The sequence below is a fragment of the Sorex fumeus genome, unplaced genomic scaffold (assembly GCF_029834395.1).
Source record: "Sorex fumeus unplaced genomic scaffold, SorFum_2.1 ptg000099l, whole genome shotgun sequence".
In the NCBI taxonomy this organism is placed as follows: domain Eukaryota; kingdom Metazoa; phylum Chordata; class Mammalia; order Eulipotyphla; family Soricidae; genus Sorex; species Sorex fumeus.
Genome location: NW_026606156.1, coordinates 8,154,332 through 8,294,124, shown reverse-complemented (window position 1 = coordinate 8,294,124; position 139,793 = coordinate 8,154,332). Strand labels below are relative to the sequence as shown.

The 139,793-nt window shown below is 59.9% G+C and overlaps 1 protein-coding gene across 1 annotated transcript; it reads left to right on the top strand.

Annotated features, from left to right (window-relative positions):
* Positions 1–42,960: 42,960 nt before the first annotated feature.
* FAT4 (FAT atypical cadherin 4) lies at positions 42,961–115,804 on the top strand. Its single transcript, XM_056134525.1, has 17 exons — positions 42,961–48,096; positions 73,518–73,649; positions 74,172–74,433; positions 75,309–75,659; positions 77,257–78,176; positions 78,689–78,857; positions 86,454–86,634; positions 87,207–87,457; positions 89,374–93,723; positions 97,028–97,132; positions 99,760–100,067; positions 105,711–105,796; positions 106,249–106,428; positions 108,156–108,280; positions 110,566–110,783; positions 113,027–113,288; positions 115,013–115,804. Exons 1-17 carry the CDS (start codon positions 42,961–42,963, stop codon positions 115,660–115,662), a joined length of 13,686 nt encoding a protein of 4,561 aa, XP_055990500.1. The 3' UTR covers positions 115,663–115,804.
* Positions 115,805–139,793: the final 23,989 nt, after the last annotated feature.

The following is a 139,793-nucleotide window of genomic DNA, read 5'->3' as shown; positions in this document are numbered from 1 at the left end:
TGCAGTCTCCTGCCTGCAGGAGGCAGGCTCTGAGCAGAGGGAACTGCTGTGGGTCAGAAGTGGCAAAGGCGGCAGCCTCAGGAGCCCCTGTCTTCTCCCTGAGCACCAGCCCTGGGGCATCGTGGGCACTGGCTTGGGGCATCCAGAGGGTCTGTGGGGTTGCTCCATGTGCCACAGCTCTTGTCTGGGTCTCGTGTCTGTTGATTCTCTACACCGGGTGGGCGGTGTATCTCATCACACGCAGCTTCCGTGGAGATCAGCCATGGAGCCAGGAGCTGCGCCTGCCTAACTGGCTGGGGGGGGACATTCCGTGTGAGCCGGAGTCCACCTCGGGCCTTTGCGCCCTGTGCTGCTCTGGTGACTATTCAGCACCAGGGTTTCTCTCACCGCCCAGACAGAAGCGGGAACCCGGGCCCCCTCACCCCCCACTATCCCTTCTCCGTCTGCTCTTCTCTCCGGGCCCCAGGGCCCCTCTGGCTGAGGAGCCCTTCCTGGATTCAGACCCAGACTCTTCTGGGGTGATGGAAACTCAACCACCTGCTCTGGAGGCGGCCATGACAGCTCTCTCGGGTGGCGAGGAGGTCAGGGCACAGCTGACAGCCGGATGGAGCGGGCTCACTCCCATCACTGCCCACAGGGCGCCTTGGCTGCCTGAGAGCCTGTTCCCGTAAAGCCCTGTGGCTGAGCACGTGCACGTCTCCTCCCGAGTCAGGCCTGCAGCATCCAGTCGCCATCCTGGGCCCTGAAGCCACTTCTGCAAGGTGCCGCTTCTGCAAAGTTCTGGTGTCAATTTACCCTGAGTAAACAGATCGAACCCACTTTTTCCGCTTCCCTTTGAGTCATCACAACTAAAAGTCTTTATTGATCCATCGCCCTTCTCCTTGGCTCTTGCCTGCTCTGTGGGGGTGCATGTACGAGTGGGTGACCTCGAGTTACTCTGGGGCCCCGTTCTCTGGCATCCAGGGCACAATTGATTAGCCAGTGACCCTGTGGGGCACCAGACGCTGGTGGCTGCAGTGGGCTCACAGGTCATGTCCCTGGACGAGGTCCAGTTGCCCTTGTGAATGGTGGCAGCGGCTGAAGGGTCATGCGGTGACAATTCTGAGCACTGACCTCCCCGAGGCCAGCCCCTTCCCAGTCTCTGAAGGCGCAGAGGCTCGGACAGCATCCACACCGTTTGCTGTGGCAGCGTCCACCTGCCTCTCCATCCTTCAGCGTGAAGCCGTCCAACCTCTGGTCCCGTGCTGCTGGCCTTACTCTCCTGGGGCCTCGAACTCCCTCTCTGCCACTGCCACACGCAGCAGGGAGCAGCTCTGGCGGTCTTAGGCGCCCCGAGCCTGGCCTAAGACCTTTATCAATCCTACAGCACAGCCACACCCCTTGCACACAGACTCAGTCTCAACTCGACGATCTTCACCATTGCTCTGAAACCCTAATGCGAGTCTGGTGCACACAGGAGTTTTTATCTGCTTTTGATCGGACTGCTTTTTTTAAGGGTCTTGTTTCATCTGAACGTTTATTGTCATAAGTAGGCAGTTTCCTAGTTTCAATTGCATGTGACTCTCATCAGTCTTGTGAGTGGGTATAAATTCACTTAGGACAATTGGGTTTGGAGCTGGCATTCCATGTTCCTTTCAAAAGACAACTTGTCCTAAGAACAGGTGTGAAAGATCTCAGTTCCCGGAGCACAGGACAGCAGGAAGACCCTTTCCCTTGGGCACTGCGTGTGAGCAGATTGGATTCTGAGAGGCACCGAGGCAGCCCAGAGGCGGGGATGTAGGTCCTGATGTGGAACCAGGGTGGGGAGAAGGTTCCCAGGCCGCATCCTGGTGCCAAATGCATCCTGTGTGCCCAGGACCTCGCTCCTGGGCAGGAATGGGGACAGACCTGAAGTCGGTCTCCTCTGACGGGGCGTCGGAACAGCTGTCTTCGAGACTCACAGTTAGCCTCAGTGGACAGCGTTCTTGGTTCTAGCCCTTCGATTTCTCTGTCGAGGTCAGTGGTGTGCTGAGAAGTGCCCGAGAACTCGCTTTTCAATGCCTTCTGCATCAGCTACTGTCTGGGGTCTAGGAAAGTGACATATGCAGGTGACATCCTGGCCCTTCCTCTCTAGAAACAGTTTGGGGAACATTCAAGAAATCTTCCAGAGCTGGGGGCGAGGAGAGCTCTCAGCAGGCTGAGAAGATGCCATGTGGAGGCCTGGGTCTGATCCCCGAGCACTCCCCAGAGTGGCCCCTGAGGGCTGAGCTGGGGCCATCCAAGAACTGCTGTGTGTGGCCCCAAATCAAGCAAACAAAGAAAAACCAACACTCCACTAACATCTTACTGGTCAGATGCAGAAACGCTTATGGCTCTTCTCAGTACTTTTATGGTCCCTGATCGTGTCTAAAGAGCTTTTTAAAAGCGGAGAATTGGCCACGTAAAAAAAATGGAGATCTATTCAAACTTAACGGGAGCGCAACTGCTTCAGCTCAAATACCATTTCAAGGATTTGGCAATAACATGGCATTCCCCATGGAAGACAGAGCATTTCTCCATGACAGTTAAGGAATTCTTATGGGGAAGAGCCAAGCCTAGAATTAGGGCCAAAAAGTGCTGCTCTGAACCCAGAGCAGCTGTTGGGTGGGGATGGGTGAGAGCATGTGTTAGCTCTCGAGGGTGTGTGAGAGAAAGAGGGCGAGCGTGGGAGAGTGTGTGTGAGGGTGTGTGAGGGTGTGTGAGGGTGTGTGAGAGCGAAAGAGCAGGTGAGAGCGTGTGAGAGTGTGTGAGAGCATGTGAGAGTGTGTAAAGGTGTTTGAGAAAGAGCTGCAGAGCATATGAGAGCGTGGGAGAGCTTGTGAGAGAGTGTGAGGATGTATGAGAAAGAGCTGCAGAGCGTGTTATAGTGTGTGAAAGCAAGAGAGCATGAGAGAGTTCCAGGGCATGTGAGAACATGTGAGAGTGTGTGTGAGGGTGTGAGAGTGTGTGAGGGTATGTGAGGGTGTATGAGGGTGTGTGAGTGAATGAGAGTGTGTGAGGGTGTGTGAGGGTGTGTGAGGGTGTGTGAGTGTGTGAGAGTGTGTGAGGGTGTGTGAGGGTGTGTGAGGGTGTGTGAGTGTGTGAGAGTGTGTGAGGGTGTGTGAGGGTGTGTGAGGGTGTGAGAGTGTGTGAGAGTGTGTGAGGGTATGTGAGGGTGTATGAGAGTGTGTGAGTGAATGAGAGTGTGTGAGAGTGTGTGAGGGTGTGTGAGGGTGTGTGAGTGAATGAGAGTGTGTGAGAGTGTGTGAGGGTATGTGAGGGTGTATGAGAGTGTGTGAGGGTGTGTGAGAGTGTGTGAGTGAATGAGAGTGTGTGAGAGTGTGTGAGGGTGTGTGACGGTGTGTGAGGGTGTGTGAGTGTGTGAGAGTGTGTGAGAGTGTGTGAGGGTGTGTGAGGGTGTGTGAGGGTGTGTGAGGGTGTGAGAGTGTGTGAGAGTGTGTGAGGGTGTGTGAGGGTGTGTGAGTGTGTGAGAGTGTGTGAGGGTGTGTGAGGGTGTGTGAGGGTGTGTGAGTGTGTGAGAGTGTGTGAGGGTATGTGAGGGTGTATGAGAGTGTGTGAGTGAATGAGAGTGTGTGAGAGTGTGTGAGGGTGTGTGAGGGTGTGAGAGTGTGTGAGAGTGTGTGAGGGTGTGTGAGGGTGTGTGAGTGTGTGAGAGTGTGTGAGGGTGTGTGAGGGTATGTGAGGGTGTGTGAGTGTGTGAGAGTGTGTGAGGGTGTGTGAGAGTGTGTGAGGGTGTGTGTGTGAGGGTGTGAGGGTGTGTGAGGGTATGTGAGGGTGTATGAGAGTGTGTGAGTGTGTAAGAGTACATGAGAATGTGTGAGAGTGAGCAAGGGTGCGGGAGAGCGAGAGTGTGGAAGAGAGAGCTCCAGCGCATGTGAGAACTTGTGAGGGTGTGAGAGCAAGAGCACAGGAGAGAGGGGCTGGAGCCATAGCACAGCGGGAAGGGCGTTTGCCTTGCACACGGCCACCTGGGTTCGATTCCATATGGTCCCCCGAGCACCACCAGGAGCAATTCCTGAGTGAAGAGCCAGGAGTAACCCCTGAGAATCACCAGGTGTGACCCAAAAGGCAAAAACAAACAAAAAAAGAGAGAGAGAGAGCATGTGAGAGAGAGCGTGCACGCGCGCGAGAGTTCCAGAGCATGTGGGAGTATGAGAGAGCGTGTGTGAGTGTGTGAGAGCGAAAAGCATGTGAGAGAGTTCCACAGTATGTGAGGGCATCTCCTCATTTCTCACAGGAGAGTTGCCCACCACCACTCCCACCCCCTGGCATGTTCCTACAAGGGAGGGGAGTGCCTGTCTACCCCCAAATCTCCAGATACTTCTCTTTTTTTTGGCTTTTTAGGTCACACCCGGCAATGCACAGGGGTTACTCCTGGCTCTGCGCTCAGGAATTACCCCTGGCGGTGCTCAGGGGACCATATGGGATGCTGGAAATCGAACCCGGGTCGGCCGCGTGCAAGGCAAACGCCCTCCCCGCTGTGCTATTGCTCCAGCCCCTCCAGATACTTCTAAGGTGACAATTTGAGTTTTGGAATTGTCTGCGTCACGAAGTCTGTGCTTTCATAATAATCATCTAATGTGATTTCATGGGAGTGTAAGAAGATTATCAATAGTTTGTCTGTGAAGTGAATTTAGAACCCATCCAGCTTAACTGTCACCTTTAAGATCGGATCCTTAGTAGAGCTGGTTTGGGTCATCACTATTAGTATCCTTTGGGGCACACCTGGCTCTGCTCAGGGCTCCCAGCCGATTCCCTGCTCAGGGACCACGTGTGGTGCTCAGGGGCGAACTGGGCTCGACAGAGCAGATGCCTTCTTGGCCCCAGGCAATCTCCTAGTCCTTCATTTAAAATTTTAACGAAAGTTCCTACTTATCCAAAGCCAGGTTTCTCGTTGGTCTGGAAACGTTGTTTTCTGCTCTTGGTCTATCACTTATATAGTTGCTTGTTGTAAGATGATTTTCAGAGTAACGTTTGCTGCACTCACTCACGCAGCACCAGAAGCCAGTGTGCCGGCCTGTTCCTTGCCAAGAGCAGACCACGTGAGCGGCCCGTCTCCCCAACGCGTCCGATTGATCAGCCTTCGCTCGCACGCTGCCCCACCCCCGACTTCTATTTCCATCCACGTTCATCAGCGACAATTCCTCCTCACTGATTGTGATTGTGTGAGCCAGATCTAAACGCGCCTCACTGGAATATTCCTGTCAGGCCTACAAGCATCGGAATATTCTAGGCGTTCAGCAAGAAAATATGTCTTGGAATCTGTGAAGTGTTTTCTAAAATTAGTCACATAATTTGCAGTTTTAAATTACGTCATGCTATTTTCCATTAACTTTGAAAATATTTTTCTTAAAGTCCATGCTATTTTCGATTTTGAGTACGTTCAATTTTGGGGGCCACTAAACCAACCAGCTTCACCGAATCTTCTCTCCTCGAGAGGGCCTTCTGGTGCCAAGTTTGGGGACACGAATGCTGGACTGGGCCGTTTCCGGTTCCTGGGATGCATGTGCATAGTATGTTTGTCAACTGTGCGTTTCCCCCTGCTCGTGACGAGGCATGGCAAGGTATGAGCTCTGTGGGGAGTGGAAGCAGACGCTTCCTCTCTGCCGTGAGGAAGACTCCTGTGAGGAAGCCCTTTCTCTTCCTGGCAGTGTCTCCCACACTCCCGAGATGTTACTGTCCTCTCTCAAAGTGGAATCGGGCGTTCGACAGAGTCTGTTTCTACAAGGGGAGTAGCTGCCACCACTCCCCCACCTCAGTGCAGAGCCAGAGACCAGCCTCTGAGCCATCAGATATAATCTGGGTGTGAGAAAACCAACAGCAACTGTCCCAATGATTACGCTAAAGCAAACAGAAAACACAGACTTGCCCCAGCGCCCCGCCCGTCCCGCCGCATGAGGAAAGACTTTGCGCCCAGCCTGGACGACCGTGAGCAGGTGAACTCAGGCCGAGAGTCTGTCCTCACTGTGAGCCCGTCAAAGGCGGCAGCTTCCCCTTGACTGGCTGACACGGGGAATCGTGGAATGGAAAAGGCACTAACAGACAATTGGCCAGGGATGGAGGTTGGCAAGAGGCTTTCTTCTTGGAAAAAACAACACCTTTCTCTTGGCGCCGGGAGTGCTGAGAGATTCGGCACCTGGGAACCCTGGGCCTTCCTCCCGCCAGCTCGCACCCGGCTCCCTCGGGTTGGGCCTGCAGCCTTCTCCACCACCAGCTCATTCACCTCCCCCCCATCCCTTTGCCGGGCCAGCCTCCGGGCCCCAAGGTGTAAATGCTACTCTGGCCGGATAACTCAGCAGAAATAAAGGCTTTGTCTCCGCCAGCTGCCTGCAAATGGGCCTGCAAAATGCCTCCCCCGAGAAAGCGACAGAGGACCCTCCCTGCCGTCGCCTCCTTTGTTCCTGAGAACACCCGAGTCTGCCACATCCCCGAGGCCTTTGGAGAGTGACTGAGGGGCGGGGCGCTTGCTTCAGCCGACGTGGCTGTCTCCCCTCCCCCCAAGACTTGGGGGCCACTTGGCTGTTTCTTCTCTGATTCCTCCTTGGGATGCTCCCTGGGGCTCTCCGGGTGTCAGGGAGGGCCCAGGAGACCAGTGCCGGCCGTCAGCCAGCTTCTGTTGCAATGCGGAGGCTCATCTCGGGTATGATGAACAGAGCTCAGCCAGCCTTGCCCAAGCACAAACGCCTTTGATGGTCGGGGAGCCCAGCGGAGCCCAGTGCTTGAGTGGAGGGGCGGAGAGAGGTGGGCTCTCTGGGGTGTCCAGGCCTGGCCTGGAGAGGCCAGCTGCACCCTGGGCTTCAGTGGTGCTGCCCCTGCCTGCCCACGGAGGCTCAGTTTCCAAGGACACATCAGAAGTCGCCAGGGGGTCGGGTGGGATGGGGTGTCTCCCAGGGTTCATTATCATGTCAATGGCCCGGCAAGGCAATTTGAATTTGAACCAGCCAATTTGCATTGTGGGCTTCTTGCTGAGAGAAACCTTGGACGGCTCCGCGAGCCCTGCCTGGCGCCCAGACTCTGCTCGCTAAGGACAGAACTGGCCACGCTATGAAGCCCGTGACAGGTCATTTTTCAGTCATCCTTGCAAAAGGCCTGCAGAGAAGACGGGTCTGTGGTCCCTGGGAGAATGTGGGTCCGGTGGAGTGGGAAAGCCGAGAGGAAACGCCCGATCCCAGGGCCGGCACAGACGCCTTTCAGCTTCTACCAAAAACCAGCACAGCCGCTTCTCTGCGCTGGGCGGGTGCCGTGAGCCGCCGTCCCAGGCCCCGGGCTCGTCCCCTGGACCGAGGGAGGCCTGGACGGCAGCGGGGAGCTGCCCGAGGATGCTGTGAGAGGAAGACCATTCTAGAGTGCAGGTGCCAGGGAACGCTGCCGCCTCTGAGGGGCTGCGGAGGAGGTTGGAGTCACGCGAGCCGGTGCGCACGAAGCCCTGTGCTGTGTGGGCCTGAGCCGGCGCGAGGGGCAGGCAGGAACCTCCTGGCCTTAGGGCGTAGGCCCTGCCCCGTGCGTCCCTGACTGGCTTCTTCTCTGTGGGGGCCTCCGAGGGGAGATGCTGGCCTTCCCCATCCAGGGGCACCAGCAGCCCGGACAGGGAGCACCACCTGCGGAGCCCAGGCAGGGGAGCACTGGATGGAGGAGCCACCAGTGATGAGTGAGGCTGGGAGCTGCGACTCTCCAGGCAGCTGCTGCCTGCTGGGGTGCGGGTCTCTGCCTGAGCCTGAGAACCAGAGGTGTGTGAGAGTCTGTGTGAGGATGTGAGGGTGTGAGAGTGTGTGTCTGTGTCTGTGTGAGTTCGTGAGAGGGTCTGTGAGTGTGTTTGAGTATGTGAGAGTGTCTGTGTGAGTGTGTGTATGAGTGTGAGTGTATAAGAGTGTGTGAGTGTCTGTGTGAGAGTGTCTGCGTGAGTGTTTGTGAGTGTGTGAGTGTGTGTCAATGAGTGTGTGTATGAGTGTATGTGTGAGTGTATGAGAGTGTGTGTCTGTGAGTGTGTGTCTGTGAGTGTCTGTGTGTGTGTGAGTATGTGTCTGTGAGTGTGAGTGTGTGTCTGTGAGTGTCTGTGTGTGTGTGTGTGAGTATGTGTCTGTGAGTGTGAGTATGTGTCTGTGAGTGTATGTGTCTGTGAGTGTGAGTATGTGTCTGCGTGAGTGTTTGTGAGCGTATGTGAATGTTTGAGTGTGAGTATGTGTTGAGTGCATGAGTGTGTGAGTGTGAGCATGTGAGAGTGTGTGGGGTCTCCTGGAGCAGAGGGTGTGTGTGCAGAGGCAGGTGTGGCTGTGCCTGAGGTGGCTGTATGGGGGGCATGGGACGGGGGCTGGCAGCCCAAGTCTACCTGCCTGGCTGGTTCCCTGGGAGGCTTGGGGTGGGAGCTGAGGCTGCTGAGTGACCAGTGTCCCCTGGAGAGGGATGCAGCGGCAGGAGCCTGCATGTCCCTGGCAGCCGGCTAGGCCGAGCTGAGCAGGGGATACCGAGAGGCCTGAGGGCAGGTGGGGTGGGAGCAAGGTCTGGGCTCCGTGAGTGCAGAAAGATGGACAGCAGCAGACAAGCGGGCTTGTTGCCACGCTCCCTCCTCACCCACCGGCCAGTGCCAGTGCCCACAGCTGCCCCAGTGGGGGCTCAGGGAGGCTGTTCCAGGAGCCGCCCAGAGCCCCCCTTCTCCCCACCTCTGCACTGAGCAGTGTCCCCATGGGTGTACGTGTGAGTGCATGCCAGACCCATGTGTGCACGTCAGATCTGTGTGTGCATGTCAGAGCTGTGTGTATGTCAGATTCATGTCAGATCTATGTGCACGTGAGAACCTGTGTATGTACATGTCAGAACCATGAGTGTCCATGTCAGATCGAGTCCTGTGATCTGTGGGAAAGGGGCTGTGCCCGCCTGCTGCCCCCTACATGTGCACAGCGGGACAAGAAGGCTCAGGTTGTACTGGGGTGCGGGCAGGTTCCAGTGCTGATCTGTGGGGAATTTGCTTGTGTCAGCTACCATGAGTTTGTCTCCTGTTCACACACTCACAGACACAGTGACACTCACAGACACACAGCCACACAGACACAGATGCACAGATACACACACAGACATACATACAATGACACACAGGCACTCACATATAGATACACAGACACACACACAACACACACAGGCACACACATAGACACATACATAGACACACGCAGATATGCACACAGAAACACACAGGCGCACACACAGAGACATGCACACAAACACACATAGGCACACACAGACACACACAACACAGGCACACACACAGGTACACAGACACACAGACAAACAGACGAACACACAGACCATAGAAATACACAACACATACAGACACACGGAAAAACACACAGACACACAGAAACACAAACACAGGTGCACACAAACACACACAGTGGTCCTCACTCACACCTTGTGATGTTCCCTGGGGTCCCCATAATACATTCCATGGGAGCTTCATCTGAAGATGTGTAGCTCTTGGATTTCTCGACAACGCCACTGTTTCTGGGGTCACACCTGGCTCTGTGCTCAGGGGTCAGCTACCAGATGACTGCCTGCTGTCCTGTCATTCCAACCCAGAAGCCAGCCCAAGTCTCCACCCGATTCCGACTCCCAGACCCAGCGAGTCTCCACCCGGCCCCGGCTGACTACTTAAGGGCGTCCCCAGAACCAAGCCAGGCTGGCTTCTGCACCAGACCCTGCCTGTCCCGGCGCTGGGCATGGCACGTCGGTCCTGCCCGGGGCCCAAACATGGCTTGCTCCAAGTCAGCGCCTGAACCCTCCCCCAGGCTCGGGCAGGAAGCAGCCCCGGGTTCCCTTCGGACTAACCTGGGCGCATGGGCATCTTGGTGCCAGCGTTACAGGGTGTTTGCTGGCGGACTGACACCTTGCTTAGGATGTAGATGACAGCATGAGTGTGGATGCAATAGAGAGGCCCAGAAGTCTCAGCATGAGGATGGCGCCTGGGGTCCCCGTGAGCATGTGCGGGAGGACCCGGCCAGCAGGGCCCGAGGGACCGCGCCCTGCCTGTTTCTCATCGGGACGTCCTTTGGACACAAGCTGCCACCCAGGGCCTCTTGGAACCACACAAAAGCGGCTGCTGAAGAAACTTTAAAAGCCTGAAATGAGAGAAATATGGGACGGAGGGACCACACAACGAGAGCGAGAATCGTGCTCTGCGGTGAGAGATGTTCAGAGACAGGACTCTGCAGAGAAAACAGAAGCCGCTCCCCGACCACTCCTAAGAATAGACTTAAATCCTGTTATGAATATTGAAATGCGTCAAGTTCAGGGGCAACCATGTCCTGAGATCACTCACTGAGCCACAGCAGGGTGTGAGTGTGTGAGAGTCTGTGTGCACTGATGTGTGAGTGTGAGAGTGTGTATGTTTGTCTGTGAGAGTCTGTGTGAACTAATGTGTGAGAGTGTGAATGTGTGTCTGTGAGAGACTGTGTGAATGTTTGAGTGTGTGTGTATGAGTGTGTGTGAGAGTGAACGTGTATGTGTGTCCCTGTGAGTGTGTTTGTGTGTCTACGAGAGTGTGTGAGAGTGTGTGAATGTTTGAGTGTGTGTGAGTGTATGAGTTTTGAGAGTGAGTGTGTGTATGTATGTCTGTGAGTGTGTGAACTTATGTGTGAGTCTGTGTGAGTGTGTGAGTGTATGAGTGTGTGTGAGTGTGAGTGTGTGTATGTGTATCGGTGTGTCTGTGAGAGTGCTCGAGTGACTGAGAGTGTGTGAATGTATGAGTGTGTGTGTGAATATATGAGTGCGTATGAGAGTGTGAGTGTGTATTTGTGTCTGTGAGAATGCGTGAGAGTGTGTGAGAGAGTTTGAATGTATGGAGTTTGTGAGAGTCTGTGAACTTACGTGTGTATGTCTGTGAGAGTGTATGAGAGTATGTGAGTGCGTGAGTGTGTGAGAGTATGAATGTGTGAGAGTGAGTAGAGAAGTGTTTAAGTGTGTGAGTGTGAATATGTAAGTGAATGTGTGTGTGTGCGTGTGTGTGACACAGAGAAGATCCAGAGATAGGTATGGAACGCTGGTGCCAGGAAACATTAGGGTTCATTATTTTCCAATGCTTGTGGTATTAGCAACATTCACATTCTGATTTAGGATTGAAAACACTACGTTTGACCACCTAGAAAGGGAGGGTGGGTTAAAGCAGGAAAAAGGGTGAACGTCAGGGTTTTTAAAGGTAGACGGCTGGCAAGTTCGAGTCGTACGCTGGGTGCAATTCGATGGTCTGTCCACGTATCAGCGCAGAGTCCTGGCAGGACTGGGGTTGGCAGTTGGCCACGGGTGGTTGCAGCCCCGCGACCCTGGCCGTGACCAGGCCTCCCGATAGACACCGAGGAACGGTCAGCAGCAGTGGAGGCGGCTTTGGGCGCTAAGGTCAGTCTGACCTGGCCCTGGTCCTGCAGGCCGGCCCCTATGTGAGAGAGCTCTGGCCGCATGCAGCCGAATCTCTCAGAGCGGTCGGGCTCAGGACTTTAGAGCCCTTTAAGGAGTTCACGGAAACGGAGTCAAACCATTCCCTGTGATCAGGGAAACTTGTTTGCCTCAGGGCCACGCCTGGCTGTGCTCAGGGGTCACTTCTGGTGGGGCTGGGAACTGTATGAGGTACCAGGGATCAAGGTTTGGTCAGCTGTGTGCGAGGCCAGCAGCTCACCTGCTACACTGTCTCTCTGGCGCCACTGAAGTGATTTTTTTGACTTTCTGGGTCACACCCATCAGTGCTCAGGGGTCGCTCCTGCCTCTGCACTCAGGAATCACTCCTGGCAGTGCTCAGGGGACCCAATGGGATGCTGGGATCCCACCGGGTCGGCTGTGTACAAGGCAAACGCTCTCCCCACCTACTTACTCTCACTTTGGCCCTGAAACCTTGAACACTTGCTTGCCTCCCTGCCCTGTACGGGGAAGAAACTAGTCGGGCGTAGCGATTCTCTGCAGAGACCGTGTGGCTCAGGATGTCTTCATCTGCTCCCGCTTGGGGTGAATCATGGCTGTCTTTGAAGACGTCAGTCACCTGCCTTTCCTAACCTCGTCACGGACAGAACAGGACCAGGACGCCTGCCCATGAGGGGATCCTGCGGAGCTGGCGGCCGGGTCTTCAGGGCCCTTTGGTCATGTCCCCTCTCCGGAGGGGCCGCTGTGGCTGGGGGACAGGCCCCGTGCGGCCAGGCGTCTGCCCACACCCTCGAGTGCTGCTTTCTATTTAAGGAGCCAGCAGCTGCTGGGGCCACCCTGCCACATCCCTCCTGACTGCCCACACCTGTTGGGTCGCGTGGACATTCCTCCCCGGGTGCAGGGAGAAACACGATGACCCCCTGCAGGCCTGGACCCTGGACACACTGTGCTGGACACCCGCGCCCCCGCTAGCCTGCCACCCATCAGCCTCCTCGCCACAGGGAGCGTTCCACGGACCGAAGCCCCAACGGGTGGGGGGCACCACTGTGTCTGGGTGTCCTGTGTCCTTGAGGGCAGTGGGATGGGGGTGGGGGGGAGAAGACGGCGCTGTGTCCCAGTGTCCCTGCAGGTAGTGGGGTGGGCGGGGAGATCGCACTGTGTCCAGGTGTCCCTGCGGGCAGCCCCCTCCCCTCGGTCAAATATGCAGTTTAAATTTGAAAATTTTCATAGTCTAAACTATGAAAAAGCTTAAATAAATCAGGCTTTTTTAGTTTTAAGGGGATTGGCAGCATGACATGACGTTTTCATGTGTGCAGCGAATAAGAGGCTCTGTGACGTGCCCTTGCGCTTCCGTACGGAGAGGGGGAGTGTGCGTGGCCGTGGGCGCTGAGTCCTGCGGAGTGGCCGGGTCCCAGGAGAGCCAGGTGCAGCCCCGACACTCGAGTTGGCTCTGCCCAGTTGGCTCTGCCCGCGGGCCCTCTGCTTGCTCAGGGTTCTGGGAGGGGCTGGGTTCATCCAGGAGTCTGTGGGGGGGGGGGGGGGGAGGCTGAGCAGAACCTTCTGGAAGCATGGCAGGTGTCATGACCCTCACAAGCTTGCTCCCGTCTGGGTTTGCACTCTGAGGCCCCGGGGAGGGGCTTGTAGCGTGGACAGGCGGGATGTGAGCCAAGAGAGGCCACGGGCGGCCACAGAACCATCTGGAGCTGTGAGCTGCGCGGATCCAGGAATGTTTAGGGAAGGGCTTGGGTTTCGGAGCACGAGCTGACCCGGTCACTCCCGGATGCAGGGCTCACTGCCGCAGGCCTGGACAGGCTCTCCTGGGGACAGCCTGCCCAGTGGTGCCCCATGCTGAGACCCTCCTCACTCCCCCCCAGAACTGCTTGCCGGGAAGCATGTCCTCGGAGATGGGAGCTGGAATTCCTGCTAACTCCAGAGAGCTGGGCCCAGCTGTTCCTGTGACACTGAGACACCTCCCAGAACCTCCTGGAACCACTCCAGGCCCGGGAAACAGCTCTAGTGGCCGAGGGCTGCCTGCGGCCAGAGCACCAGCCCCAACCCTTCCGGCTAAGAAGCAAAAACAAAAAGCCTGTTTGCTATGTGTTTTATATTTTATTTTATTTTATTATTTTTATTATTTTTTGCGTTACCCCTGGTGATGCACAGAGGTTACTCCTGGCTCTGACTCAGGAATCACTCCTGGCAGTGCTCAGGGGACACTATGGGATGCTGGGAATCAAACCCGGGTCGGCCACGTGCAAGGCAAATGCCCTACCCACTGTGCTATTGCTCCAGCCCCATGTGTTTTATATTTTAAAATCACCTTGTGTATGTTTATGACTCCAGAGAAAATTTGTTCTCCCTTTTTCTCTGAGGTGTGAGTGTTAGTTTTCTTGTCCCTAACACTCTCAGGTCACGGTCACGGTCTTCCCGTTATTCATCGATTTGCTCGAGCGGGCCCAGTAACATCTCCATCGTGAGACTTGTTGTTACTGTGTTTGGCATATTGAATTCGTCACGGGGAGCTTGCCGGGCTTTGCCGTGCAGGTGAGATACTCTTGGTAGCTTGCCGGGCTCTCCGAGAGGGCCGGAGGAATCGAACTTGGGTCGGCCATGTTGGCTGCTTTTTAAGGCAACCAACCTACCCGCTGTGCTATCGCTCCAGCCCAACACTCTCAGGTAATGGTTGCATTTAGAGGTTTTCTTTTGTTACTCTTCTTTCCTTAAGGGAGGACTGGGAACTGCTTCCTGCTCTCACAGAGGTGGCTTGGGGTCCTGCGCCCGCTCAGGATGTGGCCCATTCTCTTCTGCCTCGACCTACCCCTGTTTCCTTGCTGCTGGGTTCTGGGATGGGAGGGTGCAGGGATGGACTCTCTAACCCAAAGCGGCCCGAACTGTGCCTTGGGGCCCCTGAGACACCAGCAATGTCCCCTCCTTAGCCGTCTGTGAGCACGCCAGCACGAGTCCTGGGCAAGGCGCCAGGGTCCGTCAGGTTCCGCCTTGGGTTGGTCCATCCCCTCGCGGCTCTCATGATCTCCCATGGTCCCGGGCTGGGTCCTGGCTCACCCCGCGTTGCAGGTGAATTCCTTCGCTGCAGTGGCCCCCGGCCACTCCCAGGACGGATGGACTTGGTGCCTGTCCGGCTCTGGGCTCTGTCTGGCTTCCTGCCATCTCCTGGCCTGTCCCTGGTCTTTGTTCTTGCTGACGGGTCAGAGACTTGTGCTCCGTGCCGCCTCCCTGATGAGACTCGCCTGGACACCGGGCTGGCTCTGGAAGGGGACGTGGGCTCCTTCTCCGGGGCTGGGGGCTTGGTGTGGGGTGGAGCTGGCACAGAGCTGGTCCTTAGCAGGTGATGCGTGAGTTATCCCTGCCACAGAGCAGGGGGGCTCCAGCACGGCACGGAGTGCACCTGCCCTGCGCCCGCCAGCCAGCCGGGCAGGGGTTGCTCCAGGCCTTGGCACCAATGTGGCAGAGGCCCCCTCAGGTCTCACAGACACTCGCTTGGCACGTTCCGGAGGAGGACATGAGTCCATCGAAGAATGGTGGCACCCGGATAGGACATGTGGGTTTGCATATGGAACCCGTGACGTGTCCTGTCCACCAGCCCCTCCAGGTCAGTGGTCACACAGGACGAAGCTGACAGACCAGGAGCTGGTCATGGCCCCTGTCCTCGGCACCTGGCCATGTGCTCGCCCGCAGGGCAGTGAGAGCCTCCCACCCTGGAGGAGCAGACAGTCCGTATGGGGCGTGACCCGCACACAGACCAGCGTCCACGTGTCCCTCCGCTGCACAGCACCACGGCCACACGTCCCACACCCTGGGCTTCCCAGCTCTCCTCCCCGTGGCCGGGGGAGAAAGGCGCTCGCGGATCCCCGGTCCCTCTGCATCAGAGCGTAGGGCCACGCACGCCTGTTTGGGGTGCCACTCAGCTCTGCTCCGAGTCAGCCCAACCGGATGCCCCCGCGGCCTGCGGCAGGGGCCAGAGAACTGTGGTCTGGGTGGGACAGCACAGAGGCAGCGTGAAAAATGGGCCCCGGTGAGGCTCCCTCCCCACAAGCCGCAGGAACAAACAGCCATTGTCCCAGGAAGCAGGCGGCACCCCCGCTGGGCGGTGAATGAGGGGCTTTATGTCAGAGCCCTCACTCCCCGGGGTCAGTCGCACTTCTGCGCTTCCCGGAAGGGGGAGCGTGGACGGAGCTGCAGCTCCCAACCTCTGGGCCGGTGCCTGAGCCCAGAGACCCCGCTGGAGCCGCCTGAGAGCCAGTCAGGGAGAGCCTCAGCTGGACACTTGGGTCCAGTCACTGGCTGGGCCCTGGGGAGGCCTCTGCAGCTCCAGGCACCAAGGACTTTTCTCAGCTGAGGACACAGCAGGACTGCGTGCACTCGCTCACCCGCCATTCAGTCATTCCCACACTCAGTCATTCCCACACTCCTTCATTCCCACACTCCTTCATTCCCACATTCACTCATTCCCACACTCCTTCATTCCCATACAGTCATCCGCACTCAAATGCCCTCACATCCACTCGTTGCTGTCCGTCCGCTCCTCCGTGTACACGCCTCTGTCCCTGCAGCTGTGAACTCGCCCGCTCACGTGCCCACTCGCGCTCACTCTCACCCTTTCCTCTGCTCGTTCTCTCTGGGCGGTTCTGAAAACGCTCCTTTCTTCGGGAGAACTATCCGAGACCGCGGGAAGAGTCAGATCTGTCCCCAGAGCCGAGCAGCAGGGCTCGTCCCCTCCCTCCAGGCTTGGGTCCCGTGGGGTCTGAGGCTGAAGGGCCATTAGGGTCACGGACATCAGTGTTGGCGGGGATACGCCTGGTGCCACTCAGACTTAGTCCTGGCTCTGTGCACGGGGACCATTCCTGGCCTGGGGGCCGTCTGCGGTGCCTGGGACCCGTCCCAGTCTGGTCGCAGGCAGGCCGATATCTGCCCCACTGACTGCACCAAGGCTCTGGCTCCAAGTCAGGCCACACCTAATGCAGGAACAGTCTCCGATTTGGGAAGGAAAAATAATCCAGTCATATCAACAGGCAGTGCAGTGGTTAGAGCACGTGCCTATTGGGCTCGGACCAGGCACCTCCTGGTCCCTGAGCATGGTCAGGTGGCCCTGGACACCCAGCCTATCCTCAGGGCTGTGCACGAAGCCTAGGGCCCCAGAGCCCCCGGGCTGTGGAGCACGTAGTCAGAGCAGCGGGCGGGGTTGGTGCCTCTGTGTTCGCCCACCCCCCCTCCCCCAACCCTGCCTCCCGCACGCCCTCCTCAGGCTGGGCTGGGTTGGAGAGGAGACTTCGGCTCTGTGCTGCCCCAGTGGGCGTCCTGGCCAGTGCGGGCCCCACCCTGCACCCCAGCCCACGGTGCCACGTCAGCGAGAGCAGCCCCGCATTCCGGCCGCACAAAGCCAGGCTCTGTCCCTGGGCACGGCGTGGGGCCGCTGACCCCAGGCCCGCAGGAGAAAGACCCCTCAGTTCCCGGCGACCCCGGATGCCTGCCGGCTTGGGTCAGGCTCCAGACGGGGGTATTTTTGGCGGCTTCGCGGCACGCGAGAGACTTTCCAGATGGTCCAGAGCGAGCCTCTGGGGCCTCCTCCTCCTTCAGGACCGAGAAGAGGCATGTCCCTCTCCGCGTGTTCTCTGCTGCCCCCTGCTCTCAAAGCCCTGAGTCCAGGCGCTGGGACACACCCGCTCCACTGGCCCTCCCGGACAGACAGCCCGTGCCCTTCCCCAGCCCCGCCCACCCCTCCCCGGTGCTCGGACCCGCCTGTGGAGTGCGGGGTGCCCACGGCCCTGCCCCACAGCTGCCCACAGCATCCAGCCCTGCCCCCCGGAGTCAGGCCCCTCCCAGGAGGCCCGAGTCTCCCTGCGAGGCCTTTCCCTGGGCTCAGTGGGAACTGAGGGTCCAGGCTCGGCGCTGGGGCTGACCCCTGACACGGCCAGCCTAGCCGAGCCCCAGGCTGTGCCTCGGTTTCTGTCTCCGACCTCACAGCCCCGGAGACCAGAGAGGAAGAGCACTCCCCGCAGACACCCCCAACTCAGGTGAGAGCTCGGCCACAGCCCTGCCCAGGGGGAAGACTCGAGACCGTGAGCTGGACAAGGACCATGTGCAGGATTGCCAGGCGGACAGGCAGACAGCCCGACCCCCACAGTGGACACGCAGACAGCCCCGCCTCCACACAGTGGGCATGTGGACAGCCCTGCCCTCCTCCGACCTCCCCACAGGCCTGCCTGTCCAAGCTCAGCCCAATGTGCTGCAGAAGCTCCCAGTGTGTGAAGTGACCCCTGGCCCCCGGGACACGACCTGGGAGTCTGCACCGGCCAGTCTGGTCTGGGGGGACGATGCCATCCAGCCCACTCACGTCCAGTCCTCCCATGCCCTTCACGTTGCTGTCCCACCTGTCGTGAGCAACGGCTCTAGTTGGACACGTTCTAGCACTTGAGTTACATGCATGTTCCACAGAAAGCGGGCTCAGGAGGCGTGAGCCCGGCCCCAGGACCTATCGCACTCTCCCAGGCTCAGGCCTGTGAGGACGCGGCTCTTCTCTCGCCGGGTGCCTCCCGAGCACTGAGCGGAATACTGAGTCCTGCAGAGTACTGCGTGTGTGCGTGTGTGCGTGCGTGTGTGTGACACGTGGCCGGACCCCCATAGTGAGGCTGTGGGTGCTGGGCATGGACCCCGGTGGCCACTCCTGCTGCAGTAACTGGGCAGCTCTGGCCCTGCAGGCTCTCGGGCGCAGGGACCCTCGTCCCCAGACATCAGGCTCTTGGTGCAGTGCAAGATGGGGAATGAACTGCACCATGCAGAGGATCGGGAGAAGGAGAGAAAGGCCAAACGGCCGCCACCACAGCCCTGCACGCTCCAAGACTCTGCTCGCCCGGGAAACAGACCACGGGCCATGTGGGTGACCAGCCGTCCTGCCCACGCTGCACCCAGCCTCGTTGTGGCGCCGTGAAGCTCGGAGTGTGCCATGGCATCTTCCTGGGGTACAGCCGAGGCCTCTGGGTGCTGAGTGCAGTCTGGGTGGGTGGGAGGCAGCACCCAGGGGTCCTGGCCCTAGGGCAGAGGTCACGAGGGTCTTTGTTGCGGGGACCCAGGATCTTTCGCCAAGGCTCACAGATGTTCCTGTTTGTTCCTCATTTCAGTATTCAGCCCAGGCCATGGTGAGATTCACCTGCTCACAAAGCAGTGCTCCACCGCCGTGGTCCTCCACGTGACGCTCTTCTGCCCCTCGCTCTGTGGGTGGGTTTGCAGGTCTTTTCCATTTTTGTGCATTTATTTAAAAGACTTTATTTAGAGGCTGTGTGGAAAAAATAACCACATGCTCACAGATGGTATTCGTGGGAATAGGAGACGTGGGAAGATTGAACTGTCATAAAACAGAGAGAATGTCAAGGACACACTTCAATGCTTAGGATCTTTTCAAGACTAGCAGCTTCTCGTTACTGTCACCATGAAGATTTGGAGCAAACTGTCACTCTACTTCCTCGTCTGTGAAAGGAGATGGAACGCCCGCTCCTGGATGGCCTCGTAGGGTTAACTTCTGTCCTTAAGAACTGTGCTTCCTGTTCACAATAGCCAGAATCTGGAAACAACCCTAGTGCCCAAGAACAGACGACTGGTTAAAGAAACTTCGGTACATCTACACGATGGAATATTATGCAGCTGTTAGGAGAGATGAAGTCATAAAATTGGCTTATAAGTGGAGAGACATGGAGAGTATCATGCTAAGTGAATGAGTCCGAAAGAGAGGGGCAGACATAGAAGGACTGCACTCATTTGTGGACTATAAAATAACATAACATGAGATGGACACCCATGGACAGTAGAGACAGGGACAGGAAGATTGCCCCATGGTTGGAAGCCTGTCTCATGAGCTGGGGGAGAAGGCAGCTGGGATGGAGAAGGGGTCACTAAGTCAATGATGGTTGGAGGGATCGCTCGGGATGGGAGACGGGTCCTGAGAGTAGACAAAGGACCAAACGTGATGGGCGCTCAGTCTCTGGATTGCAAACCATCATGCCAAAAGTAGAGAGTATGGGGGAAACCGTCTGCCATGGAGGCAAGGAGAGGGTGGGAAAGGGGGGATACAGGGGACACTGGTGGTGGGGAATGCGGACTGGTGGAGGGATGGGGTTCCATCATTGTATAACGGAAACTCAAACATGAAAGTTTTGTAACTGTATCTCACGGTGATTCAACTAAAAACAAAAAAGAACTGTGCTTCAGTGAGTGCCCGTGACCCTGGTGGGCTGTGAGGTTCATGCTGGTGGTCATGGGCCACGGGGAAGATGGCAGCCGCCTCTGTCTCCCGCAGCAGAACCAGCTGCGTGTGTCTTTCTGCCTCGTCTGCGAACGCCTTCCGAGGTCTGTGGGGTGCGTGTGCCCCTATGCTGAGGGCATGTGCCCATGCAGCCTGAGGGTGGCCGGGCCGGGGCTGTTGTTGCCGGTGGGTGCCGTGGCGTCTTGGAGGAGCAGGAACTGCCACTGGGGACAGGGTCAGCGTGGATGCACCCCTGCCCTCGGCAGTGCCGTTTCTGTGGCTGCCTCCAGCAGGGATAGTCCCTGCCCACCACCCATGTGGGGCGACCAGGGCTCTGGGCCTCATGCCTGCGTGCCAAGGAGGAAGCCGCTTGCTGATCCGTGGCTCTTCTGTGCCCCCCCCATCAGTGTGCAGGGGTCCCGCAGACAAAGGACCCGGACACTCGCCGTGGCCTGGGTCCCAGCACCCACAGCGCACGCCCTGCCTCCATCAGACAGGACAGCCATGCTCACCTCCTCCCAGTACGTGGAAGTGTCGGATGGAATGAAGCTTTGTGTTTGTGAGTGACCCCCGGGCGGTCCTGGGGCCCTGAGGCTCAGTCACACTCTCTCGCATCCAACGCCAGACGCCCATCGTGGGGCCAAGGTGGGCTCCCTGAGCTGTTCGCTGCCAGTTGGTGTTTACTGGGCTTGGCTGCCGTCTGTGCTACTTTCCCGTCTAATTGTGCCCCTATTGCGCTGCCAGGACCGTGGAACGTGGAGGGGGCGTGTGGCCCCGCATGTGGCTGTCGGCTCTGGGACGCAGCATCTGAGAGCTGGGCTGAAGAGACTTGGTGGCTTGCCTCAGTGGCATCTCTGCTGAGGTTAGCCAGGAGGCAGTGGACAGGCCCCGCCTGCATGAGGTGTGGGCGGGGCTGTGCGGGGGAGGGGAGGAGAGGAGACCCCGAAGTTATCAAACCCGAACCAGTATATCTGGAATGTTTTTTCTTTTGGGGTCCATCTGGCGATGCTCAGAGCTGACTCCTGGCTCTGCACTCAGGAATTACTCCTGGTGGTGCTCGGGGAACCATATGGGGTTCTGGGAATCAAACTTGGGTCGGCCGCATGCAAGGCAAATGCCCTCCCCGCTGTACCATCACTCCAGTCTCTGGATTATTTCTTTGATCTGGTGTCTCTGCAGAGGTCAGTCATGAAGCAATGACATCGGGCTGTTCGTGGGTGGTGGTTTTGGGGGGCGTACAGCTGCCAGGGCTTCTGCGGGGTGGGGACCTAGCCACTCCCCTCCTGTGGGCACCCCAGAGTTTTCCTTATTTTTTTAGTTAAATGAGACTTTTACTCAATTGTCTGACCGCTGGGACTGATGGATACAGTAACCTATGTTTTTGCTGACATCCTAGTTTTCAGTTCCATTTCAATAATTAGCACATCACGTTTGATATCACTAGTATGGCCCCGTCCTTAAGCATTCTTCAGACCCAGGAGCATGTGTTTTATAGGTGAAGATGGAGCCAGACTCTGTGTCCAGAGGAAGCGTCCATCAGAGAGAAGGTGAGCCTGAGGCTCGGTGGAGGAGGGCCGTGGCGTGTGTTGGACCTGCCTGGTCTGACAGAACTGCTTGGCCGGCCAGAGCCCACGGCAGCCACGAGGGCCGTGGGAAGGCTGTGGCCAGCAGTGCTGGCTCATACTGGGTTCCCGAGGAAGGGTCTGGCTGTTCCCAGGAGCTAAAGACGGGCCATGTGTGGGGTGACTGGCCACCATCCCTGCGGGCCCACAGTATGACTGGCCGTGAAGCTTCCTACACAGTCTCCTCACAGGCAACCGTGCCTGTAGCTTCGCGGGACGAGGGTGGGGACGGCCTGGCCACGCACTCCCGCTGAGGCCGGTAGGGAGCAGCAGCCTTCCGGTGGCCAGGACGGCGACAAGGCTGAGCAGGCTGCCGTGTGGGGGAGATCAACGTTCACGCCTTTTCACCGCTGTGAACCTTTACTTTTCCTAACGATGGTCTTAGTTTAGTCAAAAGCTCGGTCCTTCACTGTCTGATGAGAGTCTAGAGTGATCACGGCCGCTTTTATATTGAAGTCAAAGTCCATTTAGTTCTTAATTAAAGCTCGCACCCATGTCTAGACGTACTTTAATAGTTTTGACGCTCAGTGTGCAAGTGACTCAGCGATCAGGAATGCAGAGTGATTTTTCTAAGTTAAGACCTTGTTCTGTGTGGCCACAGGGGCTTCACTCGGGTCCAGTGTGGGCCACTGTCAGATGCTTTAGCCCCAAGGAAGAAACTGGTGCAGAGGGAAGGGAGGGTCCACAGCAAAGACCCCTGGGCGGAGGCTGGGGCGAATCAGTGTTCACAGGGGCAGGGGTGAGGGTGTGTTTCACAGGAAGGGGTGAGGTTGTTCCTAAGGTGAAGTGAAGCTGTTCCTGAGGCAGGGGTGAGGCTACTCCTGAGGTAGGGGTGAGGCCATTCCCAAGTTAGGGGTGAGTCTGTTTCTGAGGTAGGGGTGAGGCTGTGTTCCCAAGGCAGGGGTGAATCAGTTCCTGAGGAGGGGTGAGTCTGTTTCTGAGGCAGAAGTTAGTCTCTTCCCAAGGCAGGGGTGAGTCTGTTTCGAGGCAGGGGTGAGTCTGGTCTGAGGCAGGGATGAGTCTGTTTTTGAGGTAGGGGTGAGGCTGTCTTTCTTTGGCATCAGGAGGGGCAAGAATTGGGGGCGAACATCTGACTCGAACACCAGGTGGCTGCAGGTTTCTGCCTCCTGAGGAGGACGGCTGGGGAAGCAAGCCGAGAGTTCACCCTTGGGCCCGCCATGGAGGGGTGCCCGTGGGAAGTGGGAGAAGCAGCCCAGACCCGAGAGCAGGAGCCCCTGGGATCTTCTTCGTGTGCGGGCGATGCGATTCTCACGTCAGAGCTTTGACCCTGCCATGGGCTCTGATGGCGCTGGTCACTGTCACCGAGGGACTGCCACAGTGCCCGTTGCCACACTTACAGGGAGTGCAATGGCATGCGTGTGTGTCCGCTGCGGTGCCGGCCATGACGCACGGATGCACACACGGTGTCTGCCATGAGGCATGGGTGCGCGCGGTGTCTGGCGCTTGCGTCATCTAGAATGTTCAAGATCTGTGGTGACGAGGGTTACAGAGATTCTATGCAGGCCGAATGCTGCATGTACTTACACACGATCTCTTTTCCTTTAGGGACGTGGATTCCGTGGGCTCCAACAGCAAGTCTCTCTCTGCTGTGACTCACCAGGACTTTGTCCACAGTGCTCGTCCAGCACTGCGAGGGCATGTCTGAGCCACACACCAGCCCTGAGGGACCCTTCGGGGAGAGGGGAGAAAGGGAGGGGCTCAGGCAGCAGCGGGAGACCCAGCTTTAAGGCCGGCTGTGGGTGCGACTCCTGGTAGGATAGGGAGGAAGCCGCCTCTGAAACCTGATCTCAGCCCAGCCGTGGCCTCTGCGGACCTCATTTGTGATGTCTAATTAAAAGCAGCATTTGCGTTTGCTAATGAGTATGTTTAACTTCTCCGCCAGTAATTATTCCACAAGCCTGTGATTTAATTTTAATCCTGTTCTCCGGAGACTCGCTGCTCATGCTCGCTTAAATATCCCCCGTCAAAACCAGCATCGCCTCACCAGAAGGCGCCCCGTTGCCTTGTCCCCAAGCCTTATCGACTTGCCCCGCAGTCTCCAGCGCGACTTCCCTCGCGAACTCCAGAGGTGCTCAGATTCTGGGAAGGAATCCCTCAAGTTCCGAAGCATCGAGACTTATTTTTCCACAAGTTGGGCAAGCCCCTGTAGAGATTGACTGGCTTCTAGCTTGAGCAATAAAGGAGACAAATTCCTCCCCGTTCTCAAGCCTTCCCTCAAGACACCATCCGAGCCTGGCCCGTTCTTGGGCCGGGCTGTTCTGACACCCAGGACTGAGCTCACTGGGCCCTGGTTTTATTTCTTCCTCTGCTCTGTCCATTATAGATTTCACTCTCCTCCCCCTCCGTCCTCTGCAGACGAGCGGAGAGCCTGCAACCAGAAAGTCGAGTTGCAAATACTGCACCACTGCAAGTCTAAGCCCTCCCGGTGAATCAGAAGCCTTTATGGAATGCTTTTTAGAGATATTTTCCTTTTCATCTGGATATTAGCTTTTTAATCTAAAGATAGCAGAGCAGTAATTTTTCATATCAGGAATGTCCATTTTGTAGATCAAAAATCACCAGAAATAAAGGCATAGATTTTCCCCAGACCATTCCGAAAGCTGCCCTTTCTCGAGTTGCGGCCGAGTGTGGAAAATGACTCACTTTGCACGTCTACTGCTTCTGAGGGCTCCATTTGTACGTCTATGAAATTAGCGACTCGCCAGGCAGCTGACTCTTCATCCAACGGCGCGCTGGCCGGCTGCCCTGCGCATCGGCGGTCGGTCGCTTCGATGGCTTTCACAGCCCTGCCACCGCGGCTCTCGGCCACGAGTCTGGGGCCTTCACGGAGGTGGGAAATGTGCAGATGGAGCAAACTGCCGACTCCAGAGGCTGCGGGAGAGAAGGACAGCCGCCACCATCACGGGACACTGCAGGGCGTTTGCAGAGTGCGATGCATCATTTCAACTGGCACCTGGGACTTCTCGCCTAACGGTGGTTTACGTGGCTTTTAAGTCACGACGGGGAAGGGAGACCTTTCGTCCTGGCCTCCCTCTGGGACTCTTCAAGGTGGCCCCCAAGATGGCTCAGTACCATCCTCTTGTTTTTCCCTCATGCCCACCTCTGTGGGTCCGAGCTCCCTTCACGCTCACCAAACACTTTAAATGAGACTTTCCTTTGTCGTCACACTTCAAGAGACTGAGGGACTCGGAAAGAGCAGTTACACTCTCTCCCGAGGATTTGGAGGTCGGGAACGAGACGGTTCCAGAGGCTTTGCACGGTGTGGGCGTCTCTCCCGCCCTGTGCCGGTGAGGGCTAGTGCCCAGCTGGCGTCTCCGAGGCTGGGCTCTGCACAGGGGCTGCATCACGGCCCAACCTCACACCCGCGGCCACCGGCGGTGTCTGGAGCACCTGGGGTGCAGGGGTGAGAGGGCTGGGGGTCCTGCCTCGCTTCACACTCCGGCTGTGCCAAGCTCTCCGCGCTCCCTCTGCGCCCTGTCCTCGAACACTCACCCACCAGCGTGTCCACGGTCCCTTCCGTGGGGTAAGGACAGCGTGTGGCAAGGGCTCAGGGAGTGGACACTGAAGCTCCTTTCGGCCAGTGAGCCCCTGGCCACCACCCTGAGCCCTGTTGGGGGCAGGGGGCAGTGCCTCTGTTTTCAGCACAGTATTGAACCAGGTTCCAATCTGCCAACGAGTTCTTCTGCTTGCTTGCTCCCACAGACAATCAGATTGATCTGGAATGTGGTGTGAGGTACGGGTGGGTGTTTTCCCACGAGATGACCCATTGTTTCAACTCTTCCTAGCCTATTAGAAGAAAAAGGAAGTAGAGGAAAATGCTTCCTTCCGAGACGCTCAGATTTTTTTTTCTTTTGGGGTCACATCTGGTGATGCCTAGGGGCTACTCCTGGCTCTGCACTCAGGAATTCCTCCTGGCAGTGCTCGGGGGACCATAGGAGATGCTGGGAATAGAACCCGGCTGGGCCTCGTGCAAGGCAAACGCCCTCCCGCTGTGCTATCGCTCCAGCCGCAAGATGCTCAGATTTTTATGGGCACTCTCAAAACTTTATTATTATTAGTTTTGTTTTTATGGCTTTGACGTAAAACATTGGTGGCATTTATGGTTTTGCTACCATGCCCAGTGGTGTTTGGGGCTTCCTCCTGGCTCTATGCTCAGGACTCACTTCTGGTGGTGCTTGGGGGGCCAGATGGGGTGCAGGGGGTTGAACCCAATTCGGCTGTGTGCAAGCCAAGTGCTTTTTTACTCCTGGACTATGTCTCTGGCCCAACCATTACTTTATTCCAGAACTATGTAGCTTCAATACCATATGGTCACATGGGGCCGGGAAACCGCCCTATGGTAGCCATGGGCTCCAGCTATCCGATGGGTAAGATGAAGCCCACCTGGACCCTAGAGGGTCTGTCCATGGAGTAGACCAGGAACATTCCACACAGAGAAACCCTTGCATTTACTGTGCTGCCCGTAGGCTGGAGAAACCGGAAGGACAAAAGATAATGATCAAAGGCAGTTGAGCATACCGATGTGTGCCTGACCTTGACCCCTGACCCCTGACCCCTGAGGCCTCACTCTTTCTCTGGCCCCTCAGCAGTGTTTCCCCCACTTGTTCACTTGCCCAAGAAACTGAGGTGATGATGCTGGCCTTCCCTGTGTTTGGCTGGAAGTCCAGCTGGAGTCAGAAGGAAAGTTTTCACCTGCGGGGTACTGGTGGGAGCCGGGAGAGTCCACAGGGTGCAGCCTGGAGCTGAGAGGCTGGGGAGGAGGTGTCTGTGGGGAGTAGGCATCTGTTGGGGGAAGCATCTGTGGGGAGGAGGCGCCTGAGGGAGGAGGTGCCTGAGGGAGGAGGCATTGTGAGGAGTAGGCGTCTGAGGGGAGGAGGTGTCTGAGGGAGGAGGCTTGTGGGGAGGAGGTGTCTGAGGGAGGAGGCTTGTGGGGAGGAGGTGTCTGAGGAGAGGAGGCATCTGTGAGGAGGAGGCGTCTGTGGGGAGGAGGTGGCTGTGGGGAGGAGGCATCTGTGGGGGGAAGCATCTGTGGGGAGGAAGCGTCTGAGGGAGGAGGCGTCTGATGGGAGGAGGCATCATGGGGAGGAGGCGTCTGAGGGGAGGAGGCGTCTGAGGGAGGAGGCGTTTGAGGGGAGGAGGCACCTGAGGGGAGGGGTATCTGTGGGGAGCAGAAATCTGTGGGGAGGAGGCATCTGAGGGAGAAGGTGTCTGAGGGGAGGAGGTGTCTGAGGGGAGGAGGTGTCTTGGGGAGGAGGCATCTGAGGGGAGGCATCTGTGGGCAGCAGGTGTGTGCGGGGTTCAGGGTGAGGAGGTATCTGTGGGGCTCAGGGGGCAGGTGTGTCCAGCCCTGGGGGTCGTCTATGTCAGGGGCAGAACCCTGGAGAATGACCCTGTAGGCCTCTGCCACGAGCCCCAGTGCCCCAAGCCTCTGCCTTGGCCCCTGCCCATGCTGGCGGCACTAGCTGCAGGGCCCAGCTGGGCTCGAACCTCCGTGTCTCCTGGGTGTCTCCTGGGAACTGTGTCTGCCAAGAGCCTGAGTCCCAGAGAGCAACCTGCAGGATCCATCTCCTCAGGGAGGGAGTCTGCTGCGAAGAGCTGCCTTCATTCCAGTTTTGAGAAGCGATTGTTGGCTGTGAGACAGGGCAGCGGGTCGGTTGCTTGCCCTGATGTGGCTGGACCCTGTTCCAACTGAGGTGCCCATCTGCTCTCCTGAGTGCTGCTGGGAGTGAGCCCTGAGCCCAGAGCCTTGAGCACTGAGCCCTGAGCCCTGAGCACTGAGCCCTGAGTCCTGAGCCCTGAGCACTGAGCCCTGAGCACCAGCCCTCCAGGAGGCAGCAGTGCTTCCCTCCTGGGCCCGGGTTGTTCCCGGGGAAGAACCTGCACCTACAGCGGTTGCCTCTCTCTGGGTGTCCCCCAGGGCCCCCACGTCTCTCTCCTCCCTTCCAGGAGTGAGATGAGGGGCCGGGACCCACGTGTCTCTGCCTGGTGCCTCTCCTCTGACTGTGCTCCCAGCAGCGACAGTGCAGGCGGTGCTCAGCGCCCCTGGGTGGGAGCAGAGAGCCCAGGGCAGCCCTGATCCCCCCAGTCGGTCTCTGGAGCTTCTGTCAAATCCAAAACAAGAGGGAGGGGGAGGTCGCTGGGTGGCCCCAGGACGCCCACCAGGCCCTGGGCTCGCTCTGGTCAGCGCAGGGTGACTGCTGGGGGACGGTCTTTGGGCGACGCCAGGCGCTGAGCTCGACTGTCCCTGTGACCAGGCCTCGTGGGTTCTTGGCACCGTTTCCTTCAGGGGGTTCCCAGGCCCATCCCCCGCCCACCCTCGCCCCCGGGCTGCCCACCCCAGGGTCTGCTGCTTGTCATTTGGACCTTCCCAGGGGCGGGAGCAGCCTCGCTCCTCTGAACGCGGCAGCAGTACCCATCGTCACGAGCCCCTGGGAGACCGTGCGGCCGGGTCGGGTCCGAGCCCTTTTCTGCGGCTCTTTCAAAGCAACAGCCAGATGCTGCCGCCGTGGCCCGGGCAGGGCTCGAACCGTGAGCCGCGGGAGCCGCTTCCCGCCAGCCTATTCTGAACGTGCTGCTCCGGGTCATTCATTCCCGACATGTCAGCCACGTGCCCGGAACGTGTCCCTTGCTCCAGACACGACCCCAGTCACCAGCGCCCACCCGCCCCGACCTCAGCTGGCCACCTCTTGGGGACAATCCCCACAGCTGACCAGAAAGTCAGACCGCCAGGGGCCTGCTGCCCTTGGGCCTCCTCAGCCGGACACTACTCTTCCAGGGCTACGGCTGGCCACCACCGCACTAGGCCTCCCCCCAAGGCTGGCAACGAGGGGCTTCCAGAACATTCCCACCCTGCTATGCACAGCAGCACCCAGGGCTGGTCTGTGGTCCAGGGACACCTTCCACCCTCGGCCCTGTGTGCACGGAGAGGGGAGGGTGAACGCCTCATCCCCATCCTCCCTGCACCGCTCCTCCCCCTGCCTCCCCTCCCCTCCTCAAGCTGCAGTGTGTCTTTCCTCCGATGCAGCCTGGGCTGCGAGCACTCCTGCGGAGTCCGTCCATCTGTTCACTGTCCAGCTCTGGATGCTAGGTGCCGCGGGTCCTCATGCCCACAACTACGCGAGGCTTCCCCGTTTCAGAGGGCCACATGCGCAAGGAGCGCTGCCCGCCGTCTCATGTCCACTCACCCCGTCCCTGCCTTCAGGCTGGCAGCAGGCACCCAGGCGTCCGTCTGTTGAGCCCAGCCCTCACCCGGGCTGCTGGGGCTGGCGGCTTTTTCACCCCTCAGGGAGGCGTGAGTTCCCTCGACCAGGCCCTTGGCCCAGCAGGGGAGACTTGCTCCCTCTCCCCCGGGCTGCCTGCTCTGGGCTGGAGTCTCTGCTTCCCAGTCACGCCCGGAGCTGGGAACCATCTGGACTCATTTTTGCCTTGGGCAGGACTGAAACAACAGGGCGCGAAACACACCCAGAGCCCCGCCTTGAGCACTCTGCAAACAGACAATCCTCGTTTGTGGTTTTGGGGCTTGGGGCTTGGGGGCCATGCCTGGTGGTCTCAGGGCTTTCTCCTGCTCTGTGCTCGGGCATCCATCACTCCGGGAGGGACTTGGGCACCCTCGGGGCTCTGGACAGCAAATTTGGGTCAGCCACATACAAATAAATGCCGTCGTCTCCGTGCCTTCTCTCCAGACTCGAATGATCATTGCAGCAAGTACTCGAAGATCTGGGAGGCTCCAGGTGAGACGCTCGCTCTTAGAAGCCTTCAGGGACCGGCCAACAGGGAGGTCAGAAACAGCACTGCTTGGCGGGACCCCCGGGGGTCACAGTCCGGCTGACTAGGTGGGGCTGCCCGGCCTCGAGACGCTCCCAGTTCCTGGCCACGGCCTGGCTCAGAGGCACACACGTGTGCTTGCACACACACGCACAGGCGTGTACACGTCCACACTGGCGAGCGTTGAGCCAAGCGCAGCACGGCGTGCTCGGGTCTCTCTGCGTCTGCACGGTGCTGCGTTCCGGCGATTTTTAACTGTGGACACGGCTTGTAGCCCCGAGTGTCTGTGCCGTCGGAGCCGGCGCAGCCGTGAGCGTGTCTGACGCTGAGGGTTGGTGTGAGCAGAAGCACATTCCAGATCCACTGAGCGTTTCAGCACGGGATAAGTACTTCCTCAGGGTTGGCTGATGGCTGAGAAAGCCCGATTCAGAAATCAGGGATCATTTGTCGATTTCCAGCTGCTGTTTCTGCCACTCCCCTTGTCCTCCCGGGAGCACGCGAGCAGCTGGGCGCGCCTGGAGCTCAAGGGGGCCGGGACCAGGAGCACGAGGGGGCTCGAGGGGGCCGGGGTCTGCCCCTCCGCACAGCTCCCAGTTCTGCGCCGTCTGACGCGGGATCAGGATCCGGGCAGGCAGCCAGGGCCCTAGAGGGCAGGGGGGCCGGGCAGGTGGCACATGTCCCCGCCTGTCCCCAGGGGCGGGAGGTTTCAGGAATCCCGAGTCACGGCAGGGAGGGAGGGACCAGTTCATGGGCCTTTCCTGAAATCCTCATGTCCCCATGCGCCCCTGCAGCTGCCTGCTCGGTAGAGCTGTTGTGAGTGTGTGCGGCCCCCTCGGCCTCCGGAGCCCACGTTCCTGGCCCTGCACCCAGGGGTCCTCCTGGCAGGCTCAGGGGCCACATACAGTGCCGGGAAGGAGGCGGGTCAGCCATGTGCGAGGCCAGCACAGCCGTCCGCTCTCTGCTGTCTCCCCTTTGAAGTGCACCTGCCTCTCCTGCCTCGAGCCAGCATCCTTACCAACGACCTGGCTGGGGAAGCATCCGGAACCCGGGGCAAGGGCTGTGGAGGGCCCTCAGATGGAGGCATGCGGAGAACTGCCCCATTTACAGAAACTCTCACAAAGTTTGAAGCTCATTTTACCTTCACAGCAGCCTGGCATCAGGTCAGCAGGTCAACAGCCTCCCAGTGATGGCGGGATCGAATGTGAGTCTGTGCACATGTGTGCTTGTGCCGGCATGTGCACACTTGTGCGTGTATGTGAGTGCACACACATGTGTGCACGTGTAGGCATGTGGATGTGTAGGCATGTGTGTGCATGTGTGTGTGTGCATGTGTGTGCGTGCATGTGTGCATGCATGTCTGAAGCTGAGGGTGACTGGAGTCGGTTTGCATCTGCTGTGGCGGTGCCCGGTGGTGTCTCGGGATAGACTGCAGAGGACAGAGGTCGGCCCCACCGTCCTCCCGAGAGGGTTCGAGACTGAAGCTGGCCCTCGTTTGCTGACTGACCCGTCTAGACTTGCGTTCGCAATAGGCATAACCCCGGCGTTGCCACAGGAAGCCCGTGTGTCTCACTGCTCGCAGGAGCGCTCAGGAGGCCACCTGAAAGAGCGTCAAAGAGCAGGGCAGAGGCTGGTCCCTGCTCCTCCCCAACTGCAGGAGGGACACAGAAGGTGCTAGAAGGAGTCACAGCAGCGCCTCCGAGACCTTCCCGCAGCCACAGGCTGGAGTGAAGGTGCCGCTGAGCTGTCTTCCTGCCTGAGGGTCCAGCCCGGTGCCAGCCCGGGGGACAGCCTAAGGAGACTCACCCCTGGCTGTGGGGCAGTGCCCTGAAGCTGGGCCTGGCCAGGAAACCATTTCCTGGGCGCCAGCACCCTCTCGTGGTACAAGGCTAGAACAACAGGCAGGACGGAAAATCCAGTAACTGAGTTGGGGACGAGGTCGGCCCCTCCTAAGAGCCAGCGCCCACAATCAGCTGCACGCTCACTGATGTGCAGGCAGACAAGCCAACCAGCGCCGGGACCCACCCCCATCCAATGCGAGAGCCACGCGGAAACCGGACCCTTCTACTCTTTACTAGGACTCGGAAACTCACCGCAATGTTGCCGACTCCGGAGAGCCCAGGTCGCCATGGGCGTTAGCCCTGTGGGTTCCGTGGTGAGATCCTACGGTTGTTTTGCCACCCACACACTGCACCCCCAGGAAGGGTGTCTATGCGCTATGCGTGCGTGCGTGTGTGCGTGGTGTGTGCATGCTGCGTGTGTGAGTGCGTGCGTGCGTGTGTGCGTGTGTGCGTGTGTGCGTGTGTGTGTGTGTGTGTGTGTGTGTGTGTGTGTGAGCTACAGCATGTCCTGGGGGCCTCACTCAGGAATGCAGGAAGAGCGCTAATGCTGCTACTTCACCTCTTCTGAGGATTATTCCACACTCCCTCCTTGGGAGTTTCTAAAGGTGAAAAATCAGTCAAAACCTCCACAAGAGAATGAATATTTGATTCCTGCTTAGTCAGTACCTCGATTTGCTCGAGCTCGAGCGGGTCCAGTAACGTCTCCATTGGAGACATTGTTGTTACTGTGTTTGGCATATCGAATACGTCACGGGGAGCTTGCCAGGCCCTGCCGTGCGGGAGAGATACTCTCGGTAGCTTGCCGGGCTCTCCGAGAGGGGCGGAGGAATCGAACCCAGCTCGGCCAGGCTGGCTGCGCGCAAGGCAAACGCCCTACCCGCTGTGCTATCACTCCAGCCCAGTACCTCACCTATAAATAATCTCCAGACTAAACAGCAGACCAGCTAAACCATGAATATTTATTTATTTATTTTTGCCTTTTTGGGTCACACCCGGCGATGCATAAGGGTTACTCCTGGCTCTGCACTCAGGAATCACCCCTGGCGTTGCTTGGGGGACCATATGGGATGCTGGGAACCGAACCCGGTTCGGCCGTGTGCAAGGCAAACGCCCTACTCTCTGTGCTATAGCTCCAGCCCCCAACCATGAGTATTTTTTTTATTTCAAAATTTCATTTCTGCTTTTTCAGAAATGACCCTGTCGTCCCTTCACTGTTCCTGTGCGTTTGCTAACACTCTGTCCTCATGTGGAAGCCCGGTCACCGGGGCAGACACCAGCATCACAGGGAAGGGGCGAGTGAGGGTCAGTGAGGGCCAGCGAGCCGGCGGGCAGGGGCCTGGGCTGGGGTGGTGGGAGTTGGCAGTGGGAGCAGAGTGTCTGGCCGTGAGGCACGTTGCTAAGTCACTCGCGGGAGCCAGTGTTGATTTGTGTGCAGGGCCTGAGCGTGGGAAACGCCTGGAATTCTGCTCCATCCTGCAGAACCCGAGCAGGCAGTGACGGGGAGTGCAGGCCCACGAGAGGGGCATCACTGAGGGGAGCTGAAGTGCTGCCCGGTTCCCGCAACACGCGTGAGTCAAGGCTCCGCACACACAAGTCACGGTTCCTGAACATGCGTAAGTCATGGCTCCTGCATACATGTGAGTCATGGCTCCTGCACACGTGCACGTCACAGCTCGTCTCCTGCACACACACGAGTCAAGGCTTCTGCACACGAGTGATTTATGGCTCCTGCACACGCGAGTCACGGCTTGGTTCCTGCATACATGCCCTGGGCAGAGGAGGTGAGGCGCACGGGAGGGTTGGGGAATGGGGTTGGGGGATGTGAGGAGCGGGGACTGAGCCCTGCAGGTAACGCACCCTTGGGGCCCACCTGGGCCCCCTGGGGGGCCCGGGAGCGCTGGAGGAGGAGGAGGAAAAGCAGGCCCCGATTTCCTCAGGGCTGGAGCCATAGTGCAGTGCCTGGGGCTCTTGCCTCACACGTGGCCATCCTGTGTTGGATCCCCCGCAGCCCACAGGGCCCCCTGAGCCTGCCAGGCGTGATCCCTGAGTGCAGAGCCAGGAGCAAGCCCTGAGCATTGTCGGGGCTCACACACACACACACACACACACACACACACACACACACACACACACGCACACACACAACACAAACGGGTCTATTTTTGGCTAAACTCTGCCACCATGTGGCGACTTTGCAGAATGCAGGTCTCTGCTGAAGACTCCTAGGAGAGGTTGGCAGGAAGAGAAAGGGCAGGCAGCCTCACCCCACCCCTGCCCCTGCCAGTCCACTTCACCTCACCCCTGCATCTCACAATCCTCTGCCTCCATCTCACTCCTGCACCTGCCAGTCCTCTCCCTCCACCTCACCCCTACACTCGCCAATCTCCCTCCACCTCACCTCACCCCACCCCGGCACCTGTCAATCCTCTCCTTCTCACCTCACCCCTGCACCTTCCAATCCTCGTTGTCAGTCTTGCTCTGCTGCTCTGCACCCACTTATTTAAAACAGCAACCACGCCTATGCACACACACGCAGTTGCTCGTGACCTGGGCCCCCCGAGGGGACTGCAGGGACCCCACCCCTGGACCTGGCATTGATCCCTGCCTGGAAGAGACCCACGGTCACGTGTGTGGTCTAGGACTTTCACTCGTGTGAGGTTCGGAGTCTGGATGGAAAGCACATGGGCCAGCCCCCCCACACGCCTGCCACGGACAGTGGACAGCGTCTGCTCTCGCACGGCTCTCGTGGCCAAAGTAGCCCCGTCTGGCCCAGTTCTGGTGCTCTGAGGGGTGCAGCGTGCAGTGAACATTCAGTCAGAGTGGACCCTGAGCTGTGCCGTCGGGGACACGGGTTGCTCACCGGGGCCAAGACGAAACTTGAAATTCAATGGATTGGGGGGGAATATATATTGAAATGTAGATTTGAGAACTGCCAGTCGGGGAAACTAGCACTGAGAGAGTAAACTGTGTTTGGAAAACTGTGTATGAGTAGTTTTGTAAACAATGTTTTTAAAGGCCTTTAAAAAAGAAACAAACAAACCAAACAACAAAGTAACCCAGTTCTAGAAAAGTTGACCCAAACTGTCTCTTTTCAGACTGAGGTCACCTCCGTGGTGGTGAGTTCGGGGGCTGCCCTCTTCCATGAGGCGCAGACTGCAGGCCCAGGGAGCTCGGTCTGAAGCAGGAGCCCCTGCTCACCTGAAACTTCCAGGCAAGCCCCCGCAGAGTGGAACAAACGGGAGCATGTAGAAAGGCACTTTCCACGCATCTTAACGCAGCAGCAACACACCCAACTCTGCAACCTGCTGTTCAGACTTGGTCTCCTGAAATGGTGGTCGAAGGGAAAATGGCATTTTAGACCCGGCTTCCTCCTGGCTCCGCACTCAGGGGTCACTCCCGGAGGGCTCAGGAAGGGCTCAGGGATCACTGGGTGTCGGGGGTCGAGCGGCTGTGAGGAAGCAAGTGCTCCCTGAGCTGTTCATCCCCCCGCCTCCAAAACAGGACTTCAGCGCAGTCGGTCCACTTGCCCCACATGCCAGCTGTCTGTGAGACGGCCAAGTCTGACGAGTCCTGGGCACACAGGGCGGGGGACATGGGGCTGACCCTGGGTGGACAGTGGGGTTGGTTGGTGGACAGTGGGCCTGACCCTGGGTGGACGGTGGTGCTGACCCTGGTGGACAGTGGGCCTGACCCTCGGTGGGCAGTGGGGCTGGCCCTGGGTGGACAGTGGGGCTGGACCTGGGTGGGCGGTGGGGCTGACCCTGGTGGACAGTGGGCCTGACCCTCGGTGGGCAGTGGGGCTGGCCCTGGGTGGACAGTGGGACTGGCCCTGGGTGGGCAGTGGGCCTGACCCTCGGTGGGCAGTGGGTCTGGCCCTGGGTGGACGGTGGGGCTGACCCTGGGTGGGAAGTGGGGGTGGTTGGTGGACATTGGGGCCGACCTGGAGCAGCCCGGTTCCCCACTGGGTGCTGTGCCTAGCATGGAGGCAGCAGGTCCCGGGTGTCACCGCCCCGTGTCTCCTCAGTGCCCGGGAGAGTCTTGCCAGCTGTGGAGCCATTGTCCCTGCCGGAAGAGGGGTGGTCACCCTGAAACTCCCAGGGGAGCAGCCGCCTCTGCGGGCCCTGGGGGGCAGGGGTGCTGAAACGCGCCTGGGCTCCTGAGAGCTCATGCAGAATCCGAAAATCAAATGCAGCAAGAATGTTGGGGTGTTCGGGACCCTCAAGCCGGGGAGTAGGAGCCGTGAATTCTGCCGTGGGTGCTCGTGGCGGCTTCTCTAAAGATGAGGGGATGTCACTCTGCTGACTGACGCTCAGCAGTTGCTCCACTGAAGAGCGTACTCAGGGGCCAGACCAGAGACTAAAATCCTTGTAAAACTGGAGAATGGCTAAAAAAACCAAGCACTTAAAACTACCCTAAATGAAGTAAACTATTACAGATTGCCCGGTAGCCACAAGGATCCCCCTTTCTGCCTACAATCACAAGTCTTTTGTCCGTGAAAACAAGACACTGTGACTCTAACTGGGGTCTTCCACGCAGTGCCTTGGGTGATATCACTGAGGACACAGTGCAGGTTCCCCACTGCCTGCTGCGTGTGAGACCTGTGGCCTGCATCTGTGCCATGTTCGTGGCTGCGGTTGCGCGTGTGAGCCCTGTGTGCCATGTCCATGGTTGGTTTCATGCATGTGAGGCCGTGGCCTGTGTCTGTGGCTGGCTTCATGCGTGTGAGGCCTCTGTGCTGTGTCCTTGGCTAGAGTTATGCTCGCGCCTCGGGCACCCTCCCAGGCGGTGATGTCGATGGGGGCAGACGTGGGTCCCTGCATGCAGGGACCAAGCGCTGGCCCTGCCCAGTCTGGAGCAAAGCCTGTTCTCACGCTGCTGCCCGGGGTTCTTCATGCCAGTGGGGCAGCGAACGGACACAGAAATGGCACTCCTGGGCCTGAGCACAGAGTCAGGAGTCAGCCCCCAAGCCCAGGAAGACAAAATTGGTTCCGGAAGACAGACAGTTCGCCCAGCAGACACGGGCACACGGGTTCCACAGCAAAGTCCGGTAGCATTTTGTTGAAAGCAGTAACATGACATTAGAATTTCTTCAAATGCACTTTCATTTGGAGCCAATAAAGCTATTGCTGGCTCCAAGGAAAATACATTAGTGTTCCTGAGATGTTTGTCTCCGTGCTACCATGACGACACACGGGCCGTGACTGGGGCTTCCGGCCTGAATCCCTCCACTGGAATCCATTCAAATGCACGTTAAAGTCAGTGTGTCCTTCCTCGCAGCATGGCGCCCAGCGCTACGCACCCCTGCATGTCTCGGGGAGTCTTCCACAGGGTCTGATGTTCTTCTCGCTTTGCCCTGAGCTTGGGAACTGTGCCATCAGCATCGACGTTCTCGCTGGGCAGGGTGGGCGCTGCCCTGCGCTGGCCAGTACTGCTTCTCCGTCCCTAGGGGGCTGAGAGGCGGTGAAGTTTCCCTAGGGAGGCCGTGACAGGTCACCCAGGGCTCGGACAGTAGCATGGGCTAGGGAGGGTGGCCCTTTCCTCGCTGTGTGCCCCAGTCAGTCAGGGCCTTCCACAGGGACGGGCTTTCCCCTGCCGGCTTCCTGTTGCCGGCGGGCAGCGGCCAGCCCTGGCTCCCGGAGATGACTGTCCTTCCCGCTGAAATCACAGCCCAGGCTCTGTTCAAACACACGTTTGCTGTCCTTAATCACAGCATCAGGGTCGGGGTCGTGGGGGGGGGACAAGGTGTGAGCCTGGTAAACAGGGGGGCGCAGTGTGGCCCGGGGCAGGAGCCCCTCCCTGCTGTGGAGCTCCCAACCCTCCTGTACCGGGGGGCTGCCCCTCCCCGTCTCTGCTGGCCACAGTCCTCCTCAGGGTCCCTGTGACTGCACCCCTTGTGACTGCACCCCTCGGGGGTGTCTGCAGACACTCAGTGGGCAGCGGGGTCTTTCTTGGCACCAAGTCTTTGCACGGTAGAGACCGAAGGGGAGTCACTGTAGAGGCTCTGCCTGAACTCCATGGCGTCAGTCCTACCCTGGCCTGCGGTCAGCTCCCGCCCCGCTGCCTGCCTACGAGCCCATTCCAGACACTGCTGCTGGCGGACCGGCAGGTAACTGCAGCGGCCAGTGCTGAGAAGGGATGGGCAGGTAACTGCAGCATCCAGGGCTGAGAAGGGACAGGCAGGTAACTGCAGTGGCCAAGGCTGAGGAGGGACAGGCAGGTAACTGTGGGTGGCCAGTGCTGAGAAGAGACAGGCAGGTAACTATAGTCTCGTGTTCCTCTGCAGAGACTCCATCTCCCAGGAGGCTCTCGGCCACGGGCTGAGCGACCAGTGCCATGGAGGTCAGAAAGAGTCCGGACACAAAACCCAGAGCATTCACTGACACGAGTGTGAGTGTGCAGGTGTAAGAATAACCTCACTGATTTCCATTATACATTCATCTTCCGTATTTGCACAGGGATAGAATATGACCAAAAATCTATGTATCAATGTCTCTAGAATAAATTTTGAATATGATTTTAATCTTAAAGAAAAAAATGTTCTCAGCAACATGGTACTGTGATTCTGAAGAACGTTCTGAAGGATGCGGCTCAGGATGTGTCCCAGGACATAACGCCGGCAGCAGGGGGCAGTGCAAAGTGGGGATGGGGCGACCCCAGCCCGGGCAGGGGCCAAGCGGGCTCTGGCGTGACCAGCGCTCGCGGCTCAGCCCTTTGAGTTTCTTCCCGGCTCTGTTTCACTCCCTTCAAAAACACCTTCCTAATAGCAGTTAGAATGGAATGAGAACCGAGAAAGCAGCTCTTTACCTGAAGGCACTGGGCTATTTTAGTCTTTGGAAATACAACACGGGCAATTATGAGGGGAAAAGCGAAGCAGAAAGTGGGCGTTTGTCACCCGGGAACAGAGGTGGGGACAGAAGGTGAGAGCGATAGCCAATTGATTAGAAAGCAGCCGAGAAAGAGAAACACGCGGATGCCAAGCACGCGACTGGCAGTGGACACACACAGAAGTCTTTTCGCTGCTGTGCCCATCCGGCTCCCGGTCACTGGGATGAACTCGACCGGAGATGCAACGATGGTCGTCAACGCCAGCCCGAATCAAGGAACGGCTTCCAACCTTCAGAAGACTGAGGTATAGAACGAGGAGAAGAATGGAAGGCAGTCTGCCAGGAAAATACTGAAAAATGCTGATTCTCTAAAGCACAACAATGAAGAGAAGGAAAGAAAAGAACAGTTTAATCTTACGTGTTCTGCAAAAACACAGAAACGAAGAAGCTGCTTTCCTTTCGTGAAGGGGTCTCGGGGGCTGTGGGGTTGTGGCAGGAGAAGGAGGGATGGGGAAGCTCAGAGGAGGGAGAGGAGTGAGGGGAGGGGGGAGGGGAGGAGAGAAGGGGAAGAGGAGGGGATGAGGGGAGAGAACTGGAGGGGAGGGGAGAGGGAGGAAGAGGGAGGGAGGGAGGGAGGAGGCTGGGGTCCCTTCCCAGCGGGGATGCTAATGTGCTCACTGAAGGTCGGGGTCAGCCTCAGATCCTCTACCTGGGGCCAAAAAGATGAAAAACATCAGACGTGTGGCCAAGGCGCCATGCCAGTGTGTGTTCATCATGAAAGGGATTGTTATGTGTTCTTGAGTGCCAACCAGCTGCACTATTCTCGTTTCTCGGTGTGTTTGCACGCCTTCCCCCAATCTATTAAAATTGGCGAATACTTTCTAAGCATCCAATTTAATGCTTATTGAAACGCTCTCACCAGAGAGCCTTGGAAAGAAAAAAAAAAGGATAGCGTGCTAAAACAGGAAGTAAAGGAACAAATATGATAACCTCTCAGTACCTGCTTTGCAAAAAATAATGCCCCAAAAGGGATGGGGGGGGGGAGAGAGGAGAAACACAGAGACAGAGAGACAGAGAGAAGAGAGACAGAGAGACTAAGACAGAGAAGGAAAGTGTCCGTCATAGACAGGCTGGTGGCAGGAGGGAACCCGGGGACACTTTGGTGGGAAATGGACACAGGTGTGTGTGTGTGTGTGTGTGACTGAAACCAACTATAATCAGCTCTGTAACTCTGTATCTTATGGTGATTCAATTGAAAAAAATACAAAGCAGTTGGTCAAAGCAAAGATGAAGGGGTGTTGGCTATTAACCCAAAGGGTTCCAGGCTTCGTCGGTGGATTGCCCCTTCCGCTCCTCCCAGGGAAGCTTGCCCTGCTCTTGCATTAAATCCTTAATTTAAAGTTTATCTTTGACCTTCCCTTTGTGTTTTACCTCTCATGGTCCCAGTTCCCCAAGTCAGTCTTGATAACTTACAAGTCAAAACTTTCTGGTAATTCTGGGCTTTGTACTTGTAGTGATTTGTAGTTGCAATGCTGCGTCCTTGTACCTGCTTTTCTATTTCCCTGTAGCACTGTCCTCCCGTTCGTTGTTCATCGATTTGCTCGAGCGGGCCCAGTAACGTCTCCATTGTGACACTTGTTACCGTGTTTGGCATATCAAATACCTCACAGGTAGCTTGCCAGACTTTGCTGTGCGGGCGAGACACTCTCGGTAGCTTGCTGGGCTCTCCGAGAGGGGCAGAGGAATCGAACTCGGGTTGCCTGGGTCGGCCGCGTGCAAGGCAAATGCCCTTTACTGTGGAGCAATCGATAGCACAGCGGGTAGGGTGTTTGCCTTGCACGCAGCCAACATGACTGACCTGAGTTCTATTCCTCTGCCCCTCTTGGAGAGCACAGCAAGCTATGGAGAGTATCTCACCTGCATGGCAAAGCCTGACAAGCTCCCTGTGACGTATTCGATATGCCAAACACGGTAACAAGTGTCACAATGGAGACGTTACTGGGCCCGCTCGAGCAAATCGATGAACAACGGGAGGACAGTGACAATGACAGTGACTAGTGCAATGTTCTTTGGTTAAACACAGAAAGGCCATCACTACTATTCTCCTAATATTTGGAAGTTGATTGACTCTGAAATATATCTACTCCTGGGCATAATTACTTGGCTTAGGCTTCGGTTGCTGTAGTTCCTAACACCCCAAAAGGGAGGTCCCGCCATGGGACTGACTGGGATGGACCCAGGGTGAGTGGCAAAGCTACCCCAGCATCAAAATGGGACATTCCAGAAAGTATTAGTGCATGGTCTTGATGCAAGCTGTTATGACTTAAGAGAAAGGACTCCTTTGGGGAAGGACAAGCTGAACTGGCCTGAGGACTTAGTCTGGGATTTTAAGGGAAAAGTCTTGCTTGCTCTCAGACCCAGAGAACGAAGTGTTGGGATCTTTGTCTCCTATTGTGTTTATGCAAACAACTGCAAGTATTGATAACCTATACAACTAGAGGGAAAGATAAAAGCAACGTAGATGTCCCCGGGAGACAGAGTGTCTCCCTGCCTTGATCTCCCCAAGGGAATTTTCCACGTTTATCTCTGTAAATGATCTATGTAAATTTCCAGATACCTTACCTATGTGCTTTTTCGGGTCACACCCTGCGATGCACAGTGGCTCCACACTCAGGAATCACCCCTGGCGGTGCTCAGGGGACCACATGGGATGCTGGGGATGGAACCCGGGTCGGCCACTTGCAAGGCAAACCAGCTGTGCTATTGCTCCAGCTCCAATATCTTACCTATGTGAATGACCAGTCACACCTGCGTCCTTCCACCCCTCTGAGACGTTCTATAAGTACGCTGGTAGCTCTGCATGAAATGGCCCATCCAACCGTCAGGCTGTGGCCCCGTCTCGGGGTCTCTCTGTCTTTCTGCCGGGGAGGCCTGGGAGGGCCAGGTGGCTGGTCTGGGCCACCAGACACTGAACGCAGGTGTGGTTGCAGCACCCACAGTACTCGTGTACTCACAAAGGGGCACGCTTTACTGTGCAGGGAACTTCTCTGTCCTTTAATCTAATTGCTGCTACACGCACTCCTTTCTATTTTCTCACGCGTGGTAGGTCTGGAACTCCAAAGGGGGAACGCGCCTGATGACCGCAGCCCCCCGCTGGAGTCTCTCCGTGCCACTCCGGCTCTCCCCCGTGAGGCCGTCTGCAACTCCGGGGCCCCCACCCTCGAACCCGCCCGCCGGACAGCGCGGTTCGGAGTCCTCGCCTGTGGGTCTCGGGACACCATCTACGTGCACTGTCCCTTAGGGAACCAACACGCGCGGTGCAGAGTGAGCGCTCCCCACTGCAGCCGGCTCCAGGGGTCCCACGCCCGAGGGGACAAACTACCTGCGCGGGGCGCGGGGCGCGGGGCGCGGGGCGGCGTCCTCGGGGTGGCCGGGGCGCAGTGCCGCTGCCGGCCGGCAGGGGGCAGCGCGCACCCGCGCAGAGGGCCGGGGGCGCCGGCTCCGAGCGGCCGCGGTGGGCCGAGTCCCGGCCCGGTGTCGGCCCGGCGGGCGGTTCCGACGGCCGCGCGCCCCAGGGGCCCCGAGAGTCCGGGGAGGGTCAGGGGCGCGCGGGGCCTCCGCGGACGGCCGGCGCGGGCTCGGGGGCGCGGACGGACCGGATCGTCAGCCGGCCCGGTTCCCCCGAACCCCGACCGGACCCGGTTCCCCGGACCCCGAACCGACCCGGTTCCCCGGACCCCGACCGAACCCGGTTCCCCGGACCCCGAATCGACTCGGTTCCCCGGACCCCGACCGGACCCGGTTCCCCGGACCTTGATTGGACCCGGTTCCCTGGACCCAGAACCGACTCGGTTCCCGGGACCCCGACCGGACCCGGTTCCCCGGACCCCGAATCGACTCGGTTCCCCGGACCCCGACCGGACCCGGTTCCCCGGACCCCGAATCGACTCGGTTCCCCGGACCCCGACCGGACCCGGTTCCCCGGACCCCGAACCGACCCGGTTCCCCGGACCTTGATTGGACCCGGTTCCCGGGACCCCGACCGGACCCGGTTCCCCGGACCCCGAACCGACTCGGTTCCCGGGACCCCGACCGGACCCGGTTCCCCGGACCCTAATTGGACCCGGTTCCCCGGACCCCGATGGACCCCGTTCCCTGGACCCAGAACCGACTCGGTTCCCGGGACCCCGACTGGACCCGGTTCCCCGGACCCCGAACCGACCCGGTTCCCCGGACCCCGACTGGACCCGGTTCCCCGGACCCCGAATCGACTCGGTTCCCCGGACCCCGACCGGACCCGGTTCCCCGGACCTTGATTGGACCCGGTTCCCTGGACCCAGAACCGACCCGGTTCCCCGGACCTTGATTGGACCCGGTTCCCGGGACCCCGACCGGACCCCGTTCCCCGGACCCAGAACCGACCCGGTTCCCCGGACCCTAATTGGACCCGGTTCCCCGGACCCCGACCGGACCCGGTTTCCCGGCCCGTTTCCCCGGCCCCGCGCGGCCCCGGCCCCGTTACCCGTGCAGACCCCGCCTCCGCCCCCCGTTATTCCGGCCGCGCAGCCCCGGGTCCCCGTTTCCCGGACCCCGCCCCCGTTATTCCGCGCCCCCCCCCCCCGTTGCCCCTTTACCCGGTTTCCCCGTTATTCCGGCGCCGCTACCCCGCTTCCCCGTCACTCGGCCCCCCGGCCCTCCGCCCGCCCGCCCGCCCCGCCCCGGCCCCCGCAGCCCCGCGCGGGGCCGGCCCGGGAGGGACGGGGGGGCGGGGGCGGGGGCGCCCCGACAGCCCCGACTCGCGGGTGGGGGGCGGGCGGGGGCGGGGCGGGCGGCGCGGCGGCCAATGGGCGCGCGCGGCGGCGCGGCGGGGCGGGGCCCGGCGGGCGGGGGCGGGGCGCGCGGCGCGGCGGCCAACGGGCGCGCGCGGGGCGGGGCGGGCCGGCCGGCCGGGGGCGGGGCGCGCGGCGCGGCGGCCAATGGGCGCGCGCGGGGCGGGGCGGGGCTGACAGGCCGGCGCCCCCGAGCGCGGCCGCGCCAGTGCGGGCTCCGCGGGCGCCGAGCGAAGTTGGGCGTCGGGCCGGCTGGTGGGCAGGGCCGGGCCGGGCCGGGCCGGGCGGACAGCGGGCCCGCGGCCCGGAGCGGGGCGCCGGACCATGCCGGGCCCGGGCCGGCGGCGGCGCCGGAGCTGAGCCGCGCGCCCCCGCGCCGGGCCGGCCGGGACCATGCGCCGCGCCGCGGCCCGCGCCCTGCTGCGCGCGCTCTGCCTGCTGCGCCTGCTCTGCCTGCTGCCCGCGCCGCGCGCGCGCGCCGCCGAGCCGCGCCAGCTCTTCCAGGTGCTGGAGGAGCAGCCCCCGGGCACGCTGGTGGGCGCCGTGCGCACGCGGCCCGGCTTCACCTACCGCCTGAGCGAGCGCCACGCGCTCTTCGCGCTCAACGCCAGCAGCGGCGAGCTGCGCACCGCGGCGCCCATCGACCGCGAGGCGCTGCCCAGCGACGCGCTGGACCTGGTGGTGCTGTCCAGCGCGCCCACCTACCCGACCGAGGTGCGCGTGCTGGTGCGCGACCTCAACGACAACGCGCCCGTCTTCCCGGACCCGTCCGTGGCCGTGGCCTTCAAGGAGGACAGCGGCCGCGGGCGCCAGGTCATCCTGGACACGGCCACCGACGCGGACACGGCCGCCAACGGCGTGGACCACCGCTCCTACCGCATCGTGCGCGGCAACGAGGCGGGCCGCTTCTCGCTGGACGTGACGCCGCACCCGGGCGGCGAGGGCGCCTTCCTGCACCTGGTCTCGCAGGGCGGGCTGGACCGCGAGCGCGCGCCGCGCTACCAGCTGCTGGTGGAGGTGGAGGACAGGGGCGAGCCGCGGCGGCGCGGCCAGCTGCAGGTGAACGTGACCGTGCAGGACGTCAACGACAACCCGCCCGTCTTCGGCCGCGCGCGCTACGAGGCGCGCGTGCCCGAGGACGCGCCGCCGGGCGCCAGCGTGCTGCGCGTGGCGGCGGCCGACGCGGACGAGGGCGCCAACGCGGCCGTGCGCTACCGGCTGCAGGACGAGGGCTCGCCCTTCCAGGTGGACCCCGAGACGGGGCTGGTGACGGTGCGCGAGCCGCTGGACTTCGAGGCGCGGCGCCAGTACGCGCTGACCGTGCAGGCGCAGGACGGCGGCGTGCCCGCGCTCACGGGCCGCGCCGAGGCGCTCATCCAGCTGCAGGACGTGAACGACAACGACCCCGTGGTCAAGTTCCGCTACTTCCCCGCCACGTCGCGCTACGCCTCCGTGGACGAGAACGCGCAGGTGGGCACGGTGGTGGCGCTGCTGACCGTCACCGACGCCGACTCGCCCGCCGCCAACGGCAACATCTCCGTGCGCATCCTGGGCGGCAACGAGCAGCGCCACTTCGAGGTGCAGAGCAGCCAGGTGCCCAACCTCAGCCTCATCAAGGTGGCCAGCGCGCTGGACCGCGAGCGCATCCCCTCCTACAACCTCACCGTCGCCGTGTCCGACAACTACGGCGCGCCCCCGCACGCCGCCGTGCGCGCGCGCTCCTCCGTGGCCAGCCTGGTCATCTTCGTCAACGACATCAACGACCACCCGCCCGTCTTCGCGCAGCCCGTGTACCGCGTCGACCTGAGCGAGGAGGCGCCCCCCGGGAGCTACGTCAGCGGCGTGTCGGCCACCGACGGCGACTCGGGCCTCAACGCGCACCTGCGCTACAGCATCGTGTCCGGCAACGAGCTGGGCTGGTTCCACATCAGCGAGCACAGCGGCCTGGTGACCACCGGCTTGGCGGCGCGGCTCGACCGCGAGCTGGCCTCCGAGGTCGTGCTGAACATCAGCGCCCGCGACCAGGGCCTGCACCCCCGCGTCTCCTACGCCCAGCTGCTGGTCACGCTGCTGGACGTGAACGACCAGAAGCCCGCCTTCGCCCAGCCCCAGGGCTACGCGGTCTCGGTGGTGGAGAACGCCCCCGCCGGCACTGAGCTCCTGGTCCTGACGGCCACCGACGGCGACCTGGGCGACAACGGCACCGTCCGCTTCTCCCTGCAGGACGCAGAGGCCGGCCCGCGGCCCTTCCGCCTGGACCCGGTCTCGGGCAGCCTGAGCACGCTGGCCGCCCTGGACCGGGAGGAGCAGGCCTTCTACTCCCTGTGGGTGCTGGCCTCCGACCTCGGGGCGCCCCCGCAGTCCAGCCTGGCCCAGGTGAACGTCAGCGTGCTGGACCTGAACGACAACAGCCCCCTCTTCTACCCCGTCCAGTACTTCGCCCACATCCCGGAGAACGAGCCCGCGGGCAGCCCCGTCACCACCGTGTCGGCCACCGACCCGGACCTGGGCCTCAACGGCACGGTCAGGTACAGCCTGTCGGCCGGGGACAGCGCTCGGTTCCAGGTGCACGCCCGCAGCGGGCGCATCTCCACGCGGGTGGCCCTGGACCGGGAGGAGAAGACCACCTACCAGCTGCAGGTGGCAGCCGTGGACGGGGGCGGCCTGGCGTCCCCCAGCCAGGCCATCGTCACCGTCACTGTGCTGGACACGCAGGACAGCCCGCCCGTCTTTGGCCAGGCCGTGTACAGCTTCGTGGTCTTTGAGAACGTGGCCGCGGGCTACCCCGTGGGGCGCGTGTCCGCCTCCAGCCGCGACCTGCACGCCAACATCAGCTACCTCGTCACCACCGGCGACCAGCGGGGCGTGTTCGCCATGGACCCCGCCACGGGCCAGCTGCGCACGGCGGGCGTGGTGGACAGGGAGGAGCAGTCCTTCTACCAGCTGCGCGTGGTGGCCAGCGGGGGCGCCGTGGCCGGGGACGCCCTGGTCAACATCACGGTCAAGGACCTGAACGACAACCCGCCCCACTTCCTGCAGGCGGTGGAGGCCGTGGACGTGGTGGAGAACTGGCAGCCGCGGCACAGCATCTTCCGGGCGCGGGCCTCGGACCCCGACGAGGGCGCCAACGGGCTGGTCCTCTACAGCCTGCGACAGAACCCCCAGGGCCTGTTCGCCATCGACGAGGACAGCGGGGAGGTGACCCTGCTCGGGGCCCTGGACGTGCACGCGGGCGCCTACCAGCTGGAGGTGGTGGCGGCCGACCGGGGCGTGCCGCGGCTCTCCTCCAGCCTGCTGGTGACCGTGCGGGTGCACGACGTGAACGACCACCCTCCCGTCTTCGACCAGCTCTCCTACGAGGTGGCGCTCTCCGAGGCCGAGCCCGTGAACTCGCGCTTCTTCCAGGTGCGAGCGGCCGACCAGGACTCAGGGCTCAACGGGGAGATCGTCTACAGCATCGCCGAGGGCAACGTGGGCGGGGCCTTCGGCATCTTCCCCGACGGGCAGCTCTACGTGCAGACGGAGCTGGACCGCGAGCTGCAGGACCGCTATGTGCTGGTGGTGGTGGCGTCCGACCGCGCCGTGGAGCCGCTCCGCGCCACGGTCAACGTGTCCATCACGCTGGAGGACGTGAACGACAACCGGCCCCTGTTCAACAGCACTAACTACTCCTTCTACTTCGAGGAGGAGCAGGAGGCCGGCGCCTTCGTGGGCCGGGTCAGCGCGGAGGACAAGGACTTCGGGCCCAACGGGGACGTCCGGTACGTGCTGGAGACGGCGCAGCCCGACTTCGAGCTGCACGCGGTGAGCGGGGCCATTTCCAGCACGCGCCGGCTGGACAGGGAGGCCCTCACGCGCCTCCAGGGGGCCGCCGTGTTCAGCTTCCTGGTCATCGCCTCGGACCAGGGCCTCCCCCAGCCGCTCAAGGACCAGGCCACCGTGCACGTGTACATGAAGGACATCAACGACAACGCGCCCCGCTTCCTCAAGGACTTGTACCAGGCCACCATCTCCGAGTCCGCGGCCAACCTGACCCAGGTCCTCCGCGTGTCTGCCTCGGACGTGGACGAGGGCAGCAACGGGTTGATCCGCTACTCCGTCGTCGGAGGCAACGAAGAGAGGCGGTTCGCCGTGGATGGCAGCTCGGGGCAGGTGACGCTCGTGGGCCGGCTAGACCATGAGGCCACGCCTGCCTACTCCCTGGTGGTCCAGGCCGTGGACTCGGGCGCCGTCCCGCTCAGCTCCACCTGCACCCTGAGCATCGAGGTCCTGGACGAGAACGACAACACGCCTTCCTTCCCCAAGTCCACGCTCTTCGTTGATGTCCTGGAGAACATGCGGGTCGGCGAGCTGGTGTCCTCGGTGTCGGCCACCGACTCCGACTCGGGGGACAACGCAGACCTGCAGTACAGCATCGCGGGGGCCGACAACCACGGCACCTTCAGCATCAGCCCCAACACGGGCAGCATCTTCCTGGCGAAGAAGCTGGACTTCGAGACCCAGTCCCTGTACAAGCTGAACATCAGCGCCAGGGACCGGGGCCGGCCGCCGCGCTCCTGCACCATGTCCGTGGTCATCCACGTGCGGGACTTCAACGACAACCCCCCCAGCTTCCCGCCCGGGGACATCTTCAAGTCCATCGTGGAGAACGTGCCCATCGGCACGTCCGTGCTCTCGGTGCCCGCCCACGACCCCGACGCCGACATCAACGGGCAGCTCTCCTACGCCATCGTCCAGCAGATGCCCAGGGGCAGCCACTTCGCCATCGACAAGGCCACGGGCACCATCTACACCAGTGCTGAGATCGACCGGGAGTTTGCCAACCTCTTTGAGCTGACCGTGAAGGCCAGCGACCAGGCGGTGCCCGTGGAGACCCGGCGCCACGCCCTGAAGAACGTCACCATCTTGGTCACCGACCTCAACGACAACGCCCCCACCTTCATCTCCCAGAACGCGCTGGCCGCGGACCCCGCGGCCGCGGTGGGCTCCGTGCTGACCACCCTGCTGGCCGCAGACCCCGATGAGGGCGCCAACGGGGAGGTGGAGTTTGAGATCGTCAGCGGGGACACCGACGCCTTCATGGTGGACCGGTATAGCGGGGACCTGCGCGTGGCCTCGGCCCTGGTGCCCTCCAAGCTCGTCTACAACCTTGTCATCTCTGCCACCGACCTGGGCCCGGAGAGGCGCCGGTCCACCACCGAGCTGACCGTCATCCTGCAGGGCCACGAGGGGCCCGTGTTCTCGCAGCCCAAGTACATCACCATCCTGAAGGAGGGGGAGCCCGTCGGCACCCACGTCATCGCCCTGGAGGCGTCCAGCCCCGCGGGCGCCCCGGCCACCGTCGAGTACTACATTGTGTCTGTGCGCTGCGAGGACCAGACCGTGGGTCGCCTCTTCACCATTGGCCGCCGCTCGGGCCTCCTGCAGACGGCCGCCGTCCTGGACCGCGAGCAGGGCGCCTGCCTCTACCTGGTGCACGTGTTTGCCCTGGAGAAGTCGGCCGCCTTCCCCAGGACGCAGAGAGCAGAGGTAAGCTCCCCCGTGGCCTGCCGGTGGGGGGTGGTTGTCTCTCCTTACAGCGAGGCTCTGTGCCCAGCACCTGGGCGGGAAAGGGGGGGGGGGCACTGCACGGCCCCGTGTTGCTTTCATGGGTGGGAGCGAAGCCGGCAGCCTTCAGGGTGTCCTGGGCCCTTTAGACGAGCAGAAACACCCTGTCCTGCCCATACAGGCTGTGTGTCCAGCCTGCACGCTGGCAGCCTCGGGAGGCCTCAGTTCCCACCTGGGGACCCTGGGAAGTGGCAGGGGCCTGAGCTGGCCTTGATCAGGACACTCCACTAGAAGCGGAGGAAGGGCAGGAAGGACAGAGGCGGGGGTAGGGGGCCCTGGGTCCCTGCGGGCGGGGGGTTAGGGGACCCTGGGTCCCCGCGGGCGGGCACTTGTCCCAGACGGTGACTGGGGTGCGTCTGGGCCTCTGAGGGGCGGGCTGCCTCTTGCGCTCCCCGCATGTGTCCATCATGTCCCTCCCGCCGTGGACTGTTCCTCTGTTCCCACCTCAGCTCAGGTGGGGCCCGGGCGGGCAGGCCGGGAGGGAGACGCTTGTGTGCCATTTTCCGCAGGGGGCCGGGCCCTCCAAGCCCACTGGTGCTCAGCAGATGCCTCCTCTCAGCTGGGCAACCCAGGGCGGACACTTGCCTGCCCTGGTTTCCTTTCCCTCCCGCCCCTCTCGCTCGCCCGCGGGCATCCTGCATCACTCAGCCCCCGAGTGTGGCCCACGCAGGGCAGCCTGGCTCAGGCCCTGCACCCAGCCGCGTCTGCTCCTCCTCCCGGGATGGGGGACGGGAGGTTCCTTCATTGTTGCCGTCGTCCTTCTGGATCCTGTCAGTCTCTGCGAGCGAGCTCAGGGCCTGCAGCGAGTTCTGAGTGGAGAGGGTGCCGGGCTGTGAGAGATGTGCCAGTCCTGCTGGGCTCAGTGACTGTTCCATGGGAGCTGTGGCCTGTGGCTCAGTGTGTCTGTTCCATGGCAGCCATGGCCCGTACCTCAATGGGACTGTTCCATGGGAGCCGTGGCCCGTGGCTCAGTGTGACTGTTCCATGGGAGCCGTGGCCCGTGGCTCAGTGTGACTGTTCCATGGGAGCCGTGGCCCGTGACTCAGTGTGACTCTTCCACGGGAGCCGTGGCCTGTGGCCCAGTGTGACTGCTCCGCGGGAGCCACGGCCCGTGTCCTCTTCACCTTGTTTTTGGAGGTCTTGGCACTGGGCTGATTTGCTTCGCCTCAGGCCTGGCTTTCCTGCACTCTAACTTTGATTTCGGGTTTTCCTTCCCCCAGCCCAGCCCTTGCTCCCTGACCACTCTGAGCTTCTTTCTTAGAGAAAGAGGTTTTATTAATTTGGAAACTCAGACTTTTACTGAGAACAACTAAATCATTCTATAGGTAAATTGGTTAAATTGTGTGTGTGTGGGGGAAGGCACAGTTGCTGCTTGGTTTGGTATATCACGTTAGAACAACACGGAGAGTGAGAATAAATACCCATTGTTGTCTTCTGAGCTATGTCGCACATTATTTAGGCTCTTGGTAAGCTGAGGTTGGCTTAGTTTGCTGTCTTAAATGTGTTTTCTCTGCAAGAGGCCTGAAGATTAGCGCGAATCACCATAAATCACTTGGTTAGTAATAGGGGACTTATAGCTATCATTAAATAAATTTCTGACAAAGATATAGAAGTGGTTCCCGCTCGCTCTGCAACTGCTCTCTGTTTCGAAGACGGGGCAGGACTTCAGTGTGATTTTATTTATAAGAACGCGGTTGTTTGTGTGAGTGTCTTCTGTAACTCAAAGTGCTGGAATCGTAAACCGAGCCTGAGTTCCCAGCCCGGCCGCTCCCCAAATTGGAAGCAAATGTGTCTGCACAGCTCGGCGCGGGCGGGAGCAGCTCGTGGCCCCCCCTTCCTCCTCTCCGGCGGCGATTCCGCGACCCGTGGAGGTGGGTCAGCGCCGTGTCTCAGCCTGTGTCTCCGTGGCTTCGCTGAGGGCTGGCTGGGGTGTGCCCTGTGCTCCCGGGCCCCAGTGCTCCAAGACTCCAGCCAGAATGGGGGCTGGGGCAGGCGGCAGAAGTGTCCCCGGTGCCTCTGTCAGGGGCCCTCACCTGCTCCGACCGGGCACGAGTGAGTGGCTGGCACAGAGCAGAGGGCAGAGGGCACAGGTCACAGAGCACTGGCACAGGTCCAGGGCTCAGGGACAGACACAGGGCAGAGGGCACAGTGCCCGCGGCAGCTAGGTGCTGAGGGGGCTCAGGGAGACTCGGCGCTGCTTCTCGGGGTCTGGCTGAGATGAGTCGCTGGCTCGCTGGGTGGGGTCTCTGCAGGGCTGCTGGACGTGGCGTCCATCACGCCTGCGGCTGCAGGGTGGAGTAGTGGGCCAGGGACGCTGCGGTCACAGGGGCAGGAAGGGCCGGTGGGCGCGCGGGTGCGAGGCGTGTGTCCCGGGCAGAGCGTCCACTCTGTCCAGGTGCCCGGGGCAGCGGAGGGCGTGGCCTGGGGTCTCCTCGGGGGCTTTCAGCCCGGCTGTGTCTTTCATTGCCTCTGTTTGTTTTTGTTTCTCGGCCAGGCCTGGCTGTGCCCAGGGGTCACTCCTGGTCGCGCTCAGGGGACGTGTGTGGTGCTGGGGCCACACCGGGGCTGACCGCAGGCAGGGCAGTGCCTTCGCCCCCTGCTCTCTTGGCCCTTCAGCTGCGGTTCCTGAACACTTGCAGGTGGGCCCTGGCCGACTTGGTGACTGAGAGTGGGTGCAGCTTGCAGCGGGGGTCTTGCCCTGCGCTCCCCAGGGGCGGTCGCCTGGGCTCCTCGGGAACGTCGGGCCTCCTCCCAGGATGCTGGGGGTCCAGGCATCTCAGCCCGGAATTGCTCCCGGCCACCTGCCCCACACCTGCCATCCTCCTCTGCTCGGTTCAGGCAGTGTGGGCCAGGGAGACAGCACAGCCGGCAGGGCGCTTGCCTGCCTGTGGCTGACCAGGGTTCAAGTTTTGGCACCGCAGATGGCCCCTGAGCTGGGCTGTACTGGGTCTGGCCCCCAAACAAAAATTAAAACAAAGAATCCAGGTAGTTTGCTCCTCAGTTGTCTCTGGTGAGCAGAGAGTCCTCCGTGCCTTCCTCAGACAGCTGCTGGATTCCGCGAGATGCCCCGCACACCTGGGGGGCCCTGCAGCCAGTTCAGCCCACCCCCCAGGTGCCAGGGGAGCCCGGGAGGGGAGACTGAGGCCAAGTTCCTGCCTCGACTCTCGAGGCCAAAGCAAACAGAGCCGCCCCGGGAGCAGGCCCTGCGGTGCTGTCCTCGGCCTGAACAAACACAGGGACGCAGGGGCGTTAGGAAGCGCAACACGGGTTTCCACGGCATGGGGGGGAGGCTGAGGGTGGGTCCTGGGGGGGCCCCGGGCGGGGCCTGCCAGGGGCATCCAGTCACCGAGGCGTGTGGCGTCTTCACGTGTGCAGAGCGTGAGGCGCCCCCGAGTCCCTCCCGTGTCTTCGGTTTCCAGAGCAAGTGCTGGCAGTGGTCCGAACCCCTGCGGCTCTGTGAACAAAAGTGACAGGAAATAGTCCCAAGGAATCTGTCCCTACGGCTCCTCCAGTGGCACATTTTCCCGAGGCGGAGACCCGGAGTGTTGGCCGTGAGTGACAGGAAGGAGTACACACGTCGCTGTCTCTGAATCGCGTGGGTGGGTTTCACGGAACCCGTTAAATAGGACCGGGAAGTAATTCTGGCTTTTCTTTCTGTTTTTTTTTTTTTAAATTAAATTTCATCATTATTAGTTTTTAAATTTTAATGAATCATCGTGAGAAACATTTACAGACTTACAGACTTCCATGATTGCATTTCAGTCAGTGTCCGGGTACCCGCCCCTCCACCAGTGCCCACTCCCCACCCCAGTGTCCCCAGAATCCTTCCCCGCCCCCACCCCTTCCTGTCTGTGCCAGGCACACTCCCTCCTACGCTCTCTGTCCTGTTGGGTGTTACAGTTTGCAGTACAGGTGACAAGCGGCCATCATCTTTGGTCCGTAGTCTACTTTCAGCACACATCTCCCGTCCCGAGCCATCCCTCCAACCATCATTGACTCAGTGCTCCTCTCTCTATCCCAGCTGCCTTTTCCCCCAGCGCATGGGCTCGGCGATCAGGCCGTGGGGCCATCCTCCCGACCCTTACTTCAACCGTCCTTAGGTGTTAGTCTCCCATTATGTTACTTTACATTCCACAAATGAGTGCAGTTCTGGCTTTTCATATATAAACAGTTTTAGCACGTGATCAGTGCTGATGAGCTTGGCATCAAGCTGATCGGTCTTTCTGAAATGAATCATATCCACAAGGGGCTTGGGACTTGGATTTTTATTAAGCTCCAGTGATCCTAAATTGTGCAGTTTAAGGGATTAAAAAGTAGCTCTTCAGTTGTAAAATCGAAGTTGCAGTTATTCTTCTAAGAGCAGTTGATGTTTCAGTTTTTAGACGTTCCCCTTTTTGTGGGGGTTTTGTAGCTGAACCTTTGGCAGCCCCTTGACTGTGCTCGGGGATGGTCCCTGCAGAGATCTGGGCTTCCAGCCCAGGAGAGAGACACCTCCGCAGAAGGGTCCATCGACGGTGTCTCTACAACGGCACAGGTTTGGGGGAAGGGTCACCGCAACAGAGTGAAGGGTGGCCTGGGGAAGGCGAGGCATCCACAGCGTTCGGAGACTCACTGCACAATGAGTCATGTTCGTCCACGGGGCTCATTGCTTGATTAGAGCTCGTTTCACTGACATATGTTCTGAATGAAACGGAAAACACGTATTTGACACGCCGTGTCCTGAGGCAGACTGCCTGTCTCAGGCCTCTGAAGCGGTCACGTCCTGGACCCGGCGTCAGGCCCCCTCGGCCTCCCGGGAGTTGCGATTAGTGAAAACTCAGCGTTCAGCCTGCTGGGGTGAGCCGGGGCGTCTTCCATTGTTTGCACAGCGGCTACACGGCCTTGGCAGGAAAACCAATCCCCGTGATTCTTTCTGGATAAATATTGGGTGGACCGGTGGCACGTCACTGGCTCTTCTCTCGAGTAAACGCGTCCTACAAGGATCTTCTAGTCAAAACAGGCTTTAGGTAATCGGTTGAGTGATCACACCATGTCTTTGATTAGAGAGTGTGAGTAGGAGTTTGAAATGTTTGAATGGAAAGAACGGAAATCGTTCCTTGAGGTATGTCAGAGATCTGAGAAGAACATTCTGCGTAGGGTGCAACTTCTTTATTTCACGTCCTAAGCCTTCACTTAGCCTCTCCATGCTAGAATTCAGTGTCTTGTGTTTTTGCCTGTGTTGAGACGCCTTTCAGGTGTGTATTCCACACGTCCCTTGAACCATGTGCGCCTCTGCGTCCCGAGTGGGCGTGTGTGGGGACCTGCCTGTCCTTCCAGCCTCTCCTCACACTGGGGGCGTCTTCCTTCTCTTCACAGGCTGACCTAGCCTGTTCCTGCCGTAGTGAGCCAGTGCCAAGACTTGCTCCCTCTTCCCGAAGCCTGGGCTCTCCTCTCGGCCCCTCCCCTCTCGCGCTGGCGCCACACGGAGCAGGCCGGGTTTGGCTCTGACCCACGGGGCGAGGTGGGGGAGAGAGGGGAGTCCACGCACCCTCACCCACACTCCAGCGCACAGCCCTTCCCAGCGCTGGTGAAACTTGGCTCGTACTTCAAGCCAAAGGCTTGTGTTGGGCTTTGCATTTTCGATGATAAAATTGCTGCTGCAATTAGGTAGCAGCATCTGAAGCTTTGTGCATCAGAAAGTCTTCTACCGTTTCCCTCTGTTTCTTATTTACCGAGAATCTTCTTAAGCAGATGCATTGGTCACGGGGGAGCGACCATCGCCAGCCTTTGTGCACGCGTTTCTAGAATGTTCTGTAGCAGGAAGGGTGGGTGGAGAGACGAGGTCGCCGTGGAGGCTCTCCCGGCTCTGCCTCCCGGCCCGGCGGGCGGAAACTGCATTGGCTCCGCTGGGCCCCGCCGGGTTGAGCCTGGCCACCGCCGCTCCAGGTGTCTGCACCTGGGCACGGCCAGCGGCCTCCCGCCCGCCCAGGCCTTGACTGTCCGTGTGCCCCGGTAATCGGAGGCTCTGGAGCTTCCTCTGCGTTCTCCCCCTTTCCCCGCAGGTGCCCAGAATGTATGTTCCCGGGGTCAGCGCAGGACCCGCGCCTTGCGTCCCCGGGGTCCCCGGCTCCCCCCCAGTCTGGGCCTCCCTCCTCGGGCCGCCTGCAGGGAGAAGTCGGTCTACACTTGCGGGTGTGCTCTGAGGCGCATCCCGGGGTGTCAGGCCAGGGCAGGCCCACCCCCGGGGCCCAGGGCCAGGGCTTGTGGGAGGCGCCTTCCCACGAGCCGTGTCCCTGCAGGGCCGGCTGCCTCCCGCTGCCCGGCCGGAGCCCCGCCTGGGGGGGCCGGGAGCTCTCTCGCCTCATTTGCTCCCCCCCAGCTTGAAAGCTTTGTGGGCGAGCCTCTTCGTGGGTCATTAGCTCCCGGGTCGCTCCCTTGTGGGGGCCCCGCTCCAGCCCTGTGTCTTTAGCTCTGATTAGTGACGCTTTAATAAAGTCATTTGAAGTGCAGTGGACTGAATTTTCTGACTTTGCCATGTTTCCATGGCGCGGAGAAGCGCCCTGCATTGAAGCCCGATCTTTTAGATGCAAATCTCGGAAACAGGCTGTGATTCTGTCCCTGCCTCTGGCGGGGCCCTGCCGGGGCGGGATCAAAAGCGGGGAGAGGCCTCCTGCCCAGGGGCAGGAGTGCGGGCAGGAGGAGCCGCCGGGCCCTGAAGGAACCCGAGCCCGTGGGGGAAACTGCATGGACCCGACAGTCTCACGCTTGAGCGGGCAGCGGGGGCGGGCGCGGCCCTGGGCGCGAACGCGCAGAGAGATAAATCCTCGGACGGACTGTTTTGTGTGTGTGGAGGCAGAAGGGGCTTGGGGCGCTAGGCTGCAGCGAAGACCCCCGTGACCTCGCCGGGGCGGGACCGACGCCTTTTGTGCCGCCGTGAGACAGAACACGTGGGAACGCGAGGGTGACAAATCGGGCTTCCCGGCGCGGCGAGCCGGCCATTGACCCGATTTTCATGGGAAGGCCAGCCGGGGCCGGCTCGCATGTGCCGTCACCGCCCGCACCGCCAGGGCGGGCCCGCCCAAGGCCATGGTTTGCTGAGGACAGACAAGGCGAGTGCAGACAAAGCCGTGTGCGGGGCCGCGGCCCTGTCGGGGCCTCCAGGGCTGGACCCCGTCGGGCCCCGCAGCCAAGGTCAGGCTGCTGTTGGGGAGACCTGGAGGGAGCCGTCCACCAACACCTCGGTTGACCAGCCTGTGGGTGGCTCAGACACAGGCAGGAGGAGCCCAGGGGGCTCCTGGGAATGGGGGGGCAGGGGAGGAGGTGGGCGAAGAGGGTGGGGGGAGGAAGAGGAGGGGGAGGAGTGGGGGGTCGCAAGGGGAGGAGAGGGGAGGAAGGGGAGGAGGGAGGGAAGGGAGGAGGGAAGGGAGAGGTGAGGGAGGAGGGAGGGAGGACCGGGAGGAGGAGGAGGAGCAGGAGGAGCACTCCAGGGCGAGCGGCCCGCTCAAGGCTTCCCCTGGTCAGCCTGTTCTCTGCTTCTCTTCCTTGCAGTCGAGTCTGACTCACCTGCTCTGTGTGGACGGCCCGTAAGCAGCGTCCACTGAAGGCGACGGGCATTGGTTGTCCATCTTCCGGCCAGCAGGCAGTTTCCGGTGGAAAACTGATCAACTCTAACTGGCTCTGTGAGAGAGAGAGAACTCTGTTTTATCAATTAGCTCTTACGTTTGATACATAGAACTATCGATCCAAAAAATATCAATCGACCTAAACAGTTGTATATTCGTTGGAAAAGAATATTGGATTTGTGTGTCTGCATATCCATCAGGGTATATTCAAATACATCTGGTAGCCTTTGAGCATTATAAAATATATTAATACGTTAATGTAAATCTGCACAAGTGCTCGGGATAGATCACAATGTCTAATGATTCTCGATTTCCTGGAGTTCCCTTGGGGTTTGAATCCCAGGACTCACTAGATTTAAGTAGTCATCAGTTACTCCAGCAAACAAATACGGGTTATTAAAAGTGCTGGGATGGTTTTGTTAACACAGGTAAGATTTTGTAGACGTTCAGGATGTAGTCAGGGTCGCACTGGTGGGGATTTGGCTAATAATTCACTGCTTCTGGACTTGAACGCGGGCAAAGCCCTCGTGGCTCAGTGCAGTGGAGCCCTGGAGAGCCTTATCCTGATGGCCATGCTGCACATGGTGACCTTTGGGTGGACGCGGTGGGATTCGTAGGTTGAGAATACTCACAGACAGCAAATGCTAAGGGGGCTGTGATGGCCACCCGCTCTGGAGTCTTGAGCCCCCAGTGCTTGGTGCTTTGGTGTTCAGATCGTCTCTCCGTAGTTTGAAGCCTGGTCTTGGTCCATAAAGTAGCTGCCGCACTGGCCTCAGTTGCCGAGCGTCCCTAAGCCAGCGCGAGAATGCCTCCCCTTGGGGGTCTGTGTTGGAAGTGGCATGCATGGGTGAGGGTCCTCGCGTGCCCAGGAACATCCCCAGTACCATAGAACAGCCCCTAAATATCACGCTTCAAAGTGCAGAGGACATCCAGGAGGCCGCCGAGTGTCCAGCCGTCCTCCGACAGCTCCCCCGCCTCCCAGGGCCTCAGCCAGAAGCCGTGGTGAGAGCACGGAGCATGGGTCACCCCGCGATTCTCAGCCCAGGGCCGTTTTCCCAAGTTCCTGGCCAGAGGAGCCCCAGGGTGGTCCCCCGGGGCTGTCTGGGGGCCGACTGTGGCACTCTGGCCCTGCTGTGCGTTGGCATTATCCGAGTAGTGCCCTGGAGAGGAGCACCCTTCGGTGCTTCCGCGAGTTTCTGTAGGTAACTCTCGGAGGGGAGCAATTGTTTTCCGAAATTGCAGCCAAATTCAGGAGAGAAAATATTCAGATTGGAAAGGAAGTAAGTGGCCAGGGAAGGGCTGGTGGAGCCAAGCGCGATTAGGACCGTGAAGTGCGGAATCGACTGCTCGGATTCAGAGACGCGGCGAGTCAGCCGCCCGGGGGTTGGAGGAGCAGAGGGGAACCGGAAAGCGAGGAAGGGAGAAGGCGTTTCTGGTGAGGTTTGTGCGCGAGTTCAAGGCCTGCCTCAGCCTTCTTGGCCCGCTGAGGTGTTGGCCAGACCCCGGGCCGGAGGGGCGTCGTCTGAGAGGCCTGGGAGCTAGTGCCATGGTGTTGGGTTCCACCGTATCCCAGGGACGGAATCCACCGGAAGGCTACGGAAACTGGCTCAGAGTGGCGTGACTGGCGCAGCCTGTGCTTCAGGGCTGCCCCAGCTCCCGTTCTTGGGAGGGTGTCCCCCCACCCAGCTCGGGAGGGGCCCTCCCACGCGCCCGGCCAGCTTGCACCCTGCCTCCAGGGCGCCCCTGGTGGGACGGGGGAGAGGGCGACTTCGCTTGTGCCCGTGAAGCGGGTCGGCGGCGTCTGTCTGGGGACGGGGCCCGAGTGTCCGCGTGAGCCTGGGCTGGGCGCGCGGCTCTGTGTGAGCCGTGGGGCCCTGCTGAGGCTGGACTCGCTCGGGAGAGGGAGTGTTTCATGGCCCGGGGCTGCCCCGTGGTGATTTCTCTCGGGCTGGGGTGCCCTGCGGGGCCAAGGGAACGAGGATCTTGGTTCCTGAAGCTTCTGCGAGAGCCCGATGCCCCTGCCTGGGGCTGCACGCCCGTGGGCTCAGCGCATCTCCGCAGAGAAGAGGGGCAACCCCTCTGTTCCCCGAAGCCTCGTTTCTTCCAGGCAGTGACGTGCCAGCCTCACGGCCCTCACTCAGCTGACACCAGTCTGAGGCCGGCCTCTGGCTGCCGCTCTGCGGAGTCGCTTTCAGGGCCCGGAGTCAGCACGGCGTGGCCGACCTGGCTTTGTGAGGAGCGAAAGAGCAGGAAGGAAGCTTGCCCCGCGGCGATGCCTGGCCTGGCCTTTGTGTGCTGCGATTCGCATGCAGCCCGAAGGTCTCTCAGCCGCCTCGACCACCACCTTTGTCCGGCTGGCCGCCGTCCACAGCTCAGCGGGGCCAGAGGCCAGCCCCACTGGCTTCCTGCAGAGCCCGGGCAGAGGGATCTTGTTCTTTCCTGCTCGGCCAGGCGCAAAGCCTCGAGGCCGGGGTCATCGGGGCTGGTGGCCGAGGGTCACCCCTCGGGGCTCTGCCACCAGGAAGGAGGTGAGAGGCGGGATGGGCTCGCTCTGCCTTGCTTCTGACCTTTTGACGTGCACTCGCGCCCAGAGGCCCTGGTCCCCATGGATCCCCGATGTCCGGAGGAGAATATTTATGAAAACGACTTCGCTGCCTCCCGCTTGCCAATGTGCAGCTGAAACCCAAGAACCGTGGTGGAGCCACAGCCGCCTTGCAAATGTTTCCTGAATTTCATTTCGTTGTTGATTTTTGGTCTACGTGCTTTTTTTTTCTTTTTTCTTTTCCCATTAGTTTCACAGCCTTGAGCTCCAGCGGTGTTAGTCCTAAATGAGTGAGCGAAGTAAGAGCCCACGCGAAGCTGGGCGCGGCAGGAGTGCGTTTCCCTGGGCTGCGCCTGGTCTCTGCCTGCAGTGCGGCTCTCGTCTGTCTGTCCTGGCGCTGGGCTCTCCCGTCATGCGTGTCCAGCCACCTACTCGTTTAGGGCCTCTGCGGGGGGCTTTGGCCTGCCCCCCGGTCTCAGAGCGGCTCGTCTGTGCTCGTGCTGGAGTATATGGCCGAGGAGTGAGGCAGGAGCGTGCCGGGGGGCTGGTCTGTCCTGTCTGGGGGTCTGGGTGCAGGTTCGAGGCTCTCCTGTGTGCAGGGCCCAGCACCCTGACCCCGCAGTGGCGTTTGAAGGAACCGTACGGTTGGTTCAGCCCCGTGGCCTCTGAGAGCCCCAAGATTGAGCCTCATGGCCTGTGTGTCTCCTCCGAGTTCCGAGCTTCCTGCCCGGGACTGCATGTGCCGTGGTTGTGGGAGCCCGTGATGCGTGGCGGGGACCCCTTCCCTGCCCAGCACCTGGGCGCTGCCTCTTGGGTCTCTCCCTCCTCCACGCCCCTCTTTGTAGCACAAAAATCCTCTTTCCTGACTGAGAACTGGAAGGGGCGGGAGGCAGACCCTGAGTGTCTGGCCCGGAGGGGTTGTCTCGGGGGTCTGGGGTGATGGTGCCGGACACTGGCCCGAGGGGTCTGGAGGCAGCAGACCTGGCCTGGGGGGCCCCCAGCAGTGCAGGCATGGCCCTGAGGCCCCTGGACACCCCCAGAAGGTGTCGATCTCCCCTCAGCTCCCGATAGGAGCAGGGCCAAGAGAACTTAGCCCCCCAGGGGAAGTTTCCGCCCTGGCCTGCCCCCGCCATCACAGCCTCAGAGACCGTGTCCGTGGACTGGCCACAGGTCTGCCCGGGTCTGGGGGGACGTGGCGGTCGGAGCAGGGAGTGTCCCCACGGCCCTGACCCAAGGCTCCCGCTGGGCTGTGAGTCCCTGCCCCGGCCCCTCCTGTGGGGGTTTTGGGGGGTACATATGGCACATCCCTCTGTAGCGGGGCCAGTGCCCCCCTGGTGGTTGGGGGGTCAGCAGTCCCGGGGTCAAGCCGGGTCCCCCGTGCAGCTCCCTGGGCGCCTTCTTCACTGCTACTAAAGACCGAATGCGCGCCAGGCCCGCCCGTTAGTGCGGAGCCGGCGCTGGTCAGAATGGCTCCTCTATTCCCGCGGCCTCGCAGTAATCTGAAAATGAGAACCAGCCCCATTCGTTGAGGCTCGTCTCAGGAGCTTCACCGGATCATGACTTCATCCCAAACAAAGGAGCTATTCACCCCACCGGGCATGTCTCAGCGTCCATCCACCTTGGACTTGTCTCTTTCTATATTGTCTGGGAATATGATGTAGATTAAAAATCGCATTATTTTCTTTTGAGTTTAAAAATAGCATTTCCCCCCCTCTGGAATGGGCCCAGAAGCAAGATGAATGTTCGCAAGTAAAACCCTTTTCCCAGGAAGGTTGTTATCCGCGGTTAACCTGTTGGTCCGTCCAAGAACTGGTGCTTTTGAAAACAAATTAATATTTGCCTTCAGAACGCGGCAGAACCAAGCAGAGCTCACTCGAGCAGAGCCTCGGAGGGACAGTTTGTGTCTCCGTCGGTCTCCAGCCGTCGACGGTCCGTCCACCCAGCTCCCAGCTCCCCGTCTGTGCCTTTATCCCCCACCGGTCTGCCGCCGTTCCCCACCCATCTCCCTTTCATCTGGACCATCGTTTATATTACGGCTATAGCACAGTGAACTTAGTCATACCCTCCATAGTGGAGCGTGTTTATCACTAATCAGCCCCAGAGATAAAGTGAAAGGTTCCTTTTGTTTTTTGATGCTTTTTGGGTCACACCTGGCGGTGCTCAGGGGGCCATATGGGATGCTGGAAATGGAACCTGGGCCGGCCATGTGCAAGGCAAATGCCCTTCCTGCTGTACTATCGCACCAGCCTTGATAGAGTGATCGTTTTAAGATGCCGATTGTTTCTGTAATATCACGAAAGATATGCCCGTGCTGGTTTATGAATACACATTTGGTAATTTTTACTTTTAGAGTGAAATACTTAACGACTAGAAAAAATCCAAAATGAAGATGAAGTGAGGTATGCTTTGATTAAATTGTGGTGTTTCAGACGTCACTGTATCACTGTCATCCTGTTGTTCATCGATTTCCTCGAGCAGGCACCAGTAACGTCTCCTTCATCCTAGCCCTGAGATTTTAGAAAGTGCCACATTCGAGGCTCTTTCAGGGTCAGGAGAATGAGGCCCATCATTGTTACTGGGTTTTGGCATACTGAATACGCCACGGGGAGTTTGCCAGACTCTGCCGGGCGGGCAGGATACTTTCGCTAGCCTGCCAGGTTTTCCAGAGTAAGGACTAGATAATAAGATGCCGCTCGGCCGCAAATGTGACTGTGAGCTTCTGGGAGCAGGGTTTTATAGTCTCTGGGTCCTGGCCATGGATGGGATTACACAGCGCCAGGGGCAGTTGGTGGGTGTAACGCCTACATACTGGAAGATGGGGGATCTGGGTGGAGGAGGCCCAGTCCCGATCCGAGCAGGCTCGGAGATCTACGCCCCGGGTTCCGCACACCTGGGTTCCTGTGCCGGTTCCTTCATGCGTGAGGCTCGTCCAAATGTGTGGAGAGTGGGCTTAAGCATGGCTGTGGCTGGAACTGGAGGTCTCAGACTTAAAAACGCCTTAATTATCGAATTGACTTAAAGGCCCGAGAAATGTTAAATAATCAATTATTCTTTGTTCAGATTGCATTTATTTGGTCATCATAGACAACTGTACGATTGTCCAGCAGAGCCTTGGAGGATTATCCAAAACAAAAATAATTCCTAAGGGGGAAAATCTAAATATATATTTATATTTCCTTACAAAAATGGAAATTGGTATCTTTTTCCCAGAGAAAGTTGGGAGATTATATTGGATCTTACAGTATTTTAGAAAAATGCCATAAATGGCCTCACTTTGGGTGGTTTTAAGAGATTTTCACCGGTCAGATGCTTGTAAATAAGTGATCATTTTCCTTGGTCAGCTAACATTGACGTCGATGACCCTGTCGATAAGGCATTTTTGACTCAGTGGACATCAGCAACCTCCAGCATGCCGCGTTGGGTCAGTGGGTTCAGGCTCAGTGCTGGGGGCACTGCTGGGTGGTCCCTGCCCGCGCCAGCCTCGAGCCTGGGCCTCAGGGGGTCTTGTCGTTTCTGTTCCCCGTGCGGCGGGTGTCTGAGGGAGAAGGAGAAGCTCAGGCCCGTTACCAGGAGAGACGGCCGTTGCACCTCCGCCCGGACAGGAGCCAGGCAGGGCTCAGCTCAGCGCAGTAGCATGTGTGCAGTGGGGACTCGGTTTCCCCAGCCTGGCTGCACGGACGCTCACTGCAGCCGGGCATAAGCGATGTGTAGCTCACGTGACTGGCCTTCCCGGTGCTCCTGCGTGCCACCCGCCCTGAGCTCGCAGCCCGTCTAGTTGTTGCGAGAGCGGACATGGCGGGTGACCCTTCCGGAGAGCCACAGAGCCGAGCCCGGGGGGCTGCCCCAGGGCCCATCTGCTCGCACACAGGCAGGCCACCAGAGCGTCCTGTGGACCCGTGCTCTCGGGCTGGATGTGCTGGCCCACTGTGCCAAGCAGAGCCCTGGCGAAGGCGTGTCCGGACCAAACCCCGAGTGGCCGTGGGCTGCCGGCAGCAGGACGGAGTGTGGCAGTCACGTGGCTGTTGGACACAGACTGTGCCGAAGGAGGGCAGGCGGCAGGTTGGGTGGGTCACTCCTGTGAGAGGAAGGGGGGTGGGCAGCCGGGCGCCGGGTGACAGGGTGACACGCCGTTGTTACTGCCCTGGTGTGTTAATGTACTCAAGATCATACCCACGTACAGATGGTCTCGCTAACTCGGGGCCTCCCGTTCATGGGTTTGGGTGCCCACACGTGCCCTGAGCCCTTTCAGGTGCTGGCCGCTGGGCAGGCCTGGCCATCCTTCCTGCGGGCAGTGCCCAGCACCCAGCTGCAGTGACCGTGCTGGGCGCATCTCTTGGAGGCCCTGGCGGATTTCAGCCTTGCGGGGCGGACACGCACGGAGCAGCCGGGTGCAGGGCCTCGCTCTGCTGTTCCCCGGGCGGGAGCTCTGGGGGACGGGCACGGTCTGAGGGAGCCCAGCGCCGGGCTGGCGGGGGCAGCTTGTGCCATCGGCACCGGACCCCGTGCCGCCTGCTTGCTCCATCCCTGTACACGGTGGCTGCTGCGTCCACTCCGCCCCTGCCTTCAGGGTGCGCGCCTGCCTCCCGCCCAGGACCCGTCCTTTCAGGTTATTTGGGGGTGCTCAGGGCTCACTCCTGGCTCTGTGCTCGGGGTCACTCCTGGAGGGCTCAGGGGTGCAGGGGGGCGGGGGGGGTCGAACCCGGGTCGACTGTGTGCAGGGCGAGAGCCTTCCTGCTGAGCTGTCCCTCGAGGCTGGCCCAAGCTGCTGCCCTTGCAGCTGAGACAGAGGCCACACAGACGCTCAGGGCACAGGGGGCAGCCACAGCGAGCGGTTCTCCTCAGTGATCTTCACCCCTGCACGTGGACATGTGCTGCCTGCCAGTGTGGACGGGGGGTTCGAGCCCCTGTGGCCCCCGAGTTCTCAGCATAGTCCGTGACCGGGTGCTCAGCACGGGCTGGTCCGTGGGAGTGTCTGTCGGTTGGCGGGGGGCTCCCCGGGGAGGTGTCCTGCAAGTTGGGCGTGGTCTGTGGATCTCTCTGCGTGTTGGGGTGTGGTCTGGGTGCTCTCCTGCGGCCCCTCCCCAGAGCTCCTCCGGGAGAGTCTCGCTCTGGGGATCCCGTCCCAGCCCCCATTTGGGAGGGGGGGTCTGACCCCGGCTGGTCTCAGCTGGGCTGGACGCAGGGGCCGAGGTGGTGCTGTGGGCTCTCACCGCCGGGACCACCCCCGCCCACCCGGCCTCGCGGGTTCCAAGCAGCGGCCTGGCGTTTGCTGCTCCTTTGGACGTCGCCTCCCGGAGCCTCTGTGAAGTGCCGAGTATTTATAGCACGACCTTGGCGAGGGGTGCAGCGCCTTCAGGAAAGGCCTTTCTGGGGCAGCTGGAGAGCAGCTTCCTGGCCAGCCCGAGCGTGGACACGGGCAGTGGGGGCCGTGGCCGAGTGGCCCGGGCCGGGCCGGCCGCACGCCTGCGTAGTAAACAGGGAGACAGAGAGGAGGGTCTCCCGGAGACGCCTTCGAGGAGGACGGGCGCGGGGCCAGCGGCGGGCGGCGGGCCTTGGCGGGCGGCCAGGAGTGCCGTAACCCCGGCCAGGATCTGGGTTGGGCGGGGAAGAGCGTTCGTTCTGGCCGTGGAGTCGAGACTTTCTCGGTGCCGAACCTCTCAGCTGAATGCAGATGAGGCTGTTCTGGGCGCGTCGGATGAACCGACCCTGCGTGCGTCTGTCGCTGGGGAGTCTCAGGTCCCTCTGAAGTGCCAGCGTAGGAAAATGTCCAAACTTTTTTTTCTTTCTTCCTTTTTTTTTTGAGACAAAGAGAAAGCTGGATTCTAACTTTCCAAAGCCTGCTGAGGAATTCTTCTGAGCGGTTTTGGAAGGGCCTGTTTTGGGGGTGCTCTTGTGTCGGGAAGTTCCGGAGGCGGTTGCTTTAGGGGTACCGTTGTGGCTGTTCCCCGGGTGAGCCTGGGTTCGTCTGCCACAGTGCTGGTGGCCACGCTCCTCTCTCTTTCCTGCAAAGCCTCACCCGAGCCCCCTCCCTCCAACAGCCTGCAGGGGCTGCAGGCAGATGCCACTGAGGCCGCCGAGCTCCCTGTGCCAGGCTCTCAGCAGCGTCCTGTTGGGTTGACTTTTGCCGTCCCTGGCGGTGCTCGGGGCTCGCTCAGACACGGCGCTGGGAGACCCCCAGGGGCCGAGTCGGTGTTGGCTGAGGCGAGTGCCCCCACCCTCTGCCCTGTGCCCGTCTCTCCGGCCAGCCGATCTCTCCTGTCCTGCCCTGCGTGGGACAAGGGGCCACATGTGGCCAGGCCCCTGCGCCCCCCACCCCCTTCCTTCCTTCCTGTCTGTTTTCTGACTCCAGCCTCCGTGGCGGGAGGCTCGCCCTGAGCCCGTCTGCAGGGCCCCTCCACACAGAAACTTGGGCTGTGAATGCAAACCCAGCCCTCGGCTGGTACCGCGGGCTCCTGCCCTGCCTGCCCTTCCCCCGCCTGCAGGCGCCTGCCCCGTTTGTTTCTGGGGCTCTGGCTTGTTTCACGCCGCGCGCGGTTCAGCGTGAGAATTTCCTTCCCTTTTAAGGCTGGCGTGTACCCGCCGGGCTGGGTGCTGGCGTCCCCCGGCCTGGACTGGCCCCCGCTGGCTCTCGAGGGCGCTGGCCTTACTTGGGAGTGGGCCGCGGCCGGCAGGTGGGCGGGGGGGGGGGGGCTGCTCTAGCTTCTGGCCGTGCAGCGGACCCGGCCGTGTTCCGGGCACGCGTGTTGCTGCAGCCCGGCTGCCTCGTTCCCTCTTGCAGCGCAGCCTGAGGGGCCCCGGGAGGGGGGGAAGGTTCCAGGCTTGGAGAGGCCTGCAGAGAAACCACGGAAAGGCAGGAAGCGCTCAGCCAGCCCAGGGCCCGCCCCTCGCAGAGACTGGGACACGGGTGTCCTGAGCAGTGCCGCATCCCGGGGTGTGTGTGTGTGTGTGTGTGTGTGTGTGTGCGTGCGCACGCGTGCGTGTTTGTGTGTGCATGTATAGATGCACGTGTGTTTGTATGTGTCTGTACATACATGTGTGCGTGTGTTTGTGCATGTGTGTGCATGTGTGTGACCCAGGCTGGGGCAGACCCTGCACGCGAACCCTGAGCGTCACCAAACCAGACACCTGTGTGTTCACGGTCAGGTGCTCAGTGGCCGGGGCTCCAGTGCTGCAGACCCGCTGGGTTTCAGAGGGGACGGACGGTGGGCCCAGACCCTTCCACGCGACCCACCCCCCCAGGAGCACTAGCACTGCGTTGTGCTCTCGAGTCACATAGGACCGAGTGTCCTCCTGTGTGGTGAGTGGCCCTTTAGGAGAAACGCTGGGCGGCCCGAGAGAGGCTCTGGGAGGCCCGGGGAGGCTGAGAGAGGCCGGGTCCCGGAGCACAGGTGGGCGGCATGCACGGGGGCACTGCCTTCCGGACGTCCCTGGGAGGAGGTGGCCGGTAGGGCAGCTTCGCACGCCGCATTGAGAGCAGGAACATGGGCTCCAGTCTCCAGTGCCCCGTCCTCCCGTCCTCAGCCAGCAGGCCCCGGGGGCGGGGGGAGCTCGGCCCAGGGGCAGGGCGGTGGGCGGCAGGAGGTCAGTCTCCGGGCGGGACAGCGGTGGGGGGAGAGAGGACCGCACGGGTCAGAGCAGGGTGGTCACGCGTGTGGGAGGGCGGCCCTGGGTGCGAGGAAGGACGCGGTTGCCTATAGCCCAGAGGAGCTCCTAGGAGCGAGCGCTTCCCCGCGAGGTCACGCTCGCCTGCCTGTCACTTCACCACGTCCCGAGAGAGGCATCACTTCCTCTGTGTGTGGACAAAACGCAGCTCGCGTGGCTGGTGTCTGTGCTGCTCTGAACTGCCGCCTTGCTCTGCCCTTGGGGTCCTGCTGGGCGTATGGGGGGCCCCTCCTGATGGCACCTGCCCCCTGGCTTGGTGCTTCCAGCCCCCAGGACTGCCCCCTGCAGGAGCTGGGGTGGAGCTCAGGGGCTCTGCAGGTTGCAGAGGTCGAGACAGACAGAGACGGACCCAGGACCTGGGCCGTAGTCTTCCAATGAGCCGTTCTTGCAGCGGAATGCCAGGGCAAGCTCCGAAGGGAGGGGTCGTTTGCAGATGGCAGAAGGGGGCCGGGTCCTGCGGCTGGAGCGAGGCTTGGCTGGCGGCTCCCGTGGCTGAGAGCCGCCCGGCGAGGCCTTCGGGGTGTCCGTCTCCTGGCGGCATTGTGGGGCCAGGAGGTTAAGAGAGTGAAACACAACAGCCATTTGATTAGAAAAATGAGCTGTAATTCAGTGTTATTTCCTGAGGTGGGCTGGGCAGCTGCTTTCCTGGACACAGATGAGTCATGAGACTAATTTGAAAATCACAGACAATTGCGAGTGGGGCCCCCAACCAGGCAATTATTAGCTGCAGAGGGTGTTTTTAATGCGATGATATTGGGGTTGATATAGATTCTCGGCTCCAGGAATTTCGTGTTTATCTTCTAACATTTGGGTTTTAAAGCCTGTTTTTTGGTATGACCGAATAAGTGACCACCCCACGAAGGAAAATCTCAAGTAGACACGGGCATCTCCCTGGAGTCCCCCCAGGCCTGAGACGTCCTCCCACACGCTGGAGACGGTGCCAGGCCACGTGCCGCGCGCTCTCCAGCCCGGGCCGTCTGGACGGTACCGGGAAACCCTCAGTGCAGGAAGTGAACCGAGCAGGAAGCTTCCGTGAGCGGCGGGGGCGGGGAGGGGACGCGGTCCGCTCTTGTAAAGTCTTGTGGAAATCGCTCAGTTCCCATCGTCACGGGTTGCTTTGAAAGTTGATCCAGTTTCCCCCCAAATTACGTGTTATGAGCAATGTAGCGGAGCCAAAGTCAGCGGAAAAGACTCATTCAATGTAGCGCTCAGAAGAGGCGCATCCCGCCCTCCCTCGGGGCGAGCTCAGCCTGGCCCGCCTGCCTTGGTTCCAACAGCGCTTGCACTTATTTTGGGGGTCACTCCTGGGGGCTAGGGGCCACTCCTGGGGGTGCTCAGGGTCACTCCTGGGAGTCAGGGGTCACTCCTGGGGTGCTTAGGGGTCATACCCAGGGGTCAGGGTCACTCCTGGGGGTGCTCAGGGTCACTCCTGGGAGTCAGGGGTCACTCCTGGGGTGCTCAGGTGACCGTCTCTGGTGCCGGGATCAGACCAGAGAGACAGTGCAGTAACCGGTACTATCGGCTCCAATAGATACACTTAGAAAACTGGGAACAAATGTTTTCTTGTTGCCACCATTAGAAGCACCTTCAAGGGAACGGAGCTCCCGGCAGGAGAAACAGTTTCTGGGAAGCGGCACGGTGGGGCGCTGGCCCTTCTTGCCTGTGGTCACTCTCGGGCCTGTGCTGGCCGCGCTTCCCAGAGCCTCTGGGTGGACGACGGCCTCTGCTCTGGGATGGGCAGAGTGAGGGCCTCGGCTGTGGGTGTTGTGGGTGTGTCCGGCTGACAGTCTGGGCTGACTTTTCGCTGTGAGGAAACGTCTGTCTCTGAAAGGGCTTCCTTCTCCCAGGGAACACACGTGTGTTTTGGGTAGTTTAAGTGAGACTTTTATGTGAAAATTTGCACAGTAGCTTCTCACATACAGTCCCTACGATATTAAACGCTGTCAACCAAAGCACGGTTCTTTTTCGTCTTCATTATTGACTGTATCACTGTCATCCCGTTGTTCATCGATTAGCTCGACCGGGCACCAGTAATGTCTCCATTCGTCCCAGCCCTGAGATTTCAGCAGCCTCTCCTTACTCATCCTTCTCAATGCTGCCGTATTGGGGGCTCTTTCAGGGTCAGGGGAATGAGACCCGTTACTGTTACTGTTTTTGGCATATCAAGTGCTCTACAGGTAGCTTGCCAGGCTCTACGGTGCAGGTGGGATACTCTCGGTAGCTTGCCGGGCTCTCTGAGAGGGATGGAGGCTTTTGGGGCAGCCTCTAATCGCTTTTACAGGTGCTCCCAGTCCACCGAATGCAAACTTTTGATCTGCACACTGACAAACACGCACCTGCCCGCGTCTCTGGGAAGCACCCGGGACATCTGCGGTCGACCTCCAGGAGATCAACCTGAGGCCGCGGATGTCTTTATTGTGAGTCAGGGAGCGCATGAAGGCGAGAGTGGCGATCTGCTTTCTCAGTGGCGCCGGCTCTGGTGGCCCGGGCAGGGAGCTCAGCCCTGCCTTCTCGCCAGGGACAGATCCGGCTCATGGAGGTCCGGAAGGTCCACCCCCGAGTCGACATCGCGAGCTTGCTTCCGTCTTGCGTGTCTGTAGGACCCGGGGACACCGGCGGCTCCGTACGGGCCTCCCGGACCTCCTCCTACAGGCCAGTTTCTGCCTCCCGACATGTCTTCATGGCGGTCTCAGCAGGCGTGCGGGGGAGCTAGTAACGGGGCCGTCCACACAGCCTTTGCTGGCTGTGCAGCCGGGGTCTCTCAGTTGCTGGGGTCCGGCCTCGTGCCTCAAGCACGCAGGGGTCTGTTCACGTGGGCTCGGCCCCCCTTGCTGTGGGGAGAAGACTTATTCTCTAGCAGTTCAGAAGTTTCTTGGGAGTAAAACGTTTCAGAGTTTCGGCTGCTGAGTGGGGTCTCACTCCGACGGTGGTCAGGGGCCCGTTTGCAGGGGCCCGCGACTCACTCCCAGTGAGTCGTCTCAGCCAGGGGCTCCGTGGGGGTCTCCCTCTGCTCCAGCGATGTGAGTCCCTCACCCAGGGCTCGAGGACGGAGTGGACATCGCTGTGCTGGAAACAAACCCTGGGCCACGCTCAGCCGGGAAGGGAAGGAAGGGACCTTCTGCGTTCAGTGACGCTGGCGTTCTGCACACAAATGAATCACACGTGAATGTTTTCCAGACAGTAAATTCAGGGTTTTCACAAGAGATTGTCGTTGTCATTGTCCTCCTGTTGTTCATCGATTTGCTCGAGCAGGCCCAGTAACATCTCTATCGTGAGACTTGTTGTTACTGTGTCTGGCATATCGAACACGTCACGGGGAGCTTGCCAGGCTCTGCCGTGCGGGCGAGATACTCTCGGTAGCTTGCCGGGCTCTCCAAGAGGGGTGGAGGAATCGAACTCGGGTCGGCCATGTTGGGCTGCTTGCAAGGCACACGCCCTACCGCTGTGCTATCGCTCCAGCCCTTCAGAAGAGATATTTAACCTATTTAACGAGATAAGCGTGATCTTTATTTTTGCTATTGATGAGCTAATGCTGCTTCACATTAGTGAAAGTTACTATCTTTTTAAGTCAAGACCCCCCCACAAAGCTCTCAGTTAGGGCTGATTTTAAATAATAGTTGGACAGTCAGTAGATTGATTCAATAGATTGGATCAGTCAGTCAGAGGGAGAACGCAAAAGAGAACTGACTCGAACCCGGCTGGGAGAGGCAGAAGCCCTGAAGAGGGGAGGCGGAGGGAAGGCTGGCAGGGTGGGGGTGTTACGGGGTGGGAGTGCCGTGGCGGTGGAGTGGTGGGTGGTGTGGGGTCTGTGTGGGGATGGGGCAGGGGTGAAGGTGGACTGCGTGGAGGTGATGTGGGTGGAGGTGATTGGGTGGCGGTGATGTGGTGGAGGGCGGGGGTGTCAGGTGGCAGTGCTCCAGCTGGTCACTGCCCCGATAGGCAGACGACAGCCTTGTGGTGTAGCAGCGTGGACGGCAGCTCCACGCCAGAGGCCCGTGTGGGCCCGGGAGGCAGATCTGGGGCCGAGCCGAGGCGGTCAGCCTGCACCTCCGTCCCTTTGGCCTGGTGTGTCCGGAGGCTCCTGTGGGTCCACCGGGGTCTGTGGTGGCCACACAGTGCCCAGCCAGGCTCTGGTTGACGGGGTGAGTCGGAGTCAGCTGCTGTCGGCGTAGCCGGGACATTTCTCTTCTAGACACTTCTGTGGCTTGATCCCTGCTCTGCCGTGGCTTACTGGCCAGTGCCCCAAACCCATGTCCTGGGAACCCCATGCAGAGTCCAGCATGCCCAGTGGCCGCTGCCCTGGGGGTGGGCGACTGACCCAGCCCCTGTGGCGTGTCTCTAGTCAAGGGAAGCTGCTTCCCAGGGTCTTCCTGGAAACGGTGCGCCTGAGCCGAGTCGAGGCCCTCGGGAGTGACGATGAAGGACTGTGCAGCCCCCAGCCCTGAGTCCTCGCACTGGCCGTCCCCCGCGGCGGGCAGCGGCTGGGGCGGGGCTGTTGTCCGCGGGGCGTGTGAGCGTCCCACGTGACCACACGCTCCCGCTGCATCCCTGACGCTGCGTTCACTTTGGAGGATCCGTCTGGGGGCAGAAATGAGGTCGTATTGATTTCAGGAAAAGTTGAAGTGGTTACACATGGTTGCCTTTGCCTTAAAAGGACCCGTGTTTGGTTCTAATTTGAACAGTACTAAAGCACAACAGGACCGGCCTCTGCCGCCGCGTCACACCCCGCCAGGCGGGGACGTGCGTGGCTGCAGCGCTGTCCTGGCCGCCGTCCCCCCACACCCCCTCCCCGCCCCCGACCCCCTTGCTCAGGTGTCCTTGTTGGGGGCGGGCACTGACCGCCTGTCGAGAGTGGGGTGGGGTGTGCGTGCCGGGAAACCGGGGCCGGTGGCGGCCTGCGTGCAGCCCCGGGAAACAGTATGTTCTGTTGCAAGCGCCGTGTTTATGTTCACGCTGCTTCACGCGGAACGCAGGGCTGACAGCGCGCCTGCTTCTGCCCCCTGTTCTAGAAACCATCAGTCGCAGATCCCCACACGGGGTGGGACTCCCTGAGCTCCCTCATACCCCAGGTCGGCCCCAACGGGGTCCCCCAGGCCCGGCCCCAGCTGCCCCTCTCTTGCCGCACCTCTGGGCCTGGGCTTGCCCAGGTGGCTTCTGGAGCTCTGGGTGGCCCCTGGGGCGGGGGTTCCGTGGGTGCCTCTGCCCCATCCCGGGGCTTCTCTCAGGCAGGGACACACCGTCCCTGCAGGCTGCACCCCCTTTCCTGGAGACCCCAGCCTCCAGATTCCCCCAAGTGCCCAGGGAGTGGGCCATACCAGGCACCGAAGCGCAGCCAGGCCCCTCTTCTGGGCCCAGACCCGGCCTGGCTGCGAGGGTCCTCGTGTGGACCTGCCGTGCGTGGCTGCTCCTAGCTCCCGGCTGAGTCACCCGCAGCCGACAGCCCCAGCCTGCGGGCACGCCGGCGTTCTGGAAGCAGTGAGACATCTCGCCAGAGCCTGGTGGCGGCTCTTGTGCGCAGCATTTGGGACAGCGGCCACGTGAGCTGCGCCACATCCCGGGGAGGGCTGGGGCACCCCGGGCATGCTGGTTTTCCCCCCGCCGTGCTCCCTCCGGGGCTGACGTCAGCCCACGGCACCCCCCCACCCCCATGTCTCTGCTTTGTGGTCGAGTCTTCCTTCCACAAACGAATGCAGAGCGGCCGCTCCAGCAGAAGACACGCAGGCCTGTGTGTGCGTGTGTGTGCGCGCGCGAGCTGTGGCCCCAGGCTCTGAGGGCCATGTGGCCGGGGGTCCGACAGCATGCGGAGCCGCTCTGGGACCACGCTGGGGTGGTGCGGTCGCTGCGGCTCTCTGGCCTGTCCGGGAGACTCAGTGTTGGCATTTCCGTCCCGTGCTCCCTAATCATCAGTCACTCGGTTTCACGTAGCCTGTCAACCCGAGGGCTCCCTCTCGGCCGGCCGGAAGGGTGGGCTTCCTCGTCAGGAAGGGTGGGGCCTGCCAGCGATCGGCTCCCTGGCCCATCAGAAGCGCCCGAGGTCAGCTCAGGCCTTTCCGCCAGCCCCCAGGCCTCCCGCACTGAGAAGCTCCAGCGTCTCTGAGCAGAGACGGGCTTGTTTGCTTTCAGTTTGGGGGCCGCACCCGGCGTACTCAGGCCTCACTCCTGGCTCTGTACTCAGTGGTCACTCCTGGCGGTGCTTGGGGGACCAGTACATGGGGTGCCGGGGATCGAACCCTGGTCGGTATATGCAAGGCAAGCGCTCTACCCCTGTACTGTCTCCCGACTCCAGCAAAGAAGTCTCGGGGCAGTTCCCTCTGCCTGTTGAATGGTTTTGGCTGTGGACTGACATCATCCTCACTATTGGGTGATGTCATCCTGACTACCAAGTGAGGTCATCCGGATCACTGAATGTCATTATCCTGGCTATCCCCAGTGACATCATAATGACCATTGAGTGATGTCATCCTGACAGCTGAGTGACATCACCATGGCTATTCAGTGACGTCATCCAGGCTATTAAGTGATGCCATTCTGGCTGTTGAGTGACACCACTATGACTCTTGAGTGACCTCCTTCTGGCTATGACTGATGTCACTGTGACTTTTGAGTGACATCATTCCGGCTGTTGATGACATCACCGTGCCTCTCGAGTGGCCTCATCCTGGCTATTGAGCGGTATCCTGGCGAGGGGGTCAGCACCTTCCTCTGCTCACTAGTCAGTCCCTGCAAGGGAACTCCCGTTCCCTTCACAGAAACGCTTCCTCTGAACATCCCTCTCGGAGGGAAGCGAGTGCTCTGCCCAGGTGCACTCAAACAGCATGGCTGGTGCCCACAGCATCTGTGTAGACACAGTGCCTGGCAGCTGTGCCGTTGCCTCAGTCCCGGGAGAAATGCTAGGAGGACCAGACTGAATGGAAGCTGAGGCTGCACATGTGCATGGTGTGTGCGTGAGTGTGTGCATGAGTGTACATGAGTGTGTTTGCATGTGTGCCTGTGTGTTTATTAGTGTGTGAGCGTGTGTGCATGTGTTTATTAGTGTGTGTATGTGTGCACGAGTGTGCAAGCATCCATATGTGTGCATGTGTGTGCGTGTGCAGGTGTGCAAGTGCATGTGAGCATGTATGTGATGCACATGTATAAACGTGTCCATGGGCACGTGTGCATGTATGCATGTGCATGGTTGCCCATGTGCACACTTATATCACTGCACAGTTGTGTGTATCAGTGTGTGCATGGGTGTGTGTGCACGTGTGTGTGTGTGTGTGCACATGCCTGTGTGTTCTTCCCCTGTGAGACGGGAGTCGGTCTCACGGCCGACAGTGCTGGGCGCCAATGGCAGCCGACTGTGACTCTCTTCTGGGCAAACTCGAGCCGAAGAGTTTTCAGTTGCGGAGAGATGGCTCCCACCCTCCTGTGTGTCATGGGACATTCCAGGGCTCTGGGCTGAACGAGCAGGGGCCGGGGCGCTTGCCCGCACCTGCACCCACCCCGCGGGGTCCTGGCCATGCCAGCCGCCGGACGTCACGCCCTGTCCCTCGCAGGTGGAGATCACGCTGCAGGACATCAATGACAATGCCCCCGTCTTCCCGGCGGACACGCTGGACCTCACGGTGGAGGAGAACACGGGGGACGGCTCCAGGATCATGCAGCTCACGGCCTCGGACGCCGACGAGGTAGCGGCCCGAGGGAGGGTGACTCGGGGTCCCGTGAGGTGGGCGTCCAGCCGGCTGCCAGGGCGCAGCTCGCCTTGCCCCGGAGTGAGGGCCCAGAAGGACTTTTCCGGAAGCACAGGGCAGGGCATCTTCTCGGAGGTGCTGGCGCCCTGTGTCCCTGGTCAGCCTCAGACCTGGCCACTCGCTGGCCGCAATGGTGTCGGGAGGGAGAGGCCGGGAGCTCGGGCAGCCTTGCCAGGGCCGTCACTGCACAGTCCTCGCTCGCTCCCCCCAATCAGGACCCTTAATGAATGAGGGCTCCCAGCGAGACAGGCGCGGGGGGGGGGGCTGGGCCAGGTCAGCCCTGAGTCCCCAAACCCGCCGCCCCGGGCCCGGCCTCTCCCTGCCCTCTGGAGCTCCAAGGGTCTCCCTCCTGTGGGGCTTTTTCCTGAGTACCGATCCAGACCCGCCTGTGGGGTCCTCGCCAAGCAGCTGCTCAGCCCGCTTGGCCGGGCGACCCCCGCTGAGACCCCCCTCCCACAGGGCGCCAACGCGCTGGTCACCTACAGCATTGTCAGCGGGGCCGAGGACAGCTTCCGCATCGACCCGCAGTCTGGGGAGCTGCTGGCCACGCGGCGGCTGGACCGCGAGCGCCGCTCCAAGTACTCGCTGCTGGTGCGGGCGGACGACGGCGTGCAGTCCTCGGACGTGAGGGTCAACATCACGGTCAGCGACCTCAACGACCACGCGCCCAGCTTCGCGCGGCCCGTGTACTCCTTCGACGTGCCCGAGGACACGGCCCCCGGTAGGCGCCGTCGGTGTGAGGACTCGGCGCTCTGGGCTTCGGGCCTCCGGCGACCCGTCTTGCCATCTCCGCTTTGCTGATTTTGCGCGTTGATTGTGTGTTGGCCACACTGGCCATGCCCAGGGCTCCCTGCTGGGCTGCCTGGGACCTGCCTGTCCCTCGACTGTCTCCTGGGTCGTTTCCACCTGGTGTCCGCTACTGCGTGTCCAGGCAGGGAGGAGATGCCGGGAACCCGTGCAGGACGCGGCACGGGACAGGGGTGGGGGTCCATCTCTGCAGCCTTGCTCCCCAGAAGGGGCCTGGGCAGGGCAGGCTGCTGTGGTCCCGGCTCCAGCAGGCGGCCCGCAGCCGGGTCAGGAGCTGTGAGGCAGCGCGTCCTCGGGCCCCCATATAGTGGGCCCCCGTGCCCACCTGCCGCTTCCTGCGTGGACGTGTTCGAGCTTTGCCGCCACGACTGGGCCCTGTCCACTGTAGGTCTGCCCCGGATCCAAAGGGACCAGCCCAGGGTGCCCGGGTGGGGCCCCAGCCTCCCCCCCACCCCTCATAGTCCTGCCCCCCTGCATGGCCCAGGGCTTGGCGTGGCCCCGGGCTCCCATGCGTGCTCCGAGGGCTCCGTTTCCTCCGTGAGATCCGGGAGACGGGGGTGGGGGTGGGGGGTTGCTGACCCCAGCCCACCCCAGGTGGTGCTCAGAGCCTTCCTCGGGAGCCCGGTTCCAGCGTGGAAACAGAAGTGGGTGTGGGTGTGGCATGCCTGGGTGCACGCGAGCACACGTGTGCTTGCATGTGCACACGTGTGCGTGTCTGGCGTCTGCCCTCGGGTCTCCCTGAGCCGACCCTCATCCCGTCCACTTCGAACGTCTCTCTCTTCCCCGCAGGGTCCCTGGTGGCCGCGCTCTTGGCCACGGACGAGGACGCGGGCGTGAACGGGGAGGTGACCTACGTGGTGAGCGAGGACGACGAGGACGGGACCTTCTTCCTGAACCCGGTCACGGGCGTCTTCAACCTGACGCGCGCCCTGGACTACGAGACGCAGCAGTTCTACGTGCTCACGGTGCGGGCGCAGGATGGCGGGGGCCAGTCGGCCTCCGTGCGGGCCTACTTCAACGTGCTGGACGCCAACGACAACGCCCCCGTGTTCAGCTCGGCCACCTACCGCGCCTCCCTGCTGGAGAGCCTGCCCGTGGGCGCGGCCGTGCTGGCCCTCAATGCCAGCGACGCCGACGACGGTGGGTGCCTCCCCTCCCCCACGGGCGCTCGCTGCCTGGGCTGGGCTGAGGGGGTCTCTGCCCTTCCCCCCGGGGACGAAGAACTCAGTGGTGCCCATGCAGTGCTGGCTCGGAGCAGGCCGGCACCGCTGTCCCCAGCTGCCTGCATAGCCGGGGGGAGGTGTGGCTGGTGGACACAGGCCACGTCTGCGGGTTTCTGTAGCTCAGAGGGGTCGCTCGGAGGCAGAGGGAACCCCCTCTCTGGTCAGAGGGACGGGCAGCGGCTGCTGACCGCCTTGCAAGGCCAGTCTGGATTGGGGGCTCGGGGTCTTCCCCTAAGCAGGTGAGGGTTTGGCTGAGATCGAGACCCCTACCCCGGGACCCTGTGTCCAGTGGCGGCTTGCTGCTAAACCGTTCAGTGACTTGCTTCCCGGACCATCCCAGACCTGATGGGCCGTTCCCCACGCCTAGCCCGGCCCCTGGCTTGTGAGCGGACGTGTGAGGGGTTCCCATTCTGCTCCCTCCTGCAGTGAGGGGCCAGTCCGGGGAGGAAGGACCCAGGGAAGGACAGTGAAGACGTGACTTCCTGCCCAGGCCTGCAGCCTTTCGGCCGGCCTTTAACTGTGCTGCTGAAACAGTCCGGCCAGCCGTGTTTCCCATTGTTTTGGGTTTGAATATCTTTATCAGGGACTTCCTGGACCTTGGCCCCACTGGGCTGACAGGCTCCTGTTCTCTCTGAGTTTCAAGGCTAACGATAAGCCCACACCCTGTGACCTTGTGGGTTGGAGGCTGCAGGCCCGAGGCCCGCGTTGCTCCAACAATGGTCCTCGGGCTTTATGGAGTTAGAAGTCCTTTTTAATTTCTCACCCAAACTGGGATACAGCAGCAACCCCCCTCCACCCCGCCAAGGAAGAAAGTCTATCTGAAAATAATGCGAACATTTCCCTCGCTGAATCCTGGGTCTCAGACTTCCACACGTACATTTAGGACTTGCAGTCGAAAGTTGTTTAAGAAAACAGCCGATGAAACTTTGCTGTTTTCACGAGGTCAGAATTGTGTGTGATGACTTTCCTGAGATCACTTAAGAAGCATCAGTTACATCAAAGGCCGGAGGTAGCCCAGTGGTGAGATGCTTGCCTTACGTGGCTGACTCAGGTTTGACCCCCAGCGCCCCGAGTCCTGTCGGGTGACCCCCGGGTGCAGGGCCAGGAGTCAGCCTTGAGCACGGCCAGGTGTGGCCCCAGCGAATGGGGTGTTCTGTGGAGTGGGACCCCCAGGAAATCGTCCTGGCTTGGGTGATCCGTTTGTTTTTACGGCAGGAGCAAATCCTGGCCCTGCTCCCTGGGCACATCTGGGCATCTCTGGGGCCCAGGCACAGGCCTGTGTGGCCCAGGGCAGCTCGGAGCCTGGGGCTGGGTTAGGGTCTGGCACGTGCCCCAGGGCCACACACCTCCCTGCTTCTCCCCGCGTGGCAGGCGGGAGGGACCCTGGTCTCCCTGCAGCACGTCCCGAGTGTCCCCTGAGCAGCGTGTCCTCCTGGGACTGTCCTCCTGGGAGTGTCCCGCAGGAGCTGGGCCGCCCCAGGCCCGTCCCGGCAGAGCCTCCCCTCCCGTTCCAGGTGTCAACTCGGAGCTGGCCTACAGCATCACGTCGGGGGACAGCCTGGGCCAGTTCTCGGTGGACCCGTCCGGGCAGCTGCGGGTCCTGCGGCCACTGGACCGGGAGACCCAGTCCTTCTACAACCTGGTGGTGCAGGTGCACGACCTGGCGCGGCCGCCCGCCCCCCGACTGACCAGCACCGCCCAGGTCTCCATCATCCTGCTGGACGTGAACGACAACCCGCCGGCCTTCCTCTCGGCCCGCCTGACCTTCGTGCCCGAGAACACGCCCGTGGACACGGTGGTCTACCGCGCCCAGGCCGCGGACCCCGACAGCGGCCCCAACAGCTACGTGGAGTACACGCTGCGGCCCTCGGACGCCCCCTTCAGCGTGGGCACCATCGACGGGCAGGTGCGGCTGACCGGCCAGCTGGACCGCGAGCAGGTGTCCAACTACACGCTCACGCTGCTGGCCACCGACAAGGGCCAGCCGGCCCTGTCCTCGTCCACCGAGGTGGTCGTGCGGGTGCTGGACGTGAATGACAACAGCCCCGCGTTCGCCCGGGCGTCGTACCGCGTGGAGGTGCCCGAGGACACGCTCACAGGGGCCGACCTGGTGCAGGTGTCAGCCGGCGACCTGGACGAGGGTGCCAACGGCCAGGTGCGCTACAGCCTCGTGGCCGGGGACCCGCACCAGGACTTCCGCATCGACTCGGTCACGGGCGCCATCTCGGTGGCCAGGCCCCTGGACCGGGAGAGGAGCCCCGAGTACTCGCTGACCGTGCAGGCCTCCGACCGGGGCAGCCCCCCCCGGACGGACACCTGTACGGTCAGTGTCCGGCTGCTGGATGTCAACGACTTCGTGCCGGTGTTTGAGCTCTCGCCCTACACGGTCCACGTCCCCGAGAATCTGGGGACCGCGCCCAGGACCATCCTGCAGGTCAGTGGGCGAGGGCAGGTGGGTGCTGGCCCAGTCCCTGCTTCTGTCCCTGCAGGCGGAGGCCTGACAAGGTGGCCGTGGCCCAATGCCGTGCTGGGGTGTGGGCTGAGGGGGCAGCTGAGAGTGTAGCTGAGGGTTGTACGACCATGGGTGTTTGGCTGTGGGTGTCGGCTGTGGGTGTTCAGCTGTGAGGTGTACGACTGTGGGTGTACGCCTGTAGGTCTGTGCTCTCGGCTCTGTCCTGCGGGCTCACCCTGAGGAGCAGGGCCTGCTCCTGCCCGTCAGCCAGGGTGCCTGGAGCCCGTGAGGGGCCAGGGCTGCTGTGGGTTCTCCGTGTCCAGTGCGTGTGCTTCCTGTGTTTGGTGGGCGCCAACGCGGCACTTGGTCCCCGCTGTCCGTGACGTTGGTTTGGGCTTCTCTTGCATTTCACGGAGGTCCGTTGCACGCTCGCTCCAGGTGCCCTTGAGGCTGACTGGGCTGCCACTCGCCTTCAGCCACGTCTCCGTCCGCAGGTGGTGGCACGGGATGACGACCAGGGCGCCAACGGCCAGGTCTCCTACACGCTGGTGGCCGGGGGCCCCGCCTTCACGCTCTCGGCCAGCGGCGAGCTCCGCGTCACCCAGAACCTGGACCGGGAGGCTGAGGCTCTCTTTGTGCTGACGGTCACAGCCACAGACGCAGGTACGTGTCCACCTCTCTGTCCACCGGCGTCGTGGAGGGTCTTGGGTCACCTTCAGGCAAGGGTCGGGGGTCCCGGGCCCTGAAGCAGGTGCCGCCCCCCCAGGGCTGGATGGTGACTGCTGTGTCTCGCTGAGCCGAGGACGAGCCTGCAGAATGTGGGGGCGTCCCGGGCGAGGTCAGCGGGAGCCATGGCCCCTCGGGGGCACGTGCAGCTGTGGGTGGGTCAGTCACAGTTGCTCAGGGCCCTGGGACTCCTCTGTACAGTGCTCTGTGGAATTGTTTGTGCACCAGCCTTCAGACTCCCCATGAGGGTGTTGAATACTCAGTCATTAGAGGAGCTCAGGACTGTGGAGCTCCTCCTGCGTCCAGTCCTGCTCAGCACCCAGGCCCTGAGCACTGGACCGTGAGCGCCACGCCCAGGAAGCCCAGCAGACATGGGGGCAGGAGCCAGCTTGAAACTCCCCGGGACCCCCAGCCGGCCCGGCTGCTCAGGGGGCTTTCCTGGGGGTGGAGTGACAGGGGCAAGGACCAGTCCTCAGCGCAGGGACCCCACATGGGCGCCCGGGCGTCTGCCAGATGGCGCCTCTCCCTGGGGCACTCACGTCTGGGTGGCAGCCTCGGACAGGTGGTGTAGACGCCGGCGTGGATGCAGCGTGGAGACAGGGTGGGACGCCCACAACACGGGCGTGAGTGGACGGTTCTGGGTGGGCTCAGAGATGGGCCGGGCTGGCGGCCGGGGTGAGTATGGGGCAGTGGGGCATGTATCGGGCAGTGAGCATGTACAGGGTGTGTCCGGGGTGGCAGGCCCTGGAGGTCAGCCCGGATCTCCCAGCCCGAACTCCGCAGCTTGGGCCTTGCAAGGCACCTCTGCTGAGCTAAGGCCGGCTGGGGTCTGGGAGCAGGGTCCGAGGGCGCCAAGACCTGGCTTCAGGCGTGCGGGTGGTCTCCCCTGCGTACCCGAGGTGGCCCCTGAGCCTCGCCTGAGGCCCTGCGTTCATTCCTCCTCAGTCGTTCCTTCCCGTCGCCTCTGGGCTCCTGTGCAGCGGGTGGGCGCCGTGGGCTTCTGTGCCAGCTCCTGCACCCACTGGGTGTGGCTGTGGGGAGCAGTGTGGCCGGGCCCTGCCTCTCGTCGTGCCCACGGCAGAGGCGGCCGGGTGAGGCCTCGGGGTGAGCTCGCGCAGCCGTGGGGCAGTGGTGCCAGCGTGGCTTGCGGCCCTCGGCAGTCTCCAGCGAGCGGCCTCCCCATGGGGCCTCCTCCGGGCTGGCCCTGGCAGCAGCCATGCAACAGGCACCTGGAGGTGAGCACGCGAGGTGGCCCTGGGGTCTGCGGGCAGGGCTGGGCCAGGCCGAGCTGCCAAGGGGCCACGGGAGGGGACGGGCTGAGGGAGGGAGGCTTGGGGCCGCCTGCCCTCCCCGCCCATGGCCCGCACCGGCCCTCCTCAGTTTCTGCTCCTCAGACCTGGCTGGGAGTCCCTGCGGGGGCAGTGAGCGAGGGCCGAGCTGTCTGCTGTTAATGCTCGCAGGCCCCCGCGGCCCGCCTCCTGGCTCCCCCCAGCAGCCCTCTGGGCCCTCCCCACCAGTCTCTGCCTCGCACAGGCAGCAGTGGGCCGCTGGGGCCGTTCTGACTCCCACCCTGGGATTGTGGGCGCTCCGGCCGGGGGTCCGAGCCCCTTCCCTCTGCGGTGCCTCCCCACTGCGGTCACCTCCTGGCTGTGCTGGGCCGAAATGGCCACAGGGCCTCTTGGAACCAAGGCGGCGGCACCGCCCTGGGCCCTGTTCCCTGGGACCGGCCGCCAGGGCCCACAGTGGGGTAAGGCCCCCTGGGGCATGCCCTGGGCCTGGCCCGCATGCCACCCGCCTGGTCCCCAGCACCATGGTGACCGCTGGGGCTCTTGGCGGCACCCAGAAAATGGGAGGCTGATCTGAGCCTCTGTGGTCAGCCCCCCACCTCCACGACAAACCCTGCCCCCCGTGTGGCCGCTGGGTATAGGAGGAGGCTGGCGGCGTGGGTGGCCTCGCACAGTTGCCCGCTTCCTGCAGGGAGGAGTCCCGTGCGGACTGCTGGGACTCCCACAGGCTCACGCAGGGGCTGAGCGCACCCCGCTTGCTGCCCGGGGGGAGCCGCTCACCCTGGGCTCGCCCCCAGCCCCAGAACATCCAGAGGAGACGGCTCGGCTGGGTCCCTGGTCCGGCCTGTGTTCCCGCCTGCAGCCGCGCCTGTCTCCGGGCGAGGGGCCGGGGGCCGTAACTCAGGGGGCCGGGCCGGGGGGTGGAAGGGAGGACGGGAAACTATTTTTATGCAGAACTGGGTTTTTCCTCCCAGCGGCACGAAAACTCCCATCGCAGAGACGGACATAAATAACCGTTTTACGGTCAGGAGCATTGGGGCCGCGCCAGGCGGGTTGTTTGGAGACAGAGGTTTACTGGGGACGGGAGAGGGCCCAGCGGGGCCGGCCTGGCAGGGCAGGGGCGCCGACCACAGGGCGCTGGTCTCCGCCCTGCACCGGCAGCTCAGGGCCGCTTCTCCCGCACCCCTGCTGGCCGCCCCCGATGTTGCTTTCTGGATGGCTGCAGGAATGTTCCAGAACGTTCCCTCTGGGCGTGTGGAGGTCACTGAGTCGGTCCTGACAGTGGCCGCCCTCGGGCCCCCAGGGGCCGTCCGCACACTGGCCGCGTCTCGGTATTCTTGCTGTGTCCAGGCACCGTGGGGCTGGCGGCTGAGGCGGGGACGCAGCCGTGGGTGGGGGGCATCTTGCAGAAGCCCCTTCCTCTCAGCGAGGGACCCCGGCGGTCGGGCGGCAGCTGTGAGGCTGCTGTCCTCGCTCGGGGGACCCGGTGGTAGGAACGAGGTTCTGGGAGCGAGTGCGGATCCCCGTTCCCCGGGGAGGTGGGGGCGTGGGGGCTTCTGGGGGCACCTGGGGGTTCTGTTTGCCGTGGGAGTGGTGAGCAGTCGGGCCCAAGCCTGCCCTGTGCACGGTGCAGCTGAGGACGGCGGGTGGTCGGAGGCGCAGGGCAGCCCCCAGGTGTGGCTGGAGACCCGGGAGACGCAGGGGACGGTGGCCAGCTCGACACTGCGCTCGTCTCCTGACGGCGAGGCTGTTCTCTGGTGAGGGTCATGTGCAGCGGTCCAGCCGTGTTGTGGGAGTAGAGCGCCCAAGGAGGCTGGACTGCCGGCCCAGCGGCTCCCAGGGCAGCTCTGTTTGGACGGGCGGGCCGGGCTCCAGCGGATGTGGCCCCTGGGAGCGTCTCACACCGCGCACCCGGGGCTTGGGGCTGAGCGGGGCCCGGCCGCCGTGTCCCCAGAGTTGGGGCTCTGGGCGGGGAGACGGGCCACGCTCAGCAGGACCGTCTCCAGGACGAGTGTGGCCACCCCTCTGCTCGTCTCCCCGTCTCCTGGACCAAAGCGACACAGAGATCTCTCCCGTCGGCGGGACCAGAAGGCCCAGCGAGAGGCGCCGGAGTGCGGTTCTCACCCTGAGGGATGGGCCCCACTATTAGCATTTCTAATCAAGGACATTTATCATCCCGAAGGCGCTAATGAACTTCATTCTCAGGCAGGGGCTGGAAATGGCTTTTTAATGGAGAGAAAACACGGCACTTTTGCAAAATTCAATCCGAACGCCCAAGGGCTGATCTGCAGCCTTCTCTCCCGCTGGGGCTGGTGCCACGGAATCGAGGGGTCCCTGTCTGTCCTGGGGCTGAGTGGAGTGGGGCGTGGCCAGCAGGTGGTTCCTGTCTAACGGGGTCAGGCCGGTGGGCAGGACAGTGTCCATCTGAGGGTGCCACTTCGAAACACCCCGGGAAGATGGTGTGATGCCCGCTTGGTTTGCGGGAAAATGCCGGCGGGTGTCCGAGTCTGATGAAAGTTGATGACTTTTGCACCAGGCTCCGTGGCCCTGTCCAGCGGCCTGGGTTATCTCAGGCAGCAGCAGTCCTGTCTGGTGGCTGTGCGCTTCGGACTGGGCTGGCAGCGGGCGCTGCCGTTGGTGTGATTGTCTCGGATGAGGATTTTGTTTCTCAGACTGGTGACTGGCCACTGTTTCACTTCCTTTCTTCATCTGCAGCCACACTCCCAAATCATTTATTTAAGCCACTTTTCTTTGAGTTAGTTCCTCATCAGTAGGAAAAGTTCCCCCTTCATAAAATTTCATTTATATGGCTTTAAGATAAAAATAGAAGAATGGTTTAACTTCCAAAATGCTAATAGCAAGAATTTCCATCTTGTTGCCCAGATTTAGAAATATGGTCGGATAAGGGAGCTACGTTTCACTTCGTGGAATAGTAATTCTGAGTTGTTGTAGGAGACCCAACTTTGAAATGGGGAGAAAATTCGAGCTGTCACATTAAAGTAAATGTTTATATCCTCTAACAGACAAACATTCATTTTAACTGAACGTATCCTGATCTCACGGGGAACTGCTCGTTGTCAAAAGTCGTCCCATTTGGTCCTGCTAGAATCGACTCCTTTGTGTAGCAATAATCTAGGATCATTATTTCATGAAACATGTAACTTAATCTTCTCTGTAGGCAGGAGGGCGGAGGAGGACGGGGCTGGAATCCGGCCCGGCCTCTTGGCCACCAGACTTCAGTGCTGTGAGGAGCGGGCTGGAGCGACCGCACAGTGGGGAGGGTGTTGGCTGGCCCGTCATGACCCACGGGGTCTCCTGAGCCCACCAGGAGTGACCCTGCCTGAGTGCAGAGCCAGGAGTGAGTCCTGAGTGTCGCCATGGGGGGGGGGGGGCAAACGAAGTCGTAGGACGGTCCCTCCTGGCGTGGGCTGCGTGAGGCAAGTTTCAGTGACGTGCTCAGAGCGCACGGGCCCTGTCCCTGATGTCACTTGGTTGTGTCACATCTCAGTGTCACTGTCATCACATTGCCGAGTCGCTCCTCAGGCCCCACTTGACACACGGCTTTGGCGAGTGAGAAGCAATCGGGCGTGCCCCTGAGTCGCACCCAGACAGCAGGAAACACCAATATCGCTGAGGCGAGTGTGCGCCTGGCCTATAGGGGTGACACCGGCGTTGCTGAGGTGTGTGCTGGTCTTTCGGGCTGTTGCCAGCCTTGTTGAGGTGAGTGGGTGCCTGGCCCATAGGGACATTGCTGAGGCGAGGAGGCACCTGGTTTATAGGGTGTGTTGGTAAGGCACCGCAGTAGTGATGGATTCTGCACTCGGACACGGTGGACGCGGTGACCTGTAGGTTGGTGACTGTATGAAAATGCTGCAGACACACTATTTAAGGACCCGGATTCCGGTATACGCACATCTTCAAAGTGGCCACCAAAGGGTTGGTTTTCGGCACTACGTTAGTGTGTGGCTTATCTAGCACGAGAAAACATGTTCACTGCATCGACCAGCTCAGCTTCTCTTATGTCTTCGTGAATATGGGCCTTGTGATCTGCCAACTTGGTCCGTGTTGCTCTCAGCAGATCAGCATCGTAGGGAACTTCAACATGAGTTTGTCGTCTGCTTTTGATACTGTCACAAGGTCTTGAAAAAAAGCTGGGGACACAATTTTGTACAAAAAGATAAATCGAAAACAACTTTTTTTAAAGTCACGAGCCAGCGTCGAGAAACACAGCTGCTCCCTGACCAGGCTTCCTCGGTGTGTGCTGTGGTTCGTTTAAGACACCACGGAGCTTAGACCAATGCTGTTGCATTTTTTCCCATTTTATTTAAAACACTATGCATTTCCTACTCTTTTGACAAATTTTAAAAGGTACTGGTCTCTTATGTGTGTGTGTGAGAGTGTGTCTGTGTGTGTATATGTGTGTCTGATATTGTGTGTGTGTGTGTGTGGCTGGTTTCCACCCAAATGCTTGTTAGAATCACAGGCATTCTTGGTTCTTTGGCTGTGTCAGGAGATCTCTATCGGATCATGTTTATTTTATGTTTGTGTCTGTGTACATGGAGTTATACAGCGCACACGTATAATATTACAAAGTGAACTTGGAAATTCCTGTGCGAGCTTTCCCGAGACCCCCTGGCCCCCGAGACTGGGACCTTCATCGTGTGCTTCTTTCCCCTTGTCTGCTCGCTGGGGGTCCCTGGGGGTCTGCTCGCTCCCCCACCCGCCTTCCCGACCGGCTCTGGCTCCCATCAGCCCGTCCCAGCCGAGGGGGTGCACTCTACCCTGCCCGCCAGAACCGACGTGATTCATCATCCTCTGATCCTCCTCGCTAGACCAGGCCCCTCAGGCGGCGGCTTCTTCCCCGGGGACGGGCTAGCGGCCCCTGCGTGAGCCGCAGCTCTGCCGGACTCCGCCCTCTGTCCGCGGCCAGCGCTGGCCCGGATTCTCCTGCCGTAGGGGCAGGTTCGGTTCTCTGGACCTGCAGCTGTGTGAGCACCAGAACAGATTCCCGTGGCCAGAATCACAGGGTGAGTCAGGCCAGGCCCGGGCTGTGTGTCCGGGGTTCTACGGCGGTGTTGGCACTCCCCATCAGCCACGTCCCCAGACACGCACGGGCCACTCGGGGTCGAATTTTCTGGGTCACGGCGTTGGTCAGGCTGAGCTGCAACCCGAGGGAAACTTGCTCTACATTGTGGGTGCCCTCCTGGCTCTGTGCTCCGCCGTCACTCCTGGCGGTGCGTGGGGCCCGTGGGGTGTGGGGAGCTGAGCGTATGGCCCGCGCCCTCGGCAGCCCGGGGCCTCTCAAGAGTTCACGGCCGGGCGTGGGTGCCCTGCTGAGACAGACGACCTGTCGGCCCTCCCAGCTGCGCGTGTGGCTCTCAGCTCGCTCACTCGGCCCTGGTGCAGTGCCTGCAGGCAGGGTCCTCGTGTGAAGTGCTCACGGGGTGTGTGTGTGCAGGTGCAGGGTCAGTCCGGGCAGTTTCCAGAGAGCCGTGTGGCGCGGCTCGCAGAGGACAAGGAAGGGTCACGCTGGTTCTGGTGGCACTTCAAGGTTGGCAGGGTGAGACGACAGATGAGCATTTGGGCCCGCAGCCTGCAGAAGGTTCCAGAGTGAAGTGGCGCCTGGCCCCCTTTGACGGGAAAGCTTCAGCGAAGGGGAACGGGGGTGACTTTATGGGAAGGAAAGTGATATCTAACTAGAAAAGGAGCACGAAGGCTTTGCTTTATTTTGGACGAGGTAGTTCAGTGACCCTCAGTCTTGCATCGCCACAGTCAAAATTTGACGACAGATATGCAGGCAGGCGGCTCCCGGGTCAGACCCCACCACATACTGTGCTGACTGGGAGCTGTCCACGGTGGGGCCCAACCCCCTCGGCAGGAAGTAGAGGTGGCTGTTTCCCTCTGGCCAGGCACAGGTGGGGGTTGGCAGCCTAAGGTCATTGAGTTTTCACCTGGAGACAGGTGTGGTTGGTTCAGAAAGGGGGCTGGCCGCAGAGAAATACGGCTGCTGGTCACGTGCCACCAACCGTGCAGGGACAGGGCGCGTGTACGGCCCGGGGGCACACTAGCCTGTGCCTGAGGTCGAGAGCTCAGTGCCCTGCGGGCATGGCGGTTGGTGTCGCACGCTGGCTGTGTGCCCTGCGGGAAGGGGCGTCTTGCTGTGGGAGGGAGGGCGGGCGGCCCATACAGGCTGCCCAGTCCGCTCTGTGCCTCCCGTCTAGTGCTGAGTCGCTCCTCTGCCCTCCAGGCTCCCCTGCCCTCACCGGGACGGGCACGGTCAGCGTCATTGTCGACGACGTCAATGACAACGCCCCCGCCTTTGCCAGCGGCACCTACCACACCCAGGTCCCCGAGGACGCGCCCACGGGGACAGACGTGCTGCTGGTGGGCGCCTCGGATGCAGACGCGGGCACCAACGCCATCGTCAGGTTGGTCCCCGCGAGGAGCGGGCACGGGCCCCGGCTGCCCACCAGCCCCGGGGCTTTCAGGAGCCCCCAGCATGGCATGTGCCCTTCTTGTTGTGGGGCCACACCGGGCTGTGCTCGGGTCACTTGTGGCGAGCTCTGGGACACAGGGCAAGTAAGTGGTCATCCCGCCGTCCTAGCTCTCCACACCGAAGATGGTTCTTGTTTGTGTTTTCAGAAGAATTTGTTGGGGGGACATCTGGTGGTGCTCCGGACACCCCCTCCCCGGGGTCGCTGGGCCCCTCTGTCGCTGTACTCACCCTCCTGCCTCAGCTCACTCTGTGGTGTCCAGCACTGGGCGCCGCTGGACCTGCTGACCATGGCTCGTAGATGCCGTGGCTGCGTGGTGTTCCTGGGGGCTGGTCTAGGGGGACACAGGGGCCTGTGTCTGCTGGTGGCCGCGCAGGGTTGGGGGAGGCCCCCGGGGCTGCCCCTGACTTCTGCCTCAGGCCACCCCTAGATCCTCAGCCTCAGAGTTCAGCCCGAGGCAGCAGGGGGCGGGCAGCCGTGGACACGCCCCCTGCCCTCTGCTCCAGCTACAGGCTCCTGGGCGGGAACTCGCAGTTCTCCATCAACCCGGCCACCGGGCAGCTCATCACCAGTGCCCTGCTGGACCGGGAGAGCCGTGAGAACTACACGCTCGTGGTGGTGTGCAGCGATGCCGGCACCCCGGAGCCGCTCTCCAGCTCTGCCACTGTGCAGGTGACGGTGACCGACGTCAACGACAACCCCCCCAGGTTCCAGCACCACCCCTACGTCACCCACATCCCAGCACCCACGCCTCCAGGTAACCAGCTGCAACTGTATCGTGGGAGACACCAGACTTGCCCATAGATGCTTCGACACACACACACACACGCCTCAGATGCCTCAGGTACTTACACACACACACCTCACGCTTATACACACACACACACACACACACACACCTCAGACACTTCCACAGACATGCCTCATATGCTTTCATAGCACAGCGGGTAGGGCGTCTGCCTTGCACGCAGCCAACATGGCCGACCCGAGTTCGATTCCTCCGCCCCTCTCGGAGAGCCCGGCAAGCTACCGAGAGTATTGGATATGCCAGACACAGTAACAACAAAGTCTCCAATGGAGACGTTACTGGGCCCGCTCGAGCAAATCGACGATCAACGGGAGGGCCTTTACCTTTACCTTACACACACCTCAGACACTTGCAAACACACACACACACACCTCAGACACTTCCACACACATGCCTCAAACGCTTACACACACATACACACATGCCTCAGATGCTTATACACACACATACACACACACACCCCTCAGACACTTTCACACACGTACACACATATGCCTCAGATGCTTATACACACACATACACACACACACCCCTCAGACACTTTCACACACGTACACACACATGCCGCATACGCTTTCACATACACACATCTTAGATACTTCCACACATATACATGCATATGCCTCAGACACTTACACACACACACACACACCTCAGACACTTCCACAGACATGCCTCATATGCTTTCATACACACACCTCAGATACTTACACACATACACACACACACACACACCTCAGACACTTCCACACACATGCCTCAAACGCTTACACACACATACACACACACACCCCTCAGACACTTTCACACACGTACACACACATGCCGCATACGCTTTCACATACACACATCTCAGATACTTCCACACACATACATGCATATGCCTCAGATGCTTACACACACACACGCACACACACACACACAAACACTTCAGATGCTTCCACATACACATGCCTCAGACGTTTCCAACATGCCTCAGATGTTTCTGCATACACGCACGTGTCTCAGACAATTCTACCCACGTGCCTCAGACACTTCCACACACATGTGCCTCGGACGCTTTCATGAGCACACATGCATGTCTCAGAAGCGTCCACGCCCACGCACGCCTCTCTCGGCTGCTTCAGTGCACTCGTGCTGCAGCCCAGCCAGCAGGTCCTTCCCGGGGCCCTTGGCGGCCCTAAGAAGGCGTTTTCCTCAGAGAGGAATCTGAGAAGCGTCTTCCTTCCCAGACCTCTGGTGTTCAGGGCGTGCAAGTCAGTCCCTCCGGTGGGACGCGGCGGCTGTGTCTCTGTGTTCCTGAGTTCTGCCCAACAATCCCAGCGACTGCTCGCTGGGCCCAGGGCCTGTGCCTCGGGTGGGGGGTGGTGTGTGCGTCGCTGAGTTGGGGCTACTTTCGCCCGCTCATGCACAGGCGACTCCTGAATGCCCCTGGGAGTTTCGAGGTCCTCAGGGGGCTCTGGGAAAGGAGAGTTTCACCTCTGTGCCACGTGGGTTTTCAAAGCGTTTGGTGAATAATTCTGGTGATAGCGGTTACTGTTATTATTACCACTGCTCTCTTTTTGCTGCTGTGCTCGGTCTGCCTTTTTCTCCTGGTCACTTGGTGGAGCGTTGGTGAGTCACGTCCACAGGCGCTGTCTCAGCTCCAGCACCTCAGCTGGGCTCGGTGCTCACTGCACCGATGAGCTCAGGCTCCCCTCAGCCAGCACCCCTCGGGAGTGCTGGGCCGTGCTGCCCCCTCCCGCTGTCTCTGGTCCAGAGCCCGAGTCCCTGGATGAGCTCGTCACAGGCCCGGCGGGTGCGTGCGAGGTGGGTGCCCTGGCGGGGCTGGCCGTGTCCCGGCTGACCGCGCTCCTGTGTTGCAGGCTCCTTCGTCTTCGCCGTCACCGTCACGGACGCCGACACCGGGCCCACGGCCGAGCTGCACTACTCGCTGTCCGGCCGCCACTCGGAGCACTTCCACATCGACCCGCGGCGGGGCGCCATCACGGCCGCCGGGCCGCTCCACGGGGCCTCCGAGGTGACGCTGTCTGTCCACGTGCGGGACGGCGGCCCGTCCCCCAAGACCGACGCCACCACCGTGACCGTGCGCTTTGTCAACAAGGCCGAGTTCCCCAAGCTCCGCGCCCCCGAGCACACCTTCCTGTTTCCCGAGAGCCAGCGCGTGGGCACGCCGGTCACCACGGTGACGGGCTCGTCCTCCCGGGCGGAGCCCGTGTCCTACTACATCGCCAGCGGCAACCTGGACGGCTCCTTCCACATGGACCAGCTCACGGGGCAGCTGTCCATCGGGCGGCCGCTGGACTTTGAGCGGACGCAGAGCTACGTGGTGTGGGTGGAGGCCCGCGACGGGGGCTTCCCCCCGTTCTCGTCCTACGAGAAGCTGGACATTGCCGTGCTGGACGTCAACGACAACCCCCCCACCTTCCGGGAGGACCCCTTCGTGGCGGAGATCTCGGAGAACCTCTCTCCCCGCAAGGTGCTGACCGTCTCGGCCACCGACCGGGACAGCGGCCCCAACGGCCAGCTGGGCTACGAGATCGTGGGCGGCAACGAGGAGCTCAGCTTCGCCATCCACCCGGGCAGCGGGGAGATCCGCAGCATGCGGCCGCTGGACCGGGAGCGGACGGCCCGCTACGTGCTGACCGTGCGCGCCTCGGACAAGGGCTCCCCGGGCCGCAGCGCCTCGGCCCAGGTCATCGTCCACGTGCTGGACGAGAACGACAACGCACCCCGCTTCTCCCAGATCTTCAGCGCCCGCGTGCCCGAGAACTCCCCGCTGGGCGCCACCGTCACGCGCGTCACCACCTCGGACGAGGACGTCGGGGCCAATGCCGTGAGCCGCTACTCCATCGCCGACCCGTCCCTCCCCTTCACCATCAACCCCAGCACGGGCGACATCGTGGTCAGCCGGCCCCTGGACCGGGAGGACACCGACCGGTACCGCATCCGGGTGTCCGCGCAGGACTCGGGCTGGACGGTCAGCACGGACGTGACCGTGGTGGTGACGGACGTGAACGACAACCCGCCCCGCTTCTCACAGCCCTCCTACCTCCTTGAGTGCCCCGAGCTGCCCGCCGTGGGCTCCCGGGTGGCGCGGCTGTCGGCCAGCGACCCCGACGAGGGCCCCAACGGGCAGCTCTTCTACTACATCAAGTCGCAGTCCGAGTTCTTCCGGATCAACGCCAGCACGGGGGAGATCTTCAACAAGCAGCCGCTGAGGTTCCAGAACGCCAGTGGCCCTGGCAGCGCCCACGCCAACCGGCACAGCTTCGTGGTGACCTGCTCTGACCGCGGCAGCCCGGCGCTGCTCAGCGAGACCACGGTGACCGTCCAGACGGTGGACAGCAACGACCACGCGCCCCGCTTCCTGCAGACGCACTACTTCACGCCGGTCGCCAAGACGGTGGCGGTGGGGACGCGGCTGCTGCAGGTGGTGGCCCGGGACGAGCAGGACTTCGGGCTCAACTCGGAGGTACAGTACTTCTTCGCCGACGACCAGCACCTGGGCAGGTTCCGGCTGGACCGGCACACGGGCTGGCTGTCCGTCGCCGCCCCGCTGCTGTCCGACCTGGACCGCCCCTTCGTGCTGCCGGTGACGGCCCAGGACCGGGGCAAGCCCCCGCTGTCGGCGCAGGCCACGGTGCGGGTCCTGGTCACCGAGGAGAACCACCACAGCCCCGAGTTCCCGCAGCGCCACGTCAGCCTCACGGTGCCCGAGAGCCAGAGCGTGGGCACGGCCCTCAGGACGGTGTCGGCGCGTGACCGGGACGCGGGCGCCAACGGCGAGCTGCGGTACAGCCTCGCGGCGGGCAACGGGGACGGGCTCTTCTCCATCAACGCCTCCACGGGCGTCCTCAGCCTGGCCCGGCCGCTGGACTACGAGCTCAGCCCGCAGCACGAGCTGACCGTGCTGGCCACCGACGGCGGCTGGGCAGCCCGGACGGGCTCCTGCCGGGTGACGGTGCATGTGGTGGACGTGAACGACAACGCGCCCGTGTTCCAGCCGGCCGAGTACAGCCCCAGCGTGCTGGAGAACGCGCCCAGCGGCACCACCGTGCTGCGGCTGAACGCCACGGACGCCGACTCGGGCGTCAACGCCGTGACCGCCTACGCGCTGCAGGCGTCCGACAGCGACCTGTTCGTGGTGGACCCCAACACGGGCGTGCTCACCACGCAGGGCTTCCTGGACTTCGAGGCCCAGCAGAGCTACCGGCTGACCGTCAAGGCCTTCAACGTGCCCGACGAGGACCTCTGCGGCTTCGCCTCGGTGCTGGTGCGGCTGCAGGGCGCCAACGAGTATGTGCCACGCTTCGTGTCCCGGTCCTATGCCTTCCAGGTGTCGGAAGCCGCGCCCCCGGGCACTGTGGTGGGCGAGGTGTTCGCCAGCGACCGGGACCGCGGCCCCGACGGCGAGGTCTACTACCTGCTCTTCGGCGCCAGCCGCAGGAAGGGCTTCCGCGTGCACCCCCGCTCGGGGCAGCTCCTGGTGTCCGGCCGCCTGGACCGCGAGAAGGAGGAGCGCGTGTCCCTGAAGGTGCTGGCCAAGAACGCCGGCAGCATCCGGGGCGCCGACGTGGACGAGGTGCTGGTGAACGTCACGGTGCTGGACGCCAACGACCCGCCGGTCTTCAGCCTGCCTGTCTACGCGGTGCAGGTCAGCGAGGGCGTGCCGCCGGGCACCCACGTCACCTTCGTCAGCGCCTTCGACTCCGACTCGGTGCCCAGCTGGAGCCGCTTCTCCTACGCCCTCGGCGCCGGCAACGAGCGCGGCGCCTTCTCCGTCCACCCGCAGACGGGCCAGATCACCGTCACGGCTGAGCTGGACCGCGAGACGCTGCCCGTGTACAACCTCACGGTGCTGGCGGTGGACGCGGGCTCACCCCCGGCCACGGGCAGCGCCTCCCTGCTGGTCACCCTGGAGGACATCAATGACAACGGGCCGCAGCTGCTGGTGACGGAGGGCGCGGTGCTGGAGAACCAGCGCCCCGGCACGCCGGTGCTGAGCCTGCGGGCCAGCGACCCCGACCTGCCCCCGAACCAGGGCCCCTTCTCCTACCACCTGCTCAGCGGGGGCCCCGCCACCAGCTACTTCAGCCTGAGCCCGGCCGGCGTGCTCAGCACCACGCGCGAGATCGACCGCGAGCAGATCGCCCACTTCCGCCTGGCCGTGGTCACGCGGGACTCGGGCGTGCCCCAGATGTCGTCCACGGGCACGCTGCTGGTCACGGTGCTGGACCAGAATGACAACCCCTCGCAGCCGCGCGCCGTGGAGATCTTCGTGCACTACTTCGGGGCCTCCTTCCCCGGGGGCGTCCTGGGCTCCGTGAGGCCGCTGGACCCTGATGTGCAGGACACCTTCCACTGCTCTCTGACCGCGGGTGTGCCCGGCGTCTTCAGCATCCCGGCGGGCACCTGCGACCTGAGTGCGCAGCCCCGCGCGGCCGACGGTGCCTTCGACCTGGCGGTGCTCAGCAGTGACGGGCTCCACGGGGCGGTCACCACCAGCGTGCGCGTTTCCTTCTCCGGCTTCTCTAACGCCACCGTGGACAGCAGCGTGCTGCTGCGGCTGGCCGTGCCCAGCGTCGGGGACTTCCTGGCCGACCACTACCTGCCCTTCCTGCGCGTGGCCAGCGCCCAGCTCCCTGGGCTGGGCACGGCTGTGCAGCTCTATGGCGCCTATGAGGATGGTGGCCGGACCTTCCTGCTGGCCGCCGTGCGCCGGGGCCCTGGCCAGTACGTGAACCCCAGTGGGGCGGCCACCTTCTTCCAGAGCATCAAGGACGCGCTGCTGCGGCAGGCCGGGCTGCAGGTGGAGGCGGTCGACCACGAGCCCTGTGCCGTCCGCCCCTGCCGTAATGGGGGCAGCTGCCAGCGCCGGCTGGCCGTGGGCCCCGCGCTGCAGACGCACCAGAGCCCCCCGGTCATCCTGGTGGCCCCCCAGCCGCTGCCGCCCTTTCTGTGCCAGTGTCCACCCGGCTACACGGGCGAGCACTGTGAGACGGACATTGACGAGTGCCTGCCGGGCCCCTGCCACAACGGCGGCTCCTGCCACAACCTGGTGGGCGGCTTCTCCTGCAGCTGCCCCGACGGCTTCACCGGCCGCGCCTGCGAGCGGGACGTGAACGAGTGTCTGTCCAGCCCCTGCAGGCACGGCGCTGCCTGCCAGAACTTTCCCGGCTCCTTCAGCTGCGCCTGCAAGGCCGGCTACACGGGTGAGTGGGCGCGGAGGGCCGGGCTGCGGGGGTACGCGCTCGGGCGGGCGTGAAGTCTGGAGGGGGGCCCCGGCTGCAGGGGTGACGTGAGGTCTGGGGGAGGCGCAGCCGGGAGGTGAGTCCGGGCTGACATACAGCAGCGGATTTGCTTGGTGGGCCTTGGGGTTTGGGAAGACGGGAACCGCACACCTGCGTGCACCTGTCTGCTTACTCTTGGATATCTCTCCCTGCATCTGGTCTCCATCCGTTGTCCATCTGGCATCCACCCATCCATCCATCCGCTTATCCATTTATCCATCATCCGTCTGTCGTCCATCCGTCCGTCCGCCTGCCCACCCACCCACCCATCCATTCATCCATCCATCCATCATCCTCTTATCCATCTGCTCATCCATCCATCCATCCATCCTTCCATCCTTCCATCCTCCCTTCCTCCCTTCCTCTATCCATCCACCCATTCATCCATCTGCTCATCCATCCGCTCATCCATCCATCCGTCCATCCATTCATCCATCCATCATCCTCTCATCCATCCGCTTATCCGTTCGTCTGTCCGTCCATCCATCCATCCATCCATCCACCCGTCCGTCCATCCGTCCATCCTCCCTCTATCCATCCACCCATCCATCCATCTACACATCCATCCATCTGCTCATTCATCCGCCCATCCATCCATCCACCCATCCACCCGTCCGTCCATCCTCCCTCCCTCTATCCATCCACCCATCCATCCATCCACATATCCATCCATCTGCTCATCCATCTGCTCATCCATCTGCTCATCCATCCATCCATCCATCCATCTGCTCATCCATCCACCGATCCATCCATCCATCCACCCGTCTGTCTATCTGTCCGTCTGTTCGTCTGTCCACCCACCCATCCATCCATCTGTCCATCCATCCATCCATCCTTCCGTGCCATCTATCCATCCGTCCATCCTCCCATCCGTCCGTCCATCCTCCCTCTATCCATCCACCCATCCATCCATCTACACATCCATCCATCTGCTCATTCATCCGCCCATCCATCCATCCACCCATCCACCCGTCCGTCCATCCTCCCTCCCTCTATCCATCCACCCATCCATCCATCCACATATCCATCCATCTGCTCATCCATCTGCTCATCCATCCATCCATCCATCCATCCATCCATCCATCCATCTGCTCATCCATCCACCCATCCGTCCATCCATCCACCCGTCTGTCTATCTGTCCGTCCGTTCGTCTGTCCACCCACCCATCCATCCATCTGTCCATCCATCCATCCATCCATCCTTCCGTGCCATCTATCCATCCGTCCATCCTCCCATCTGTCCACCTGCCGCCCTCCCCACTGTCCTCTTCACGTGTCCATCGTAGCCGTCTCTCCGCTTGCCTGTCAGCAGCCTCTGTCACCACGATTCTCTCACCTGTCTCTGTAACTCCGTGTCGCTGTTGGCCTGTCTCTGCCTCCGTCAGCATCCCCTGTCCACCCTGCACCCACCATCCCGTCACCCCGCAGTCTCGCTCAGCACCACATCCACACCCGTGTCCACATCAGCTTCTGTCTCCGTGTAGCGTCCTGCCCAGACTGTCCAGCTGGTTGGCATTCTACTGACTGACAGATAGTTCCTCAGGGGTGTGTGTACGTGTATGTTTGTGTGTGTGTTTGTGGTGTACGTTTGTGCATGTATTTGTGCGTGTGTTTTTGTGTGTGTTTGTGAGTGTGTGTTTTTGCTTGTATGTGTTTGTGTGTGTGTGTTTGTGGATGTGTTTGTGTATGCGTATGTTTATTTGTGCTTGTGTGTGTTTGTCTTTGTGTGTGTTTGTCTTTATGTGTGTTTCTGTATGTGTTTGTGTGTTTGTGCATGTGTGTGTTTGTGTGTGTATTTGTGCTTGTGTGTGTTTGTATGTTTGTGCTTGTGTGTTTCTGTATGTGTTTGTGTGCATGTGTACTTGTGTATGTGTTTGTGTGTATTTGTGTGTGTGCTTGTGTGTGGCATGTGTTTGTTTGTGTTTATGTGTGTGTTTGTGTGTGTTGCATGTGTGTGTGTGTGTGTGTGCTTGCCGTTCACAGGTGTGAGGCGGGGAGCTGTCTGTTCCCCTTCCACACGAGCACCTTGGGTCGTGCTGCCGTGTCCGGTGGAGCTGGCGGGGCGGGATGTCGAGGGCTCTGCAGTTGGCAGCCAGCGCCCCGCAGCCTGAATGAAGGGGCCGGGCTGGGCACGTGGAGCGCTGTCTGGGAACAGTCTCCCTGGGGTGACGGGGATGAGGAGCACCCGCCTGGTGGGGCGCCCGGCTTGGCAGGGCTGTGCCGGGTCGGCAGGGCCCTGTGCAGCAGGGCAGGGAGGGCAAGGTGAGCTTCCGAGCACCAGCCGGGCGCCTGCCCTTCCTGCGCGGGCGGGTCACCGTGGCTCTGCGTGCCGTGGACTGTGGCTCCGGGCGGGTTCCGTCTCCTCCCTGAGACTCCGGCCCCGCCCCCTGCAGCTGGAGGGGTCGACCCCACGGGGCTGGGCGCCCGGTGTGGCATGTGGGGCTCACCCGCTGGGCGGGAGAGGGCCAGGAATCTGGGGGGAGGGGGCACAAGGTTTCTCGGCCGCCTCCCACCGAGGGTATCTAAGTTAGGGATGTTCTGGGGGCCACACCTGTGTGCTCGGGGCTGACTCCCGGCTCTGTGCTCAGGGATGGCTCCTCGCTCTGTGCTCAGGGCTGACTCCTGACTCTGTGCTCAGGGCTCACTCTTGGCTCTTTGCTCGTGGATGACTCCTGGTTCTGTGCTTGGGGTTGACTCCTGGCTCTGTGCTCGGAGATGACTCCTGATTCCATGCTCTGGATTGACTCCTGGTTCTGTGCTCAGGGCTTGGGGCTGGCTCCTGGTTTTGTGCTTAGGACTGACTCCCGGCTCTGTGCTCGGTGCTGACTCCCGGCTCTGTGCTTGGGGCTGGCTCCTGGCTCTGTGCTCAGGGCTGGTTCCTGGTGAAGGCTCAAGGGGCCTTCTGGGGTGCCGGGGTGGAACTCGGCATGGCCCCGTCTGCAGCCAGCACCTTCTCTGCTGTCCTCTCTGGCCTGAAGGGACCTGGCCCTGACCGGTCCTCTGACAGGGCCCAGAGGGCTGCGTCCACTGTGGGGGTACTGAGCTGACCCAGGGGACAGGCCGGGCAGTGCTGGCGTGTGCGTGGAGGGCGGCCTGGTGGGGGCCGTGGTTTTGCAGTCGGGGGGGGGGGGGGCGGGATGTGATGGCTCCTTGACGTCCGGTGTGTCCCGGGCCGGGCCTGGGCGGGCGTCCACGGCTTGGCCTGAGCGCCCCCAACTCTCTGCAGGGAGGACGTGCGAGGCCGCGGTGGACTACTGCGAGGGCAGCCCCTGCTTCAACGGCGCCTCGTGCCAGAGTGGGGTCGACACCTACCACTGCCGCTGCCCCTTCGGTGAGTGGCCGCATGGCTGTGGGGCGGGAGCTGAGGGCGTCGAGTCTTGTGCTCTCCATGGGCCGGGGAATGTCCGGGGGTGGCTGGGTGTCCCTGGGAAGGGTCAGCACCGTGAGTGGCCGTGCCTGCAGGCACCTGGCCCTTCCTGTGCCCTAGAACAGGGCCGGGGCCGTGCGCGGGTAGAGGAGGCCTCTTCTGCCCAAGTCCTGGGGGTTCAGCTCTGTGTTGGGGTTTGCATCTGAATGCAGCCCTGGGAGGCCACGCCCCTGCCGCCTGGCCTTCCCCTGACGCCTGGGTCACCGCCACAGTGCGCCAGGACGGAGGAGGGGGTGGCCATGGGCTCTGTCCATACAGCCGTCCCTGCCGCGAACAGGCCCGGAGGCGTCCCGGGGCCTGCAGCTGGAGACCACGGGAGCGTCTCACCTGCATGGCACTAGGAGGGCACAGTGGGGGAGGCCTGGCCTTGCACATGGCTGACCCTGGTTCGATCCCTGCCAACCCCCAGGGTCCCCTGAGCCTGCCAGGAATGACCCCTGACTGCGGGGGGCCTACAGAACACACACAAGATTTCATCTTCAAAGATTGGAAGTGACACATTGTTTTCCCCCAGTAGACCATTTTTCAACTTTTTTTCTTTAAATCTGGTTATTCTGCATTTTGGGCTGGAGCGATAGCACAGCAAGTAGGGCATTTGCCTTGCACACAGCGTACCCGGGTTCGATTCCTCCACCCCTCTCAGAGAGCCCGGCAAGCTACCAAGAGTATCCTGCCCGCATGGCAGAGCCTGGCAAGCTACCTGTGATGTATTCGATATGCCAAAACCAGTAACAACAAGTCTCACGATGGAGACGTTACTGGGCCCACTTGAGCAAATCGATGAACAACGGGAGGGCAGTGCTACAGTGCTATTCTGTATTTTAGAAGTCTATGATATATAAATTTAACATAATTATTCATGTTCTTTTAAAATACAGAATTTTACGTACTTTTTTTAACATACATAAACCATATACCTAATTAAACATTGAATAACACAATTAGATAAATAGACAAGTGTGTCATGTAACACGTACTCCAATAACTGGCCTTTCTTTAACTTCAGTTAATTATTAGAGGCAGTAAATCTTGTGCATGATTGCGCGTGTCCTGTGTCTACGTGAGTGTGTGTGTCTGTCTGCCCTGTTCGCTAGACGGGGCCTTAGCAGACAAGGGAGCGATAACCGGCAGGACTTTGTCCCACGCATCTTCTCGGCCACTTGAGCAGAAAGAGCCCGTGGAGGTCGGATACGTGGACAGACCTGGTGCTCAGAGGGTCTGACCCTCCGTTTTGGCCGTTCCCCTTGGTTCTGGGACTGTGGGCGTTTTGAATACTCTCAGGCACGGCTAGGTGGGCTCCTGTAGCCAGGGGGAGTGACCCGCAGATCAAAGGTGTTTACAGGAGAGCTGAGTCCAGAGGGCTTGGAGCCTTGAGCGCTGCCGACGGGTTGGCCTGGGCTAACTTTCCAGTCACTTACTTGGGCTCCTAATGTTTGTGGGAAAAGAATGTTGGCGTCACATCACTGCCATCAGTAAGACTCACTTTCCGAGCTTGAAAAAGTACCAGTACAAACAAGGAAGAATGCTGATTTTAGAGAAGCAGAAAATGCTTTCAAAGTAGCAGCTATAAATCGTGCCCCAAAGAAGAAAGAGATCAAACCTTCAGATGCCGATTTCCCTCAAGAATGTGTAACACAAGCTTTGCTCTGTGTGTGTGTGTGTGTGTGTGTGTGTCCCCCAAGTTGTGCTCAGAAGCTCCGAGGGCCCCTCCTGTTGATTTGCTGCCAGGGCCACGGATAAGATGCTGCCCAGGTGTTGGGGATTATCTGAGGCCTCCAGCTGGCACTGCCAGGGGCCCACATGGTGCCGGGGATTGAACCCGGGTCAGTCACATGCAAGCAGGTGCCTTAACCTGACCTCACAAGCACTGGTTTTCAAAGCTAAGGCAAAGGTCACCGTCCTTGGTGGAGTGGAAATCGTGCGTGTGGTGCTGGGCGGGCCGGCCCCGTGGGTGATCCACGTGGGATGTGGCTGAATGAACACTAACTGCGGCTCAGCGCAGCCGGCCAGAGTTGGCGTGATGGTGAGGACAAGGCTGGGTGGCAAACCAGGGCACATTTGCTGTTCTGTTGTTGTTTTGGGGCCCCACTTGGCTCACTCCTGGCTCCGTGCTCAGGGACCACTCCTGTCGGTGGTCAGGAGCCATCTGTGGTGCCAGGATCGAGCCCAGGTCAGCAGTGTGAAAGGCAGGCACCCCACCCGCTGTACGCTCTCCCCAGCCCAGCACAGCAGAGCTGTTGAGTGATTGACAGGCTCGGGAAGCTTAGCAGGCTAGCTCTTGAGGTGACCCCTTTCCACGTGGCCCCTCCTGTGTGGACGTGGACCCCAGGAGCGCCCACGGGGGCACAGCCTGTGTAGGCTGCCCGTGGCGTGCGTCAGCGGGTGTCCCCCGGCCAGCCCTCCTCTGCTTCAGCTGGTTTGTCTGCGAAGGGGTGAGGCGTGTGGCGCGCTGAGCCTGTCACGGGCGGCGTGCGTGGTTCCGAGTCCCTCCCGCAACCTTGGCCGTGCCTGAGCCCTGCTTCCCTCCGCAGGCGTCTTCGGCAAGCACTGTGAGCTCAGCAGCTACGGCTTCGAGGAGCTCTCCTACATGCAGTTCCCCAGCCTGGACGCTAACAACAACTACATCTACATCAAGTTTGCCACGATCAGGAGCCACGCCCTGCTGCTTTACAACTACGACAACCAGACCGGGGACAGGGCTGAGTTTTTGGCTCTGGAGGTTGCAGAAGAAAGATTGAGGTTTTCCTACAACCTGGGCAGTGGCACCTACAAACTCACCACCATGAAGAAGGTGTCCGACGGCCTGTTCCACACGGTGATCGCCCGCAGAGCTGGCATGGTGAGTGGATGCCCTCAGCGTGGTCTCTCAGGCGCCAAGCGGTGTGCGGGTGTTCCTCAGCATGGCCCCCTGGGCCCCGTGTGGTTAGAGGGTGCTCCTCAGTGAGGTCTGTCAGGTTTCATGTGGCGAGTGGATGCCCTCAGCATGATCTGTTGGGTCCTGCGAGGTAAGTTGGGCCCCGGGAGGTGAGTGGATGGTCCTCAGCGTGGTCCGTTGGGTCCTGTGAGGTGAGTGGATGGTCCTCAGTGTGGTCCGTGGGTCCTGTGAGGTGAGTGGATGGATGGTTCCTCAGCGTGGTCCGTTGGGTCCCGTGAGGTGAGTGGATGGTCCTCAGCGTGGTCTGTTGGGCCCCATGAGGTGAGTGGATGGTCCTCAGCATTGTCCGTTGGGTCCCGTGAGGTGAGTGGATGGTTCCTCAGTGTGGTCCGTGGGTCCTGTGAGGTGAGTGGATGGTCCTCAGCGTGGTCCCGTTGGGTCCCGTGAGGTGAGTGGATGGTTCCTCAGCGTGGTCCATGGGTCCCATGAGGTGAGTGGATGGTCCTCAGCATGGTCCGTTGGGTCCCGTGAGGTGAGTGGATGGTTCCTCAGTGTGGTCCGTGGGTCCTGTGAGGTGAGTGGATGGTCCTCAGCGTGGTCCTGTTGGGTCCCGTGAGGTGAGTGGATGGTTCCTCAGTGTGGTCCATGGGTCCCATGAGGTGAGTGGATGGTCCTCAGCGTGGTCCGTGGGTCCTGTGAGGTGAGTGGATGGATGGTTCCTCAGCGTGGTCCGTTGGGTCCCGTGAGGTGAGTGGATGGTCCTCAGCGTGGTCTGTTGGGCCCCATGAGGTGAGTGGATGGTCCTCAGCGTGGTCCCGTTGGGTCCCGTGAGGTGAGTGGATGGTTCCTCAGCGTGGTCCATGGGTCCCATGAGGTGAGTGGATGGTCCTCAGCATGGTCCGTTGGGTCCCGTGAGGTGAGTGGATGGTTCCTCAGTGTGGTCCGTGGGTCCTGTGAGGTGAGTGGATGGTCCTCAGCGTGGTCCTGTTGGGTCCCGTGAGGTGAGTGGATGGTTCCTCAGCGTGGTCCATGGGTCCCATGAGGTGAGTGGATGGTCCTCAGCATGGTCCGTTGGGTCCCGTGAGGTGAGTGGATGGTTCCTCAGTGTGGTCCGTGGGTCCCGTGAGGTGAGTGGATGGTCCTCAGCGTGGTCCCGTTGGGTCCCGTGAGGTGAGTGGATGGTTCCTCAGCGTGGTCCATGGGTCCCATGAGGTGAGTGGATGGTCCTCAGCGTGGTCCATTAGGTCCCGTGAGGTGAGTGGATGCCCCTTGGTGTGTCCTGTTGGGCCCTTTGTGGCTCTACACGCTGAAGTGTGGCTTTGGGGATGCTTGTGCCGAACCTCGTGGTTTCTGTGTGCTCTGAGTAGTTCTGTGAAGCGACAGGAAGGAGGAAGCTCTCTTCGGGGCCATGCCAACTCTGCTGTCTGCCCGGAACAGGTTGGGGGACATGTTAGGACAGAGACTTTCGCACATTTCTTATATCTTCTTCGAAGCCAAGTAAAAGCTGAAGCTGGCTGGCTATTTTCTGACAGAATCTCTATTTCCTTCCAGAACTGAAGAAGCCATTTAGAACAGGGAGGGGACCTTCCCCACAGTCAGTGGCTGGTGAGAGGGGACAGTTAGTACGTGTTTGGGCCCTTTGGCATCTCCACTGTCCAAGCTCTTCTCAGACAGCCCAGCAGCGGCCAAGGGCTCCCCTTGACCGTCTGGTGCAGAGTCACTGTGTGTTCATGGAGCAGCAGTCTCTCCAGGCGGGGGGAGCACGCAGCCTGCCTTTTCCCTGTTGGCGCTGGGTGGCACTCGATGCTGATTACCCAGTGTCTGAGCTCTCCCCGAGCCCAGTGGCCGTCTGTGCTCTTCTCTGGGCGAGTGTCTGTGTGTGTGTGTGTGTGGGGGGTCTCTGTGTTGTTGGGGGGCGGGGCCCTCCTTGACGGCACTCCCTGGAGAGTCTGCTCCTGGCAGTGCGCAGGGGGTCATGCAGGCCAGGGTCCACCCCAAACCCCTGCGTGCAGGGTTCCCTCTCGGCGTGTTACCTTTGGGCCCCGATGTTGTGCTGGTGGGCTCCCGACACTCTGGGATGCCATGGACAGTGGCCGGGTGCAGATGCCCGGTGTGTGGGACAGTGCTCCCCGCTCAGTGCTGCGTCTGTGTTTGGCAATGCCAGTGCCTTATTTAGGACAGAAGCTTTTCAGTTTGATGTCGTGGCATTTCTTTTATTTCTTTTATTTTCTGCATCACTGGCATCTCTGGGCCCGTGGTGGGTGTTTCTCTGTTCCCGTCTCTGTGTTTGGTAAAATTGTCTCTAGCCTCTAGGACTTTACTCCGTTTTCAGTAACCATTGTACGGGGCTGGAGGTGGCATTCCGGTTTGGTAATTTTTCATGTGATTGACCAACAGTGGTGTGCTGAGGAGGCTCTCAGTACCCCCTTCCATCAGAAACCCCAGTACCATGTACAGTGGCATGGGAAAGATCAAGTGCCTATGAACCAGCTGAGCAAAGGAGGCGAAAGACTTTGCAGTTAAAAACTGCAAGTTTCTATTGAAAGGAAAAGAAGAACGCCCAATAAAATGGGAAATCCTTCCTGTTCATGGATTGGAGGAATCAGAGTTGTTAAAATGACATTCCTACCCAAAGTATCTAATAGAGTCAATAAAATATTATTAAAAATCCAGTCCACAACTGTACCTTATGGTGTTTCACTGATAAAAATTAAAAAATAAATGAATAAAATATTATTAAAAATCCCAGTGGACATTTTCAAGGATATAGAATGATACTGCTAAGCCTTGGATAGCATCCTTCTCCTCACCCTGAATAACCAGAGCAATCCTGAGGCAAAAGAATTAATACGCCTCATGTTTTCCAACTTTCTACTCTGCAGCTCCAATAATCCAAAGGGTATTGAAATCAAAACAGAAACCCAGACCAGTAGAATAGGGTGGAGAGCCGAGAGAGAGACTCCCATCTCCATGCATCTCCGTCGGTCAGTTCACTCGTGACAAAGAAGGTGGTCTTCGGATTTCAAGCTTTCAAAATCATATCTAATCTAAAATTTGTATTTTGTCTGCAATAGGAACAGAATTGTTCAAAATGTTAAATCATGTATGAAGAGCAATTAGTCAGAAGACCAAAATTAATTCTCTGAAATGCTCTTCAGTAAAAAAAAAAACCCAAGATTTTAATGATAGATGGTTTGATCTCTGACCTCATGAAGGCTTGGAAGCGTTCACATTGGTAGTGTGGCTCGTTAGGACACACTGAAAGCGTGGCACATTGGAAGCGTGTCCCGTTAGGGCGCTCTGGCAGCGTGGCCTGTTAGGCATTTGGAAGGCCGGCATAGCATACATTCTGAACTGGTCAGATGAATCATCGTTTGACGGGGAATATTCTGCATGGCTGTGGGATCGTTTTGTTGTTAGAAGCGATGAAGCTGCCGTGGAAAGAGGTTGGGGATGGTTTTACCATCATGTCACTCATTTTCTCTGTAACTAATTTTAAAGACAGAATCGCTGCCTCTGTCAGTACGGATTTCACAGACGCACAGGACAGAGGCTTCCTGCGGTCAACTCCCGGGCAACTGTGCACGGAGCTGCCCCCTGCACAGAGAGCCGCCTCCCTGCTCCTGGGGGCACTTTCAGTCTGCTGATTCTGAGATAGCATTGGACTCGAGGCTCTTTGCTCTGTGGCTCTAAGACACTCCAGAGCACCCAGCAGCTTTAGAAGAGAAATGACAGCCATTTCCCCTCCCTGGGGCGGTACTCGCCCTCTCTGTTCTGGCAGCGGGTGGCGGCACCCGCATGGGGCAGCTGGGGTGTGGGTGAGGGGGCAGGAAAGCGTCAGAGCCTGTCCGGGACCCTCGCCCGCTGACAGTGCCAGCACTGGAACCAGCCGCTTGTCGTGAACCACAGCCCTACGTGCTTATTGGCTCAGAAGACCAGGCCAAGGGGGAGAGGAGTGACCAGAGTTGTGACTTGATGCATTTTGAGTCTTTAAACAAAACCTGGATCAGCTGTTGGTAGCTCGGACACAGAGCCCGGGGACGTCAAGTGCAGGTGGTCGTCCAAGATGGGCAGGGTGGCGGGCAGCAGGCTGGGCTCGTATCACGGCGTCCCCAGCTGGGCCGGCACCGAGTCTGGCGTGGGTGACCAGACGGGACCCCACGCTCCGGCTTCAGTAGCTAGTGGCTGTGAGTCCAGAGACTCTGACTTGAGCCAGACTGCGGGTAACTCAGTGTGTCAGCTGCCACAAGGTTGTGACTCCTGGATCTCGGCGTGTCCTCCCCGATGTGCCCCAGCCCAGGGCTCCTTTCAGAAGCCGAGGACGTGGGGCCTGCACCAGCCTTGGGGGGGCCTAACCGGGCAGAGATCAGAGATGGGACATTCCCCACTTCCAGCCCCAGGGCGGGGCCAGAGTGCCGAGGGTCCCGTGAGCCCTCGCGGCCACCTGCCCTACCCTTTGGGGCCTGCTGGGAGCAGGACGGAGTGGGGGCCCAGCGGGGGCGACCAGTGGGGAGAACTCAGGTCAGAGGGGCCACAGTCGCCAGGCTGGGGGCCCTGACTGGGCACAACCCCGTGGTCAGCGCTTCTCAGAGTGTCTCCCACCCCCCCATGGGCAACTGCTACCTCGGCCCATTCTTGACTCCAGGTCCCAGGGACCGTGCTGGGGACTGGCAAAGCTATTAAGCTCTTGCCCAGACAGAGAGAAGCATCTCAGCTTACACGCGGCTGGCGGGAGATTCAGCTGTCCAGGGAGGCCCGTTGAGCTCTGGAAACGGACCTGCAGAGGCTGCGGCTCAGATGCAGCCCATCCTCCCGTTCCATCGCCAGAGCTTGAACTCTTTCGGGCGTCTTCTTCTGAGTGCCTTACTCCAGCGAGGGGCACGCTGTACCCGGGAGGCCCCCCGCCCCCGACCATTCTTGGGGGGGGGGGTCCTCGGATTGTACTGAGCGTGACCACAGAGAGGAGTGCCAATGTGTGCTCTGGAAATGCATGGCCGGGAACCGTGCTTAAGTCACATACTGCACAGATAGCCCGGCTGTCTTCGTACAACCCACAGTGGCGTCGAGTTGAATGAATGTCCCTTGATTATAGATCAGCGGGAAAAAATCATTTGCTGCGGAAAGAGATGATGAGACAGGTCATGAAGGTTTGAGGCAGAATCCAACTGCGTATGTTTGCTGTGGAGTGTGTGAGGGGTCACTGTCTCCCTGGAGTGTGTGTGTGGGGGTCACTGTCTCTGAGTAGTGTGTGAGGGGTCACTGTCTCCTGGTAGTGTCTGAGGGGGGTGGTCACTGTCTCCTTAGAGTGTCTGAGGTGGGGGTCACTGTCTCCCGGGAGTGCGTGAGGGGGTCACCCGAGGAGCTCTCATAGCCCCTTCGGAACCTCGCCAGCCCTCACCTTAAGAGGGAGTCACAGCACGGTCGCTCCTGGACGCAGGCGTCTCTGGTCTGTCCCTGTGACAGTGCACGATGGTGCCTGGTCGTGTGTGTTGCCTCACATGGCCCAGGCACACCTGGGGGCGTCCCGGCGCCACCCTCCCTCAGGGGGCGGGATGGGTCCGTTCGGGTGGGGCCGCCGCCTGACGAGGGGCTGGTGTCACCCTGCAGGCCGCGTCCCTGACGGTGGACTCCTGCTCTGAGAACCAGGAGCCGGGCTACTGCTCTGTCAGCAACGTGGCCTCCTCCGACGACTGGTAAGGAAAGCGTGGCCTTGATCTCTCACGGGCGCGGGGAAGGAAATCGGGGGCTGCAGATCTTTTTGCTTAAAATCTAGGGTGACTTTGGCCCTTCCTGGTGCGTCTCGTGCTTGGAAAGGAAGAGCCGATTCCAGCGCAGCAACACCCAGGCAGGCACAGAACTGAGCAGGGTGGCCGATAGGCTGCGGCTGAGCCTCTGCTTGCCGAGGTGCTGTGAGCAGCCAGCAGGGGCCAGGTGCCCGGGGAGTGACAGGGACACCCCCCCGCCCCCGGCAGCCTTCTCTGCGTGAGGCAGTGGCAGGGGCCCACAGATAGTTCCTAGGAGCGGCTCACGCTGGCAGCCAGCGTCTCCCCCTCAGAGACGGAAGAAGTTCTCCTGAGACAGCAACAGAGAGGGCTGACCCGGCAGCACCCCGGCCCACTCACGCCCGCCCTCTGCTCTCCCACAGGACGCTGGATGTCCAGCCCAACCGTGTGACGGTGGGGGGCATCCACTCGCTGGACCCCATCCTGCAGCGGCCAGGCCAGGTGGAGAGTCACGACTTCGTGGGCTGCATCATGGAACTCGCGGTCAACGGGCGGCCGCTGGAGCCCGGGCAGGCCCTGGCCTCACAGGGCATCCTGGACCAGTAAGCGTCACTCTCTCCTCCCGTGCTGGGGTTGCTTCTACTGGGCCGCGGCATCCTTTACCCAGGGAATACTCTTGAGCATCCTAGACACACATTCGGAGAACAGAGAAGAGAAAGAGAATGACAGTTGTCAGAAAAGCATCGACGAATTTAAGCCTCTTAAATACCAGATGTGCAGAAATGATCAGTCTAGAAACCCCAGACACAGCATATCAGAGAGGAGAACTACATCCCCTTGACTTGGATTTCTGTCCATCCCATCTCTGATAAACTAAGACAGAGTGAGTCTTAACACGGCAGGCTCTGTCCACGTAATTCATCCCTGTAGAACAATTATCTGTTTGCACAGTATATGCAAATGGGGCCTTCAAACAAAATCACCATCTGCTTAGGATGAAACTTGGTGATGAAGGAAGGGCCGACCATTGCAGCCTGGTAGAGACTGTAAAGACGGCTGGCATGAAAATGATTATTCAGTGTTCATATTAACTTGAGAAAGATGGAAAAGGAAACTCAGGTGGAATTAAAAGGGCCAGTCTTAAGTTAACCAATCGTACGTAATTTGTTCTCAAAAACTAAGGACACGCACAGTTCCTCATTCCTTTCTGCTCTGAGTGGACGCAGGGCAGTGGGCAGTGGTCCCCGACTCTGAGAAAGTCCAGATGCTTTTGTGGCTGCTCGTCCCGGGGGGCTCAAGGGGACCTTCGGTGCGAGCGTCCTCTGCCTTCTGCAGTCTGAGGAAGCCTGGGGTTCTTTTGGAGTCCCTTGGACGCCTTTCTCAGCTAACTCGGCCGCGCGCCAAGCGGGGACTGTGGCAGGGAGATGGCTAGACCGTCTGTCCCCGGAAACCGGGGGACTAAATAGTTTTTGAATAGCCACATTTATGACCACAGCAGCGTGTGTCTCTGACAAGCAACAACCTGACCAGTTGTCAGCCCTAGAAATCGTTCTGCTTGTTAGACATGCACGCCTGGTCATGAATCCTGGCGTTTCCGGCACATTCTCTCTCGGCTCTCTCTACAGTGGACGCAGCTAGTCGCCCGGTCCAGCCGTGGCTGCGCTAGTTGTTTCTGGTTTCGTTCCCATCTCAATAGCCAATAGGTCAATAGATCAACACATTTTGACATGGATTTTTGCCTGTGTCTTCACTTGAGACTTCCAGAATGGAAATGGCCAAGTGCTCAGCATTCCCTGATGTTTCTGCTTTAAGTATTTCAGTGCAGTCTGGCCTTCACCTCTGTCTGTCTCCAGGCCGTGCTTGTTTTATTATAAACGAGTACTCAGGTGCTTTGCTTTAGTGCTACATCGCGGCGGGCTCTGAGACCGTGGGCAGGTTGGCCCCGACCCCATGTGTCTCCTCGTTGGCCCAGATGCTTTCTTCAGAGACTGATTTCTCTTGCAGTTTGGAATACGACGTCACCTGAGGTCACGGTGCCCAGGTCGCAGGCATAGCATAGACACATCACTTTAGAGGAAGCTACGGTGGTTCTGCCTGTGTGTTATTTGCCGCAGCTTTAAAGTGTCATTTAAAGCTGCATCAGCCCCTTGGGGGTAGGGTGGCCTTGGTGCCCGGCAGGGGCCCGGGAGTGGGCAGTGTGGCGGGGATCAGGGGGCACGCAGGGGCCCCGTGGCCTGTTACGTACGGGGCCGGCTACCCCCGGAGGGCCCCCCTTTGCGGGGTGGGGTGGCACTGGGGAAGCGTCTCACGCCTGGCTGTCCCCTCGCAGGTGCCCACGGCTGGCAGACGCCTGCACACATCAGCCGTGCCAGCACGGAGGCACCTGCACGGATCACTGGTCCTGGCGCCACTGCCGCTGCCCCGCGGGCCTGACCGGGAAGTTCTGCGAGAAATGTACGTGTCGGGTCCCCCACCCTGGCTGGCACTGACCCCCGTGGGCCACCTGCATGCTGGGACGGTCACTAAGTAGCCCCTCTGTCCCGAGGCACGGGGGCCCGTGTCTGCTCGTCCTCTGCAACGGGCGCCGGGTTTGGGCTGTGGCTCAGCACCTCGCGTGTGCGCGTGACAACAGCCACAGCTGGGAGGCCACATGTCCCTTTGCAGCCACAGGGTCCTTTCTCTTGGGGGTGTTTAGTGTCCACACCCTACGAGCTCAAAGCCCCACTCGCTGGCCGTGTCACCAGCGGAAGTGCAAGGGGAAGGACGTTCTGACGAGATGCTGGAGCTGCCAGCCAGCCCTAGCCAACACCTCGAGCCGGGCATCTCTCAAACGGGCCCTGGGGGGCTGCTTCGGTGGCAGATGGTTTCAGGCAAGTGGAAGCCACGGTGCACCAGGGCCTTTGAGGGTCCTTTGGTTCTGTCATGAGAGCAAAAACAATCCAGAATAAGCTAAGAACATACACGATGAACAAGAGAGAGCGCAGTAGCAGGAAGACTAATTGTTTCATTACTTGGCATAAAATAAAAGCAGGAAGAGCAGCGGGTCATTAGATGGCTAACGAGGGGGTTTGTTGAGGAGGGACCTGTCAGTGTCTGGAGACCCAAGCGAGCCCAGGCTTGACCAAACCCTTCCGGGCAGGGCCTTGGCCGCCCTGGGTGCCAGGTGAGGTGTAGGCACAGGCCAAAGAGCCAACAGTGCTGCGGCAGCACACAGATGGCAACACCCAAACAGCAACACCCAAATGGCAACACCCAACTCCAACACCCAACTCCCAACACCTAAACCACAGCACCCAACCTCTAGCCCCCAATTGGCAACATGCAAATCCCAACATGCAAACTCCAACACCTAAACCACAGCACCCAAATTCCAATGCCCAAAGTCCAATGCACTTGGCCAGGGGCAGCTGGGTGGGCAGGAAGTGGTCACGCTGGTGAGGGAAGGTGACCCTGAGGTGGAATTGGTGCTGTGACACTGTGCACTGGAAACTCAGCTGTGAGGAGCTTTGTAAACTGCAGCATCCTCATCAAACTTTTATAAAGAATAATACAAAGTACATGGAGATAGGGCAGGGATGGGAGTGAAAGCCTGGACTCCGACCTTGGGAGTCCTTGGGCTGGGCACAGGCGTGTCCCCTGGCACCCCAGTAAATCAACAGGTGTGGTCATCGCCATACTATGAAATCCACCTTTAATTTTTAAAATTAACTTCATCTTTTCCCCGGGGGAGGGGCAGCTCAGGCAAGGGCCGCAGCCTCGGTGCTGGGCCCACGGCCCCACACATGAAGGTGCTCTCCATCCTGCACCGTTTCTGCGGGCAGAGCGGGAGGAGGCAGTGCCAGAAAATGCAAAAAGGAAAAACCGTGTCCCACCCGTGGCCAGGGAGAGAATACAGGAGGGGAAGCCTGGTCTGCGGCCGGCCCTGTGCAGCCCCCGGCGGCCAGCGTTGACCTCTGGGCTCCAGCAGGTGTGGCCCCCGGCCCAGAACAGGAGGGAGGGAAAGTGCCATGACCCTTTTCGGGTCATTCCCTCTGTCCTCTTTAGCCCCCTCAGGTCTCCATTCTGCACGTCTGAGACTCGGGGCCAGGGTTAAGACACTCGCTTGCACGGGACCCGACTTCAGTCTGATCCCCAGTACCCTGAGGAGTGTGTGAGCACAGCAGGGGGTGGCCCCAAAGCTGCAGCGCCCAGAAAATATACCCCTTAGAACCTTCTGTCAAGCGATACGCCCCAATTAGACGTAAAGATGAATCCCACTTGGCGATGTCAGTGATGTCTTAGCTGTGCAGGCAGGCATTTGGCCGTACACCTCTCGGTCCCGACGCTGAACATACTGCAGGCCAAAGATCAAGCTCTTTGGACTGTTAGAGCATTCGAGTATGAAATTTATGAATTTTGGAAGCACAGTGAAATCAGAAACTTTCCGAGTGCATGTTTTTAACAGGTGTCCGCTCCTAGGGCACCCATAATTCACACCACGCAGCAAATGTTTGAGCACATAGTTGCAGAATGATTCACGGCACATCGAATGGTTTCCCTTTGCTGCCCTGCTGCAGAATCAAGCACTTGGAATGGGACGAGGTGCCGGTTCCCGAGACAGTGGCTCCTCTCTTTGGGGATGGGGGACGGGGGCGTTCTTCCCACAGGCCCGCCCCCGGCTGTCCTGCCCTGTGCCCTGGTGGCCGGGTGGCGTCCCCGGGGACGGGCCTGCTCACGCGTCTCTGCCCCTTGGCCCGCAGCCATCACCCCGGACACGGCCCTGTCCCTGGAGGGCCGCGGGCGCCTGGATTACCACCTGAGCCAGGCCGAGAAGCGCGAGTACCTGCTGCGACGGGCCCTCCGGGGGGCCGCCCTGGAGCCCTTCGGCGTGAACAGCCTGGAGGTGAAATTCCGGACCAGGAGCGAGAACGGCGTGTTGGTCCACGTGCAGGGGAGCAGCGACTACACCACCGTGAAGGTCAGAGAGGGCCCCCGCTGTCCCGCACCCGACCCCCGGCGCTGCCCAGTGGGCCGTCGGTGGGGGGTTTCCATGCCGCACCCAGGGGTCGGGCAGCAGAGAGGGCTGGCGGGCACCCGTCTGTCCATCTGCCTCCAGGGTGATGATACTGTCCTCCTCCTTGGGAACAAAGCAAGAGAATGGGCTTTTCCAATAAAAAAATTCTCTCCAGTCATCACTCCCAGCACTGGCGATCCGTCCGTACTGACTGATGGCTGGAGAGGGGAGGGTTCTTCTCGATTCGCAACCCAGCCCAACCCCGTAAAAGTGAGCATCTCTGGAAGTCACACTGAGCAGAGCTTCAGCTAGGTCAGATGATTTTAAAGGGTATTTCCGGAGAACATAAAGCCATCAGCAAATGAGACGCTGTGCTGGAGAATCGTCGGATGAGCTCTGGGTATCCTATCCGTTCTTGGCATCCCTGACTCTATGTGTGAAGGAAAATCATTTTGTTTAGGAAGCGGGGGTTGGAGGGGAGGTGGGAAAAAGAGGGAAGAAGAGGGGGAGAGAGAGGGGGAAGAGAGAGAAAGCAGAACAAAAGGAAGGAAGGAGAGAAAGAAGGAAGGGAGGGAGAGAGGGAGGGAGGGAGGAAGTTGGCCTTTATTTTTTAAATTTTATTTATTTTTTTGGATTTTAGAAGACTGAGTTTATTTTTTGTATGACTTTTTTTTTTTTAACTTTTTGTTAGTGAAACACCATGAGGTACAGTTGTAGACTTACAAATTTTTGTGCTTGGGCTTCAGTTGTACAATGGTCAAACACCCATCCCTCCACCAGTGCCCAGTTTCCACCACCACGGGTCCCAGTCTCCCTCCCACCCTCCATCCCCCCCATCCCACCCTGCCTCTGTGGCAGGGCATTCCCTTTTGTTCTCTCTCTCCTATTGGGTGTTGTGGTTTGCACAAGAGGCAGTGGGTGCCATCATGTTTAGTCTATAATCTACTTTCCGTATGCTTCTCCCATCCTGGGAGGATCCTCCCAACACCTTTATTTGGTGTTCCCTTCTTTATCTGAGCTCCCTTTTCCCCTAGTATGTGTGGTTGGCCTCCAAACCATGGAGTAAAATTCCTGGTATTAATCTTCATCCACGCTTGGGCGTTAGTCTCCCATTTTGTTACTTTATGTTCCCCAGGTGAAGGCAATCTTCCTATGTCCATCCCTCTCTTTCTGACTCATCTCGCTTAGCATGATACTTTCCATGTAGTACCGAAGTTGGCCTTTAAGGAAGAGAGGAAGGAAGGAGGGAAGGAAAGGGCAAGGAAGGGAGGCGGGGAGACCCGGAGGGAGGGAGGTCAGGCCAGCCCACGGGTGGGGAAGGCTTCCGGGGGCACCTGTGGCTCACAGGGGAGAGACCAGCTCGCCCACTTCTGCTTTCTCTCCCGGGACTCCATCACCCAGGAACCCCTTTCTTCCCTTTGACTTGCTGCTTTCTGTCAGTGCCATGCTGAGCCTTATGTTTGCGACGGTTTTCATGTTCACTTTGGTGAATAGTAAGGAAACCAAGTTCAGGTTTCCTGCATTTTTTTCCACCTGTAAAATAAATGTTTATAAAATTTTTAAACGCTTAGTTCACAAAAAGATGTTATATGTAGGAAAAACAGGTTTAATTCATCCAGATTACTAAAAAATAAGAAACAGATGTTGGCCTTTAAACTCTGGGCTCTTTATCCTCAAAACTTCTCAGCCCGGAGTGAAGCGGGCGGTCAGGTCATACCTCCACGGCCTTGGTATGAAGCTGGTCTCTCTCGGCCCCCACTCATGGAGACGCTGAGTCCTCACCTCAGCTTGGGGCTCCCCGCCTGGTGCACTGGGGGATGGCAGAGACATGGGTGGAGGAGTGTTGCTGGCTGTGGGGTGTGGGTGTGGGGTGTAGAGTGTGGGGTGTAGGGTGTGGGGTGTGGTGTGTTTGTGGGTGTGGGGTGTAGGTTACGGGAACAGCCATGGATGCAGCAGCTGCCAGGGACACCTGGGCTCAGGTGTGATGCTGGTCCTTCTGCTCCCAGAAGCCGCCTGACAGGTCCTGGGGGTCTGCATCCAAGGCCCCATCTCAGGGAGGGCCGACTTGGGCGCCCCGAGCCCTCTCCTTCCCGGGCACCAGCCTGGCCTGGCAGGAAGGCGGGCGCTTGCCCTCCCTGCCCCGGCCCGGCCCCCAGAGCCCCTCCCTATCCCGGGCCCGGCCCCCAGCGCCCCTCCCTGCCTTGCAGATCAGGAACGGCAGAGTGCACTTCACGTCGGACGCGGGTGTGGCGGGGAAGGTGGAGCGCAGCCTCCCCGAGGCCTACGTGGCTGATGGGCAGTGGCACACCGTCTCCCTGGCGCGGAACGAGACGGCCACGGTGCTGTCCCTCGACCACCTGCACCGCCGGGACATCCTGCATGCCACGCAGGACTTTGGGGGGCTGGACGTGCTCACCATCTCCCTGGGGGGCATCCCGCCCAGCCAGGCCCACCGGGACGCCCAGACAGGTAAGGCTGAGTGCCGGGTGCTCGGAGGGCGGGGCCAGGGGCATGCGTGCCCCATGTGCTCACAGCTCCTCACGGCTGCCCACAGCGAGGCACACTCCTTCCCACACAGTCCTCCCCACCTGGTCCTCCCCACACGGTCCTCTGCCATCCTCCCCACACAATCCTCCCCACAGAGTCCTCCCCACAGTCCTCCCCATACAGTCCTCCAATGTCCTCTCAGAACATCCTCTCCACATGGTCCTCCACTGTGCTCCCCATACGGTCCTCCCCACACGTTCCTCCCCTAACGTCCTCTTCACACAGTGCTTTCCCACATAGTCCTCCCCAAACGGTCCTCACCCACACAGTCTTCCCCGTATGGTTCTCCAATGTCCTCTCCACATGGTCCTCTGCTGTCCTCACACGGTCCTCCCCCATACGGTCCTCCCCACACGGTTCTCCCCCAACGTCATCTCCACACGGTCCTTTCCCACACAATCCTCCCCATATAGTCCTCTGCCATCCTCCCCACATGGTCCTCGCCCACACAGTCCTCCCCATACGGTCCTCCCCGTATGGTCCTCCCCCAACATACTCCCTACGTGGTCCTCCCCCACACAGCCCTCCCCATATGGCCCTCCCCACAGGGTTCTCCCCCAGCGTCCTCCCCACATGGTTCTCTCCCATCATCCTCCCCACACGGTCCTCCTCCATGGTTCAATCTCCCCCCCCCCCCCCCATAGGTCCTACCCCCATAGTCCCATTGGGGATATGGGCCCGAGTGGAGCCACACGTGGGGAGTGGCTGACCGGCCACCCAGGCCTCCCAGGGGACTCAGTCTCAGAGAATGCAAATTGCAGCAGTCAGCCAGCGGCCGTAGGGCACCCTCCAGGGCCAGGCGTTGTGCTGTCCTGCCTGGCTAGCCGCGTGCCGGTCCGGGAATGCTGCTGTGTGGCTGACACTGGGCTTCCCCTGTCCTAGTCTCTGGGCCATACCTAGTGGTATCAGGGCTGAGCCCCAGCTCTGCTCAGGACTCGCTCCGGGTGGACCCAGGGGACCAGAGAGACGCGGGCACCCGACATGGTGTCCCCCACACGAGGCCAGTGCCCTCCCCGAACTCCCCCTCCAGCCCTTCTCAGCAGGAAGAGGTGGGCGGCTGGGGTACCAGCTCTGTTTGGGGCTGACCCGGGTTCAACTGCTGGCACTGAGGAGGCCCTGGAGAACGGCTGGGGTGGCCGCGGTGTTGCCGGCACCGCAGGCCACACAGCAGGTACCGCCAGCCTGGGCGATGCCCCCGAGCACTGCTCTGGGAGCCGTCTGTGCCCCAGAGCAGAAGGACAGCCTTCCTTCCCTGGCCATGCCCCGTCTGCCTCTGGACACCGAAGACTAAGGAGCTCCTGTGGACAGTGAGGGAGGCGGCAGGGAGGGGCGCTGCCCGCAGGGCCGCGGAGTTCCATCGGGGCACCCAGAGCAGTGTCGGGAGAGATCCCTGAGCACCGAGTCACCGAGTCAGACTCGGGCCTGAGCGCGCCGGGGTTGGCCTGGACTCGGGCCTGAGCGCGCCGGGGATGCCCAAACTCGGGCCTGAGCGCGCCGGGGATGGCCCAAACTCGGCCCCGGGCGCGCTGGGAGCGCCCAAACCAAGCACGAAAGCAGGGAGAGAGAGAGAGGGGGAGGTCCTCGGTGCGCGCGCGCGCGCGGGCCCCGCGGGACGCCGCCCGCTGACCCCAGGCCCTCTGCCGCAGGCTTCGCCGGCTGCGTGGCCTCCGTGCTGTACGGCGCCGACTCGCTGCCCTTCAGCGGGAAGCACCGGCTGGCCTCCATCTCCAGGACCGACGCGTCGGTGAAGGTGGGCTGCCGCGGCCCGAGCGTCTGCGCCAGCAACCCGTGCTGGGGCGAGCTGCTGTGCCTCGACCAGTGGCACGCGTTCCAGTGCGTGCCGCCCGGGGCCTGCGCCTCGCAGCCCTGCCTGCACGGCGGCCGCTGCGAGCCGGGCCCGGCCGGCGGCTTCTCGTGCAGCTGCCCCGACTCGCACACGGGCCGCGCCTGCGAGACGGCGCTGGCCTGCCTGGGCGTGCGCTGCGCGCCGGGGCGCGAGTGCCGCGTGGGCGCGGGCGGGCCGGTGTGCGCGCCGGGGCCCGAGCCGCAGGAGCCGTCGCTGCCGCTGTGGGCCGTGCCGGCCATCGTGGGCAGCTGCGCCACGGCGCTGGCCCTGCTGGTGCTCAGCCTGATCCTGTGCCACCAGCGGCGCGGCGCGCGCGCGCGCGCGCGGGCGGCGAGAAGCGGCCGCGGGCGGCGCCGGCCAAGCCGGCCAAGAAGCCGAAGAAGAAGAAGGGCAGCGAGAACGTGGCTTTCGACGACCCCGACCGCGCGCCGCCCTACGCCGACGACCTGACGGTGCGCAAGCAGCCCGAGGGCAACCCCAAGCCCGACATCATCGAGCGCGAGAACCCCTACCTGCTCTACGGCGACGCGCCGCCCGCCGCCGTGCCCAGCGCGCCGCCGCCCGCGCCCGAGCCCGACGTGGAGCACTACGACATCGACAACGCCAGCAGCATCGCGCCCTCGGACGCCGACGTGGTGCAGCACTACCGCCAGTTCCGCAGCCACGCGCCCAAGTTCTGCCTGCAGCGCCACAGCCCGCTGGGGCTGGCGCGCCAGTCGCCGCTGCCCTACCCGCTGCGCGGCCCGGCGCTGAGCCCCCGCGCGCGCCCCGCGCCCGCGCCGCTCTTCCGCGCCAGCCCCGCGCGCGAGCTGCTGCTGCCCGCGCCCGCCGAGCGCCTGGGCCGCCGCTCCAAGAGCCCCCCGGCGCCCGGCGCGCCCGGCCCGCGCCCCGGCAGCGCGGCGCGCGCGCGCCACCCCGGCGCGCTGGCCCCCGACGCCGCGCCGCCCGTCGGGCTGTCGCTGGAGGAGGTGGAGCGGCTGAACACGCCGCGCCCGCGCCACCCCCAGCCCGGGCAGCGCCGAGCACGGCCGCTCCTCGTCCTCGTCGGACGGCCGGCGCCCGCCCTCGCGCACGCGCAACCCCGCCGACGGGCTGCCCGCGCCCGAGTCCTCGTCGGACAGCGACTCGCACGAGTCCTTCACCTGCTCCGAGATGGAGTACGAGCGCGACAGGCCGGCCGCGCTGGCCTCGCGCGTGCCCAAGCTGGCGCAGCTGCAGGAGTCGGACGCGGACGACGAGGACGCGCCGGGCACGCGGCCCCGCGCGCGCCGCTTCCCGGGCCGCCGGCCCGAGCCCGCGCAGCCGCCGGGCCGCTTCAGCTGGGACCAGCTGCTCAACTGGGGCCCGGGCTTCGGCCACTACGTGGACGTCTTCCGAGACCTGGCCTCGCTGCCCGAGGGCGCGGCGCCCGAGGACGGCGGCGGGGGCGCGGCGGGGCCGCCGCCGGGCGCCAAGGACGCCGAGGCCGAGCAGTACCTGTGAGCGCCGCGGGACGCGCCGCGGGGACGCCCGCCCCGCTCCCGGGAGCCCCGCTCGCCCGGCGCGAAGATGCGCCGGGGCCGGGGCCCTCGTGGACGTTCCCCGGGGCTGTCTGCGAGGCCCTGCGTGCTGTCCCCGCCCGGCGCCCCCGCGCGCGCCCACCCGGCCCCGTGCGCCCACCCCGACCGCGGGCCGGCACCGGGTCCCACCAGCCCTGCCCATGCACGTCGCGTCCCGCAGCGCCGGCCCGCCCTGGGTCGCACTTTACAAAGTTCTTCCACTATTGGTGCCAAGTTCTGGCCCGAAGGTTGGGCCTGTGACCTCCGTCCGGCGCTGGGCACAGCGGGGCCACCTGTCCGCTCCGGTCCTGCTGCGGCCCGGCCCGGCCACCTCTGAAGATGTCCTCAGACGCGTTTTTAAGGTTATTTATTGAAAAAGTGGTGTTTTATGCTTGTGTAAGTAACATTTGAAACGAACCAGCCTAAACAAAGTCTGTGATTGGACTTCTTTTGCAACCATTTAACTTTTTTACCCCACGTACTGGTCTGTTGTTTGTGTAATTTATATAAAGTCAAGTCTCAACACCTTTTGCTTTCTGCCATTTTGTAGATTTTTTTTTAAATTCGTGTAAAAACTTTTTTTTTTTTTACAACCTAAGCTGTGTTTTTGATACTGATATTTTCCTATGCTGAATGGTTTTCTTACTTTCAGGGAAGGTAAGAAAAATAAAACCCCCTTTTTTACATTTGTTACTTATGTAACATTCATATTTTTCACATTTTGATATTTGTAACATACTGTATGCTTTCTACTTGTAAATGCCAACAATAGAATTAAAATATTTATTTAAAATGCTTTGTCCTTGCTGTCAGGACGTTGAGAGCAGCTTTCTCCCAGTGTGGTGGGAGCTGGTCACTTAGGGGGGTGTGGAAGGGGTCGAGGGCAGGTGTCTCCACAGATCCTTGGGGCTCGTAGGTGTCTGTGATTGGCTCAGCTGGGTCCCAGGAAACCGAGTCTTCGCCATGAGTGGAGTTGGAGGCAGGCCTGGGAGCCCTGGGGTGGACTCCGAGGGCTCTGTCCTCCTGCAAACCTGTGGGCCCCTGAATCGGGGTCCTGCCCTTGTCCATCTGCCCGTCCCCACCCACCGTACCTCTGCTTCCACAGGTGGGGCATCCCACTACAGTCCTCTGGAGACTCTCCACACCCACACACCCCTGGGTTTGCCCGAAGTTTTGCTCCCACTTCACTGGGAAACGCTGTGGGAAGTAGCAGCTGGAGACAGTCCTGTAAGGGTGGTGGGAAGGCGGAGGGTGTGGGGAGGGGCTTCCTCCCCCACAGCCACCTGGAGTCAGCTCCGCACCCCAAGCCCACCAGACGTGATTTCTGAGCAGTCGGGTGTGATTCACAAAGAGCCCCACGCCCCAAATCAAAAGCAAGATGGGTGGATGGGCTGAGAGGGGAGGGTTCTCTCTCCCGGAAGCCGGTAGAGTTTGGGACACAGCCTTGAGCCCCGGGACGCTCCAACGAGTGAGGCTCTGCCTTGTGTCTGCAGACCTGGTTCCAGCCCTGTCACCGTGAGCATAGTAGCGAGCCCTGAGCACAGCCAGTCCGAGCCCCGAGCACCGTGGGGCACTCGGAGATGACAGGAGGCTGTGGCATCAGCTGGTCCCCTGAATCTTCCCTGTAACTGTGTCTATCGCTGCTCTGAGGTCTGTTTGCAATTACAGAATTTAGATCCAGGGGATGTTGAGATGCTTAATTCTCCCCGGAGAGCAAAACAATTTTTGTTTTGAGTTATATGATCAGCACGCTTCCCCAACTCAGTCCTTAAATTCATAATATTAAAATTCATGGAGAAAACCCTCAAATTCACAGGGAAGAATTGAATCCCGCTGACTTGTAACAGGTGACGGAAACAGAGAACATTTGATCAGTGTCTTAGCAACGTCTCTAGACCGTATTATCAGACTATTATCATTTAGATTAGACCCACATTTTATTTCCTGGTCGGAAACAAACAAGATCACATTATTCAATGACAAAGTGCAGCTGACATATATCTCTACCGCTGTATTAAAACATGTTGCTCAAGTAACCCTCCCCCGTGCGGACGCCTGAGCACCCTCAGCCTGGGTGGGCTTCAGAACTCGCCGGTGGTGCCATAGGACTGTGTCCAGAGACACCAGGTGTGGCAGGGCAGAGCAGCAGCCCCTGACTCTGGCCACGCAAGGCACACCCCTGTCGCCCACACGCAGCTGGGAGACACAGGGACCACTCCTCTGGCCCACATGCACCTACAGAGGCACGGGGACCGTCCCTCTCGTCCACATGCCCCTACGGAGGACCAGGACCCTCATTTCCTGCCCCTCCCCCCATGAGGGTCTCCAAGGGGTGGGAACAGCAGCATCTACGACACAGACCAACCCCTGTCTGGACAGCTCGGAAGCCTGTGACCCTCGCTCTCACGCTGCCAGGCCAGGGGCAGTGGCTGGGTACCGGCGAATTCTCACTCAGAGTCAAAACTACGCAGACTCTGAATCAGCCCCAGGGTTGGGGGTGGGGGGCGGACGTGAAGGCTTGGGTTCCAGAGCAGGGACTGGTCGTCAGGACCCTCGGCGAGGTGTTGGCCGCCTGCCTTACAGTGACGCCCACGGCTGGACCCACTCTCGTCCCACTCATCTGCCGGCAGACCCGCAACTGGGTGCTCCCCTGAGCCACACGGCAAACGTGCACGGGAGCCGGAAGTGCATCTCTGCTGAGCCTCTAAGTTCTTCCTCCCCTTGCCCTCGTGCCGCTTCCGGAGCGGGGCTGCAGGGAGCGTGAGCACCGAGGGGAGGCTGCCTTTCTCCCTGGGACCCCGCTTTCTCCCCTTCCCCCCCCAAACTTCCCGACAGTGGCCAGCCCACCCACAGCCAGGGCTGCGGAGCTGAGCAAAGTGCGAGCAGCTTCGAACTCCAGGTTCCTCCGAAGACATTCTTAGAGCCGAGTTCCAATGAGGCTGTTAAGTGGTGTGGAAATTGCGGAATGATCATTTATATTCCTTTATTACTTTCATCAGAGTATTCCACTGAAATCGCTGAGCCTCTAAGTACCGTGAATATATTAATATGGAAAGTCATCATTTGGCTTTTATCCCCCGACGGATGGAAGCGAGTTGGGATGGATGCGGCTGCTCCTTGCAGAGGTACGCCAAGCCAGCTGCTGCCTGAATTATTAACACTCCCACCAAACCCACGAGCTGTTGTTGCTTTTCCTTTGGTAACAATTAAGAAGCTCCAATTGGTGGATTCTCCCTCTTCCTGTGATACAAGTTTGATTTACTCGCTATCATTAAAAACTGTATTGCAGAGAAACATATTAAAATATTCAACAGAGGGTAATTAGCTGTCTTTGTTGTGTATGCAGTAATAACGCTCAAAACTACTTCTAAATCTAGAGAATAAACTCAGGCCAGAGCAGAATAAGCGGCTTGCCTGAATTCAGCAGTTAATTCCGACAAGTCAGTGACTTACGGCCCCCTGCAGACATTCCTGCCTCTCCCAACTCTCTGATCGCTCAGTCTTCTAACCAATAACAGAACTGGAATTACGGAATCCTCTTTTGCCAGACATAAATTTCCCCAGGGACCCTCATCGCAGGGTGGAATGTTCAGCAAGGCAGCAGACAGAGTGAGAGAAGGTATGTGGAGTCAATGAAACAGAACTGAGACTTGCCAATCAGTCGTGTTGTGGAGAGCATCAGGACACCAGGCACCAGAGCTGAGGACTCACATCCTTCTGTCAAACTGCCCCTTTTGTCAAAGGGGACACTTGGGCAAAGGACACAGTTCCATCCTAGTGCTAGCAGAGTGGTCCCTCATTTAGTGGGAAATGGGTCTCCAAGTCACAGATGCATTTTGAGTCTGCTGAGGTCCAAGAGCTGGTGGCAAACTAGAGGTGCACAAGCCAAAATATCTGCTTGGTGTGTTTTCAGACTCTCTGGATAACTTCCAGCCTCTTCACAAAGGTCTGAGGTTTATAAGAAAAATAGATGAAGAGATGCAAGTCAATAAGTTGAAATTCATGGAGACTAGGGTCCCCCTGCCTGAAAAGTCTGGTGTGCTGTCAGGAGCGGGACAAACACACACACACACACACACACACACACACACACATGCACACACATACACACACGCACACGCACATGTGCGCACACACATACACGTATGTACACGAACATACACGTACACGCACACTCACACATGCGTACGCACACACACACACACATGCCGATGCCTACGGCCTAACCCCATGACTGCACTAAGAATCCCCGTACGCTCCTCCAAGTTCTACAGATCCTGAAGTTTCTGGGCCACGGGGCAGCACACGGGACCATGGGACACCTCCAAATCCCACTAGCACTGAAATTCTGTAGGAACACACTAAGTTAGATGATAAAGCAACGTAGAAGACAACAAAACTCAACAAACGAAAACAAGAACAGGCAATCAACTAGCTCCAGGCAGCTTAGTAAGTCCCAGACAAGGACTCAACACCCCTCCCCCTCCTCCCGCTCCTCTCCCCTCCCCCACGCTCCCCTCCCCTACTCCTCCCACTCCCCATCCCTCCCCCTCCCCTCCCTCCACTCTCCCCTCCCTTATTCTCCTTTCTCCCCTCCCCCTCCCCCCTTCCCCCTGTGGAGGTTCCGCTGCTCTCCAGGGAGCCTCTGAGCCCTGGGTTCCAGAGCCGCCTGCAGGTCACCGAACTCTGTTTTCTTTACCCACAGTGTGGAAAGAAGCCCACCCCGTGCCAGCCCACCACGTCTGCGAGGCCCCAGCAGTGACTTCAGAACCCATAACGCATTTTTCAGGAAGGCCAGGAAAACCCATTAGGGAGATTAATTCGTCTTTGGAAAGTCTACCTGTCTCGCAGAGGCGTTCCTCCTGCTCGGCCTCTGCCGCGCCCAGGGCCCGCGTGCAGACGGCTTCAGCAGGGCTGGGCGGCCACTCAGGGCCGGTACAGTCCCCCTCTCGGGCAGGCCCTGGACGTCAGAGGGACACTTGTGTGTTGTGAGTCTCCAGAGCACGACGGTGTGGCTCTCACCCTCTCCAGCCCGGCTACTGTGCCTCCACCCTCACTCTTCGAGAACATTCTAGAAAGAAGTGGTGGGGGCTGTGGGCACTGCTTGCTGGGCGCTGTGTGGGGCGTGGCTCGGGGACCCAGGACAGGTGTGTTCGCGCAGGGGCTGGGGTGCAACGTTCGCCTCACGGGAGCATAGGGATGGGTTCTACTCAGGGAGAAATTCCTCCCTCTGGGCCCAGGGTGCAGGGCCCCACCTTGGGGTGGCTCACCTGGGCCTGTGGGCACCCAGGAGGAAGAGGGGCACCAGCACTGTCTCCTCGCGGTGCTCACTCCCGCCAGCTGCTGGGCTGTGGTGCATTTTCCAGGATGGGTGGGATGGGGCGGGAGGGAGCAGGGGACCCCGTGCCGGATCACGGGGATCTACATGAAGGCCGAACCGCAGACACGGAAAGTCACACGTTGCTTTTCCAGGGCTGAAATGCTTCCGGTAAATACACGCACCGCACACGTCACTGGGCTATCGCGGCTTTGATCTTTAAAAGAAGCAAAGATGGGGAGCGGGGAGGTGGCGGCCTGAGAGCTGCTGGGCGGGCGGGAAGGGCCCTTCTCCCTGGTCTCCCCAGGGACTGTCACTCCAGCAACCGCATCACCTCCCGGGGCTGCCCATTGGAGGATGGCAGACCCTCCTGGGGTCCCTTACCGACTCCCTCTCCCACTGCCCGGCTCTGCCGTCAGGCGGCATTCCAGCCCACCCCCTGTCTGGGTTCTTCTCCCGCGAGGTGGCCTCCCTCCCACCCCCTCTCTGCACAGACCCCACCGGTCTGGAGCTCCTGGGCTGTGCCCTGAGAGACTGTCCCCTCTGAGATGTCAGCGTGGAGGGGCTCCCCTCCCCCTGCCTTCGTGGTCCACGACACGGCGGGGATCTGGGCCCCCGTTGGTCCTCACTCCCTCTCCTTGGTTAGAGATGGGGCCTCAGAGGCCGGTTGCCAGCCAGGGTGAGGCTGGCTGGATCCACGAGCGTGTCCTGGCGCGCATGGACTCTCAGGGAAGGTTCCAGACCTCCAGTCATTTAGTGCTCGGGCGGAGAGACGCACAGGACACCTCGACAGTGCAGGTAGGCTCCAGGCCCGCCTGGCTCGGGGTCGGACAGGCTGATAGCGCACGTGTCCATCTCTGCGAATGGCGCGTCATGGGGTCCCTCTGCTCCACGCAGGTCGGGACCAGGCTGAGGTTTCTCCAGCCAGGAAGTCACAGGAGCCGAGGGCGTGCACCCACGGGGCACGAAAGGGGTCAGGAGCAGACGCCAGGACTGTCCTGGGAGACCTGCGTGGGCACCGGGAGAGCACAACGCCGCACCTTGTCTTTCTTGCACACAGGGAGACCGTGAATCCACTCGACAAGGCTGCCACTGACTCAGGGGCATTTGCCTGGCTAGGAATGAGCCACAAGACCCCACTCACGGACCCTGGGGCACCCGTAGTGCTCGGCCTCTTGGCACCCATCCGGGTCACTGAAGACGTCGCTGCCACTCCCAGCTGCACCCCGCATACCCCCACAGGGTAAGAAGGTGGTTCTGAGTCTGCTCCACGTGTGGATGCCTGAGAGCCGTGCAAAGGCCGGCGGACACTTCCGTGGACTAACCCCTTCATCCAGCCTACGTTTCCTTACTGCGTCATTAACAGTCTCCCAGCAGCAACACGGACACGCAACCAAGAGCTGAGACCCACACTCACTCAGCTCGGCAGTGTGGGGGTCGCTACTGGGGGGGATGGGGTTCAGCTATTTGCCGAAAAGCATCAGGAAAGTGTCAGTCGGAGCTCTGAGGAGTCTGAACTCTGGGGGGGGGGGGGGGTTTGGGTCAGACGGGAGCAGGGTCTGGGCACACAACAGGGCATGTCCAGGAAAGAGAGTCTGTGAGATTCGACGGGTATGCACTGAGAATAGTGTCAGGGATGATTTTGATAGGAGATTAAACTATGGATCTGAGCTGCTGGACAGTGGCGAGTGATCACATTGCACCAGGTTTATTCCACCGTTGTACAATTTGTCCTGGAAAGTGAGACCTTGAAGGGTTATAGTCTATTGTGAGTTTAGAGTAGCTGCCAAGAAATTCCTAAAACGACAATGAACTTGTGAGGCTGAGGGGGTCCAGACCAGAACGTTTGGGAAGTCTTGGAGAGAAAGCATTCACAAAACTTCACAGGACTGTAAAATATTTATCTTTCAGTTATCAGTAACTCTGAGATCAAAACACTAGGCAGCTTTAACTTTTTCTTGTTATTGAATATTTGAGGCATTTTTTTTTTATCAAGAAGGAACTAGAAAGTCAGTTGTTTTTTAAATTAAGTACATGGAATTAAAAATATTTATTTTTAAAATTTAATCGCAGCGATATACACAGCTACAAAGTTGTTCATGATTGGATTTCAGTCATCAATGTCCCAACACCCATCCCTGCTCCCAGTATCCTCTCCCTCCCCCCTACCTCTATGGCAGGCACTTAAAAAAATCTAACAACAACAACAGCAATAACAACAAAACCCAGAAACACTTCAGGAAGTTTCACTAAAATTTCAATGAAAAATTTAAAAATAAAATGAGTTAATCTTAAATGACATATTCAGTAGAATCAAAGTCCTTAATTTGATTTTTAGAGATGAAATTGAATTATTGAGTTCTCTAATTTAATCCAGAAATGGCTTCCTCCATCACAAAGAAAGTATGCTCTCTTCTGAGTAGCCTGAACAACTCCCCTATGTGGTTTTCCTTAATACCGTGCATACAGAAATTTTATAAATTTCAATGAAATCCGAAGCCCTACCTTTAACTGATATTTATGTCCAGTAGCAAGTAAAATACATTTTTGTTGTTGTTGTTGGGGATAGTGGGGAATCTTTATCACGAGCAGAGAAATTTCACAGAAGCTTTTCCTTCTGGGTTTCTTTCCTCCATGTAATCAAACACAGCTGGTTGGTACAAGATGGAATGGTTGTCTCTTTCCTGATGTTTGTTGGAATGTAAACTAAGGGCTGTTAGTCCAGAGTCTCCCTTCAAAGTGGGCTTTGGGGCCCTGGCTAATCGAATAGAGCTCAGGTCTATGCCTGGACCTTACACCGCCACTGAGTCCCTCTTGGTTTCCATCCGCTCGCTTTTTCCCTTTCAGAAGTCATCTTTGACTTGTATCCAGTTTCCATGAAACCCCTCAGTCCCACGTGAATTGTCACTCACAAGGTTTATTTGATTTGACCAATTTGCAGACGTCCCTGAGGCTGAAATGTGCCGCTGGAGCTCCCCAGGCCACGGGGAGTGAGTGTTTTGGAGAACATTTGGGATGCAAAGTGAGATGGAAGCCCTCAGCCCTCCAGCCGAGCTCCAAAGCTAAACCCTCAAATTCTCTCAGAGACTCACATCCCCTCGTCATTTTACATTTAAAAATGCTGTGCGGCTCAGGGGCCGGAGAGAGAGCGCAGTGGGCAGCACACCTGCTGAGCACGAGGCTGACCCTGGCTCTCGAGATGGCCCGGAGCATCTGGAATCAGCCCCGAGCGCCGCGGGCTATGGCCCAGAAACTAGCAACAACAAAAATGCCGCACAACTTAGAACCATTTTTGTCTTTGTTTTCCCAGTCGCTAGGCACCCTCGAGACATGGCCCTTGTGTCGGGCAGTCATGGGCAGTGCTCCTGGCTTGACCCTTGCTGTGGGCTCTGGTTACCTTTGCTGTGGCTTCTGGCTACACTCCATAGCTCTGCAGTTTCAGTAAGATATGAAACTGAGGCCGAGATGCTTCCAAAGGAACAATGGCATGTATTCCATTCCTGTCCTTTCTTCTTAAATTTTATTCTTAATTATAGCACCGTGATCTGCCGAGTTGTTCATAATAGCGTTTCAGGCACACAGTGTTCCAATACCCACCTATGACCAGGGCGGGTATCTGCCCACCAAAGCCCCCATTTCCTCCAGCACGCAGCCTGACTCCGGCTGGGTACATTTTGAAGTTTGCTTATGGCAGTTTGGGTCTCCTGCTTACGGTACTGTTGGGTCGTGGTTCAGATACAGACACAGAACTCAGATCTACACAACCCAAGTGCTGTGCTGGAGACTCTGGCCCCGTGACCGCCCATCTTGTCTTTTGCTTTTGTTCTTTGGACCACACCTGGCTCTGCTCAGGGCTGACTCCTGGCTCTGTGCTCGGCATTCCTGGTGCGGCTCGGGGGACCTCACAGGGTGTCGGGAATCGAACCTGGGTTGGCTGCGTGTAAGGCAAGCCCCTTCCAGCGGCTCTGTCTCCGCAGCCGGTCTCTGCCTCCGCTTCCCCACCCTCTGGCTTCTTCTCTTCCTGCCTCTTCTCATCTCTGTTGCACTTTTTCTTTGACAATACAGCATGTGACTTCACTGCAGATTCAAGAAAGTCACCGGAGGGAGAGCAGAGAGCATTTTCTTGCATCGGCGGGTGGCCCTGATGTATATGATTCCGCTCTGTGAGTCTGATTGTGCGTCTCAGGCTGGCATCCACGCCTTCAAGGCCCACCCCGCTCCTCCCTCATGCCTCTGCAACACAGGAATTCAGAGCATTGAAGTCGTTCCTTCTTCCTCTGGCTCAGTCTGAATGCACATCTCCAACGGGAAGAAGGAGCCTATTCTGCTTATTGCCACACTGATAACCCAGGAAACACCGAGAACGGGTGGAGACACAGTGCCACCAGGAGATGGTTCCTGGTTCAGAACGTAGCTGGCCTTGAGGGTAAGAGGCACCGAGAAAGCCCGCAAGGACGGGGCTCAAGTGAGACGTGAGAGTGAGTCTGTGTGAGGGAAGGCCTGTCCGAGGGGGCAGGCGCAGAGAGCGGAAGGAAGTGAAAGTCAGTCTCCGAGGGAGCCCCCCTGAGAGGGCAGGCTGAGGACGGACTCCGAAGCTCACTTTGCCACGTCGCCCGGGCTTGGCCGCTTCTGGGAGAGCTGAGAGCCACTGTGCAGGGATTGGCGTGTATGTTTCTAGAAGACTGCAGCGTGAGTGCGCTGCCCCCTCACCACCCCCCCCAGGCACTTGTGGGCACAGGCATGATGCTCCGCCCGAGGGCCCCTCAGGGCCGGGCACCATCAGGTCCACCGTAGTGGCCTGGGGTCGCTCGGCCGCGTGCCCCTGCCATATTCTGGGGAAACTCGGAAACACAGCGTGGGCGTGCGAGTGTTGGTCTCTGGTTCTGTAAACTGTCCAGGGAGAAGCCGAGTGAGGAACGGTCTGAGGGGGCCTGTGGCAGAGGCGCAGGCTCTGGCCGTCCCTGCGTGGTGACGGTCATTCGGAGTCGTTGCCTCTCCAGCCCCTCAGCTTCCTGAGTCGTAAACGTGAAGGAGAAAGGTCTGAGGGACACGTGACCAGGGAGACCCAGAATCAAGCTGGCGATGAGAGGCCAGGGTGAGAAAACACCCGAGCATGTGCGCACGCGTGTGTGAGCACTTGGGTGTGCATGTGTGTATGCACGCATGTGTGACATGTGCACAGAGCACGTGTGAGCAGAGGGGTGTGTATGTGGACGTGCACATTCATGGGATCCCATGAACACAGTACATGCATGAGTATGTGGGTGTATTTATGCATGTATGTGTGTATGTGTGATCACATGTGGACAGAGCACATGTGTGAACAGACGGGTGTGTGGGTAGGCATGCACATTCGTGTGGTCACGTGTTCAGGTACACTGGTGGGCATACGGTTGTGCGTATGTGTGTCCATGTGATCACATGGACACACGTGTAAGCAGATAGGTGTGCATGTGTGTGTGCACGCACCTTCATGTGATCACTAGCTGACAGTACACATGTGAGCAAACAGGGTGTGTGCATGTGAGCTGTTGGGAGTGCACGTGTGTGCACGTGTGCACATTTGTGTGGTTCCACGTGCACAGTACACGCGCCCATTGCATGTGTGCATGTGCTGCGTGCACGCCTCTCTGAGACTGCGAACACACACAGGTGTGCGTATGTGTGTGTTTGAAGCGACACAGACAATTTGGGGTTTTAGTGTCAAGCTCTGTACAATTTCTGGGATTATCGATTGCTGGGTTTGTAGCCTCGAGCAGATAATTTAACATTTCTGTGCTTCAGTTTCATGTTTGTGAACAGATGTGACAACGAGGAAGTCCGTTTGATGAGCTGGCTCTGTTGATACGTCGATATGTGATTGTGATCCGTTGGTAACAAGCCCCGAGCTTTGCTCAGTCCAACTCAGTGTCCATGGACACTCCATCAGCTCCGGAGAAGCACAAACGTTTCTTGATTTCCCCAAGTGCTCTATTCCAGAATTCCCCGTTTTAATTGGAAGAGCCCCCATATGTTGCTAATTCTATTTGTTCTGGCTCATCGAGCAGTTTATAGATGTGGTCCGAGCGTGTGGATAAAGTCTTACTATTTCTATTAGCTCAGTCAAGTAATTGCGAACGTGGAAGATTCGTTATTTTACCATTTTGAACGCTGCTAAATGGTTTTCATCCAAATTTAATTTACCTTATGGCTTTTGTGAGGGACCTAGGGAGGGTAGGTGTTTGTGGTTAATTCTTCCGAAACCTGTGGTCTTGGATATAAAATTACTCTCATCACCGAGTGTAATTACTCCATTATCTCTTCAATTAAACTCATTATGATGGAATGAACTGGACATCTTTAAATTTCTTGTGGCTTTTCTTGCATTTTCCTTAAAGTACTAACCATAAGGAGATCTCATTTGGAATGAGATCTACAGATAAATGGCAATAATTTTATCACAGTTGTTAGCAGAGAGTTCAAACTCTGAGTAGATGTCTTTTTTTCCCCTAGCCCACCTGGTGGTGCTCAGGACTCACTCCTGGGTCGGTGCTCAAGGGTCACTCATGGTGGGCTTCAGGGCCCATGTGTGGTGTCTGGAATTGACCCTGGGCAAGGCGAGCCCCCTGCCGTTGTGCTATGGGCCGGCCCCAGACGGAGCTTCTTAAGAAGATGCGTGTGGAAGGGGGAGCCTGTACCTGCCACCCAACCTGCCCACTGCCCGGGCACCTGCAGGCCCCAGCTCCGGTGTGAGGGTTCCAGGTACCAAGTCACAGGAAACTCAGGGACAAGAAGGCACTGATCCGAACCCTCAGTGCAGCGTGAAGGTGGGGCTGGGGGTAGCGGCATTGAAGAGAATCTTCTGGAACCCCAAAGTGGCGTGTCCCCGTATCCCAGTAAGAGAGGCGTGTTCCAGAATCACAACAGGAGTGGCATGTTCCCCTATCACACGAGCACTGGCACGTCCCAGTCTAACAAGAGAGAGGCGTGTCCCCGAGTCACAAGAGGATCGAGCCGTGTGTCCACCTTGCCTCCACCTCTTGGCCTCGCCTGGCACCTGTCGGCTGGTGCTGACATTTGTATTCATGAAGACGCACCCAGGTGCCAGCCACTTGGGATGTGTTAGCATCCACGTATTAAAGATGCTGGAATACCCCCCCCCCTCGCCGCCCAGGTCCAAATTCCTCTCCTCTCCATTATGTGCTCCAGGTACGGGGGATAAGGCTTCCGACTGGCAGAGGTCATGTAGACGACCTTGAGACTATTTGCAAAAAGCTCAGTGAAGACGAGCTCCAGGAACCGAGGTGGGAAGGGTTAGAGGCGTGTAAGAGGAGTTCTTGCTTATTCTACTCTTTGTTTCAGATAATTCAGACAATGTCCCCATGTGCCACGATCTCTCACTCATAGCTTCCAGGTGAGCTTGTTATATATTGCATTCTTTGTTAGCAATGCAATATAGCACAGATATTAATCAGTCTGCAACCGTCAGGTGAAAGGAAATATCTTTATCATTTTTTTTTTTGCTTTTTTGGGTCACACCTGGCGATGCACAGGGGTTACTCCTGGCTCTGCACTCAGGAATTATCCCTGGTGGTGCCTGGGGGACCATATGGGATGCTGGGAATTGAACCCAGGTCAGCCGCATGCAAGGGCAAACGCCCTACCCGCTGTGCTATTGCTCCAGCCCCTATCATATTATTTTTGAGATGGGGTATAGAGTTGGCTATAAAGAACACCAGAATTACATGAGGAAAATTTATTGTTGGGAAACAAATTCCCATTTTACAAGTGATTTTCTTGTGTCATATTTTACAGTAGATAGTATCTTATAAATAAAAAATTTTCATAGTTTATTGTTTTTGAACTTAAGTCTGTCAGAGTGAATCTGAAGGTTGATGATCACAGACTATTAGGTAAAGTTATAAAATATATATATAAAACACATTAAAAACAAACTTTCAGTTCTCATAGAATACAAATTTGAATATTAAACTTTTGTGTTTTTATTTCAAAATCAATCTCATTCTATGTTGGAACATTCAGGTGATTGTTGAAAAGATATTTTGAATTTTTAATAGTCAAAAGTCTCACTAGTCTTATTTTGTCATTATTTTGTCATAAGTCTTACCATGTGTTAACTTTTAGAGTTTCTGCGTCCACAGATGAATGTTTATCTCTGCGTGTTGCATGTTAATTAGCTCCAGGGAGCAGTCTGTGGCTCAGCCCTCGCAGGGGTCTTCCAACTCCTTAGCTTGTCCTTCTATTCTGCCGTCTGCTGGGTCGGGGCTGGGGGCTCAAAGATGAACCTGCCGAGTGCGAGGAACTTGTGTGATTTAAGGGTGGCGTCTTGCTCTGGAAACATATCCAGTACTATAATTGCTTGAGATGTAATTTGTACCATGTGTAATTAAGTATATTTAAATTAATGTGGGTTAGAATAGTGCAGTTTCTCTAATCTGATTTTTATCTTATTTAGAATTAAGTAACTCAAAATGCAAAATGACTACTTTTCATTGCAATTCTTTTAGACAATTTCACCGTCCTCCCGTTGTTCATCGATTTGCTCGAGCGGGCCCAGTAACGTCTCCATTGGAGACTTTGTTGTTACTGTGTCTGGCATATCGAATACGTCACGGGGAGCTTGCCAGGCTCTGCCGTGCGGGCGAGATACTCTCGGTAGCTTGCCGGGCTCTCCGAGAGGGGCGGAGGAATCAAACCCGGGTCGGCCATGTTGGCTGCGTGCAAGGCAAACGCCCTATCGCTGTGCTAGCGCTCCAGCCCAGACAATTTCACATCTTAGAAAATAACAAAATACTTACATTCAATGAGTCTTTCACTTTGTGGATTCCTAGTTACACATATAACATTAGTAAAGTATTGTGTATGGCATTCTTGTTTATTTCAGGCATACATTCTGACTTATAAAAATAAAAAACTTAAAAATCTCTGTCTAAGACTTTCCCTTCATTTTTATTCCCCATGTTTCAGATCTTTGCCTTGGGTTTATAAGCTCATAGGCTCAAAACTTTCAGTGTACATCTCGTGTGAGGTTCTTAATTCATCTTTCGATGTTTGTACTTTTTTGTGGATATTAGAAATACATTGCTAAGCGAAGACTGTCTGGAAAGAGCAGTGCTTCATATTGTTAAGTTCATGTTGCAGTAGCAGAACATTTACTTATGACGCATAAGATCCAAGACCCCGTGCGTTCACTCACGCCCAAACTCCAGAAGCCTTAGATGCACTAGGACTCAGTAAGCAGGTACTTCTGAGTGCAGATTATAGATATCCGTGTCTGTCTTCACGGTCACCTGCCATGGAAGAGAATCCCCGCCACAGTGTTTGGGAACTCCTGAACGTTGGGACTGACGTGACCTCTGGTCTCCTTCCCCATGGTGTGTGCAGCTTGTCTGCTCAGGAGCGGAGGCCTGGCTGGGCCGGTGAACGGCACGAGCTCACACCCGGGGTCAGCTAGGTGCACTGTGTGTGGAGTCCACTGTCTGTCGCCGGAAGCTGGGCCCGTGAGAACATTTGGACCCTCCGAAGGTGCCCTGGCTTCCAGAACACGAGCTGCCGAGGCGAAGACCAGCCTCCCGGGCTGTGCTGACATATGGGACCGATTAGTTCTAGCAAGTTGGCAACCCGTGGATTCTTGCAATCAGCTGTCAATCAGCTACATTTTTATTAGCTTCATTAGAACTTGGCTTCCATTAGGATCCTTGGGGGGAACAAAGCCCCGAGTCCCCCAGACTCAATTTTCTATCACATCTTTCAATACGTTCTGGAATGGGAGCTGAAGGCTGGGTTTCAGAGGCCGAATGGGGCCTTGAATTCGAGCCCTAATGGGAGTGGGAGCCGCAAGCTCCATCCTGGCTCGGCCAAGTGGGCACGGGCCATTCCTAAGGGCTCTCTACCCGCTTGCCCTCACGCAAATTCGCCTCCATCTGAGTTCTGGCTCCTCTGGGCCAGAGGAGCGTGCCCCGCAGGCATCTGGGACTTTGTTTTTCGGTGATGCTGACAGGGCCTTGGAGAGCAAACTCTGCTGCTGAGGGCCTGGCACAGGAGCTGGGTCGAGCAGGGAGAAGGCGGCTTGTCCAGAAAGGCCCTGTTTGCACGGCTGGGGGGCCTGGGGGGCTGGGTCCCGCCCAGGAAGGAGCTCTGGGCCCAGCAGGGCAAGGGAGCGACGGCTGGGAGAGGCAGAGACAGTCTGTGGTGACCCAGGCCTGTCCAGGGAGGGCCTCGGGTGAGGATGAGGCGCCAACGGGTGTTCAGAGCCAACGGGGCAGCAGGACAGACCACCGCAGGGCCAGGAAGAGCCACGGAGAGGCAGAGGGGCGGGTGTAGAGAGCCCCGAGGAGATGGAGAGCCAGCCTGCCCCATCTGCCGTGTTGGATGGGGGGAGGCGCGCTGTGGGTCACCCTCCGTCCTGCCCGTGGGGTGAACACCAACGCCTTATGGGCGACAGACAGACCTGGGTGCTGGGCAGGGACAGCTCTGGCCTGGCACACAGCTGACCTGGGTTGGGTCCCCCGCACCCGCTCTGTTTCCTGAGCCTGGTGCAGTGAGCCCTGAGCACAGGGCACGAGTATCCCCGAGCTCTGCTGCGTGTGGCCCCCGGCCAAACCCAAGCAAGACAGACCAGAGTGCTGGCTCCCTGGCAGCCCGGGCCTGCCCTGAGTGGAAGAGCAGAAGGAGTGTCAGCATGGCCCCAACGGGGCATGGGAAGCTCTCGGCTAGAGCCTCCAGGCTCCATCACACACAGGAAGGGCGTCGGCCGCCTCCGACTCTCTCCTGGGGGAGCTCCCCTGTGACCTGAGTCCTGAGTCCCTGCATTTCCTCAGAGAAGTGGGAATGGACCCCCCGGGGTGGAAACTAGCTAAGGGTCAGTGTGGCATCTAGGAATGACTTTCTCGGCTCCGGGGAAGGGCTGTGCTCTCCAGAGTCTGTGAGGAGACAGCACCTTTTCAGTACTGCTTGTAACCGTCGAGCACGGCAGAGGGCGGGCCGGGTCCTGCTGCAGAGAGGCAGGAGGCAGGCTGGGGGCCGAGCGCCCAGGCTCGGGGGCTCTGGTGGGAAGAGCATTGTCCTGTGTGGGGTCTCATGTGGGACAGGAAGGCCATGCCCACACTCGGGGAGCCCAGATTGTCATCGAACGCCGTGATCAGGCTGGTGGCCGCGGTAGAGTAGCGTGGGAGAGCCTGGTGGTCCCAGACGGGGCTGGTGCAGAAACCCAGACCCTCGCCACATGCCCACGGCAGTCAGAGCTGGAGCGGCGGTGAAGGTGGGCGCTGGCCTGTCACCGTCTCGATGCCTCCATGCTCGGTGTACCCCAGGACCACACCAGTACCCGAGGAGCACGCCCCAGGCCCGACCAGAGACTCGCCCTGGCGTCTCCCCCTCTCACGCCTCTGAGCCACAGGTGGAGGCTCTGGAGAGGCCACGGCAAGGCCCCGGGGTCCGACCTGCCACCCCCGGCTCCTAGAACCTCCTGACGCTCGCAGATGGCGCCGCAGCCTCTCCTCAGAGGACCAGATTGGGGAAAACAAATCTGGCTGATGATCAGAACTAGTCCAGGAAGAGCTTTATTAATTAGACCAGATGGCAGCCAATAATAGCAAAACCGCAGAAAAGTTCAATTAAATGGACGGCTCTTAATTAGCGTGATCTAAATGCTTCTGAGATATGAATTTTTTTCTAAAAGTTTGCCTTTGAAAGTCTTCCCTGAAGTCATCAATGTTCTTCCTGAGCTATCCCAGAGGGTCCCTCACGTGGGCTCCGTTGCTGGGAGGTCTGTATTTCCCTTCCTTCCCTGCGTTCCCCGCCTCCTCCCCCCCCACACTGATGCTTATGCCCCGCAGAAAGAAGGGGGTTCTAGAAGGAGCTGAGGCGGGGTCCAGGCGGGGTGGCAGGCGCTTGGGCAGCGGCCAGAGACCTGGTCCGAAGGAGGGCACCGTATAGCAGGGGCAGGTGAACTCTGCTCGGGAAGAGGCCCACGTGACTGACTGTCCACAGCTCCCTCCGTCCAGCGCTGACTCCTGCCTTGGTGGGCATTTCCGACCCCCTCCACACAGGAGCCGACTCTTGGCTTGACCTTCATTGTATAGTTTTGATTTGTGGAGCTCAACCCCGCAGTTCTCGGCAGGACGCTTTGTGGACAGAGCTGTTCTCTCTGGCATCTTCACTCTCTCGGGTAACAGGGGCTTCTATTCCGTCCTAGGGGGGCAGACGTGCCCCTGTAAACCAGGGGAGCCCCCGCTTTCTCCATGACGCTGTCGACTTCTGGTTCTCCCTTCGGCGCATCACGCTCGGCGTGGAGACCAAACATATTTATAGCCCGTTAGGTCTGCTCCAAGGCTTATCATCCCCTAATGAGACAAGTTCCGTGCTCACTCTTGTCAGGAGCTGACAGGACAAGCGATTTCCAGCGTCTTATCAAAGGCCTCCTACGTTTAGCGGGCTTTCCATTTTATCGAGGAGCAGTGCATTCTTTGAACGTGCAAGTCCTGCCTCTCATTTGCTTACCACGCTTCTCTGTGAAATGGCTTTGTGTTCCCTCTGGAGAATGAGAGAGAGAGAGAGAGAGAGAGAGGGAGAGAGAGAGGGAGAGAGAGAGAAGAGAGAGAGGGAGAGGGAGGGTGAGAGAGGGTGAGGGAGAGAGGGAGGGAGAAAGAGAGGGAGAGCGAAAGGGAGAGAGAGGGAGAAGGAGGGAGAGGGAGAGGGAGAGAGAGAGGGAGAGAGAGGGTGAGAGAGAGGGAAAAAGAGAGGGAGAGAGAAAGGGAGAGAGGGAAGGAGAGAGGGGGAGAGAGAGGGGGAGAGAGAAGGAGGGAGAGAGAGGGAGAGAAATTGGCGATGACAAAGCTGTGTTGTTTCTGTGAACGTCTATTCTGGACTACTAAAGTTGTGCAGCCAAGGGGCTGCAGTGACCATGTCCTTGAAAGCGTTCTCCTGCTGGAGTGCTCCCTGGGGCCCGTGCCTCAGTCAGCAGGAGGCGAGGGTCCTGGGGTGAGGCCTCCGGGCCTGAGAGTCAGCTCTGCCTCCGAAGGGAAGCCTGAGGCATGTGGACGCGGTGCCCCTGGGCTGGGCCACAGGCGGCTGCTCGGGTGTCTGCCCAGTCTGCTCCACCCCCGCCTCCAGCCGTGTGCAGGGAAGACGCGAGTCTCCCCCTGCGCCAGAGGAAGGGACGGGCTGAGATGGCCGTGCTCCCCTGGCTTCCAGCAAGGGGACCGTCAGGTGCAGGAGGTCCTGGGCGAGCTGCTCCGGGAGGGGGTGGAGGCGCCTGGGTGTTGTCTCAGCATACTTGGGCTGTGGGGACTGTCCCCCCAGTGTGCAGGACGCGCTGTTCCCTGCCTGGACCCAGTGACACAGCACACAGTCCCGTGGGGTCTTCGCCGCCACCCCCTGGGGTTTCTCTCCCTTGTTCTCTCAGAAGTCACATCCTCTTTGGGTATTTTCATGGTCTCCACCACCTCCATATTCCCTGGGCCTGCCGCAGCATTTTAATTTCCTTTTATGTCAGTGTCGGCAACATGGATGTTTCCAGGTCTCATCACACAGGCCCTGCCATCAGCCCATGGCACGGGAGATGTTCCTTCGTTCTGTATCTTGACACGGTGGGGACCCACGGGGCAGGGAGATGGGGGGAGACAGCTTTGGGGCTGAGGAAGGCGTCAGCTCAGTGAGCAAAGGATGGGCCACTGGCAGGAGACAGGTGAGGGCACAGCAACGTGTGTCAACAGTGTGACTGACGATGCTGGTTGATGGTGCTGATGGTGGTGGTGGTGGTGATGGTGGCGGTGATGATGATGGTGGCGATAGTTGCAATGATGCCATTGATGGTGGTGGTGGTGGTGATGGTGGTGGTGGTGATGGTTGCGTTGATGGTGATGAAGGTGGTGACAGAGGTGGCGATGGTGGGGAGGGCACAGGTCTTTGTACACTGTCTCTCTGTGCAGTGCTCTGAATGGCAGGAGTGGAGCTGTCTGTTGAATGATGACAGACTGTAGGAACAGCCTGAATGAACGTTCCATCCACAGTCCAGCTGTCAGTGAGGGTGGCCGTGTCGCTGTCCACTAGCTCTAGTGCCTCCTGCCCTAAAGGATAGCAGTCTTGGGACTAAAGCAGAGGCCACTCAGACCACCATGGCGGAGGGCAGAGTCCCAGGGGAGAGGAGACGCCTTCCTCTCTCCCACTGGCAGAGACGGCCCAGGGCACTGACCCACAGAGACGGCCCAGGGCACCGACCCACTGGCCTAGCGCCTGGCCACCCCCAGATGCTGCCCACCCGTCCAGGTTCTCCTCTACCTTGAAGCAACTCCCAGTGGAATAGCAGAAAGTTTCTCCCTATGACACGACATCAGTCCTTCGTCCTAACTGAATCTACACACACAAACGCACAGACCACACACGGGCACCAAATACCTGAGATAACATATCACGTACCATATCACCACAAACAGTGCATGTAGAAAAGACACCAACACCACACACCACTCTCACACCCCCCAACACACCACACACACATCCCACGCAGCCCACACCCCACACACCACACAGGGTGTGCACACACGTGGGCATTCAGAGCCATTCAGCATTGATGCATGTTCTCAGGTCTCCTATGTTAGACTAAACATACCTTTGTTGTTAAAAACGTTCTGATTGATTCAATTATTTTTAAGTTTGTGGAATCCTGTATTGTCCCCACAGGCAGGCTCGTATATGTATCACTGGGTAGCTGTGGGCCGTGGCTTATCACACTGCGAGGGAGTGACCACTAAGACACACCTTAACTGGACAGCAGTGAGGCCGTGGGCTGTCCTTGTACATCTTGCAGAGTTCGCAGGAGAAGAGGAGCACTGTCCTTCGGAGTCTCCTCTTGGCGCCAGGGTGAAACTGAGATTCTCTGCTCGTGTCTGAGCATGGGGTCACCCGCCCTGGTGGGCCCAACAAGTGGGTCTCTTCCCTTCACCCGTATGTCCGCCACCAGCAAGCCCTCAGGTGGGAAGACGTTGCATTGCAAAGTCGTGTTCCGTCATTTTGTCAAACGACTCTCTCTGCTCCATTTCAAAGGAATCGGACTCGTCTCTGTTAAGAGAAAAAGTGCTCGTGGGAGATTGGTTTATGCTCTGTTCAGCTGGAGGGCCCCTGGCATCAGAACCCTCATAAACTAGGCGGGCGCACAGGTGGGGGTTCACGTCAGCAGGCCCTGGGGTGCTGCGTGGCTCCTGGCCCCCAGGTGCGGCCTCAGTTGAAGACTGTGAGCGGGCACAGAGCTGTGAGCCCAGGGGCGGGGTCCAGGGGGCTCTCACGGGCCTGCCACACTGCTGACCACGCGCCAAGGAGAAGAACAGGGAGAGGAGGAAGAGGAGCGGAGGAGCGCCCAGTTCAGGAGAACGTTCCAGCTACGACCACGGAAAGCCAGCCCGCAGCTGACCTCAGCTCTTTCCTCCCGGCGTTCGGGAAGAGAGCAGGGGGCCACTTCCCCGTGGAGCCTGGCCCCGGCTCCCTAGCCGCAGAGAGGCGGGCGGGAGGGGACGGTCTGCCCACAAGCACGTTCTCCGGGGCTCGGATGAGTCGATGCTCTCTGCGACCTGTTCAGTTCCTTCTCCAGACCGTCTCGAGAGGACAGAATCGCGTCTCCCCGGTTCGAGGTGTGAGTGTGAGTTGGGACCCTGGGTGGTGTGTCCAAACCGGACCTCAGGCCCAGTCGCCAAGCGGCCCCGTCAGATGCCCTTCTGGAGAGGGGCCTGCCGGCCGGCAGACAACACAGTGGGGGTTGAGGCGACAGGGCCCGCTCGTGTCTGTCCTCGGAAGTGGACCGGGACCGCTGCCTGGCTGGCAGGAGAGCGGGGAGCTGGCAGTCAGGGACAAGCCCACCGATGGGCAAGTGTCCCCCGAGGGACTGCGGGGGCCAGGGCTCCCCTCCCCTGCTGCCTGACTCAGAGACAGTCTCCGCTTTCTGCTCAACAGAGAGAGCCGAGACAAGTGGGGCCGACTTGGCACTGCTGAGGCTTCGCGTGAGCCTGAATCTTGACTTTACGGCCTTCGGCTGCTGACTCAGCTTCAGGGCCCCGTGCCGGACCTCCCGCCCCAGAACCTGCCCTGCACACAGCGAGTGTCACCACCGGGAACCAGAGAGACGATCTCTCCCTTCCTCCCTCTCTCCTTCTCTCTCCCTCTCTCTCCTTCCCCGTCTCTCTCCCTCTTTCTCCTTTCCTCTTTCCCTCTCTTTCCCTCTCTCCTTCCCTCACTCTCTCCTTCCCTCTCTCCCTCTCTCTCCCTCTCCCTCTCTCTCCCTCCCTCTCTTCTTCTCTCTCTCTCTCTCTCTCTCTCTCTCTCTCTCTCTCTCTCTATCATCCTGACCCTGAGCCAATGCCACAGCTGAACCCATCGTCTCTCTGGTCAGCTGGGCTTCGAGGTAAGGTTCTGGAAGTCTCGGTCAGCAGGAGGGGCGCCGCTCGGGGCTTCGCAGTCTCCTGGGGGACACACAGACCCCGCCGCAGACAGTAATGAAGGCAAACACAGATACCCGGTCTGGGGCTCGTGAAACTGAGACCGAAAATGCATCCAACCTGGGACAGGGCCGTGGTGACCCCCGCACCCAAGAGCCCCTTCCAGCCAAAATGACTCACTCACCGAGAAAGGAAACAGGAGCGGGGGAACAGACAGACCTGGCCTCCGCCTCCCCAGCGTAACTGCCCGGGCCCCACTCTTTCACTCACTTACTCGGTCATTCATCTCCAGTTTTTCACTGTGGCCGGTCCAGGCCACACCCGTGGGCCACCAGCAAAGTGGGCCATGGGCTCCGTGTCCGGCTGGGCCTTGGGCAGACGTGGCATGCATGCCAGCTGTCGCCCTGGCCCCACTTTCAAATAAGTGCTCAAAAGTTCACAAACGTAGCGTCCGGCTGACTTCACGAGATGATGCAGGAGCTGGGCAGAGAGAAAGCCCTGCAGGAGGAAGAGAGAAAGAGAGGTTCGGTATTCAGGAAGAGGGAAGGACAGTAGCTATCATGAAACAGAACCGGTTTCTGGAAGGGCACCCGGGCCAGGGGAGGGCGGCAACTTTCTCCTGGTTCAGGCCAGAGGGATTGGCTCCTAGGAAGTCCTCGGAAGGTGGGTGTCAGGTGATCTTGGGAAGGTGTCGTCAGGTCTCACGTCTGGGGTGCCTGAGTTTCCGGGTTTAAGGGTGGTTGTAATTACTGGTTTTGGCATATTGAATGCACAATGGATAGCTTGCGAGGCTCTGCCGTGCGGGCAGAATACTCTCGGTAGCTTGCCAGACTCTCCGAATGGGATAGAGGCTTTTGGGGCGGCCTCTAATCGCCCTTGTAGGTATTCCCATGGTTCAAATCATATTTGAACCCTATCAAATATGGTACGGTAGTTCTGGAAAATGGATATTAAGTATCTTATAACGTGTCACGACGATCAAGAATCAGGGATGCTGTCTCGTCTGCCAAGGTGTCAAAAATCAGATGGGCTGGACATGTAATGAGATTTAGAGATGACCACGGGACTAGAGCCGTTACTGACTGGATTCTATGGGATGTCAAAAGACCACGTGGCCGCCCACCTACCAGATGGTCAGACTTCTTCATCAAGATCATGAACGATTGGTTTGAGGCTCTTCGCATTCCTAGAACGAACAGACGCCATTGGGCTACACTAGCACGCGACAGGGACAGATGGAGACGTTACTGGTGCCCACTCCAGCAAATCGACGATTAATGGGAAGTCAAGTGATCAAGT

What these genes read in the sequence shown, in the direction of transcription:
- FAT4 (XM_056134525.1), top strand. Translation starts at nt 42,961, where the DNA reads ATGCGCCGCGCCGCGGCCCGCGCCCTGCTGCGCGCGCTCTGCCTGCTG. An exon ending in TCGCCCGCAGAGCTGGCATG is followed by an intron (nt 100,068 to 105,710) that starts GTGAGTGGATGC and finishes GTCACCCTGCAG; the next exon opens with GCCGCGTCCCTGACGGTGGA. An exon ending in CCACCGGGACGCCCAGACAG is followed by an intron (nt 113,289 to 115,012) that starts GTAAGGCTGAGT and finishes CCTCTGCCGCAG; the next exon opens with GCTTCGCCGGCTGCGTGGCC.